The sequence below is a fragment of the Vulpes lagopus genome, chromosome 23 (genome assembly GCF_018345385.1).
Source record: "Vulpes lagopus strain Blue_001 chromosome 23, ASM1834538v1, whole genome shotgun sequence".
In the NCBI taxonomy this organism is placed as follows: Eukaryota; Metazoa; Chordata; class Mammalia; order Carnivora; family Canidae; genus Vulpes; species Vulpes lagopus.
In genome coordinates, this window is record NC_054846.1 from 30,543,493 (window position 1) to 30,687,671 (window position 144,179).

Here is a 144,179-nt window from a genome sequence, read left to right on the forward strand (position 1 = left end):
GCCTGTCTCTTATGCTAGAATGCAAGCTCCATGAAGGCAGGATACAAGTATCTATCATGTTCTATACCATATAGAAACCTGACATCTGGAACTGCATCTGGCTGCATTGTATGCCTCCAATATTTGTTGACTGAATGAGACGAGTGACACTGCAGATATCCAAAACAGTAGATGATTGACTGTGGAAACAGTCACTTAGATTGTGAATTCCTTTGTCAAATGATGTGCAAAATTTTCTATCTATCTACGCTTTTCTGAAAAAAAAAAAAAACTTCATAACTTTTATCATGTATTTAAGGGGGACAATAAATTCCTCAAAAAGTTAAGGGCCACAGGGAGGTCTGGGTGGCTCAGCTGGTTACTTGGTGACTCCTGATCTCAGCTCAGGTCTTGATCTCAGGATTGTGAGTTCAAGCCTTGTTTTGGGTTCTACACTGGGTGTGGAGCCTACTTCAAAAACAAAAACTTAAAGGCCATAGTCCTGAGTGGTTAATAAGGAAAATAAGTGAACGTACTATAAATTCACAGTAAAGAAAAGTAAATGTAGGCTTCTTTGGTGTCTCTCCTTATTTTTACAGATACCAAGCTTGTTCTGCTACTGATCTTTGCTCCTATAGAAGCCCATACTGAGAGCCCATGTGTCTCCTTTCTAATCTTGTCCATCCTTCAAAGCTGTCTTGTAATGTCTTTCTGAACTATGTTGTAGGAAGAGACAGAGAGGAGAAACAGACTTGAATGAACAATCACCAGACTTGTTAAATTCGCTACACAATGCGGAAGAGGGATGGATCAAAGATAACTCCAGAGGATCTGTCTTGATGGCTGTGAGCTGAGTGGGGACCACTGACTGACAGGGAGACTCACTTTATGAAGCCAGGAAAAACTGACAAAGCTGAGACCAGAAAGAAGCCAACCACATGCACAAGAAAGAGAGTAGAGACAGTTATAGACAAAAGGAACAACTTAAAAGTCTAAAGCAGGTAGAAGTAGTTTACCCTGTATTGGAGTATAGTGTGGAGGAGACTGGCAGGAGATGAGGTGAATAGGAGCCACATTATGTTGAGCTTTGTATACCTTGGTAGTGATCACTTGGAATCAGGGCAGAGGCCATATGCATAGATGTTATGCTAAATGCAGTAGGGAGTCCCTGAAGGGTTCTAACACCAAAAGAGAAACATGATACGATTTTTATTCTTATTTATTCTATTTATTCTCATATTTTATTTTATTTTATTTTTAATTTTTATTTATTTATGATAGGCACACAGTGAGAGAGAGAGAGAGGGAGGACACAGGCAGAGGGAGAAGCAGGCTCCATGCTCCGGGAGCCCGACGTGGGATTCAATCCTGGGCCTCCAGGATCGTGCCCTGGGCCAAAGGCAGGCGCTAAACCACTGCGCCACCCAGGGATCCCTTATTCTCATATTTTAAAAGATTTTATTAATTAATTAATTTGAGAGACTGAGAGAGCACAAGCCAGGGGGAGGGGCAAAGGGAGAGGGAGAAGTAGTCTCTCCACTGAGCCCAAGCATGGGTTTGATCCCAGGACCCTGAGATCATGACCTGAGCCAAAGGCAGATGCTTAACTGACTGAGCCACTCAGGCACCCCATAATTTATGTTTTTAAAACATTACTCTGGCTCTACTTGTGAGGAGTGGTGACATGACAGAAGATCTCAACCATGAGATGAAGAGAAGGGCAGAGTGTCTAGATTTATATTGTAAGTAGAAATAATGATTGAACCTGCTGATAGATTGATTGGATGTGGGAGTTGAGGGAAAGAAAGACACCTCAGGAGATATTTTGATGACTAGCTTGAAGGTGGTATGGCTCAGGAGATAGGAGAGACTGAAAGAGGAGCAGGTTGGCGGTGGGGGGGCTCTGATGAGGGTGGAAATGAGTAATTCCATTTGGGTGTTGTTGAGTTTGAGATATCACTGAGATATAATTAGAGATATGATAGAAATATAAAATGAGGCAGGTGGTTGAACAGATGTGTCTGCAGAATAGAGTTTAGACTAGATAAAGCTTTGAAGTCAGGGGGATGTTGAGTATATATAGGGAGACAGTGTAGGAAAAAAAGAAAATGAAAAAGGCCCCAGATATGGGCCCAGGGAACTCCAACATTTAGAGGTCACGTGGAGGAGGACACCCAGCAAGGACCTCTCAGAGGTGGCAAGGAGAGAGGCAGTGTGAAAACCAAGGGACTGTGGTGTGAGAATAGCTAAGGGAGGCATGTTGTAAAGTAGTGTGATGCCAGCAAGTTTAAAACTATAATTACCAAAAATACAAACTTGAAACACCAGTGATAGCTTACATTGGCTTACATAAAAGCAGTTTAAATTCATGCTAGTAAAATGATGAAACAGACAAAATTGTAAGACTTTGGAGTTGGCTTCAAATGGCTTCAGCTGCAAATGGGATTGATTTTCCTTCCATAACTTCACAGAATAAAGTCATTTTTTATATAAATCAGAGATCAAAGACTCTGGAGCAATTTAACTGCCAAGCCATTAAGGATAATCTTTCTAAAAACCTTTATTTTTTTATTATATAAAATTGGCTAGAGTTTTGAGCACTTACTATGCGCCAGACATTATTCTTCAAACACTTTACATGCTTTTTTTTTTTTTCTATTCCTTCTGATAGGCCTATGAGGTGGGTATAATTATTGTTGACTGTCGTTATACAAATGAAGTTACAGAAGCACAGAGAAGTGTAAGAACTTGTTCAAAGTCATGCAAAGGTACAAATGGTAGAACTGTGATTTGACCGTAGGAACTACTGATAGCAGCACCTCTGAGCTTAACCTGTGCAATGCCCATTTCCAAATAGAAAATGTATATTAAAAAAAATACTAATACAGATTTAAAAAAACAAAACCTAATAGATAATCACTGCTAATACTTTACTGTATAATTTGCCACTTTTCATCTCTTCTTATGCCTATAATAGCTGACATTTATTGGATGCATTATGTGTCCTATATTTACAGACTATATCTATTTGAGCCATACTTAAAAAAAAAAAAACACATTTATTTATTTATTTATGAGGGACACAGAGAGAGAGAGAGAGGCAGAGACACAGGCAGAGGGAGAAGCAGGCTCCATGCAGGGAGCCCGATGTGGAACTCAATCCCAGAATCCCGGGATCACGCCCTGACCCAAAGGCAGATACTCAACCACTGAGCCACCCAGGTGCCCCTATTTGAGCCATACTTAACCCAAACACAAGACCGTGTTTTCTAGGAAGCATTTAGTGTTCTTCTTAGGAAGTGTTTGCTTCGCTTTCTTGGATGACGTGTGTTCCTTTAAAAACACTGATTAAAGGATCCCACCAGAAACTGCTAGATAATCTCCAATAGCTCTTTCTCCCTTTCCTCCTTATTAATTGAACCCATAATCTTTGGCTATATGCCCGCTCAGAATTTAAAACCCCAGGCTTCCTAGCATCCCTTGTAAACATGGGTATGGTTATGTGACTCAGAGCTGGCCGATGAGAGTAAATGGGTCTTGTAGCAGCTTTGAGTTTTTTTCTTGAAGACATCTGATATGCCCTCTGCCTCTTACTCCTTCCTTTCTCCTGGAGTGTAGATATTATAGTCACTACCTTAGAACACTAGGATGAGGGCCTTGACTTTGCAATGACAGAGCAGTCAGCTAGAAGGAGTCTGGGTTTTTGATAACTTTGTGGACCAGATTTCCCAGTGCGTAGATTTCTGACTTAGGGATTTCATAAAAGAGAGAAGTAAACTTTTATCTTATTTAAGTCAGTTTTACCTTATGCCTCTTTTACTAAGAGTGGAGCCTAATCCTTCCTGAAATGACAGAATGAAAATAAACCGGAGGCTCCTGGGTGGCTCAGCTGGGTAAGCCTCCAACTCTTGACTTTGGCTCTGGTCAGGATTTCAGGATTCTGAGCTCAAACCCCAGTGTAGTGCTCCCTGCTCAGGGGGAGTCTGCTTCTTTCCTCCCTCTCCCTCTGCCCTTCCCCCTACTCACACACACTCTCTCTCAAATAAATATTTTTTAAATAAAAATTATGAGTCATAAATGAGTCAAGAAAAATATAGGGGCACCTGGGTGGCTTAGTGGTTGAGCATCTGCCTTTGGCTCAGGTCGTGATCCTGGGGTCCTGGGATCGAGTCCTGTATCAGGGTCCCCACAGGGAGCCTGCTTCTGCCTCTGTCTAGGTCTCTGCCTGTGTGTGTGTGTGTGTGTGTGTGTGTGTGTCTCATGAATAAATAAAATCTTTAAAAAAAAGAAAAATATATCTAAAGCATTAGTATTGGTTAAAAAGTAAGGGTTTCCATAATAAGTACAATATAGACCATGAGTTATAAACTATTTCCTTCAAAAGCTCTCTTATGAATGCTCGATATGATTTTTACATTTATGTCTTCTCTACCCATAAGAGGTTGGGCTTCTCGTATATAGGCCCATCTTATTTCTTATCTGTATATCTCATATGCATAGTGTAATATTGAGGAGACAGTAGAGTGTGGAGGTTAATAAAGGGATTCTGAGACTCTCTCTGCCTAAATTTCAATCTTGATTCTCTCTCTTTTTTTTTTTTTTTAAATCTTAATTCTCTTATTTACTAACTCTGTTATTTGGGAAAATTTATTTTCTTAATATTTTTAAGTCTTAGTTTATTCTTTGTAAAAGGAGGATAAGAATGATCTTCCCTACTTTATAAAATTGTTGAGTGGATTAAATAAAAAAAACTAAGTAAAATGCTTAGCAAACGTCATAAGCACTCAATAAATGCTTGCAATAATTATACCTTGTAAGTGCTTAGTAAATATTCGTATAATAAATTTTTATGAATATCTTGTCCAAGGAGATTACTTATTTCTAGGCATTAAAATATAATCCTTCCCTTTTGACTGTCAGAAATAATTTAATGAGTGTAATTTAAAATATGGTCTAAAATGGACAATAATAATTTCTAGCTTTAAGCTCGTATGTCACTTAGGGTCACAGCAGAAAACAGATGACATACTCAAACTGGTATAATTCTAGAAGTGTTTATTTACAGAAGGATTCTTAACAGAAGCGTGAGTAGAATTACAAGGAGGAGGAGTAGTATAATCCAGGATTAGTAGCACTGGGGGTTCCTTCAGGACCAGAAGGGACAAAGTGAGGGAGCAGTTACTGGATCCCAGAGGAGAGAATCCTATAGTTTGCTACCTTGAGAGGAGCAGTAATCTTCTGGAGAAGGGCATAGACAGCCTAAGGTGAACTTTCCAGGACTAGACTCAGGTTATTAATTAGTCTGACCTCTCCACCCTTCCCCAAACCCCCTCCACGAAGGGCTGACATTCAGATCAACTTCCTGGACAGAGAGCAGGGTGGACAAGGTGAAGGGTAGATCTGAAGGAGCAAAGGGGATATAACTGACAGCATATCAGAGTAAGTTATTAACACGCCTTTAGTGTAACTGTAAAACCAAAGATTGGTGCAGAATCCAATTGGATGTCACTTAAGTATAAGCAATGCGACTCTCCCATATTGATTGAATGTGAAAATAATTCGGAATAATTTCAAGCAATAAGTAGCTTTATTGAATATGTTGGTAAATCAAATGGTGAAACAACCTAGGTAAGAGGTTAGGGGTTCAAATTACACTAAGAATTAGGTAAATGTCTAACCTGAATTCAAGTGACAAGAGCAGTGAGATGACCCGATTTGGTGGGCATGGATTTGGAATTCCTATTGACACAGCAACCATAAAAGAGGGCTCTGTTTCTCCCTCCAGGTCATTCAGATGATCCCGGAAGTCTGTCCTTCCAAACTTCACCCTCACAACCAATCTAGAAGGCACCCTCAAATTGCTTCTATAGGTAATCTCAGATGACTTGGCGGTTCCATACGGGTTCCTTTGGACATGACTTTAGTTCCTTAAAGATTTAGAATTAAGTGTAGAAATGACAAAGTATATCAAACCTACCTATTTGTACTCGTTTCCAGTTAGATTTGAAAACATAACACATTTACAGACATGTGTATGCCATATTTATATTTAAGTATTTAGAAAATATAAGATAATTTGTGCTATGAGGTATGGTTTGTGGCCTGTTGATTAGCTTTGTGATCCTATCTTTTTTTTTTTTTTTTTTAAAGTAGGTTCCAAGCCCAGCAGGGACCCAAACATGGGGCTTGAACTCATGACCCTGAGGATCAGGACTTGAGCCAAGATCAATGGTCAGACGCTCAACGAACTGAGCCACCCAGGAACCCTTGTGATCCTAATTTTTAAAAACGTTTATGCTCTTCTTACAAATAGAATAAGATTTGCAGTTGAGCATGCAAGCGTAAGGAAGAGCTAGAGATATTGTTACTTCAATAAATTGAATATTTTTTTTTAATTTATTTATGATAGTCAGAGAGAGAGAGGCAGAGACATAGGCAGAGGGAGAAGCAGGCTCCATGCACCGGGAGCCCGACGTGGGATTCGATCCCGGGTCTCCAGGATCGCGCCCTGGGCCAAAGGCAGGCGCCAAACCGCTGCGCCACCCAGGGATCCCAATAAATTGAATATTTATTAAAAACTAATCTGTGAATAATCTCCTTTTCCAGGAAAGTTGCCTCAAAGACACAACCTTGCCTGTTTCATCATAAAGATGTTTTTGCCCTTTTCCTCAGAAACCATCCCCAAACACCAATGAGAAAAAGGATGGAAAGCAGTCAATGCAGGATTGGCCCGACTTAGCAAAGTGAAGTCTTCTGGTTGTATCAAGGCTCAAATAATTGGGGGCACCAAGTATTTAGGAAGAGAGAATGAGGAGGGAGCTAAAAACTGGTGGAACAATTGAAAGCCAGTCTGAAGTAGTTAGCCCCCAGACTACCATGTCCATCAGCCTACCCTCGTTGGAAATGGCACTTGATATCCAAGAGGCTCTGGACTCAGGAACATGATACCTGAGCGAGGGAAGGGGAGAAGTGTCCGAAAGAAAACTGGCCAGGTGGGTCCCTTTCTTGCCCAGCTCTAGAATGCCAGCACCCTCTGTATTTCTGAGCCTAGTCTGCAGCCTTCCCTGTGATTACATGAACTACCCAAGGTCCTCCCAATGCATGCCTTTTCTGTTAGCCTGAGTCGGTTTCTATGCCTGCAACCGGGACCTCTGACTAAAATAACATTTCACACTTACCTTGTATTGATTTCATTCATATATGTCGGCACCTGTTCTCCATAAGGGCAGTTCCATGTCTAATCTGGCTCATCATTTACCTGTAGAAACTAGTACTGTGCCTGGTACTTAAAAGGCACTCACTAAACATTTATTAAATAATTGAATGGATGAAACCTTCTTTGTATCTTCTGTATACTCTTCATTGTATCTTCTATATCTTGGTTATAGAACTTATCACATAAAATATATTTGTTTAAATATCTTTTTCCCATATTAGAAAGTAAGTTCAAGATTGTAGATCCTACTCAGTTCATTCAAAAAAAAAAAAAAAAAAAACCTGGCTCCTAGGGAGGGTCTAGTACATAATAGGTAGAGAATGAAGGAAGGCAGGAAGGCAGGCAGAAGGGAATATGTGTCAGGCATTAGGTTACTGCTGAACCCAGAGAAAGAATAATACGGTGCTCACTGCCTTAGAAGGGTGCACAGCGTGGTGAAGGAGCTCAGAGTGAGCATTTGTTAGAGCATACTGTGCAAGATGTTTTGGAGAGGAAGCTGAGACCAGTGGGCAGATGAGGTGGGAAACCGTGAGCGAGAAGTCACCCTGATGTGAAGATTAGGGTGTTAAGAGTGTAGGTATGATGGATCACAGGAAACTCAAAGCTGAAATGAAATTATCCGGACTGTGGGCCGAGACAGCCTCTGGGGAGTTGAAAGTAAGCAGTAGGTTAAGAAAATGTCAAGAGGTTTTGTAGACTGAAGCGAAGAGGAATACGTTTTCTGATTGGTGAATATAAAATAATGAGCTAGGTCTGCTCAGCCTTGTCTCCTCTTTTCTTTCCCCCTTTTTCTCTCTCATTTCCTTCCTCCTTTCTTCTTCCTTTATCTCCTTTTCCCTCTTCCTTCTTTTCCTCCTCCTCTTCCTTCTCTTTCTTCTTCTACAGCAGACTGTTTTCTACTCTCTAGCATTCCCAGCTCTGCCCTGGCTTGGGTTATGGGGCCTGCTGTGCTAAATGACTGGTGGCTATGCCTGAAACTGGAGAGCAGGTTGGGGGAAGGTGAGTTAGCCCAAATCATGCAGACTCAGAGTTGTGTTCCCCAACCAACTTTATTTGTAATGAGAACAATGTTCCAATCTCCATCTCTTCCAATTGGTTGTAGTTTCAGGAGGGAAAGGGGTTTTTATTTCTTGGCCTCCTCAAAACCTAACAATCTGGAATACTTAACACTTGGGCCAACTTGAACACAATCTGAAATATCTAATACCTGGATTAAGAAAATTAGAACAAGCAGAAGGAAAGATATGGGTTTGGGGTCAAAAAGAATCTAGAAAAACAAGAACAAGAATAGTATAAGTCAAGGTTGCTGTAGCAACTGTTTTCTCAAGGAGATCAGATAATATCGGACAGTGACTCCCAAGCTTTGGGGCTCCCAGTTATGCCTGGGAAGTTTGTTAAAAACACAGATGCATGGGGCCTGTGACTTGCACTCAAAGACCTTGGCTGGGGCCCCTGCATCTGTATGTTTAACCAGCCTCTGACGTGTTTAACCCTCCAAAGTTTGCAAACCTCTGCTCCAGAGTTTATTGGATCCCCAAAGTCATTGTTATCGAAAGCAAAAGAGTTTTCAAAACATTTCTCATTATGCTGGAACCAGGTGGGTGGTTTCTGCAGAAAGCAAGCAACACCACTGGGAAGCATATGGGAAACCAATAGTAGTGAGAGAGACAGGTGCTGGCTGGGCGAGAAGAAAGGTGAAGGTATACCAGGTGGAGAGAAATGCAGGAACAGTTCAGCTGGTAGGCTGAGTGTGCAATCACAGGCCCAGTTATGCAGTGACTGAAGCCCAAGGTCATGGAATGCAAACAGTTCTTTGGGAGCCCGGAAGGGTGGCACACATTTGCAGGGAAAAGAACCTTGCTTTCAGAGTTTCTGTTCCAGCCACGCTTCTAGCCAAATGTCTTTTGAGTCACCATCTTCTGGAATCGTTTCCACTGGGAAATTGCTCAGAGAAAGGCATACCCCCTCCATTTACCTTTAGAGAGACACGGTGGAGTCAATGATGGGCTCTACACAAAGCCTCCAGTGGTGCATGCACTTAAATCTCCATGGGTGAGGACATTCAAAAATGCTTCGTAAAGCATAAAGCGTCAAACAAAGGTAAACCTTATTGCTCAGATTTTTCTGGGTCTCATCTGTCCTGATGCCTTCCACCCTGAAAGAGTGTCCTTAAGACCCTGGATGATGCCACTCAGCTCCTTCTCCCAGGCAGGCATTGTGTTGGGTTAACATTCTGTCTATAAGTGCTCCGCTACTTGCATTGACATCTTGAATATGAGGCAGCAGGCATTTTTTTTTTCTTCTTTTAAATCAGTGTGCAGCCTTTGCTTCCTCCCCCACCCACTTCCTCCCTGAGTCAGTGTTCACGAACCCTCTTCTCAAATACTCCTGTCTTGATGGCCTACAAAACTGTTTTCATATGCTGCAAGAAACAATAGGGGTCCTTGCAAACAAATACTTCCGCCTGATGACTACCGCTCCTGAATGGAAACAGGTCCTCTATTAGGGGTGGTTAACCTACCATTTTCCAAACTCATCTACCATATTTTGTCTCTGCAAAGTGCAAGACAGTTTCTGAAAAAAACAAAACTGTTGCCCTTCAGGAAGTTGAAAGTTTAGGGATGAACATAAACATCCTATGCTTTCTGTAAGCATTCACTTATTGATCACGAATCTACGTGACCTATTCTCAAAGAGGTGTTTATTTTCCCCACGTAGATACTGGCTCATTCCCTCAACAAACGTTTTTTGAGGACTATCCTGTAGTAGGCCCTGAGCGAGGCCTCGGGGTGCACTGGTGACCAAATGGAAGAGATCCATAACGCTGAGGAGCTCAGGTATAAATGTCCCAGGATATTACCTGCAGGGTAAATAGTCCTATGTATCTGCCAGTATAAGACCAAAGGACCAAATCTGGAATATTTGGAGGTGGCTGTGAGGGTGGTAAAGGAACAGGATACAATAAATAGTGTTCTGGGAGTAAAAGCTTTGCATGGAGTGGAATTCCTGGAATTCCTCCAGCATAGCATTCTTGTTTGTTCCCTTCCTATATCATAATGTAAAGGCACTTGCAGTTTGAGTCCTAGAAGGAGCAGAGGCTGGAAAAAGACCCCAAAAAACAAAAGAAAACAAAAAACCCCAAAACATTGTTGTGAGGCCTGACAAAAAGCCAAAGAAGATTAATTAGCTGAAAATTCTGCATAGCACTATTCAGCTTAGTGGTGCTATCTGGTCGCTATAATTTATTCAATATCATGGACCAGCTGCTTTTTGCTGAGTTCTGAGTGTATAGTATATCATCCTTGTTCAGCACCGAAAGAACTTAGAATATATCTTAAGACTATTGATATTAGTGGATTATTTAATGTTTTAAATAGGTAACACATTCCCACAGTTCAAAATCTAAAAGGTACAAGAGTTTAAGTGGTATGTCTTTCTTTTACCTCTGTTCTGCAATCCCCAACACCTTTCCCCTGAAGGAATGATTCAATTACTTTGGTGGATATCCTTGTTTCAGCTATATTTTACAGTAAGGATTCTCCACGAGATTTCTAACTTTGGACCTCATCTTGATCCTGTGGCAACCTGTCCTTCTAAGACTATATCCTGTTCTACAGGACTTTTATGAATCAGAAGTTGATTTTATTTTCCAGATGAGTATAGCCTGAGTTGTTCTCAAGAGAGGAAAGAATGGGAAAGCGACTAGAGGAGACATGCAAAAATATACTTTAGCATATAAAAATAATAGTCCTTGCTAAGTACTATGTAGTGTTTTATTTATTTTTAAGATTTTAAAATTTTTAATTTTGTTTATTCATGAGAGAGAGAGAGAGAGAGAGAGAGAGAGAGAGAGAGAGGGAGAGGCAGAGTCACAGGCTCCATGCAGGTAGCCTGATGTGGGACTCGATCCCGGGTCTCCGGGATCAGGCCCTGGGCTGAAGTGAAGGCGGTGCTGAATAGCTGAGCCACCAGGGCTGCCCTGTAGTGTTCTATTTAAACTTCACAAGAATCACATGAAGTATGTATAGTTTATAGGTGAAGAAAATGAAGGATAGATGAACAAATGTAAGTTCTCAAACCTTAGACCAGAGCTCTAGTGCCCTCACTCTTAATTTACGTGATACTCATTATCTGTCCTAATAGAAAATAGCCAAAAGAACGCACATGGTGACATTTTTTTGTTTATACATTTTTGTTGCTGTTTATTCAAAATCTTTACTTTCAAATTTTAGGATCAAAATTACTCATAATATTTAAATGCACATTCCCAGGTCTTAGCGCTGAATAAGAGAATTAGAATCTCTGAGGGAAGGGCTCCAGGCATGCTTATTTTAACCAGCACTTAAGAGTCACAGGTAGGGATCCCTGGGTGGCGCAGCAGTTTGGCGCCTGCCTTTGGCCCAGGGTGCGATCCTGGAGACCTGGGATCGAATCCCACGTCGGACTCCTGGTGCATGGAGCCTGCTTCTCCCTCTGCCTGTGTCTCTGCCTCTCTCTCTCTCTCTCTGTGTGACTATCATAAATAAATAAAAATTTATAAAAAAAAAAGAGTCACAGGCAGATGACACTAAGGCAGTTGGCTGTAAGCATAATGACAAATGTCATACCTGTGACAGTTTGTTTTCCAAGGCTAGCCACAACCATATCTTCCAACACAGGCATACTATGCTAGTTTCCAGAATCTCTCCACTCCCCTTTCAAGAGGTGGAGTCCATGCCCCATACCTTTGAAACTGGGTGGGTTTTTGTGATTAGTCAACCAGTAGATTATAGTGGGAATGATGCTATGTGACTTCCAGGTTAGGTAAAAAAAAAAGATGATTCAGCTTCTGTTTTTGCTAGCTAGAACACTCACTCTTGGAACCCAGCCACCAGGTAGTGAGACAACCAAAGCTGCTCCAGGGAGAGGCCCACTTGGAGAGAAACTAATAGCCAGCACCAACTTGCCAGCTATGTGAGCTATCCTGGAAGTGGATCTGGGCCCAGTCAGGCCGCCCAGGCTGACACAGCACAGCATGGAGCAGGGATGTGCCTTCCATGCCAAGCTCTGCCCAAATTGCAGATTCAAGTGGGAAGTAAATGATTGTTGTCATTTTAAATGGTATGCACGAGCTGGTTTGTTAGGCAATACGTAAGTGGAACAGCGCACTTCTAATATTCACTTTGATTTCTTCCTGAATTCTGGGCCCTCTCTGAAATATTCCAAACGTATCCTTGTCCAATGTCATTTTTCCCCTAGATTCTTTTAATCACAGAACCACTAGTTTCAAACTTTTGGTTATGTGAGGTTCTTTTTTTTTTTTTAATTTTTATTTATTTATGATAGTCACAGAGAGAGAGAGAGAGGCAGAGACACAGGCAGAGGGAGAAGCAGGCTCCATGCACCGGGAGCCCGATGTGGGATTCGATCCCGGGTCTCCAGGATCACGCCCTGGGCCAAAGGCAGGCGCCAAACCGCTGCGCCACCCAGGGGTCCCGTTATGTGAGGTTCTTATTGTTACCTCTGAGGCTTGGTTTCTCATCTCAAAAGCAGTCGTAATAAGAGAATCCACCTCATGAACTTTACACTTTGATGAGATAATCCATGTAATCAAATCATTCAGCATTGTGCCTAGCACGTAATATTCTCAATTTTTACTAGGTTTCTTGCATTCATAGTCTCCATTTTTAAAGTGCTATATATATATATATATATATAAGTGCTTTGTTTATTTAAAAAAATACATTTTTTGTAGTCCAGTGCCATTTACAGGCTATTTCCTATGCTTGACATGCTCTTCCCTACTAGGTCAGTGAGACTCTTACTCATTCTTGAGGGAACTCTTCTCCCTAGGGAAAGCTTTCTCTGACTTTTCAATCAGTTAATGCCTCTCTGGGCTCACCTTGGAGCAAACTCTACTATAGCCCTTAACACACTGGGCTGTAATTAATTACTCGTCTCTCTTCTCCGTTGGCCTGGAAGGCAGTCAGGGTCGTCTCTGTAGTCTCACCCTCCAACGCAACACCTGGCACACCTTTACTCACCATCCAGTCTGAGCTGTGCTGGGAAAACACCGCGGTTAAGCAGTTAAGGGGTCCTTGTTTTGGGAGACCTGACCCGGGGTCACAACCAGCTCCATTTTCTCCTGCATGATCTTAGAAAAAGTCAGTTGACGTTTCTGAGCCTCATTTGTGGAAACACCTTCTGTGAAGATGACGTAAAGTAACACCTGCGGAAAGCCTATCCCATGGCAACCAGCAGTCACCGGAACGCCACAAAATGCTTCTCCAACAATCCCATTTTCGGGCAGGGCCCTGTGCTCCACGGGGGGTCCTCTCAGGGATGACTCTGGGCTCGCTCCTCATGCCTCCGGCTAGCACCTCTGCCTTCAGGAGCCGACTCCCTGTCCCCTCAACTCTCTCTCCACACCCTTGCTTTCAGCCTTCTCGGGGCTGAAGGGGCCCGATTTACGTGCGATTCAAAAATCAAAACTCTCCGCCCGGGGAGACCCGCCTTTAGGAGTCTGGCCTCTGAGTCTCGGTCTCCCGCCTGCCTCCGAGGGAGCCGCCCCCCGCCGCGGCCGCGCGCAACTGCAGAAACGCTGAAGGGGCGAAACCGACGGCGGAGAATGAATGGGCTGCGTCCGCCGCGGGGCCTCTGTGACGTCGCCCCCGGCGCAGGCGTGGCCGCGGCTAAGAGGCCTGCGGGGCGCCGGCCGCGCGACCCCAGCGGGCTCGGCCACGGGCGCCGGAGCTCCGCGCCGCCTCGCGCCGCCTCCCCCAGGTCCCTGCCCCGCCGGGGCTCGTCACTTCCGCCACCCGCAGGCCGGGGCTGTGGGGCGGGGAGCGCGGGGGAGGGAGCCAGCTCTGAGGGAAGCCCGCCGGCACACGAGCAGGGACTACATTTCCCGAGGGGCCTCGGCGGCGGCGGCGGCGGCGGCGGGCGCGGCAACGTCCCCCGGAAGTGGAGCCCCGGACTTCCACTCGTGCGTGAGGCGAGCGGAGCCAGGGTCGAGAGCTGAGGCCGAACTCGGGATCTGACAAGATGGCCGGGCTGCCCCGCAGGATTATCAAGGTAACCGCCCAGGCCGACTCCCGGCTCTGCGCTCGGCCGCTCGGCGGCCCCGGGCGGCGCGGCTCCCCGCGTCCTCGGGCCCGCGGCCCGCGCTGGGAGGCCCGAGGCCAGCGCGGAGAGGGTCTGGCCGCGGCGGCGAGGGAAGCCAGGCGCTGGGGAGGGGGCTCCGGAGAGACTTCCGGCCGCGGCGGGGCAGCCGGGCGGCGGGGCCCGGGGGCTGCCCGGTGGCCGCGCCGCGGGCGGGGGAGGCCTGGCCAGCACCCTGGCGGAGGGTGGGGCCGCGGGGTTGCGGGGCCGTGGGCGCGGGCCGGCGCGGGCCTCCGCGGCCTCTCGGACCACCCGGGAGGAGGCCGCGGGCGCGCGCGAATCCCGGCGGGACCCTGACTCTGGGCGGGAGTTGCGGCCCCACGCAGCCGCTCGGCCCTGGAGCCTTCTGGCGGGCGGGGCGGGAGCGCGGGGGTGCGGAAGCCCAGGGTTCAGAATGAATGAACCAGGGGAGGGGAGTGCGGCCGGGCGGGGCCCTGTGCCCCGGGAGGCGGCTCCGGGAGGGCCGCGCGTCCTGCCGCCGGAGCCACATGTTCGCTGCAGGCAGCGGGGGTCCGCGGACCAGGGGCTCGGCGCCCTGCTGCCCTCGCTTTCGTGATCGCTTCTCTTTTAAATATGTTTCCGCTCGTTCTCTCCGTGAAGTGATGTTACTCTGGTTGGCAAACTCTTTTGAGAGCTGTTTCTCCTCAGAGGAAATAGTTTAACACGACATTGGGGGCGGGGGGAGGGGCAGCGCAGGTCTGGGGGACTTGGTGAAATCCTTTGCCTCTCGATTTTACGCGCATTCAACGGTTCTTCGGCTCCTTGTGAAGGCTGTACTTTTAACAAATACGTGTAGAACTATAGGAAATTCGACGTACTGCTGTTTTAAATTCTTTGCGTAATATCAGGTCCTCAGATGTGCGATATTTCTTTCAATACACAGAGACAAAACGTTGAAATTTCTTGTTACTTTTAGTGAAGATTTTAGTTGAACCTTTGTGTTAATATGCGAGTTAAAGTGACTGAATTGCAGCATTTCCTTGATGTAACCTGGTGAACTTATATTTAATCTGGCTTGTTGTAAAGTTTGGTGGTGGTGGTGGTGGTGGTGGGGGAATTGCATCCTAAGCCCAAGATCGTTTAACGGGTGATGTATTGTGTAGTGTGCTTCGTACAGTTGCACTCAAATGTATCTGAAATGAGGGGATGTCTCTGACCTAGAGTTGCTTGCTTTGGAGAAATAAGACTTTTTATAAGGTAGAAATTCTTAGAAATTAGAGAAGCAGCATAGATTGTCATTGTGTGCTGCAGTCTAATGTGAAGTGTAATAGTGCAGTTTGTTGTATTATGGATTTGTCTCAGATTCTGTCCAAGGCGGTTTAATTGCTGTGTGTGTTGGATGGGCCTTACAATGTGGTTTTCTTCACATGGCCCCAATCATGTTTATGGAGGCCCCAGTTGAAAATGAGGGATGGAGGATCTAGCTGCACACCAGATGTCTTCAAATTTTTGTTTCCTGTGTTTAGGTTATCGACCACATAATACAAATTGATATTCGTAATAATTCTCCAAAATACATAGTTATCTAAAGACAACATTTTTTTCCAGATTTGATTCTGCACGTATTCTGTATTAATATTAAAGCCTTGGATGGAAAAATAAATTTTGTGAAACCTTGTTTAATAAGGTTACAGAAATGATTTTTGGCAGTGAATTGAAGTGCCCATCATTCATTTGGCACACAATTTAGCTTACACTAGGCATTTTCATTTTAATATTTTAACCAAGACGGTGATAATTGACCATAATATGGTCTTAATTTTACAGCATCTTGTTGATAGCACCTCTTTAATAAAAGGTGACTTCATTTGGGTTTTATCTTGGAAAAGTTAGGTGGTTTTACTTTAATGCCTTTGGTAGTTTAGCTTAAAAAGAACTGTATTTCCGGGATCCCTGGGTGGCGCAGTGGTTTGGCGCCTGCCTTTGGCCTAGGGCGTGATCCTGGAGACCCGGGATCGAATCCCACATCAGGCTCCCGGTGCATGGAGCCTGCTTCTCCCTCTGCCTATGTCTCTGCCTCTCTCTCTCTCTGTGACTATCATAAATAAATAAAAATTAAAAAAAAAAAAAAGAACTGTATTTCCAATCTCTAGGAGAGATTACAAGACTATAATGTGTTTTCTAGTGCTCTTCTTGTATTGTGTGTGTGTTTTCCCATAATCAATGAAAATAAAATTTTTTAAAGATTTATTTATTTGAGAAAATGTATGCCACTCGAGCAGGGGGAGGGGCAGAGGGAGAGAATCTCAAGCAATCTCCTTTCTGATCCTGGAGTCCCAGGCTGGGCTCCATCACACACCCATGAGATCACGACCTGAGGGTAAATAAACCAAGAGTTGGACGCTCAGCTGACTGAATAACCTAGGCACTTGAAAAATTTTTTTTTAAGTTTTTGAAATTTTTTGTCTAATAGGAAATACATGGAGCATAGCATCTGAAAGGTACTGACATGTACATAGAGAAAGTTAAGATTTTTTTTTTTTAAGATTTATTTATTTATTTATGATAGACATAGAGGGGGGGGGGCAGAGACACAGGAGGAGGGAGAGGCAGGCTCCATGCCAGGAGCCCGATGTGGGACTCGATCCCGGGACTCCAGGATCGCGCCCTGGGCCAAAGGCAGGCACTAAACCGCTGAGCCACCCAGGGATCCCGAAAGTTAAGAATTTTTAAAAAGTTTGCCTCTTTTTTGTCAGTCACAGTACGGGTTCCATGTGGAATGTGGTGGTGGTACAGGGTAGATAGTTGTACTTTTCTGAATTGTAGGAGCACACCATCATCCTTCATTGGACAACTATTAATAGGATGCTTTTTACCTCCAAGTAGTCATTATTTACACCTGCAAAATTCTTTTTTTTTTTTTTTTAAGTTAGCTTTACACCCGATATGGGGCTTGAATCCACAACCTGACATCAAGAGTCACATACTCCAACTGAGCCAGCCGGGTGCCCCTCCATTTACAAAATTCTTAAACCGTATGATAACTTCTGGATCTTGATCTTGTGAAGTAGACTGCCTATTATAGTCTAGAAACGTATTCAAATGACTTTCTTAGAGGCTTAAAACTGGCAGGGGACGGAACCGGATCTTGACCCAGTGTTACTTCCCCCTGCCTCTCTATATTATTATGAAATGACATTTGTAAATATGCTTTGATAACTAAATATACAAATGTAAGATTTTTTTTGAATTACTATTCACCTATTTACTGTCCCACTCAGATTCCCATACATAATCTACTAGCAAATTCTCTAAGGCATCACTTTTTTTAAAGATTTTTATTTATTCATTTTTTTAAAAAAATTACTTATTCATGAGAGACACAGAGAGAGGCAGAGACACAGGCAGAGGGAGAAGCAGACTTCCGTGCAGGGAGCCTGATGGGACGTGGTCTCCATGATCATGCCCTGGGACGAAGGCCAATCATGCCCTGGGAGGAAGGCCGTGCTAAACTGCTGAGCCCCCCGGGTGCCCCCAGGGCATCACTTTTAAAATAAGTCCTTAATCAGCTACATTTACCCATCTCTGAAACCACTGTTCAGTTCATCATTTGTTGCCTAGCCTACTGTTAGCTTCATAAGCAGCAGCTAGTGCTACTTTTTAAAATACGGATGGGTGTGTCACTCCCCTTGGAGCTCTACAAAGGTTCTCCATCACACATAGAATAAGGCCTTCTTTTCATCTGCTTATCACTAAGGTCATTTGCATGACTCTTCTTGAGTCACTACCGCAGCCACACTCTTGGTTTGTTCTACCCTGAACAATAAGAAGCTAAGTTTGTTCCAGTCACAGGGCTTTCCCTCTGTTTACTACATTGCTTGTTTTGGTATATGTTCAGTTCTTGGCTCACATCACCCTTAAAAAAGTCTATCTTAACTATCCCAAAACAGTTTTCCTCTCCTCCACCCATATAATTCCTCTTTATTCCCACATTTCCTCTTCTCCTTAGAGCACTTACCACTTGAAGTTCTATTATTTACTGTTATCTCTGCTCCTACTAAAGCTTCATGAAGGCAGAGATTCTTAGATGACTTGGGCATTGCTCTAATACCTAGAGGATGTAGTAGGCACTGAAATACTGATTAAATGAATGAATGTGCTTCAGTCTCTGGAAGAAAGTTTTAGGAGAGATATTTTATTTTTATTATTATTTATTTATTCATGAGAGACAGAGAGAGAGAGGCAGGGGCAGAGGCAGAGGGAGAAGCAGACTCCATGCAGGAAGCCTGATGGTGGGACTCGATCCCTGGACCATGGGATCACGCCCTGAACCAAAGGCAGACGCTTAATTGCTGAGCCACCTAGGTGTCCCTAGGAGAGTTATTTTATATCATAATTTGTTATTGCTTAGTAGATTCCATCTAAACCAGTGTCTGAGCTGAATTAATCTCTGATTTGTTAAAAATTCCAATTTTTTATTTTGTCTAATAGGAAATACATGGAGCACAGCATTTGAAAGGTTCTGACATGTACATAGAGAAAGTTAAGACTCTCTCATCTGTCCTTCATCATTCCAGTTCCCTGCCCAGATGCCATTTTTTTTTTAATTGTATTTTCTTCCAGAAAGACCAGAGAGACTTATTAGTATGTATATATTTGGCCTGTTCCCCTCCTCCTGGTACACATACGGTAATCTCTCTCTCCCAACCAATATATCTTTGAGGTGACTCCTTTTTTAAAGGGATTCTTTGTGGAACCATGTGGTTAGACCATATTTTAACCAATTGCCTATTGCTGACTTTCAGATTGTCTCCAAAATTTCCTATACAAACAATGCTGTGATGAATAGTCCTATAGTTAGTGGTATTTTGAAAACGTGTGAATTATACTGAATCTTGGCAGTTCTGTGATTTACTAGAATTTTTAGAATTTGCTTTTTTCCTCTCTTTTGGGCCAGAGCTCTTTAAGTCTCTAAAAGTGACTGAGCAATTAAAGCTTAAAATCATATAGGTTAAAAAATAACTAAAATAAGAGGTCCTCCCTAATATGTTTATTATAAAGAGTTAGCGTTATTTTGGGAGCAGATAAATGAGATCTGTAGTTGTGGCCTTAGTCAATAATTTATTTCAGATTTACAGTTTACATGTTACATTAACTGAGTGATGTTCTTTTGTCTTCTCAAAAATTTTTTTTTAAGGTTTTATTTATTCATGAGAGAGACACAGAGAGAGAGAGGCAGAGACACAGACAGAGGAAGAAGCAGGCTCCATGCTGGGAGCCCAACGTGGGACTCGATCTCGGGTCTCCAGAATCAGGCCATGGGCCGAAGGCGGCGCCAAACCGCTGAGCCACTTGGGCTGCCCGGAGTTGACATATTTGATTAAAACCTGGCAAACCAACCTGCTGATACTAGATTTTCACCAGTCTTTCCTAGAATTTACCCTTCTCTTTGGTGAGGTTTATTTCAGATTCTTAAAAGCTCTATATGGTCTGACTCTGAATTGAGACTTGATTCCTACATACTCTTTTATTTTAATAGTTTTGATTTTTAAAAATACAGATATCACTTTTGTCTTATCACTATTTAAAAGCCATTCATTTGATTGAAGGTAGTACATAAGGTAGTTTTTAGTAAGAAAATGATTCAGATAACTGGCCCTATTTTTAAGCCTTGAAAGTCTGACTGGTAATTTTTTTTCCCATTTAAAAAGGCATGAAAGTCTTAAATGATTAGGATAGACTTGTTATATGTAATTAAAACATACTAAGGAAACTGATAAACCCTTATAGTAAAAACTTGACCAGAAATAGTATGGTTCTTGGTTTTTTTGGTTGTCCCAATTTAAGAATTTTCTGGGGTACCCAAGTGGCTCAGTTAGTTAAGCATCCAAGTCTTGGTTTGGCTCAGGTCGTGATCCCAGGGTTCTGGGGTTGAGCTCTGCTTCCAGCTCCACACTCAGTGGGAGCCAGCTTGAGATTCTGCCCCTCTGCACACACACACCCCTCCCTGCCCCCCCGCGGTCTCTCTATCAAATAAGTAAATCAGTCTTTAAAAGAATTTTCTGACCATTCTAGGATAATAAACTGCATTTTTTTACATATGACTTCTGGGATTCAGGTTCTTGACAAGCTTGTTTGTTGAATGCTCTTGGTCTCCATGGATTCTAAGTTGAGAATCCCTAGACTGCTTTTGGTAGTGATTAGATTTTCAGGCTATAAGGATACTGTTTAATTTACTGCCTAATGTTTTGATTATGAAATGTGGGCATAATTGAAAGTAAATTAAAAATAGCAGTTGAATGTTAACTTTTTAAGCTTCTTTTTGTTAAGTACTTTCATTGGTACTGGTTGATCAAGTATCACAATAGAAATTGGGTTTTGGGGATCCCTGGGTGGCTCAGCAGTTTGGCGCCTGCCTTTGGCCCAGGGCGTGATCCTGGAGTCCCGGGATCGGGTCCCGCGTCGGGCTCCTAGCATGGAGCCTGCTTCTCCCTCTGCCTGTGTCTCTGCCTCTCTCTCTCTCTCTCTCTCTCTCTCTCTCTGTGTCTATCATAAATAAATAAATAAATCTTTAAAAAAAAAAAAAGAAATTGAGTTTTGTCAATTTACCAAACATTTCCTATCTACCATCCTAATTAATTATGGCATCAGAAATACTATGCATTTGCTTTGCAGAAGTTCTAAGTTTTTTCATACTGTGACCACTTACAGCCATAGTGTTTTACACATTAGAGAATGCCCATCTTTTTCTTTTTCTGATGAGTCTGTAGGCCAAAGTAGTTGGATGACTAGGATTCTGCTACAAGTCGGTAACTTTGCTTTTTCCCCTAAACTCTATAGGATGGTTTGTGTGTAAATGATTTTGAGAAGAAAATAAGTTGTGCTACAGAGTCAGGTAGTATGGATTGTGAACATACATTTAAATCTGTTACTGTGAGTTATAGATATCTATGCACTACAGAAATAAATACCAGAAACAAGGGAATGAGGGTAGCATCTTCTAGGGGCTCTGGGCATTGCAAGTATAGTAATCAGTTTGATGTAGGTGCCTAATTATTATATAATTTTACTTTATAAAAACAAAATAGATCTGAAAGGCATAATATATGTAATAATTTTAAATCAGGAAATACTCCTTTTTTTGTATGAAATATGTTGGACTGGTATTTAATCATTCAGTTGAAATTTTCTTTGCAAGTATATATGAAAGACATCAGCATTGATATATAAAGAGATGAAATAATAGGGCATCAGTTAACTTCACCTGAAATCTTAGCAACTTATAAAAATGCCTCGTAAGTGGGATGTTTTTGTTTTTGAAATGTTAGTTATCTTTAATTTGTAGATTAGATAATATGTAGGATCACCATAGTTTGAGAACTGGCCCTAGCATCTCTGGTGGCAAAAACCACTATTGTGTGATTGGAAGAGCTGGATGAGTGGTAAAGAGCCCGCAGTGAATAAACAGAAAGACTTCTTTATTATCCATTCTTTCAAGAGCTATATCACACTTTTTGGGGTATTGTATATTTTTAAAATTCTGGTTGTAGCCATTCTAAAATCCCCTAAGGATACTTAGAAATCAAAATTTTTATTATTCTGACTTGGTCTGTAACTCAGATGTTTCTGAATGATTAGGATGCAGTTATAATTTAAAGTGCTTGTATTTTATTTACTTATTGATAAGTAATCTTTATGCCCAGTGTGGGTCTCGAACTCATGAACCTGAGATCAAAAGTCAGGTGCTCTACCAGACGGGTGCCCCCAAAGTGCTTTTAGACCTTGGTTTCAGAATCTGATATTGACATATTTTGCTTTTTGGCTAATCTGTTCAGATTTTCAAACTCCTTTGGTTTTCATTATGCCTCGATCAGTAATTTGGTCTGTTTTGGGCAAATCTGTTTTTATTTTCAAAGTCTTTACAGTCTAGTGATACAGTCTAGTGATGGCATTGTTATCAGGAAAATACTAGAAAGAGGCATAACAGATGTTGTCTTTGTGTCTTGAGACTATGGGTGCCATTATTTCTTTACAACTTTAGATTTTAAAACAATTTATGCTAAGGAAAATGTTATTCCCATAAGGTCTCTGTGTTCTTATGACCCTTAAGGACAATTGGGATTACCATCCCTCTCTCCTCTTACTATAGAGCAGGGACAAAAGTGACTTTACTAGTAAGAGCCCAACGCCAAATTTCATTCTACTATGAAATTGCGATTTCCCTGCCTTTTTATTATCCTTTCTTTTTTAAAATCTATTTTTAAGACATGTTTCAATTCAGTTAAGTGGACATTTATTTGATGCATAATATGTATTTAGGACTAAGCCAGGTGAACAAGAAAGACATATCCATATGTAATGGAAAATTCAATCATGAAACAAGAAATTAAAGTGAGCTATATTATGAGAGAAGATACACATGAGAGATTTACTGTGTTCTGAGGATGAAGGAAGGTAAGGATGAGGGAATGATTTTTTTTTTTTTTTTTGAGGGAATGATTTTAAAGTTGAAGGAGGGAAAATGAGTTTTGGGTGGATAGAATAGCAGATAGGAAAGCTGGAAGGAGAAAAGGAGAGACAAAGAGTGCACAAAAGTAAAGCATATTTCAGGAATCCAGTATGTGTGTGATGGGTGGTGTCTTACATGATTATTAAGGTCCCATCAAGAAGTATTACTAAGTTTGGAGAGTTGGAATCAAAAACTGTTGGGCAAAGAAAGCATTGTTGAATTTTGAGTTGTTAAATTCAGACTTAGTGTATTAATCATTCACCAGTGCGGTGTGACAACTGTTCCTGAAGTGAGATGCGTCATACAGTTTTTATTACGTAAGGAAGACATCTCTTATTGAGCATTTACTAGGTGCTAGGCAGTGTTCTAAGCATGTTACATACATTAATTTATTTAATTCTAACAGCAGTCCTATGCTCTGCATATTAGTATTAGCCCTGCATTACAGATACGGAAACCTGCACAGAGGGTTAAGTGGTTGGTGGAGCTGTGAGATGAGTGAACCTAGGAGTTCATGTGGGATGGAATGTGCCAGAGCTTATAGATAGATAATAACTGTCAGCGTTTGTAATTTTATGTTTTATCATTTGGGCAAATTGACGTGGAAAGACATGTTCATTGCAGAATCTAAGTGCTTAGCTTTCTTGATTTCCATCAGAAGTCTTCTTATTGTAGTTTAATTAGAGACTTTTGTACAAGTGAGTCTCCATCCATTTAGTAATAGTTTCATTTAAGATGGAATGACTTTGATCTGGAATAGTATATTCCTTTTTTTAAAAGATTTTGTTTATTTATTCATGAGAGACACAGGGAGGCAGAGACATAGGCAGAGGGAGAAGCAGGTTTCCTGCAGGGAGCCCGGTGTGGGACTTGATCCCAGGGTCCTGGGGATCACGCCCTGAGCGGGAGCCAGAATCTCAACTGCTGAGCCATCCAGGTGTCCCTGGAGTGGTATATTCCTCTCTGGCCCTACTGGATCCTTTGATTTGGGGAAGTTTGGCGTTCAGGTGAGAAGAAACTAAGGAGCAGCTATTCCTTTCTTTCCTGCTGTTTCTTACCAGCAGAATATGTTTGAGGTATTGCTGCAACAGAGTATAATCTCTCTAATGTTAATTTTAAACAAAGATTTTTAAGCCTAAAAATAGATTAAAATTATCTTACAGTCATTTATAAATTAAATTGGATTTTGTGTTTTAAACCCAGGGACGGTGTTTGTACATGACTTAATTTCCTCCCTCCCATTTGGAGAGGATAAGTGCTGTTTCAATGAGTCCCTACAAACCTGCACATACTATCATTCTTACTTTGGCTTTTTAGAGAAGTCATTTTTCACAGTTGGAGGCACTGATTTGCAGCTATAAAGCTTAGAGTTTCTTACCCTTAGCTATAAAAGAGCTATTCCCATTAAGTAACATTTTTTCAAATAAAGTACTCTGTGCACCCTGTCTTTATTGATGCCCTTCAGGAAAGGGTTAAACTGAATGTGCTGCAATCTCCATTCAGGTTCCTGCCACTGATGTAGTTAGAGATCAGTGAATACTTGGCCAAATCTTGACTATTTCCTAGCAGAATCTTCTCCCAGTTTAATTGGGACTGGTGTATTGGGTGGTAGGAATTAGCATTTTCTGTGAACACTTGTTTATAATCTGAGTGCTTTTTTTTTTTTTTAAGATTTTACTTATTTATTCATGAGAGACACAGAGAGGCAGAGACACAGGCAGAGGGAGAAGCAGGCTCCCTGCAGGGAGCCCGATGTGGGACTGGATCCCAGGACTCTGGGATCTAGCCCTGCCCCAAAGGCAGAGGCTCAACCACTGAGCCACCTAGGTGTCCCTATAATCTGAGTGCTTAGTTCATGTTATATGTCAGAATTATCTGGGGTATTCATATAAATTTGACATACAACAGCCCAGATTTTTTAAAATTATATTTTAAGATCTCCAGATGATTTTTTAAAAAAATTTTATTTATTCATAGAGAGAGATAGAGAGAATGGCAGAGGCACAGGCAGAGGGAGAAGCAGGCTCCATACAAGGAGCTTGACGCGGGACTCGATCCTGGGTCTCCAGGATCACGCCCTGAGCTGAAGGCAGCGCTAAACTGCTGAGCCACCCAGGCTGCCTCCAGATGATTTTTATGTGCATCTTGCAGAAACAGTGGCCTTGTATGCTCAGCTTCAATGCAAAGATGGTTAGAATGTGGGAGATACAAGTAAAATCACATAGCCGTAACCTTCTCATATGTAGAAAGCAAAGGTGTCAATGGGAATACCAACACATGACAGTCCAGGGTGGGGAAACCATCAAGATTGTTTTAAGGTAGATTTTTAGAGGGATGACTCTTGAGCTGAATTTTGAAGGCTAAGTAGAAAAGTGAGGTGGGGGGTAGAATATCATTCCAGGTTAGACACATCAAACTCCAGGAAGAGATATTTGAGCAGTGCTATAGCTGTAACATGAGTCAGCACTTCTTTGCTTGGACCACAGACACTTTAAATGCAGTCTTAATTTGAAAAACTTTTCTTCTTCAGAAGTGTAGTTTATGAATGTGTCTTCATTATAAAAATTCAATAAATATACCAAGTGTGTTATACACTATAATCAAGTAATATGGATGATTTTTTCCCTTCATTTTCTTTTTTTTTTAAGATTTTATTTATTTATGAGACAGAGAGAGAAGCAGAGACACAGGCAGAGAAGGCAGCAGGCTCCATGCAGGGAGCCTGATGTGGGACTCCATCTAGGGACCCCAGGATCACACCCTGACCCAAAGGCAGTTGCTCAACTGATGAGCCACCCATGTGTCCCCCCTTCGTTTTCTTTGCTATTTCTGTCTTTAATTCATAGATAAAATAGCTAAAATCTTAACTGAATATGAAGGAAAACATAAGTCCTTCATTTATTTTTTTGAAATATAACTCCTACACCACAAAATTCATCCATTTAACAAGTACAATTCAGTGGTTTTGATTATTCATAAAGTTGTATAACCATTACTACTAATTTCAGAACTTTTATCACCCCGAAAAGAAACCCTATGCCCATTAGCACTGCTGTACCCCCCAAGTTCCTCAACCCCTGAGAACTTAACTTTCTGTCTCTCTGGTTTTGTCTATTTTGGACTTTTCATGTAAATGGAATCATAATACAGGGCTTTTTGTATCTGGCTTCTTTCAATTAGCATGTCTTCCAAGGTTCACGTTATAGCATGTATTAATACTTTATTCCCTTTTAAAGTTTTTAGCTGAAGTTTTCTGAGTAAATAACTTTTAAGAAATGACAATGGTGAATGAAACAAGCTGTAGTTTATTAGATAATCAGTTGTCCAAAACTAGTCACGTTTGAAACCTGCATTGCTTTAGAACATTTAAGAAATATTCTTAAACCTTGTGAGCCATTATTTTTTTAAAAATTAGTCTGTGGTAGTAAATCTTTATCTTTGAAGATTAGACTTCATTGCTGAACACTGAGAAAATTAAGCAAATGCTGGTGAATAATGGTTTAAGGATCTGCACTAACTTTTATTCTTCTCTCAAGGACTAAGAAACTTTGTGACTTTGGCCAAATCATTTACTTTCCCTGGGCCTCAATTATTTCAAATTTCCATGTTAAAAATATTTTTTTAAAGAGTTTATTTATTTGAGGGAGAGAGCACAGGCAGGGGGAGCAGCAGGCAGAGGGAGAAGCAAGTTCCCTGCCAAGCAGGGAGCCCAGTGTAGGGCTTGATCCCAGGACTATGGCATCAAGACCCAAGCGAAAACAGGTGCTTAACTGACTGAGCCATCCAGGTGCCCCTCTAATTCCTATTTTAAAACTTAATTATATGATTCCTTTGGGCAAAATTTAAAACAGTGAGGAAAAGCCATGATTGATATAATCCCAGAACTGACTTTCTCTTTTGGCTTTTAAACTGGCCCTTAGGCAACAACCCCCCCCGCCCCCCCCCCCCCCCCCCGCGCCGACCCCCTCAAAAGCATAAACGCTGAGTAGTTAGCAGTATTCTGAAATAAATGTATAGTTTTCCATTATAACTAATATGCAGACCTGTATCCTATCAGCTTTGATAGTTTTAAAGATATTACATGTTTATGTGCACCTTGGACCTTTTCATTACGTATTCTGGAGATTTATTTACTTACCTGGCTTCAGTCCACATTGATCAGTGCTTTCCAAAATCTAGTGTTGAGTTTCAGATCTCCAAATGCCTACTTTTTATCTCCACTTAGATATCTTGCAGATATTTAAAAAAAATTTTTTTTACAATGGGATGTATTCATTTTGCCATCTCCTCTCATGTGTGTCAGCACTTTTAGTATTTCTTCTTATTATATCAACATTAACCCAGTTGCCTGAGACTTACTCCTCCTCTTCCCTCCTCTTGCTTCTCTTCCACATTCAGTTTGCTAGTAAGTTGCTCCCCCCCATTGATTCCACTTGTCTTTGTATGTGAGCCCTTACTCATCCTCTCCTGATTGTCTTTGCAGTAATCTCAGAACTCATCTCTCTGTCTTCACTTTTTGCCCACCCATCTCCTCTCTCTGTTTTCCACGCCATCACAATTATTAAACATTGATGTGATCACATGGCTTTCCATTGTATATAGGGTAAAGTTCAAACTTTTTTTTTTAAAGATTTTATTTATTTATTCATTCATGAGAGACACAGAGGCAGAGACATAGGCAGAGGGAGGAGAAGCAGGCTGCCCTGCAAGAGCCTGATGTGGGACTCTATCCCAGAACTCTGGGATCACATCCTGAGCCGATGGCAGACGCTTGACCGCTGAGCCACCCAGGCGTCCCTAAAGTTCAAACTTTTTAACTTGGCTTTTAAGCTGGCCTTTTTATCTTATTTCATTGGCATCTTCCTGTCTCCCCTTGTTCATATTACTTCTGATAGGGATACTGTTTACTAGCCAAAATGGTGTATTTTCCAACTTCTGATTTATGCCATGTTTGCAGGGAAGCATCCCTCATCAAATGTGACTGCCCAGTATTCTGTATTGGTTGGGTTTGTTTCCTTTACTCTCCTGGGAAAATCTTGAGAGTTAATCTTGTTTTATGTTCTTAATAACAAGTAGGTTGTGGGGCAGCCTGAGTGGCTCAGCGGTTTGGCGCCACCTTTGGCTCAGGGCGTGATCCTAGAGACCCAGGATCGAGTCCTGCGTCCGACTCCCTGCATGGGGCCTGCTTCTCCTTCTGCCTGTGTCTCTGATGAATAATAATAATAATAAAAAAACCAAGTAGGTTGTGGCTTAAAATTAAAAATACTGTATTGTTATCTTTACAGGTTCCGTGAAAAGAAAATCAGGGATAAAATTTAGGTCATTTGCTTTATTTTCTGGGATCTTGTTAAGGCACTCTGGGAAACAAATGTTGGTTCTATTGTTGAATCATTAATTATAGTGAAAAAGAAGCTTAAATTTTTTTTTGGCAAATACAAACATATTTAGGGTGTACAACATGATATTTTGATGTGTATGCCTTTTGAAATGATTACCACAAACTTGTGTTACTTCCCATTGTTCTTTTTTGTTGCAATGCATTATTAACTATCACATGTGATACATTAGGTCTACAGCACTTATTTATCTTATAACTGAAAGATTTTACTTTTTGATGAGTATCGTCCCTTTACCTCCACCTTTCAACCCCTATGGTAACCACTATTTTTTGTTTGTTTTTAAGGATTCCACACATAAGTGAGATCATCATGCATATTTGTCTGTGTTTGGCTTACTTAGCAAAATTTCCTTGTCGCAAATGGCAGGATTTCCTTATTTTTTAAAGCTGATTTCCTTATTTTTTAATTTGCTCTTTGTAAAACCACTGGAAAAAAAATATTTGGCACTGCCTGGGTCAAAGTTTTGAGCACCATATATACTTTTTAAAAAGTCTATAGACCCTTGCTCTGATGGTTCACATACATAAATACTAGCTTTTATATTTTCTACTGCTTCATTGATAATGGATTAGCTGTGACAGGGCTGTAAAACAAAGGTGTTGGAGAATTCCATTGCTGCCCCCCATCATGGTAGGGATTACTTTAAGCAGATTTTCCTGTAGTAGGATGCAGCTGGGCTTGACAACCAAGAACCCAGTCCTAGTTGGTGAGCAGGCTTTTGTTTCCTATGCCCCACAGGTGTGTATTAAAAAAAAATGCATCTATTTAGGCCTGCTGTCAATGAAAAATTCAGGTAAAATTAGCATATATTCCCATTTACAAGTAATCAAGTTATAGCAGGTTTAATATTCTTTACTCCAAAGTGCTCCTTTATTTCTTGAGTTGAATCATCAAGCCAATTTTGGTTATGATTTATGATGTTAATTTATTAAAATTACAAGTATTAGTATGTTTAATATCTCCTTTGTTCTTTATGCTCGATATAGATAGTTCCCTCTGTTGTTTATGGCAGACTGAAAAAAATACTTAATTCTTTCTGATTGGTATATATCAGCCACTTCATTTTGCCATTAGCTGGCATATGTAGTCAGAAAATGATTTAATTTAAATATTTTGTTTTAGTAAAAAGAAAGCAAATGTATGGCTGGAGCAGGAGCGGAGGAAGAGGGTAGAAACATAATAACATTTAAGAAAAAGGAAGAAAGAAAATTGTATTTTTAAGACCCAAACAAGTTGCATTCCAAGTCCAAAGATTCACTTTAAAGTTATAAAATTGTGGGTATCTGGGTGGTGCAGTCTGTTAAGTGTCTGACTCTTGGTTTCAGCTCAGGTCATGATTTCGGGGTCATGAGATTGAGCCCCACATTGTTTCTGTGCTGAGCCGTCAAAGTTTTTCTATTCCTCTCCCTCTGCCCCTCCATGCCTCTCTCTCTCTCTCTTCTCTCTCTCATTAATAAAGAAATCTTTTTAAAAAATAAAAAAATTATAAAGTTGTGGATGTTTCATACTGTTTTATATCACAAAGTCATAGCTTCTGTTGGAAAACAAGTATCTTGAAAAAATGTGATTGATTGCAAAGTACAGAAATGTTGCCCAATTCCTTCAATATTAAGAGTCTTGTTCTTATCACTATTGAAAAAGCTTTATGATGGAAGTGAGAGAGATGGGGAAGGGATATTTATATCCTCTGGCAAGGAGATTGCAGGGATTGTCCCTTTCCTTAATCTTGTTTTCTGTAGGTTACCTTTTTCTTTAGATTCATTTGACTCCCATATATGTGAAAGTGTTGCCTCAAAGTATTATGTAAGCTGTGTGCAAAATTGCTGGACCCTAAGTCTTCTGTCAGAACTACTGGAGAAGTGTGGTTGGGGAGAAGTTGGTTGTATGGTATTTGGAAGTCTCAGAAATCTTTCCAGATTATGAAATTCTGTTTGGGTCATTCACACTTGGGTCTGGCTTACTTTGAGTATATTATCAGATGGTTCTCTGGAGAGCATCTAGCTGTAGTCTGCTACTTTGAAAAGTGAAGAAGGGTAGATCTTAGTTGGTATAGTATTGGTCCTAATGTCTATGAAACTTAAATACTGATATCAGTAAAACCACTTTTTAAAAAAATTGAAGTATATTGACAAACAGAGTAACAGTAGTCTCAGGTGTCACAGCATAGTTGAATTGGCCAAGTTTATGCCTTATGCTGTGCTCACAAGTGTAGGTAGAGCTAGCATCTGTAACCAGACATTGCTATTATAGTACCATTGACTATATTTCTATGCTGTACCTTTATTCCCATGACTTATTTAAGTGGAGGCCTGTATCTCTCATTCCTCTTTACCCATTTTGCTCATCCCTTCTGGCAACCAGCAGTTTATTCTCTGTATTCTCTGTATTATCTGTCTGTTTCTGCTTTTTGTTTGTTTGTTTGTTTTTTAATTTCACATGAGTGAAATTATATGGTATTTGTTTTTCTCGGTCTGACTTACTTCACTTAACATTATACCCTCTAGGTCCACCCATGTTGTCTCAAATGGCAAGATCTCATCCTTTTTTGTAGCCTAGTAATATTCCATGACATATATACACAAACACACACTGCATCTTCTTTGTCCATTCATCTATTGATGGATACTTGGGCTTCTTTCATATCTTGGCTGTTGTATAAATGCTGCAGTAAATATAGGGATGCCTATATTTTTTTGAATTAGTGTTTTTGAGTAAAACACTCTTTGAATCCAGATTTTGATTATTTAATTTTAGTTATGGCACTGTTCAAGTGGCTGGGTTCCCAGATCTAGGGACCTGAGGTGCTTGCCAACCCTCTGGCATTTCCTTAACTGGCATAACTGCCCTTCTACTTCCCAACTGTCCTTTTGTCCTTTGCAGAGTGGAGGGCAAGGAGGGTTGGGGTAGTCCTAGGTGGTGTGCCTGCAGCTGGGCTTATCCTTACTGTGGCAGTTCTGTGAACATGTGGGAGCTGTCACGTACATAAAGTTGTTAACTTGGGTGCTGAAAGGGTGAAGTGAGCTTTAAAGTATTGTGGAGGTAGAATAGGAAGCAGCTACCCCTTCCAAGTTTGGGAAGAAGACAGAGAAAAGATTGAAATTATTAAAATTGAGGAATTTGGGATGCAGAACCCCAGCTGGGATGTAGACCTCCGGAGAGGGTCCCACCCTCCCGAGGGACATGAGGATTACACTGGTCCTCTCAGTGTGGGCTGAACTGCAAATTGAATGAAATGTGCTGCAAGGAGGTTGGATGGGGGCTCTCACAGGCACCCCAGACAGACGAGAAACCTGGAAGAGGCAAGTTTTCTCTTTTAGTTCCCCTTTAGCACCTCTCATCTGCAGTTTAATTACTGAGTCCCTGGCAAAGCTCAGATGTGGTTTGCAGAATCCCACCTCCAGAATCACAAAGTGTAGGATAGGTGAGAGACAGTTACTTTATGTCTGACACAGAAATTTCCCAGTGTAGAGGTTTTAGCTAGAAAGCTGCCTGACCTTCTGGGCCAGCTGAAGATGGACAAGGAAGAGCAGAAACTCCTAGAGATAAGACAGTATTTGGCTTGGATTAGGGATTTTGAGATTTTTTAAAAAATGTTTTTGTTTTGATTAAGCTTAGGGTAAGGGGGCCCCTGCTGCAACTCCCCTCCCACATACGCAGTTGGTCAGATTTTTTTTTTTTTTTTTTAAGTAAGCAATGTATGCCATTGAGAAATGCCTTTGTTCCACATCAGTTGAATCTTTCCCCCTCTTTTTTTGGACCAACCCTCAGATCTCAGGACAGACCAGAATTGTATGCGTTCAAGCTAGGATGTTAGAGAAAAAAAGTAGGGAGAGGAAATACCGGAGGAGACAAACAGGCAAATGGTACCTCAGGAGTGTACCCTTGCCCCATCCTGAGTGACTGCATCAGCTCTGAGGACACTTCTTTGTATACTGTTGGAACAAATTAAGAAACATTTTCTGTTTTTAGCTCAGATACGCTACTTGTAGTTGTAACTCTGTCATTCACCTGATGTGAATGTATAAGATGGAAAGCAGTATCAATCCCAAGTTCCAGCTGTGAAGTATAAAAGAGCCCTTGGGGATCCCTGGGTGGCGCAGCGGTTTGGCGCCTGCCTTTGGCCCAGGGCGCGATCCTGGAGACCCGGGATCGAATCCCACGTCAGGCTCCCGGTGCATGGAGCCTGCTTCTCCCTCTGCCTGTATCTCTGCCTCTCTCTCTCTCTCTCTCTGTGACTATCATAAATAAATAAAAATTAAAAAAAAGAAAAAAAAAATAAAAGAGCCCTTGACTGCAGTGTGCTTCTTTCTAGCCCACATTCTGCCACTTGTGTACGTTTCTGGAGGTGGTTTTGAGGCTTAAATGAAACAACATGTGTGAACATCCAGGTTAGTTTTAAGGATTAATTTGGGTGTCATCCCTACACCTTGGAATTCTGACTAAATTTATCTAGCTTTCTAATCAGTGTCCTGCCCAAGGTTTGGCCATTTTTCAAGGTCTTGAGGTTTTCTTTTGTCTGTGGTTCTGAGATTGTATATGCTTTATAACCCAAACACACAGTTCAGCCCTTTCAACAGTTTCTGTAAAGAGTGCACTATGTATTTGCAAGTGTTCTTCAAGTTGACTGATTTTTATTGGTGAGTTGAGAGTTTAGCAGCCAGTGGTCATAAGCCATCTCATTGGCTCTTGGTGTTTTTCCTCTAGGTTCTTTCCTCCTGCACTGCTCCACTGCTCAAATTCTCAAATGCCTGGTCAGTGTAGCTCTTGCCTCTAAATCTCAACAAATGCTCAGGTGAATAGGAGCCCTGTCTACCCAAATTAAGACCCACTTCCTGCCCTCAGTAAGCTCAAGACCTACACTACACTTTTTTTCCCTTTTAAATAAACTTTATTAAGGTGTAATTTACATATAAGTAATGCATCCATTTTAAGTATACCATTTACGTTTTCACAACAGCTATGAAACCACCATCTCGTTAAGATTTGGAACATTCCACCCCAGCACAACACTTAACCAAGAGATTGTACTGTTTTGAAGTGTGTGTTTTCACTTACGTAGAAGGATATTTTTCTTTGGTGTTACATACTACCTTTACAACATCTTTTTCCCATCAGCTTTGGTGTGATCATTATTTCCAGAGCTGTGGTTTTGAACACATTCACAGTTTTTCCTTGGAATAAATCCCAAGACACGAAATTTTAAAGGTTAGGTTAGCTTCTAATCCCACCAGCCATGTATATGAGAGCCAGTTTTCTCCATAACAGTAAATATAAATAGCATTTTCTTAAATCTTTGTCTATTCTGAGTTTTTTTTTTTTTTTGAAGATTTTATTTATTCATGAAAGACAGAGAGAGGCAGAGACACAGGCAGAGGGAGAAGCGGGCTCCACGCAGGGAGCCCAATGTGGGCTCCATCTCAGGACTCCAGGATCACGCCCTGAGCCAAAGGCAGATGCTCAACTGCTGAGCCACCCAGGCATCCCTGTCCTGAGTTTTAAGGGTTGTCTTGGTAATGAGACTTTGTCACTTTCAAAATATGGTTACTTAAAATGCTTATTCAATTTCCTTGAGTGATTTTATTTAAAATAAATAAATTTTAGTAATACTTGGACATGTCACAAAATTCAACAAAAGGATACTCAGCTGAAGTGTCTCCCACCTCTCAGTCATCTTAATTGCTTTCCTCAAGAAAAACACTATTGGACCATTTAAATCTGTTATTTTATAATTTTGTAAGCTTTTGTAATTTTTGTTTGAGATTTTGTTATTTTTGTTTAGGTGCAGTTTTACATAATATATTAGTTCACACTGCTAGCAAGCCCTAAGTTCAGCATTCATATTATGTTGTTGCAGAGACTCTGGTTGTCCCACATGAAGTGGGTGAATGTGACCCAGGACTATTGTATATAGATCCTCTATCATATGTCTGCCTTAGTATGTAAATTTGTGCTTATTTCAGTTACATTAAAATCTGAGTTGTCTGGGTCATTTTCTTCTCTGGGTCAGTGGCACAAGACAAAATAGTCATCTGAAATCACAGAAGAGTATTTGCTAAGTTATTTATATACTTCTATGGATCTCTTAAGATTATTTAACTTTCAAACCAGATTGATACTGTGTGAAATATTAAAATCTCTAATCTCGTTTTCTTGAGCAATTTCATTTCAAAATCTTCCAAAAACCGTGAGGTAGAAGACTGAATCTTTAATATCTCAACTAGTTCTTATTACCAAATGATCATTATTAAACTTGAGAAAAATGATTATTAGATTATTGAAGCTACTACAGGGGCAAAAGCCAGATACTCTGGTGCTTAGTGTTGGCCCTTTAAGTGAACAACTTGTAACGAAAATAGCAAGGGCAAAGTTTTAGAGCAAAAGTGTGAAATAGTTCATGAATATTGGGCTTAAAACTTTTAAAAAATCATTTTTTTCTGCATATTCCCGCCATTTATAGCCACTGTCTGGCTCTTTCAAGCCCTGGGCCTACGCTTTTTGGAAGTTCTTAAATTCCCGTTTACCTTCTCAGTATTTTTCTTTTCTCTCTGGGGTTTCTTTGAGTATAGTTAGATCTGTTCGTTCATTCAGCTGGCGTAGAATGTGAGGCACTTTGTGGTACTCAGTATTGAGGCTGCAAACCTACACCCTGGCCTTGACCTATAGGGACTAATGTAGCTGGGGAGTCAGACAGTTATTGGGGGAAAAGTGTGTAAGAGATAGCTTTCTGCAGAAGGTCACCCCTACTGCCCAACAATACTGCTTTTTTAGTCAGTAGCATTGTCACTTGCTTACCTCTCAAGTAACAGTTGACTTTTCAAAATGGTAGAAATGCTGCTTTGTGGGCAAAATAATGTTCAGTGTCTTAAATGCCTTAGATCTACTTCTTAATTTTGAAGAAGGGCAAAAGGATTTTGGGAATGGGGAGCTGTGTGGGTTGTGTGTGTGGAGGAGCACAGAATGTGGGGAAATTTTTCTGGGCCTGACTTGTAGCTGTGCCAAGTACTAGCTTGTACAGACCATTTGATCTCTACATTTTTATCTGTTTAATACACTAATCTAGCTCTAAGGTGGTTGGGAGGGTTAGAGTGCAGAGAAGAGAGCCTACCATAATACACTGAGACTTATAATATTATTACTGTTTTATGATTTTGCAAGGATGCCGGCTCACTATAAATCTGGAAAGAATGAATATCATCATCTCAGTGTGGGTACACTTGTGTTCGTCAGTTATGTGTTAATAAATGAATAACACAAAATGAATAACCTTTATGGGGCATGGATTTTTTTTTTACAGCACAGTGAATGCCCATTTAGCACCAGTGGGTAGGAAAATGAGATGTGTGAGGTAAATAATATATTCTGATTTTATTGGAATTGCTGTTTTGATTTCCTTAGAATTACCACATAATCAATTTTCCATGAGTTTGACAATGATGTTGATTTGTATAGCTGCTAAACTGAAGTTTTATTCTTTAATTCAAAGTACTTGGGATTTTGCACTGCACAATTTCAGGGGGTGCCATTCATACAGACTGTGATGTGAATGGGCCCCTCTTGGAGTGGTGCATTATGGCAGCCTTGCTGAAGGATGCTTATTTGGGGGAAACAGTATCTCTAGTATCTGATTGCTTCCTAATTTATCTCATAGTTAGTATGCAGTGTGTGAAAAAATAATTTTTTCTTGTGGTTTGGATTTTGGACACACTTGTGTCAGTAGCACACATTGGATTGGGAATGCAAATCTGGACCAACTATAACTTGTTTTTGTTTGCATCACTGAAATTTCAGCTGCTCTGCTTTCATCCGTCTTACCTATTAATACAAGCATAGGCCTTTCCTATGAGTGGAAACCTCAGGCATTTAGCACGTAAATTTTGTTGTGATTACCACATTTGAAACCTGAAATAACTAGTAATCAAGGATTGAGTAGGTAATATATGGTAGTTGTACAAGTGTAGCCATTAGCTTGTAGGCCAATAAAAACGATTATTTATGCCACTTAGTTTGCAATACATGTTGATTAATTTACCTGTAAAACAACCAGGAGAGTGGGGTGTACTGGCACAGTAGATAAAAAAATGTAAAAGTATTAAACTGCTTTTAAGACCTGATGTCTTTATCAGAATAAATACAAACATAATAAAATGTTATTTAAGTCGATATTATATTTTTCTTTAATGAGCAGGTAGAAAAAAATTGGGGAAAACAGGTACCATTAGCAACAATTTTTTTCTTTAGATATTGAACATTGGAGTAGATGCTGGGGATAGAGTCCATAATACTTCTTCCCTTCAACAGGGAGTGAACAGTAATAACAAGGTTAAAAGAGGTGCCTGGGTGGCACAGTTGGTTAAGCACCCAACTCTTGGTTTCAACTCAGGTTGTGATCTTGGGGTCTTGAGATTCAGCCCCATGTCAGGCATGGATGGAGTCTACTTGGGACCTCTCTCCCTCTGCCCTCTCCCCTCTGCTCTATCTCAAATTTTTTTTTTTTTAAGAAAAGAATTTTAAAAAGGGACCTTCTAGTAGAAAGGAGCATATAACAGTAAGATTTAACCCATTCCAATAATAAAATGTTCAGTCAATTCAGTGCTAGAGAGAACCTTTGAAATATTTCAAGGGACTAAATTTTAAGGTTAGGGAGGTTAAGTGAGTGTGTATGGTTGTATAACAAATTGATACAGTTAGAATTGGGATTAGAGATGTTTTAGCTCCAAGTTTTTTCCCTGGTAGGTATATCAGGCTATATATTTGAAGTTAGTTCTCTTTTTTTTTTAATTTTTTTTTTTAATTTTTATTTATTTATGATAGTCACAGAGAGAGAGAGAGAGGCAGAGACACAGACAGAGGGAGAAGCAGGCTCCATGCACCGGGAGCCTGATGTGGGATTCGATCCCGGGTCTCCAGGATCACGCCCTAGGCCAAAGGCAGGCGCCAAACCACTGCGCCACCCAGGGATCCCTGAAGTTAGTTCTCTTAATGTGAAATTAATTTCCTCTTTAAAGACTGTTCAACTACATAGAAGTTCTTTGATAAAGGGGTTAGCCAACTTTGATGTTCTCCTTTGACCTCATTTAATCCCAAAGAGATATTTAGCTTCTTAACCTCTTCATCTCCCCAACCCCTAGTCTGTTAACTCTTACTTTTTCTTCACTTTCTTCTTTATCTAGTTTAGCCTTTGTATTTTTAGCAAGCAGTGGGGAGGTCAACTTTGGCTAGTTTAAGTGGAAATAGTATTTATTGAGTTATTAGATACCTCACATAATCTTCAGGGGTGCCAAAGACATTAGGCTCTGAATCACATCATGGTGGAGACTAGATGCTGTACTAGAACCTCTTCCGTGGTAGTCTGGAGGTAACTATTGGTATTATCTCCAGAATGGATCTTCTGTATTTTAGCTTTGATGTCATACAGGTTTTGATTTAGCCTAGGTCTCACATACTCAGTAGAAAGTTAGGAAATTTTCTAAGACTAAAGCTTCTGTTGAGGGAGGCATTATTCCCCAACAAGGCTGTCTGCCTGTCAGGTAGTCTAAAGGAATGACGGACATCCACTATGAACCTCATTTTTCTTATGCTGCTAGGCATAATCCTGTTTGACTGTAGATAACTTTTTCTATTTTCTAACAATTACTTCAAACCTTGACATTCTTAAGCTCCAAATTCCAACATTACAGTAAGGAGAGGGAAGATATGAATGAATGAGGAAATTTTACTACTGCTTAATAGTAGCCAAATGTGTAGACAGATGGCTGAAATTACACATATCAAGGCCTTAAAATGGATTATCAACTTCACCTAGTTGAAATTTTAAGAAAGAAACCTACAGTCTAGATTAATTCTAACTTAAATGCTGTTTTTTTTTTAAGTACAAGTTCAGTGTTTTTTGCTAATGCATCACTCATAATTTTAGTTTTCACTATACAGAAACAGGCATTTTAAAAAATTGCCTATTTTCATTCAAGATGAATACAGAAGACCTTTCCTCCCCCACCTACTAAATTATATATTTCCCAGAATCTAAAATATGCAAGTTTTTAAAAAGCTTTTTGATGAATTTGTTAATGGTAACTATAAGGACCTTGTAACAGCAGGCAATCTCAATGAAGTGTTACCATAAGCTAGATTCTCTCTCTCTCTCTCTCTCTCTCTCTCTCTCTCTCTTTTTAAAAGATTTTATTTATTTATTCATGAGAGACAAAGAGAGAGGCAGGGACACAGGCAGAGAAAGAAGCAGGCTTCAAGCAGGGAGCTGGATGTGGGACTTGATCCTGGGCTGAAGGCAGGCGCTCAACCACTGAGCCACTTGGGCGTCCCTAGATTGTCTCTTTATTCAGAGTTCTAAGACATCATTCCTAAGTCACAGAATTCATTAAGACAGAAGGATGAAAAAAAAAGGACGGTTACATTATTCAGATCATCAAAGGAATATTTTTAATTTTTGAGCTAGTGCTAGAGAAAGTCCAGGCAGTGAAGTGTTTATATTGTCTGTGAAATCAGAAACCAAGGAGAAAATGGAGATGTTCACTTTCATGATGAGTCTACTAATTAGAGTGCTGGGTGTTCAAAGGACATTTTTACCATCAAGAATTTCATGAATGTTTTATGATGGAGTATTTTTCATTGTCTTTACTGTGATACCGATATTTAGAAATCTTTCAAAAAACAGGAAAGAGATAGAGATGTAAAGTTATCTTTCCAGAAAACTTTTAAAATGTCTTTAGAATAAACAAGGACATGTGTTCCCAGTCTATTCCTGTTGGTAATTAGTATCCCTAATCACACCTGTACCTTCCTTAAAACCTCGACATAACAAAACAAAACAAAACAAACCTTGACATACCCCATTCGAAAATGCATCTTTCAAAAACTGGCTTTTACGTGTATTTTATACTCACAGTGAAATAAATTCTTAGGAGACAAAGGTGTACTGTATTTTATTCTTCCTGTGAATTAGTTGATATGACAATGTCATGTACAAAATAAACAATTGTTAGTAAATTCATATTTCAGAGTCAGCATTTCAGAGCATAGTGGTTTCATGTAATATCAGAGATAGACAAAGTAGCTTACCATATAATAGGTAATTCCAGGTCAAAATGGCATATACCAATTTTTCTGTCAAGCACAGCATAGTTTTTTCTACTTCATTTATGTGGCTAAGACTGTATTCTTCTTCAATTGCCAGTCCCAAAGGACGAAAAGAGAAAAAAAGTGATATTGTGGCTTAAATTACCTCTTTAATGAAGCACTTCTTCATGATTATGAAGGACTGAAAATAGACCTTCCTTAACTTTTGTGCTATTTACAGTCCTGCCAAACATTTGAGATGTACTGTTCATATTGTTCATTGTCTTTGTAGATACCATTGAAATTAAGAAATCAGGCTTTGAAGCCAGACTGAGTAGAGTCCAATTACTGGATTTCAATCTTGGCTCTGCCACTTGCTAGCTTTGGTTATAATATAAGTGGTCACTCTGAGTTTCTCATTTCCCTCATTTGTAAAATGGGTATGAAGATTAAATGAGTTAATAATACATGTAGAGTCCCTGTTTGGCACAGTTATTTTTTGATTTTTTACTGATTCTCTGCATATCTGAGCGCAGTGCTTGATAATTGCAGAGTTCCTGCCCTTATGGAATTTAAGAGTAGGGTGGGGTGTGGGGTTGGGGGCACAGACTATAGTACAACCTGATGTGTTTCGTGGAACAGAAGAATCGGGGGGGGTGGTAGACAAGGAATTCAGCCTAATGGTTTTCCTTGTTGGTGGCACACTTTGTTATTAGTACAATTTTCAGATTTTTGTCTGTTGTCAGTGATTGGAATAATTTTAAATGCTGTTCCTGGGTGGAAGTTACTCACTAACACAGTTAAGTATAGTAATTCATATCAGCTCTGTGTGGTGCCTAAGCATGGATACATTTATTCTTTGAACAAGCATGTGTTTAGCCCTTGATCACTACTATATGCTAGCTGGAGTTTGCATCTTCAAATAGTTATTGTCCTAGCTGTATTAAGAAGAGTGGTGGTAATGCCCAGGAAACTGTGGAAGTATAGGGGAGATGCTTCCAGACTAATTCAGACCTGAGAAACAAGTTGATTGACTATATACTTAGCTTTTCAGAAGTTCTGGCTTCCAAGTTTCTTTTTCTTTTCACTGAACTTAATGGAAGTACTGATTTGGTCTTGGGTTGAGAGAAAAAAAAAACAGATTTCTAGCCCAGGTCATTCTACTCCATCTCTTGGGTGTTATTACTCAAAGTGGAATACAGAGTACAGTTGACCCTAAGAAAACACGCCTTTGAACTGCACGGATCCACTTACACATGAGTCCACTTGTACGTGGATTTTTGTTGTTGTTTTTTGATAAATTCAGTACAGTACTATTAAATGTACTTTCTCTCCCTAATGATTTTTTTTAACATGTTCTTTTCTTTAACTTACTTTATTGTAAGAATACGGTATATAATACAAATAAAAAATATGTGTTAATTGCCTTATAGGTAAGGCTTCCAGTCAACAGTAGGCTATTAGTAAGTTTTTGGGGAGATCAAAAGTTATGCTTGGATTTTCAACTGTGCAGGGTGTTGGTGCTCCTACCTCCTGTGTTGTTCATGGGTTAGCTGTACTTTCTTGCTACTTGTCAGTCTAACTGGAAATAAAGCTTTTCATTAAAGGGATACCTTGGTCTAAAATCTTAAGATTTATTAGTCCTTTTTTTTTTTTAAGATTTCATTTATTTATTCATGAGAGATACAGAGAGAGACAGAGCCATAGGCAGAGGGAGAAGCAGGCTCCATGCGGGGAGCCCGACGTGGAACTTGATGCCGGGACTCCAGAATCACGCCCTGAGCCAAAGGCAGAGAGGCTCAACTGCTGAGCCACCCAGGTGTCCCAAGATTTATTAGTCCTTGGTACCGAAGTGTTTGAAACAGCTTCTTCCATTTTCCTTCTTTTCAGATAAGGACATTGTGAGGTTTATGTGTGTGGCAGTAGAGGGAGAAAAGGAAGAAGATGGAGGATATGTCTTGAATTGTTATTCTTACCTGACTTTAGGATAAACACTTTAAAAAAAATTTAGTGAATTAGAGTAAAATAATTTATGAGCCATTTGCAAAGGAAAAGGGGTTGAAATAAGTGATGTCTTTTGTCCACTAGGGGGTAGTGTGGACTATAAAAAATTAAAATGATTCTTCAAGGACTAACCCTTATTTCTTCATATAGTTGCCTTGTTTTAAGTAATTTCTGTCCATACTATGTTTTTTTTTTTGAAATTGCTACAAATCATTATTTTCAAACATAATCTTGTGACGGGAACAAACAATAGCACCCACATTCCGGTTATTAGTGATTTAGATGTTGTAACATTACTGTTTGTATAGAATTTTTTGAGGGGAAAAAGGTGATACTTCTAAGTTTCTCTACCAGATTTTAATAATCTGTGAGTAACAGTATAACAGGATTGTGTTTCACTGTCCTGTATGGTAGCTATTAGCCCCATGTGGCTATTGAGCAGCTGAAGTGTGGCTAGTTTAAATTGAAACATTATAAGTATAAATTACTGGATTTTGAAGATTTTGGATGAAAAAAGATTATGAAATATTAACAATTTCTATATTACATGTTGAAATGATGCTATTTGAATAGATTAAATATTTTAGCTATTTACTTTTTAATGTGACTAGCAGAAAATTTAATATATTTGCAGCTCATTTCTGTTGGGCAGCACTGCTGTAGAGAAACATTCATCACCCATTTTTATCAAATGCTGTACACACCTCTATCTGACCTGATTTTGTAAGGATGTAGTGTAGTGGGGAAATTGAGCACAGTTTTGTCTCTGTTTCTAATCCCAGCCAGAATAAATACAGTCAGTTCTGTTATAATGAGATCTATGTGTTTCTAAAATTCATTGTGTTAACCAGAATTGTGCAGTAAAAATCACATGGCTCATGGATAAAATTTTAGAGACATAATACTCAAAAAACGATAAAATTTTTTTTGAATGCCCACTTACTGTAGATGATGAAGTTGCAGATGCCCTTAAGTAGTTTACAATTGAAAAATTGGCTTTTGCTGTATATCAGTAATCCCCAAAAAGGAGCCTCTGTTTGTTAATATTTTAGAACTGCTTGTAGATGTAGTTAAGAGAGATTGGAGTAGACATGGAGTAAACATCATTGAGGCATCTTTCAGTTTGGTAAGACTGATTGTGATAACAAAATTGATAGTGTTTTCAAGTATGGTCAGATGGCTCTTAGGTGAGATGATCTAAAAGATCCACAGTTAACATTGTTAGTAATACATTGCATTTTTGTGTTTCAGAGAATATATATATATATGTATATATATATATATACATATATATATATATTTGTTGTTGTTGTTGTTTGTTTGTTTTAGAGAAAGTAAGAGGGTGAGAGAAGGCATGGTGAGGAGAGAGTAGCAGAGAGCAGGGGGAGTCTTAAGCAGACTCCATGCTGCGTGGAGCCAGAGGCAGTACTTGGTCTCACAACCTTGAGCTTGCAATCTGAGCTGAAACCAAGAGTCAGGTGCTTAACTGATTGTGCCACCTAGGTGCTGCCAGAGAATATTCTAAATGGGGAAAAACCTAATTGTTGTAGATATATGTTGGAAGTATATATAGAAAGTTACTAACTGGATCAACTTTTCTCATATTCAAATTGCCCCTCTCTCTTTTTCTTAGAAGGGGGGAGGGGCTGAGGGAGAGCCTAGACTCTCAAGCAGACTCCCTGCTGAGTGTGCAGCCCCCACCTGGGGCTAGATCTCAGGACCCTGAGCTCATGACATTACTTGAGCCAAAATCAAGACGCTCAACCAACTGAGCCACCCAGGTGCCCCTGCCACTCTGTAAGAATACTGTTTATTATCTAAAATTTTACTGTTCATAATTCAGTCATTGCCTTAAAAAATATATAATAAAACTTAGATTGCTTAATAGTGACCACAAGTTGTTATTGAACTTTAAAGTGGGACAAGACCTAGTTAATGGAATTTAGTCGACAAAGGCTACAGTTTACTGTGGTATAATCCTGGAATTTGCTCTTCAAGTCCCAGTAGATCTATTGAGGAGTAGGTCAATTTGATGTTATTTAATTCCTTTTAAAAGTATTTAAACAAGTAGGATCATAATGCAACAAATGTTTATTCTGTTTTGTTTTTTTTAAAACAAACTGCTATTTAATCTTAAAGTTTGTTATTGTGCTTTGTTCTTACATTCTTTTTGAGTTGGTTGTATGTGGCTGCTACCTTCTTATGTGATCTTATTTGTTAAGTCTTTCTAGTATCTCTTTTGATCTTCAAAGCAACTCTGCATGAGAGGTAATCTTAATTATGATATAGATAAGTCAGCTGAGGCTCAGAGCAGTGTAAATTATTTGCTCAAAAGTAATGGCTAAGTTAGCAATGCAGTAGGAATTTGAACCCGTAACTTCTAGACTTGATGAAATCCCACTGTACTTCACTGTTTTTCTACCAGAGGATAATACAAAACTAGAGGGTGTTTCATACTTAACCATGTGTGAGTAGTAGCAGGAAGGATTTTATTTCCTATCCACTTTTGCCTTTTTCGGGGAAAAAAAAATTGACTTCAGCTTCTGTGGATGAGACTTGTTCCATTTGGTTTGGTTTTTATTCATTTTTCCTCCCATGATTTATGCTGTGGGTTTGTTTGGGAAGTCAGTGCCATGTAGTCAAATAATAATGCATCTGTTTATTATATCAAAATCCATGAGAACTTGAGAGCGTATAAAAACTATTTCAAAAGGTTTTCCACACCTAAAAGCTTATTCTAGAATGTGTTCTGATTAGATCTTACAATTGATTAGGCCATGTTATATGTTTAAGATACACAATTTTTAGAAAGACTCTTTTATTTTGAGGGGGAACCGAAGATGAGAAAGGAATGCTAAATCTCTGACAATGTGTTCTAAGAGTGAATTTTGAGGCTATTTTGGGATATGATCTTGGAAGCCCTTCTGGCAGCCTTTTTTTAGTTTTGAATAGAGCTGCTACTACTTTGTGTAACCAGGGAGTGGGGTTTTGGGGTTCCTAGACCCCAGCCTTTTTTCCCCCAGTCTCCCTCCTAATGGATTTCTAAAAATATTAAGACCTGGGGCAAAACAGTAGGAGGATGGAGATGAGGAGAGGTCAGAATTCAAGGAATTTTACCATCCAGTTTTTTTCTTATTCCTTTATTATTGTTCATCCTCAATATCTTTATTATCTTTATTTTTTTTGCTAAAAGTGAAGGCCGGCTGCTTTTTTTCTAATTCCATGTCGAAGGGCTTCCCACAGTGAGAGGCTTCATTACTGCCTCTTGAGATTTTTTTTTTTTTTTAAGACTTTATTTACTTGAAAGAGGGAGAGAGTGAGAGAGCAAGAGAATATGAGGGTGGGGAGAGGGGCAGAGGGAGAGGGCAAAGCAGATTCCCCACTGAGCAGGGAACCCAGTGCGGGGTGTGAACCCTGGACCCTGGGATCATGACCTGAGCTAAAGGCAGATGCTTAAGGGATTGAGCCACCCAGGCACCCCTCCTCTTGGTATTTTTAATGCTCTGAAAATGTGTTACTTTTAACCTAAAGAATATTTAGCTGAAAGTAGTTTACAGCATTTCAGTTTCTCATTTGCCCTTGCATTGCCATGATTAAACCAAAGCAAAAAGAAAAAAAACTGTTCTCTAATTAAAGTACTGAAGATATTACTTTAAATGGCTAGGAGTTTAACACAGTTTGGGAAAGGGTTTAATTTTTTATCTGCATCTTATGATTATTTCAGTATAAAACTGGGAAATCTTTTTTAGTATGTGCCCTGTACACTGTAGAATGAAATGGTATAAGGTGTATGTTTTTTCTTAAGTGAAGGCAGTGTAAATACAATATTATTATTCATTGTTTTTCATATCTAAAACTTCAGATAGGGATCCCTGGGTGGCGCAGCGGTTTGGTGCCTGCCTTTGGCCCAGGGCGCGATCTTGGAGACCCGGGATCGAATCCCGCGTCGGGCTCCCGGTGCATGGAGCCTGCTTCTCCCTCTGCCTGTGTCTCTGCCTCTCTCTCTCTCTCTCTCTGTGACTATCATAAATAAATTAAAAAAAAAAAAATAAAACTTCAGATATAGCAGTGTTCTAAAACTTTGCACATGCCTATTCATAAAAGTATATTATTAATATATAAAATTACACATGGTATTGCTAGTTTCTTTTATGGTATGTTAACTATTCTGGGCTAAAAATAAGTTTATAAATAGAAATTAGGTTATTTCTTCCCATGCCTGAATGGATCCTTTTGTCTTCTTTCTGTGATGTGCACATCCTGCTTTGAATAATACTGCTTTAATGTTAAAGATGCGATTCTGATAGTTTATTCCTTGTTCTTTGTAACATCAAATAGATTCATAATTCAGCAAGTATTTATTGAACATCTGTGGTGCCGGGCAGGGTTCCAGATGCCGAGGATATAGCAGTAAATAAAACAGTCACAAATCTCCTTTTATGGCACTTCCATTCTGAACAAAATAAGTGAGATATGTAATATGTTTGTAGTGCTGTGGAGATAAAGTAGGGGAACAGGAATAGGGACAGTGTGGGATAGGGTGGAATGGGCTTTTATTTCCATTATGGAGGCCTTGTAAAGAAAACATATTTGAATGAAGATCTTAGGAGTTCTGAGGGGGCAAACCAGATAGAAATTTCAGGGGGAAAAAAGCAAAGGCAAAGCCTTTGAGGGAGGAGTATGCCTGGCAGGTTGGAAAATTACAAAGCAGCTAATCTGGCTAGAACAAAGTGCCATGATGGGAGTACGTTGGGGGAAACATAGCTAAAGATGTGATAAAAGTAGCTAGAGGGGATCATATAAAGCCTTTTCTTGGGGGGCCATTATAAGGACTTTGAAAGGTCCGTGAAACACAAATCCAAGGAGGGAGTAGAGAATGAGGTCAGAAGCAGGAAGAACAAAGTGAGGCTATTGCAGTATGCCAGCTGAGAGCTGATGGCGGCTTGGATGAGAAGTGGAGCCGCAGGGGGTAAGGAGCAGTCCGATAGATTTTGAAATTCAAGCCAACAAAATATGCAGATCAGTTTAGATGTGGTGGGATATGAAGGAAAACATTTGATCAGTTGGAAGGATGGATTTATGGTTAACTGATATGAAGAAGGCTCTGAAGGAAGAACAGGTTGAGGGTGACGAAAATCATGCTAAGTTTGGGATGCTTATTAGACGCTCAAGGGGAGCTGTTGAACAGGTCATTATGGATAGAAGAGGCATGATCCAGGGGTGAGATCTGTGCTGGGTATGAATTGGGGGAGATGGTCATATACAGGGTGCATTTAATATTTAGATTCATTGGACAATATGGGATCACTATGAAGCGTGTAGATAGAGAAACCCTAGGACAGAGCCCGGGCGCACTTCAGTATTGGGGAGTCAGGGAGGAACCAGCACAGAGGTTGCAGCCAGACAAGGTAGGAAGAGTCAGAAGACAGAAGAGCTTGGCGACAGGAAGTTGGGTGATGTTTTGCAAGGAGGAGGGCAGACCAGCTGGGTAAGATGTTACATTTAGGTCAAATAAGATGAAGATTAAGCATTGACCATTTGATTTACCTGTGTGGGAATCACTGATGACCTCAACAGGCAGGTTAGTGGCTATACCCTGATTGGAGAGTTGTGTTCAAGATAGGAGGGGAGGAGAAAAATTGGAGACAAGCAAATATAGGTAACTTTTAAAGAGCAGCAAAGCATTGGAGCTTTTGTTGGTGGAGGGTAGGGGAAGAGTAAGGTCAAGATTATTTTCTGCTCTTATGGGGAGAAATTAAAGCAAGTTAGTAGAGTTTGGGGAAAGATCCAGTGAAGAAGGGGAACTGATGACTCAGGAGAGAAAAGATGCTTGAATAGGTGAGAAGAAGATAAAATCTAGTGTTTTGGAGGAGAGATCAGTCTTAGCCAAGAGTGACAACCATTTCATCCACAGGACGACAGGCAAAGCACATGGGCACACCATTGAAGGTGGGTATACAAGTGCTACAGTGGGAACTTTAAGGAAGTGTCTGTTTTCTTGTGAAATAGAAAACAGAGTCATCAGCCAAAAGTGAAGGTGAGGATAGAGATACTGGAGGTTTGAAGAGAGAAAGGAGAAAGAAAAGAGAACTAATGGTTGGGAAGCAGATAAGGGTCCAGGTTGTATATATTTCTCTAGCCCTGTTTAGGTGCCCAGGCACTTGACCCCCCTACATTCTCTTCTGTTTTTCAGAGGAAAGATTTTCAGTAACTTTTTAGAACTAATTTTACTTTTTAAAAATAATTAAAAGGTTTCATTTTTAAGTAATCGTCACACCCAACATGGAGCTTGAACTCATAACCCCAAGACCAAGAGTTACATGCTCTACTGACTGAGCTAGCTACGTGCCCCTAATTTTATTTTTTAAACATCTTGGTTTTGGTAGTTCCAGATATGTTTTCTTTTTTCTCTTCTCTCTCTCTCTCTCTCTCGTCTCCTCCTTACCACTCTTCTTCACTTCTCTTCTTAGTATAAAATTGGTTTCATTAGTCTAATTTTTATTATCAACATATTTTCAGACATTTGTAGCTGCAGTGTATATGTCATCAGTATTCACCTGCAGTTGCATTCAGGTGACTGGGATTATTTAAGTAGTCTTTTCTTTGAACTTAGAGTTTTATAAAACAAAAACCCTTGGGGAAATTGGAGAAGTTCTGTTAAGTCCAATTCCAAGAAGTGAACTTAATTTTTAGCTTGATGTTTAGCAAAATAACGTATGTTTCATAAATATATTATGTTTTTCTGTTGTAGGAAACCCAGCGTTTGCTGGCAGAACCAGTTCCTGGCATTAAAGCAGAACCAGATGAGAGCAACGCCCGTTATTTTCATGTGGTCATTGCTGGCCCCCAGGATTCCCCCTTTGAGGGAGGGACTTTTAAACTGGAACTATTCCTTCCAGAAGAATACCCGATGGCAGCCCCTAAAGTACGTTTCATGACCAAAATTTATCATCCTAATGTAGACAAGTTGGGAAGAATATGTTTAGATATTTTGAAAGGTAAGTGTTACCTTTATCAATATGTTATTAAGATTTCTCCTTTTTCTCGTAAACATTCCATATTGAGAATCTGAACATTGAAAACTTGCCTTATATAAAGACCACAGAAGTCTGTGGGAATGAAATGCAGTAGTTCTGGGGCTGTTGTTTCATGCTTGATCATTCTGGGCCTGTTGCCTTCATAGATAAGTGGTCCCCAGCACTGCAGATCCGCACAGTTCTGCTATCGATCCAGGCTTTGTTAAGTGCTCCCAATCCAGATGATCCGTTAGCAAATGATGTAGCGGAGCAGTGGAAGACCAACGAAGCCCAAGCCATAGAAACAGGTATTTAATATCCATTCTCCTTTGCACCACTTCTACTTTTTAAAACAAACATATACTACTTTTTAAAAAACTTCTTTTAGAGTCTTAACAAAAAGCAAAAAATACATTAAGGGGGATAAGTCATCTGCTTCTAGTATGTAGACACCTCTTAACAACAGATGTTTAAGCTTGATCTTAGGGCCTTTGTGACCCCCCAAATGTAAAGGCAACCTGTAATTGGGAGCTTTCAACTCTTGTGTAACCTATACCTGGTTTATCAAATACCATTCATCTGGTAGATGCCAGTACATAAAGATAATGGAAAACTTTTAAACTTTTTTGAGCTGCTTTTGTAATTCATCTGATTATAAAAACTATGTCAGTTTATAGCTAGGGAGTTTGAAATCAGTAAGCTTCTTCCTGTTACGGAGTTTAACAAAATTAATGGAGAGCATATCTAGAAATGGAGGCAAAAGACCACTTTTTCATCCTGAATTTTGTAGAACTTCTGGATTACATTGTAGTGTTTTGCTAATTAGATATACACAGTCTTTTTGTCTGATTCAGATGATAGAAAATGGCATGAATTTAACATAATACTGCTTTATTTTTATAGAGTTTAGAAAGTAACATTGAACTAAGTAAAATAATAATTGCATATTTGTTTTTGTCTACAGCTAGAGCATGGACTAGGCTATATGCCATGAATAATATTTAAAATCGATCTGATCATCAAGTGTGCATCACTTCTCCTGTTCTGCCAAGACTTCTTCCTTTTTTGTTTGCATTTAATGGACACAGTCTTAGAAACATTACAGAATAAAAGCCCAGACATCTTCAGTCCTTTGGTGATTAAATGCACATTAGCAAATCTATGTCTTGTCCTGATTCACTGTTGTAAAGCATGAGCAGAGGCTAGAAGTACCATCTGGATTGTTGTGAAACGTTTAAAAGCAGTGGCCCCTCTCTGCTTTTATTCATTTCCCCCATCATGGTTTAAGTATAAAGCACTGTGAATGAAGGTAGTTGTCAGGGTTAGCTGCAGGGGTGTGGGTGTTTTTCTTTATTATTATTTTTGAGGGGGAGAGGTAGTTTTATTTTAATTTTATGGGCTCCTTTCCCCCCTTTTATGGTGATCTAATTGCATTGGTTAAAAGCAGCTAACCAGTTCTTTAGAATATGCTCTCTAGCCAAGTCTAACTTTATTTAGACGCTGTAGATGGACAAGCTTGATTATTTGAACCAAAATGGGAACATTAAACAAACATTACAGCCCTCACTAATAACATTGTGACTTTGCTGTCAAGTGTAGAATCCTTCCTTCAAGAAAAAGCTTGTGACCATTTTGTATGGCTTGTCTGGAAACTTCTGTAAATCTTATGTTTTAGTAAAATATTTTTTGTTATTCTACTTTGCCTTTGTACAGTTTATTTTACTGTGTTTATTTCATTTTCCCAATGTGACAATCGTATTTAAAAATTAAAACTGATGGAACATTCTGTTTTGGTCTTCACCATCTGACATGTTGAATGGCAAGAGGTGGATTTTGCCAGTTTCTTTTCACTGATGCAAACTTGTGTTAGGATATCACTGAATGGAGTATTTATAAGCGGGCCCTGAGCATGCATAAAGCATTGGTATCTGCTATTTTTTTTACCTCCTAAAAATTTGAATAAATATGTTTGCGTTGTCTGATTAGTTAGATGATCATTGGTGTCTTGCCATGATGTTTGAAACTTACTGTACAGGGGAGTCACAGCAAAGCAGCAGTTGCGACCGACTTTGTATGGGACTTACATGTTGTGCCACATTTGTTTGTCTGGCATTTGGGATATGACCTTTTTCTTAGTTCTTGTCTGAAAACTTCATGTGTAACCACTGGTGCATGCTCTTAGGAAACACCAATGTGATAATCATTCAAGGTTTGCTGAGGCATTTCTGAGTCTTCCTTATAGACCTGAGGGGCAAGATCTCAAGCAACCAGTTTGCGAAAGTGTCATCTGAAAGGTTTCTTCCTTTGAGAGCATCAAATCCTCAGTTAGTGATTCTTTTTCATCCTTCAGTATTTGCTAGGGGAGCTCCTATTGTTTGATAGTAATTTTTTCTGCATTGAGAGTTGCTCTCCTCAAAAAACTGTTCTTTCCTCACCTTCTCCATATCGAATTCCTGGTCCTTGTCATTTGTAAGTCATCAGTGTAGCCAGTCATAAGGATGTACATTACATGTTAACCTGTGGGTTGGAAGTTTTGTCTCTTGCAGTTTAAGGTAATGGATATTGGTAGCCCATCGGAATTTACCCCACTCTTGATTCTCATAACTTCTGGAGTTCCTTCAGAATGTGGTATATTATTTTATTGTGCTCCTATGTAAGATGAAGAATTACCTATTAAATTACATTTTCAACATATGAAAGTTTTTGATGACTGGTAACTGGTATCCTTCAAATAAATGCATTGCTTGGAAACAAATGTTAGTTTAATTCAGAATAAAATTGTTCATCACCTTAATGTTGTAAATTTAAAGCTCTTAAGAGCAGTTGTCATTTATAACAATTCTTGTGCTGTAGAGGGTGTCTTGTAACCAAGGGAACTGAGTTGCATTCTGGGGCCCAAATGAACGCTCAAGCAGTTCAGTAGAGATCAGCTTTATTCAGTGCAGGTGGCACTACCTGTGATGATCATTTAGTATTCTAAGTCCTAAAATTCCAGATTTAAATCCACTGTACCACAAAAATGTCTAGAATAAGACTTTGATGTCTACTGAATTTGAGTTCTAGAAGTACTAAAACGGAATAACTCACTGTTTTTGTTTCAAATACGTGAATTCCTGATTTTATGGCATCCTGTTTTTTCCTTTCTAAGTTTAAGAGTCCCCATTGTTTTGATAAGACTCTTTCTCAACCCATCGGTTGGTGGGCCAGTTTGTTGACTGAACTTGCTTAGGAGTAAAGGGGCTCTGGGAGAGTCCAGGGTAATTTCAAAAACTGGCAGTGATCTTTGGCTTTTGGGCCCATTTTCCCTGGTCCACACAGTGTGATTTGGTTAAAACATTTTGTATTCAGTGCCAACATTTTTAAAAATCAGGAGATTCACTTAAAAAAGTTACAGAATTCTGGTAACTTAAATCATCTGAAGACCTGGCAACTGCAGACGTGACCAGTCTTAGTGCATAGCACCTTCTGGGAGGAGCTGGGTCGCAGGGCCTGAATAAAAGCTTGTCACCCTCTCCTCGTTCAGGGACTCTCCAGGTGGCTTGAGTCCCCTTCCAGCCCACATGCTCCTTTATGTAGTCCTTTTCCCTTATAGCTTTTGATTTTATAACCCTTAAGCTTAGGAAACAATTTGACAAATGAAAGTATTCTATGTACCCAACACTGTACCACTTGGGGATGACCAGGTGAGTGAGATTAGCCTTTCCTGCGGACCTTCTAGTGGGGGAGGGGCATGGACAAACTGCAGTTGCAGCTCTGTCATGGAGAAGGGAAGGAAGTATTTGGGAATGGCTGCTTTTCTGGATTCAAGCCTGATGAACACCTCTGAGCAGGAGGAACAGCAGGTGCAAAAAAGCCCTGGGAGAGAGGAAAAGAATCTGAATGTGTAAGTGGCTTCTTGAAAATGTGTTCATCCCATTAGCTTTTCTGAAATCCTGAGGCACTGACAGGAGCTTTATGTTGTTCATTTGATTTTCTGTTTTGTTGTAGTCTACTTTGTTTTGATTTGTTCCCACAGTATTTTCTCTTGGTCCTGCCTAATAAGATCTTAGATCTGAAATGTGTAGAACTTAAACCCTGCTCTAGACCAAGAATACACTTTAATACAAAATTTCAGAAGCATTTGAAAATGAGCTTAAATACAAATCGATATGTAAACAAGCCACAAGGTGCTATGGTTTAGCACCGTTCAAGGAGAGTACGGGAGGAAATCTAGTATCCTGCAAGACACCATAAACACAGTGTTAGCGAGATGTAACTAGCGGTGTCGTAGGAATGATAGAAATTGGCTTTATTTTTCTATTTGATGGTTCAGGAATCTTTTTTGGCTATTCTAGCCATATCAGTTTTTGTTAGTTGTTGTAGCAAAGGTTTTAACAAAGTAGCCTTATTTGGAAAAGCTGGCCCCCTGCCCCCCCCAATATGCCATGATTATAGGGCAGCTAATTCATGAATAGATTTAAGAAAAGTGTAATATCTCATTGGAATAATGTATTTTTGGGCTGGGGGTAACATTTAGCTGTTTAGCATGCTGCTTAGTTTAAGGAATTATTTCAGGGGTTTATTTTTTAAATGATTTAATGATCACAAAAGCAAAACATGTTGAATGTAATAACTTGAAAGAAATACAAAGAATAAAAATCTGTAATCTTCCACCCAGCTTGGTGATATTTTGTTTCCTTAACTGTATGCCCCTGTGTTAATTTCCATTTCTCACTGATGTTGGAAATTGGGAGGATTGTTCCAGGAGTTAGGTTTGCTACAGCTTTGTTACAAATTGGGTAAGTTCCCATTGGCTACAAAACTAGGAGTTCGGCAACAGTTTTTCCTGTTAAGTGCAGCATTCCACATGAAGAGTTCCGGTTCCTGTCCTCTCTCCCCTGTTACATCTTTGCCATCCTTCAGCAGGTCTCATTTCATCTGTGCCTGTTGTGCCATTTCAGGTGTGTGAATGTAGACTTGCTACACAGCCAAGCAACCCTCTACTGACTTGGCAGAGTAATAGACTATTTTGACCTTGCTTATTGTCTTGCAGCAGAGCAACAATTGAAAGCTCTTTTTAAAGATTTTTATCTGAGAAAGAGAACAAGCAGGCGTAGGAGCAGATGAAGAGGGAGAACCAGACCCCCTGCTGAGCAAGGAGCCCAATGCGATGCAGGGCCAGATTCCAGGACCCTTGCGATCATGGCCCGAGACCAAGGCATATGGTTAACTAGTTGAGCCACCCAGGCGCCCCTACAAATGAAGTTTCGTCATTTAGAAGTACATTTTGTGGTGCTCATTAAAGAAAAGATTGATAACCTCACCTCATTTATAGACAGTAACTAGCAGGTTTCCTTTTTACATGCTCTGATCCATTCTTACCCACCAAATGACCTGTTTGAAAGTTCCATGATCTAGATTAGTAAATCCCAATTAAATTTCATTATCTAGCAAGTTTACAAAGTATTCTGGTTTAAATTCATGAATAGACTAGACTTGTCAAAAGCAGTCTAGATAGGGTAGGTTGGTTGCACTAGATTTGAACTTGGTACTGTCTTCCTTGTTTTGGCAGCATGCATTAGGACTATGAGTAACCAAGGGAATGAATAAGGCCAAAGTCTTTTCTTTTTCCTTCCCCCTTCTAAAACTAAATATTTGGGGCTTTGTGGTCATGGGTCTGTCCCAAGTTACTCAGCTCTGCCACTGTTGGTGAGAAAACATCCATAGACAGTTTTAAATGGTGGGACGTGCTGTGCTATTTTAAAACTTGAATTTTCACATTTCACAAAATATGTTCAACCACTGAAAGTTCTAAGCGTGTGAGCTGTACAAAGACAGGTGGGGGTTAAGGTTTGGATTGTAGGCTTTTATGCCCTTGAACCCTTTGGCTGTGATTGATTATTCACTGCTCTTGTATTAGAACCAAATACTGTGCCCCCCCCCCCTTAAAGTGATGGTGTAGGTTTCTTCCCCCCCCCCGTTAATATGTACATATTTTGATAGTATGCAGATCGAGCATTTATCAAGCCCACTTTTTCTATGCAAGATTGAACGTGTCCACACTGAAAATTTCTTCGAATGCTAATTTTAATATTCTACAGGTTTTTTTATTTTTAAAGATTTTGTTTATTCATGAGAGAGAGGGAGGGAGGCAGACATAGGCAGAAGAAGTAGGCTCCCTGCAGGGAGCCCAATGTGGGACCAGGACCCTAGGATCACGCCCTGAGCTGAAGGCAGACGCTCAGCTGCTGAGCCACCCAGATGTCCCAATAGTATAGGGTATAGGTTTTTAAAAATCCTACAGGTTTCTTTTTTAAAAGTGACCTTTACCAGGTAATGCTCTATAGTTGTGTTGTGCTTTTTAAAATGCGTTGTTTTACACTTGTGGCATTACATTTCTTTGGTATCCATATAGTATCTATTGATTGTAATTCCACTTGCAACATTTAAATTGATACCAGTTTTACAAAGTCTGCAATGTACAGCTTTAACAGTATTTTGATTGTGCAACTTGTCTGCAAAAGGTTCACATGCATTTAACATTTTGCTAGATAGTATTTAGTCCTTCTCCAAAAGGCATACTGATTTATATGCAGATCCTTACCTGACCTGAATGTCAAATTTTGTGTCTGCATAATATTCCTTTACATGGATTTTTAGGCGTGAGCATGGTATTTCCATGTCTCACTTTACTTGCTTAATCTTGGTACATAAATCTTTGTCCACATTCCTGGAGCGGATTTGGATTCCTAGTGTAATAATTTGATCAAAAGGAATGTTTTTAAGGTTCTTGATAACACACTAATGGTCAAAATATTCTTTTAAGAAATGAATTTGATTAAAAATTGAGAAGATTTACCATACTGGCACTGGTATTTAATAACCCAGAAATGCAATGTCCAGAGAGTAGTAGTTAGGGGAATTTAAGACTGGCTTCTGGCATAAAGACTTTGAATAAATTTGAGTCTTTGCTATAATGTCCCAGGAGAGGCCTTAAGGGCCTTTTCACCTTAATGTTATGATTTAGCCCATACATTAGTCAGGAAGGTATTAAAAATAAGGGGGAAGTAGAGATCACTTTTCAACCTGATGTTTGTTCTACAGCTCCATGTAAAATAAAATGCTAAATGTTTGGGATGAGAGAGGGGCACATTTTAAAATAAAATGTTGCTTTTGAAGGTGGCACCTGGAAGTTAAGTTCTGGGCAGCCTGGTGGCTTAGCGGTTTAGCGCCGCCTTCAGCCCAGGGTGTGATCCTGGAGACCCAGGATCCAGTCCCACATCCAGCTCCCTGCATGGAGCCGGCTTCTCCCTGTATCTGTCATGAATAAATAAAATCTTAAAAAAAAGTTCTACCACCTCGAAAGACTTATGATGTATAAACATCTAGAGAAGTCACCGTCCTGGAACACAAGTGGGGTGGGGGGACAGAGGGAGAAGCCGACTTCCTGCTGAGCTTGGAGCCTGAACCCAAGCCCCTGAGATCATAATTTGAACTTAAGTCAGATACTTAACTGAGTGGGCCACCTGTCCTGAGGGCAGAAACTTATTCTGTGCTGTGAGCAACAATGTGGGGCATGTTGATTGTTGTGCAGGAATTTAAAGTGTTAGTTGGAAACTTCATTTGAGAAAGAATCAACTACATGACAGCAAGGTAACTACCCAGTTACCCTTTCCAACAGAGCTATAATAAAGTGATTGTAGAATATAGTTATCTGCAACATGTTACGGCAAAGTACTTACAGAATAAAGTCTGGAAGAGCTCTTGAAAATTATTAAAAATAAAACCTATCGAAGAGCTGAACTAACAATAAATAAGACAATCCTAGGACCCCATGTGACTGATATCTGATAAGAAAATATCCATTTGGGAGAATAAAGGCAACACTTTACTGGTGGACATTTTCTTTTAACCCAGTTAATTCTACTCGTAAGGATCGTATTTGGGAAGTGTATAAATATGAGATTATGTATATGACCATCTGTGGAAGAGTAGTTTTTACTGTGGAATGCCAGAAAAGTTTTCCATTTGGACAAAGCTCAGTTATGTTTAAAAAAAAAAAAAAGTAATTTATTTCCATTTTTATTTGGTTTCCAAATATAAAAAAAAGTCAAGATTCTTACACCAATTATCTCAAATGAGACCATGCAAAGCCATTTAGAGTATACAACAGTCATTCCCCCCGACCCCCTTCTGCTGCTTTATACAACTGATTGACAAAACTGAATGGCATGTGCCTGGTTGAGAAATTTCACCTGTTTATTAAAAATATATATATATACACACACACACAAAACTCCCCAAAAACAAATATTCAGGATAGTCTGCTACTTTGTGTCTGCAAGTTAACTTATAACCTAGTTATTTCTTTTATTTAGGAGGCACATGGGACTGAAATTTAGCTGCCCAATTATATCCATCTACCCCACAGAAAGCACAAATGAGTCCCAACACTCTGTAAACTTTGGAGGGCTGAGATAGTAGACACTATTTGTTATCTGTAGTAGATTCAGCTGTTGAGCCTGAAAATGAAGACTTTTTCTCCTTAACAGGAATCTCCTTATGGCCTTTCCTCTAATTTTGCCAGACTGGGTTCCAGAAAAAGTGAAGAATCCCTCGTGTGAAATTCAAAGTGTGACAACTGTACTCTTTTGCATCATACAGATTTTTTGCTAGTTGCATAGACTAAAGACAGTTGGTCTGCTAAATGGCACTGAAGAAAATCCTGACCCAAGTGGCACTACTTAGTCCAAATGTTTTTGACCAAAAAAAAAAAAAAAAAAAAAAACAATATTTATAGGCTCACTTTTAAGAGATGGCTGACATTAATACTGTACATATTTTACATGTCAAATACATAGTCTAAGAGTTTATAAAAGTTCATGCATTATTACCTCTAAGAATATCATGTACAAGATACCCCCCTCCCCCAGTACTTGTGACAGCATTTCAGGTGGACAGTTTTATATACAAAATCCAGTTTCTCTGCTGTGTTAAGGTATATAATTCAAAGAAACTTCAAAGATTACTGAGGAAAAAAAAAAAAAACCTTAGTCCATTGAAGATTGATTGAAAGTGTCAATCTGTGGATTTATAATAAATGTTTCCTTTTAAAAAACACCCAGGATGCATAACCTCTGTACAAAGAAAAAAATATAAAAATTCTGGATGATCATGTTTGATCACACTACATAATTTAGAATGAAATGTCATTGGTTAAAAGTTTTTCTACTTATTCCTCTGACAGCATTAATTTGTGAACTAATTTATATTTAGTTCAGCTGCATTTATGGCACAAGATCTTTCAAAACAGTGGCACCAGTTTTCCTCAAAAGTAACAGCACTCTATTTTTTTTAGCAGCAATTTCATTTTTAAAGGTTAACAATTGTAGAACAAATGTACAATACTTACTTTCTACTCTATACTCACCAGTTACAATATTTACAAGGCTCACGTCTACATATAGAGTCTTTCACTTGCCCCCCACCCCATGTCTTACTCAAAGGTTTTGTCCTCCTGTCTCATTTCTGAGCTGGTTGGAGTACAGGAGTGTCAGACAAGGTACCTATGTGTTTGTCCATGGGATTCTGGATTCTAAGTGAGTATAAAGAGGACAAAATAATTCTTAGTTCAGGTATGTTCCAGTGCCCCAATAGTTAGTTACAGGGTAAACAGTACTTATTGGCAACCTATAAAAGAGGAGATGTTCTAAGGTAGCTTAATAATCTAAATCTGTAACAGCTGAACAGCAAAAAGGTCATTTTACTGCACTGTGATGTAGTCATACTGACGGGCATTTGAGGTTAGACTCTAATCCTGTGATTACTACTGGTAACCAGTTTAACTAAAGGGGTCAGTAAATTAAAAAACTGGAAATCTATTTTTAAAAGGAATTTACCTCAAGGGAATTCTGGTTCTCAAGTATTCTGTGTAGAGATTACGGATAAAGGGAATTGGTGACTTCGCTAGTGCTAACTCAAATCCCATAAATATGGTTTTTCGTGCTGTTGTATTTACTACATGCATCTTTCTTATAATACCTCTCTAAAAATCACCAACTGTATATGGTTAAACTTTGTGTTAAAGAAAGGACTACTGAGTTATAGGGGGTAACTGGCCATTATCATGTAGCTAATGACAGACATCAGTTGTGAAAATTTAGACAAACGAGTTGACAAATTCCTGAAAATAGCAAATTAGGTCCTTTGTCAAAATAGTTATTGGACCATACAGAAACAGTCCAAATCTGGACTTTATGAATTAAAACTGTGATCCTATGAAACAATTTTTCAGATGGATAGTCTTCTTTAATATCAAGAATTATTTTTGTACATTTCCACAACAGAAGAATTTGTTGACTCTGTTAATGCTAGGATGAGAAAATAATTTAGAGAAAATATGCCCAACAAGGAAGCTGATCTGACAAAAACCACAGACTGACGTCAAATGGACAAAAAAACTGAATAAAATGCTGTGGAAAAAAATGACAACTAAAATGGGGGGTGGGTGGGTTAGGTTGGGGGGCACAGTTAAGGCATCTAAAAAAAATTCCACATGGCTTTGGCTTATTAAAATATTTTACACTTTTTTAAAAAAGATTTGAAAACATCTGAAAAACATGCAAAATTGTTTGAAAATCCTGCATGGCAAATTCAGACAGTTTGCAAGCGTCATTCAGATGTTTGCCAAGAAAAATAGACTTCTCCCCAAAGACTGCACATGGGAGTCCTCTCAGCTCTCTCTATCTTATACTGGATGGTAACCCAGAGGTCTGTGCAGCAGTTACAAACAAGGTGTTGTTATCTGGAAGGGAAGGGACTGTGGAATTTCCATTGGTTGGAGAACAACCCAGCTTTAGTTTTTCCAGATACTCTGCATGTACAGGCTTATGACACTGGAGAACTTTGATGGCATCTTCTACTTTGAACCACTCTCTCTTCCTTCCTAGAAAGTAGTAGGACATTGGTCACTATAAAGTCAATTTTAAAAAGTAGGCCACATACTTTAACAATGCCCTTCACCCTCTCCCCCACAGATAACTTTGGTTTTTTTTTGGAGTGAGGGAAGAATTTTTAAGATAATTCAAATGTGGACATACATACTGATCCTCTTTTAGAAAAGGTAGCCAAAAGTAATTTGAGATGAAAATTGTATGCAAGTATGTAGTACTTAAGAGAATCCAGATGGCAAAAGGAAAGGGAACTTACCTATATTAACAGAATCTTCCCAATCTTCTAATATTTCAGTGACAGTAAGAACATATACATATGTTCTATGCTTTCGGTCTTGGTTCTGCTTGAATATAAAAATAAAAGCATTTTAATCTCCAGGAGCTAGCCATTATACATTTTTAAGGGGAGAGATTCAGTTGTGGCATAGTACTGACTGGCACACATGCAAGTATAATCCAACACAGAGGGGAATTGATGTAATGCAAGACATTTAGAATGCTGCAACTAACTCTCCGTAGTAAACTTTCACACTTTGATTTCAATGCATGTGTTTAAGAGACATTAAATATGTATTGATAGTTTAAACGCATCCAGGTGAACTATGCACAGCCAAGGTTGAGAATGGGTTAGCCTACTTCTGGAATATTCAGACTCAATTTTTAATCATATTAAAACTGCCACCTTATCTTTTTCTAGATTCAGAATTAAACACAAGTTGGTTTTAAAATGAAGGGGCTCACCTTTCATTCAATTAAAGTTAGCCTTGTTTACTATAGTCTAGGACTTCAGATAATTGCCTGATTTAAAAAAATATATATATATATTTAAAGTACACCCAATGCAACTCCAAGAGCTGCATGCTCTAATGACTGAGCCAGCCAGGCGGCCTGATAGTTGCCAGAGTTTTTCCACCACAAACAACTTGAGTAATACACTCAATTCAAATGGCGTATTAAGTCTTTGGTAAGGAACGGTAACAACAAATGAGAGGCATCTCTCACATAAAACATTACTGTTCCTTATTTTTAAGAATTTATGTTCTTAAAACTACTATAAACTGCTATGTTCACAAACTGACTGAAATCACCAGGTGAACAGGCAGGACAATTCTAATTTTCCCTTATATTTTCCAAGGGGAAAGGAACATTGATTACTATTTTCTGTTCAGATTCTATGAAATTTAAATAGCATTTGTAAGGCAATACTATTACCTTGTGTTATATAAACTTATAATGTGAGAAATTTTCTTCAAAAATCTTGCCAGCTTATTGACAGTGTGCTATTTGTACCATGGCCACTCTGCATTACAGAAAACTCTCAATATATTTTTCAGCTTAACCAGGAGATGGTGCTATTCAACAGGGTAAAGCAAGTGCTGAATTCTGGGAAAGTTTGAATATTAACTTAAGAACTTTACTGTTAATACTTAACTGTATTCTAGGAGTCATCAATTTTACCAAGTGTTGCACAATTTCTGAATTCCATAAAAAGCTTTTTCTAAAAAATTTGTTCGTTTATTTATTTATTGAAAGAGAGAGCAAGTGAGAGTGTGCTCATGTTTAAGCAAGCATGAGCAGGGGCAGAGGGAGAAAAATCCCAAGCAGACTTCCAGGCTGAGCACCTGATGACCCTGAGGTCACGCAACCTGAGCCAAAGTCAAGAGTCAGCTACTTAACTGACCAGGCCCCCTAGGCGCCCCTGTGTAAAAAGCCTTAAAAATGAAATTTTATGGTTCTACCAGAAGGACTAAACTAACCCTTAAGTAGTATCCTGAAGGAGGAAAAAAAAAAGTCACAATGTGTCAGGTATACCATGTATCTATGGTCTGACTCCTGGATGAAGATATGTGAAAACAACCTGTATCTCATGATCCCTTACCTTCCATAGACTACCTCCCAATTCCAGATTCCCTCTCCACAAATTCCATTCTGCCTTTAGTAATAACAGATTGTACATGAGAATTCTATGTTTTTAGCATCTATTCTTCATATCTGAGGTTTTTTTTTAACATTCATATATATTCCTGAAAGTATAAAGTCATTATTTGTTTATCATCTAATGTTATGTGCTAAAGGCAGGGAGTCCATTTCCAGGCAGTATCCACAAGAGACCTAAGCCCTTAGAGGGGATACTGAGGACACTGTACCTTCTAAAAAGTCTATGCTTAAACAGTATACAGTGAACCAAGAGATAGGTCTTCCTGTATCAGCTCCACTGATCTGTCACATGAAAGTAATTACTACTGTAATAATGCTGTATAAAACTGATGCACAGGAAAGTAACTTTTACTTTCCTCCTCCCTATAACGTACTTGTTTACTGACACTTTTTTTTTTTAAGATTTATTTATTTATTTATGATAGACATAGAGAGAGAAAGAGAGGTAGAGACACAGGAGGAGGGAGAAGCAGGCTCCATGCCGGGAGCCTGACGTGGGACTTGATCCTAGGACTCCAGGATCGCGCCCTGGGCCAAAGGCAGGCGCCAAACTGCTGAGCCACCCAGGGATCCCCGTTTACTGACACTTAAAAGGAATGTCTAGCTCACGTTGTTGCCAGAGTATCTGGCTGATTAGGAAAGAATTGTTAATTCTATTACCTGACAGGATTACTTTTTTTTTAATTTTTTAATTTTTTAAAAGATTTATTCATGAGAGACACAGAGAGAGAGAGAGAGAGCACAGACACAGGCAGAGGGCTGAGCCACCTGGGCTGCCCTTTTAATTTTTTTTTTTTAAGATTTATTTATTTATTCATTCAGAGAGAGCGAGAGAGAGGCAGAGACACAGGCAGAGGGAGAAGCAGGCTCCATGCAGAAAGCCCGAAATGGGACTCGATCCCGGGTCTCCAGGATCGCACCTGGGCTGCAGGTGGCGCTAAACGGCTGCCCCAGGATTACTTTTGTTACTCACCTCAAATATGCCCAGGAGTCTGCCTAATTTTCCTTTGACTCCAGCCTATTAAAAAAGGATTAAAATGTAAAATTGTTACCTTTCATAAGAAAATTTACGTGAGTTATTTTCTGGCTCTTTCAACTCTTGGATCTAAGTACACTAGGTCCTCCCATACCAAGCCTGCTTTTGTGAAGTTTTCTGGCTATGCCAAGATCCACCACCTGTGGGGTTTGCTATAAAACATGCCTTAATTTATTCCATGTTCAAATTCAGACTGATCAGATTGTCATTTATTTTATAAGAAATGACTGGGACTGACCAAAAAGTTAGACTTTCTACCGATTTGAGACAAACTTCATGAATGAAAACAGACTTTCTATGTGAACTGATAAATCCCCTTCTTACTTAAAGGACTGTCTTCCTGCTTTCTTTTCTCACATGGCTTAGGAGGTGCAATTCTTTGTTATCCTTCGACTGCAGAATTCTCATTACGTTTACCCAGTACTGCCACCGACTGACGGGAGCTTCAGTGTGCCCATTCAAATTCACCCCACAACTAACACATGGTATCCACTATCTCCTCTATCTAGGACGTGTTCCTCCCTCAGGAAGCTACTCATCCTTTAAGACCCATCTCTATGAAACCTTTCTAACTACACAATCCCCAATGAGGGCATTAGCATTTGCTTCCCATCTAACTGCTGTTCAATAACTTTTACAGCACTTAACCTGTGCTGTTTTGCCTGGAGTAAAAGCCAAATTGTATCTATCATCAACTGTTATAAGATAACCAGGCTATGTAGTATGCTTTTGTGCATGTGTGTATCTCACTTTACTGAAGTTTAAGACAAAACGAGTAAAATAAAAGCAATTTGCTTATTCATTTGAACAAGAATTCTAGCACACGATTAACGTCACTGTGCATCGTTGCAGCGCATTCCAGTGTATTATTAACCTTGCTCTGAGACAAGGCCACCATACTAAGTATTGATCACTGACTGGGCTATTGTCTGTTATAAAACTGCATGTTAAACAATTCTGGGGGACATCTACATTGGTTTTAGCTCTAACTTACCAGGTAGAAAAAATATCTGGTTAGCAAAATGCTAGTTGTTCTTGCCTACTTAAAAATGCTGTTATCAGACCATCAAAAAGAGCACTCAAGTGACCTGCCTTGCCGCCTCTCAGTGCATGTAGCAGTGCCACACAGAATACTGTAAATCCTCAAAGTACCGTGTGTGTGAAAGGAGAGCAAACAAGCTATTACTGGTCATCTCACCTCTTCATAAACCTCCCTCACGGCAGCGCCTCCGGGCTCCTCCTCTGGCTCCATTCCTCCTCCAGGGACAATCCACTGGTCTGGGTACCGGCTGCTGCTCACCAGCAGCACCTGCAGGAAGGAGCACACCCATACACTCCTGAAGTCCAAGGAGATCACAGCCAGAAACACCAACACCACCTGCAGGCTCTCACTCATGGCGCTGGGAAGCGCTTCCAGGTAACCTGCCTTTCAATGTCATTACAATTAGGAGGGGTGTGCATTCTATCACAGAAAAGCAGCTGACAGCATTTGTACACACCATATTTTGGAATTCAGAATTCAACAATCACGTGCTGATGTTACTATGCCTTCTGAACCTAATGAAGTCACTGAAACTACCAGATTCAATCAGTGAAGCTCTCCAATTCTTGGAGACTAACAAAAGATAGAAGCCCAGTCCTGGTTTATGCACTCAGAGCTGTATGCACTTAGGTTTGTGGTTGTAATATCTGTTTCTTGAGTTACAGAATCTTATTATTCTCCCAAATTTAAGGATATGTGACCCTAGGCACATCACCCTGTTCCTTCACCTATAAAATGTACGAATATTTAAAAGATAACCAAGACTGTGAGAAAGGAATAGGGAAATTCATGTAAAGCCAGTACTCAGTATAAAGTTTCTATTATTTTTACCCTTTTTTAAAATTTTTACCCTTATGATTAGATGGAAGAAGGTACCCATCATAATTCCAAACTTACATAAACGAGCAAAAGTCACTTCCGTTGGTAACAGGCAGCTATATTGTGATCTAGAAGAAGTTTGGCAAGCCACAGTGAGTGAGCTGCTTGTTTTTGTACAGTCTGAGCTAAAAATGGTTTTTATATTTTTAATTATGAAATTCAAATTCCAGTGTTCATAAATAAAATTTTATGAGAATCCTGCCTCATTCATTTTTTTACGTGTTGCCTATGGCTGCAACCAGCCGAGATGGCTATCTGTGACAGAGACAGCATGGCCCACAAAGCCTAAATTATTATCTAACTCTTTACAGAAAAAGTCTACACACCTCAAGAGTCGCATTAACTTTGAAATGTGCAAACACTTTTTAAAAGAACTACATTATCACAGAGTACCCTAGAGGTTTCATTATTTTAACAGTAATTGAAATAAGAATTATATATTCATCTTATAAATGAAAATTTGTGGGCTAGGTTAGGTTAAAATTCACCCAAGTTAAAACAACAACAAAGGCTATGATAAATAACCAAATGATGTTTGTGAAGTAACAGGTGTCTTAACCAACCCGAACAAAAGTATTTACAAAATTACCTTAGTATACTGCCTTCACAAAAACATTTTCACCAGATAAATCAATCAGCCCAGAGCAGAGTTTAATCCCGGATGTGTGTACTGTTTTTTTGACATGTATACCAGTAGTTCTATCTGCCCAGCTCCCTTCCTAGTACTAGAGCAACTGCTGGCATTGAGAGTTCACAGCCAGCACAGGATTCGCCTCCCACTGAGGAGGCCAGTGTGAGGCCGCCAGGAACTCTACCTTCCACAACTAGAAAGTTCCAGACTGACGGTAAATAGTTCAGCAACTGCCACTTTTCCCCCCAAACCTCTAAGATACTGAGCTGGAAGATAAGGGAACATCTTCAGGCAGGTATCCTCTCAATTTGAAAAAAAAAAGCAGTAAATTTTGGCCGATGGACACACCATCATCGCAGAGCAGCGACCAATCAACGCTCAAGGGGTCTGAGCACTATTTCTCTAATTCTTGATCCGGATTGGACTCTGTTGCTTCTATTGGCTTCATTCCTTCATATGAAAAACTGGCAGAACCCCACAAATCCAGAGGAAGCACTGTAAATTAACAGCTGATAAAATCTCAGCTGAAATACTAATGGCTGACACTGAGGGTACCACCAGTCCAAATATACCAATTTTGGTAAAATGAAATGTAAGCCTTAAATTTAAGCTTTCTTAAATATTAGCAAACAGAGCTTACATATCAACATTAGAAACTAAAGAGAATAAACAAATATATCAAGAATTAGAAAACACTGGCTTGAACTTGAAGATGTCTTACAACTGTACAGATGACAACCAAGGTGTGTTTCATTCCCTGGTGCACACAACGAGGTCTGCTCGGCTACCTTTCAGTGCACTAGTGTCATCCTCTGTAAAGGCAAGCACCCATCCTGGTAGGGCTGTTGAGGGTTAATGAGAATTAAATACCTTAAATCCTGGCCTCGTCACTCACTTGTTAGCTATTACTAGCTCTTCTGCTTTCCCACTAGTTGAGTTGAATCAGCTTACCAAGAATTAGGCCTTTCCCAATTTTGCCACTTGTATTTGTTTTATAATTATTGAGAGTTAATGATGAAACGAAGGCAGAAAGGAATTATCAAAAAGACTTGCAAAGATTAATTAAAGGTGGGTTATTAAAAACTGCTATCAAATTAAATACAGATGAGGGTACTATAAAACACTGGAAAAAAGAAATTTAAAAATCCAGAAAGGGCCTGTAAGAGTCTTCAAAGTTCAAATTCTTTAAACAAAGTGAAACTGCAATCAGATTTCATTTTTTATCTTATTATAAAAAAGGAAGCTTACAGAGGATCTCTGGTATTCCAAAGCTTTGAGTTATATTGAGACTGGCAAATTAAGTTTTTAAGTTAAAACAAAAATGCTTACTGTATAAAAGCATATGTCTTACATTAAGGGAAAAGTAAATCATAACTACTGTTTCTGACTGCAGAGATCGAGGTTTCTTTCCCTGGTCACTACGTGTGGGTTACAGATAATCTACCTTTTACAGCCTGGATGAAATTCTTTCTACCCAATTCTATGCTCCTAAGCAACTTCCTTGATTAGGTTCACAATGGGACAGGACACTGCAGGGCCTAACTGCTGGACAAGTACATCCTTATTTAGTAAACAGGGAGTTTCAAAGCCCTTGATATTCGTAATACTTGAGTCCTGGAAAAAATGAAACTCAGTGTCATGTATCTAGGTCAATGATAATTCCCATTTGTCTCAAGATACTCTTGAAGAGAGAAATCACATAAGGTTAATAATGTTGAAAACTCATTAGTAGAGTCTGTCTGCTTTTCTGAACACTTATGCTTCCAATTAAAACCAAGTCTTTAAAAAAAACAAAAAACAAAAAACAAAAAACAAAAAAACAAGTCTTTAATGTGCCATCTACAGGACATCATTCACATATGACTAAACATGTCTTCCAGAAGTCAGTGACATGGAATCCCTGTATGCTTCAACATTTCCCTTCATGTATGAAAACAGTCTGTATAGTTTTGGACAAATGATTTAGCAGAATTTCAGAACTTATCATTACAAGAGTCCCTTGACATTCCAAAATGATTAAATTTAATTGATAAAACCATTAACTTCAAATGTATCTTTCCAAAATATAATAAATTTAATAAATGAGTAATTAATACCTCTGGTATAGAAATGATCAGCATCTACACTACTAGCTTAAGAAATTTGATGAAACTAATTCGGTGATGAAACTAATTTGAAAACCAGTGTTCTTCATTAAGTATTTGCCTACTCAGAGTACTTCATCTGGAGTTCAAATGGGGTCAAGGCCACATTTGTATGTTTGTTGGGTCTGAACAGCATTAAGTATAGACAAAGAAGATTAAAATCCCTCCTACATACTACAAGAATCTAAACCTATATAGAACCACAAATTATTATTCAGTATCCTAAAAAAAGAAAAAGCCATCTAACATTTGTACAACATCCCCAATCTACTAGATCTGTAATACAGCTTTAGCATGCTTACTAATGCTCTAAAAACATTATTACTGAAGTAAGAAAGAGAGGTTATAAAATCTCATTCAGTTAAGATACACCAATAGCTGACAAAATCCATACCTGGTTGTTCATAGGTTTTAAATTCTTTTCAACTACCTTTCTAGGTATACTACATTTTGTCTATCCAACAAGATGACAGTCTGCCACATTACTGACAAGGTGACAGAGATGAAAGCAGACATCCAACCTTCCAGATAAGCCAGAGCTGAGACCAAAGGAAAGATTTTTAAAAAGGAGGTGAGCCAACACACCAGGCTGCAGAATTAGACTTTACTCAAACTCAACCTCAAAGCCATTACTGCTAGTGAAAAGTGAAGACATTTCCTTGATTCAACCTGCCCACCTTCCTGCTACTGTACCATCAACCCCTCCTTTCCATGTATTGAACAATTAATCAGAATACACCACCATCCTCCTATCATTGTTAAGCCATCTCTCACACTTGTCTTTTTCTTTTTTAAATTTTTTAAAATTTTATTTTTTATTTATTTTATGATAGGCACACAGTGAGAGAGAGAGAGAGAGGCAGAGACATAGGCAGAGGGAGAAGCAGGCTCCATGCACTGGGAGCCTGACGTGGGATTCGATCCCGGGTCTCCAGGATCACGCCCTGGGCCAAAGGCAGGCGCCAAACCGCTGCGCCACCCAGGGATCCCACTTGTCTTTTTCTTAAACAATGTTTTAAGCATTTGGAATATAAGTACCTCTCACTTTAATAGTATAGTAATAATGGTCTATTTGGAACCAGCCCTGAGTCTTAACGGGGCAAAGGTTTGTCTATGAATTGGAGTAATCTACAGTGTAGATTCTATATCCTGTATCACCTGTTAAGTCCTCCATGCTGGGGGTGGGGGTGGGGGTGGGGTGGGGGTGGTAAGAGCTTATAAACTAAAAAATGCGGTCCAAGGTCTATATAATGCAGCTACTTGAAATTCTTAGTATTATACACCAAGTAGCTCCCAATATCCTTTGTGTTTTAGCTTTTACCCTTATAACTGCTCTTGGTCACAGCCTGCTTCTGGGAACAATTGGTCATTACAACTGACTACTTTTGGGGGAAGGGAGGGGGAGTGCACTGCTATCCAGAGAATCCCCAAGTGATCCCTAAGTCAAAGAATCAAGTTTTACTTTGTGAATTATAGCTATTTAGAAGCTGTATTGGGGTTTTTGTTCTTTCTTCGTTATTATGAACCAGGATGCATGAATGGTTAAAACTACCTCTACCACAGCTAACTATATTATAGGCATTTAGCCAAAATTAGGCCAGCAAGCAGCATATTAGAACACCCAGTATGCACACATTTTAATAAAAGACCTTAAGTTACAACAATGATTATTGTATCCATTAGCCAGCTACCTACTGCTCTTATTAAGCAAATCAGTACTACTTTTTGGACTAGAGCCACAGTGCTATATAGGGGGGTCAGAACTGACAGCTCATTTTGGAAAAATGTGCTTAACCCAAACTAGACTTGCTAGCTCAGAAAAAGGTCAAAATTCAAAATTCTTGGTACTTGTTCTAGTGAATGCGTATCACTTTTCTACCATCATAAAGTTGAAAAACCACAAGTTGAACCAACAAAGTCAGGGACCATCCGTACGGGATTGGTAGATGGATGAATGCTAAGTTGGGCTGATCATGGCATTTTCTCCTAGCATGTCAAGGTTATGAAGTGATGGGTAAGCTTTCTTTCACACGTTACAAAAAGCCTTAGTGATATATACTGAAAGCTTGAAACATGCAAATTATATAAAAGGGCCTTCCCTTGAAGGAAGTGGCTGGTTGAGTGGCCATAAAGCCCTTTAGGTTTGGGAGAGCTGCAGGCATAGATGACATTTCCTTATGTTTGGGTAAGGCTGGGGTGCCTGGGTGGCTCAGTGGCTGAGCATCTGCCTCTGGCTTAGGCCATAACCCAGGGTCCTGGGATCGAGTCCCGCATTGGGTTCCCTGCAGGGAGCCTGCTTCTTCCTCTAAGTCTCTGCCTCTCTCATGAATAAATAAATAAAATCTTAAAAAAAGAAAGAAAAGGCTGCCTTTGGATAGTTAGTTAATTTTTTTAAAAGTGGTCTCCATTTGAAGCAAGTATCTTCAAGGACTTAAATCTAAAAGGACTTCTACGGAAGTAATAAGCAGTCTGCCTATTGATTCCAAGTGTACAAACATTAGTAGAGATTTACCTGTACTACTATTTCTTACTAAGATTGCTTTTATTAGGGCTCTGGTTTTGGAGTTCTGCTTTCCCTACCAAGGCTTAATTTTAGTGCATGACTTTGTAGAATTCAGACATTTAGTTAATACACATTTGGCAGTTAGCAGACTGTAGAGAATGCAGCCCCTGGCTTAAGGAGCTGAAAAGTTAATCAGTGCAGTTAAGTCCAAATGGAAAAGTAGTGGGCAGTCTTTAAGACTGTTTTGTTAGTGTTTCTCACTCACAACTGTGCCTGGATTCCACCCAGAATCAAGTCATTTCTATTTCTCTTTTTAGCACTCTATCCTATTTTGCTGCCAGATCATCCTCAAGCTTGAATACATTTAAAATGTAAATGTTCCTTGTTCATAACTAAGTGTTCCTTTCTTGCCTAGCAACTCCTCAACCTCACATTCAAGGAGCTCTTTTCAACCATTATCTGTCCTATGCTATCCTAAGCTGCAGCTCAACTAACCTACAGCCCCAACGCTTGCTCTCTGTGATGCTTGGTCCTTCCTCTCTGACTGACTGAAATCCAGCTCAGTGGATCTTAATCCTGGAGCACGTGATGGTACATTCCCCTTACTTTATTTCCCTTTATAGCAGTCATTTGTCTATCCTCCTGCTAGAGAGTATGTTTCTTACTTTCCATCTCTGCAACACTGTTCAAACTATCATATATGCAAATATGTTCAACAGAATCTATTTTTTTTTTTTGGATACCTTTTGTGAACGTACTGTCCTCTTTCACTATACAAGCACAATATCTCCTCTACTCTATGGGAGCTTATTTGTGGGCTTGTATGGAAGCCCAACTGCCAGAACTAAGGATAGTTGTTCCCTATAGAAATGACTAGCTGGAGAGAGGATCAAATGAAGAGATTTAGAAATAAAGGACCTGGGCTCAAAATTATCTGCCAGCTTCTGTGACCTTGGGACAAGTTACTTCTGCTGCCTAATTTCTTCCTGTACAAATGCTAATGCTTATTATTTACCTCACAGGGACCAAAAAAAAGGGGCAAATATTAAAAAAACCATCCCCAAAAGAATATAGACTGTGCTGTTAGAACAACCTTCTTTACTAAAACAATCTGTTCTCAACTATGGGCTACTGAGAATTTCTTCAGTACAAGGAGAACCATATTGGAGCACTGTGTAACTTTTTGTGGCCCAGCAGCAATTACTATTTTATTTCAATTTACATTCTGTAAACACTACATCCTAAAATAAAGCATACATTTAAATCTTCCAACCAGGACCTAGGTGTTGTTAACCCAGGAGGGGGAAAAATTGTCACCTATTAGCTAAAGAGGTGTATTCAGGGTGTTTTGTATCCTATCCTCAGAAGGCTACCAGTGTAACATCAACAGAGTGGGAACAAATTCATAGCAAAACAGCAAGATGTCCAGGAAAGCTAATAGGTTTCATTTAGTAACTATCGTATAATACAAAGAGCCCCAAATATACACAACTACAGAAACACAGTTCCTAAGAAGATAAACCACACATTACAGTTGGCTGTGCTTTTACTTAGAATTCTAGAGCCTTCCCTTAGAGCATATTCTGATTTGGTTTCTCAATCTGCACTGTACCAGATTTACCAAGTTTTACATAAGATTTCTCCAATACTCCCGAGCTTGCTCCTTACTTCATTTTATCTAAGTGGCGGTAGTCTTTTGATTCAACTGGAGGCTAGGAATATAGCATTTATTACAATAGGAACAATGTCCAAGCACACAAATAACGCACTGACCTACTAAGATGATGATCTGAAGCACTCTCCAGGCTTTACCATTCACACAATACAGATCATTTCAATTTCCTCCCATTTCCTATATTTTCCCCTGGGAACTCCCCCCTCCCCCCCAAGGCCTGAATTCCAAGTTCAGGTTATGGCAAGACTTCAAAGTCATCACTTCTAGAAAGGCTTCCAAGCTCAGCCTCAGAAAATCTCTCATTCAGCAAATAGTGTGCACCCAATTGCTAAGGAGCTCCGTGCCAAAAGCCCAGCATCAGAAGGGACTGGATCCTGAATTCTGACTCTACCACTTCCTAATGATGTCATTTGGGCAAAGTATTTGCAACTGTCTCTTCACCTATAAACCAGCGCTAAAAGGATTAAATGTAACAGACTTAGAGGTCTTCAGGCAGGCCCGGCACATTGCAAGCCCTCAACTAAGAAAGTGATTACACAATAGTGATGAAACCAGACAAGATCCCTGACCTATCTTGATCACTTTGGACTATATTCTTTTATATCCAAAGTTTATTTTTCCCTAACATGGCCTTCTCTCAATGATTTTCTAGAATCTTTTTTTTAATAGTAAATACTTAATGCTTATTGACTGTTACTCTGTAAATGCTAAAAACAAAACAAAACAAAAAACAACAACAAAAAACCCTTTCCCTTTCTACTTTCAAGCTTTCCTAAGTGGGCCCAGGTCACAAACATAGACCTATTTCTTTTTCTTCTTCTTTTTTTTTTTTTTAAGACTTTATTTATTTATGAGACACACAGAGAGGCAGATACAGAGGCAGAGAGAGAAGCAGGCTCTACGCAGGGGGTCCTATGTGGGACTCCATCCCAGGACTCCAGGATCACGCCCCGCCCCGAGGCAAAGGCTGGCGCTCAACGGCTGAACCACCCAGGCACCTCTAGGCCTATTTCTTCTGAGTTTTAGTCTTTTTTTTTTTTTTTTTTTTTTACTGAGTTTTAGTCTTAACACTTAAAGGCTCCTAGCGGAGCACTAAAAGGCTTGGTTCCTTTCAAAAAAATAAAGACAAGAGTTCGAAGAGCACCATTTTGAAGCACTTTGATTTTTGTTAGCATAAGAACTACGCTGAGTGTGCACTAGGTCATATGCATCCTAACTACATGGATTAGCAATAAGGAAGCCATTAAATTCCCGTCTCCAGTTTTAGCCTGGTATTTTATTGGACACAGTTGGTTATGGAAGCAGAAAGACTGTTAATTTTTTCCCTGTCTAATCATTTTAGGAGTGGCAATGCTCTATAAAAGATTTTCATGGCTACCTATCAACTATTATTGCCTAGAGCGAATTTAAAACAGTGAACCTTTCTTAAATTAAATAAATGTGACTGAAATGAGGAAAAACTGCTCTCCAGGAAAACCTCAAGGGCCTATCAACTCAATGCAGGAGGATAAATTACAGAAGAGTGCTTACTCTTAGAACAAGAAGGCTGCTCCCCTCCAGATGTCAAGCCAAACACAGCAAAGTAAAGAAGCCTTGACAAATATGCTGAGAGCTAGAGATTACGGTCTGAAAATGGCAACTTTGCCCACCTCTAGTCCATCTTTCTCCCTCTGGCGTTATTCCATTTTTCACTAGCCATCTTTCTGCAGTCAGAAAACTTTAAAAGAGGAGGCCTTAAAAAACAAAACAACAAAACAAATCAAGTATGATTATCCCAAGTGCTTGCGAGTTAAAGGATCCACTAAAAAGTGGGATCTAAAAAAAAAAAAAAATCAGACCGAATGGGGTTTTATTTTAAATTTTTTTTTTTAATTTTATTTATTTATGATAGGCACACAGTGAGAGAGAGAGAAGCAGAGACACAGGCAGAGGGAGAAGCAGGCTCCATGCACCGGGAGCCCGACGTGGGACTCGATCCCGGGTCTCCAGGATCGCGCCCTGGGCCAAAGGCAGGCGCTAAACCGCTGCGCCACCCAGGGATCCCTGGGGTTTTATTTTAAAGCACGGGGTCTGTTTGGCTATTACTCCACAAACGTCCCTAGATTTAATCCGAAACCGCAAACTGCCGTAACGTGGAAGGAAAATGTAACAGAGGCAGAAGGGCTTGGGCTGCAACACTCTCGCCATTTCTGCCGCCTCTGTTTGCACTCGGGGTTTATCTGGCTTTACCCTCAATTCGAGGGTTAAGATGGTGACTCCCGCCAGAAGCGACCTACACGGCCCGGGACCTTCCGCGGGCCAGGAGGCGCCTCGGCCTCGGGTCCTCAAGACGGCCCAGCAGAACCCTGGGCTGGGCCAGCCCCTTTGTCTCCTCTATCAACCCAGAGAAAGGAAGGAAGGACGGACGGAGGGCGGGAGAGAGAGAGAGGGAGAGAGGGAGGGAGCGAGGGGGTGCTCATCCCTCCCGGCCCCGGAGCCTTAGGAAGGGTCGCGCGAGTGGGGAGGGGCGAGGACCCCCGCCCCGGCCCCGCGCCCCCGGCCCCGCACCCCGCACCCCGCCGCGGAGGGCCCGGAGCGCGCTGGCGGCCCTCACCTCGTCCTCCTGCTCGCTCCGGAAGCACAGGCACGCCGCCCGCTTCTTGAAGCCCTCGCGGTCATAGGTCCGCGTCTGGTTGGGCTTGAACTTCATCATAGAGGCGGGCTCCTGCTCCTGCTCCTGCTGCCGCTGCCGCTGCTGCTCCGGCCGCCGCCGCGGGGGCCCGGCCGCCGCCACCCCGCCGGGGAGTTGGGGCGCGGGCGAGTCGGGGCACAGGGGCGTCGGGAGGCGAGTGGCAGCGAGGCCGGTCAGTCCCGGAGCCGGCGGCCGCCTCGACGCGGGGCAGGGCGCAAGCGCCGGTCACTGCAGCCCGGGTGCCGGGGAGGAAGCGCCGCCTCTGCCCGGGCGTCCGCCGCTCTCCATGGAGCCCGCCGCCCGCTCGCCTCCGCTCCCTCCTGGTGCCGCCGCTGCCGCCGGCACCGCCGCCGCCGGAGGGAAGAGCGAGGCTCGAGGCTCGCGCCGCAAACAGACAGTTGAGAGAACTCCCGGCGTCCCGACAGCAGCACCGCCGAGGCTTCGCGCCGCCCCCACCGCCCCCTCCATTTAAGGGGGCCCGCGCAGCCCCGCCCCCGCGCGCGCCCCGCCCCGCGTGCGCCTGCGCGCCGGGACCGTTGCGGCGGGGGAGGGGCGGCGGGGGGCGGGGCCTCGGCCGCGCGGCCGCGGGCGTCCCTCAGAGCGGGAGGGCCGGGGCTGTCGCCCAGCGCGGCCCACAACGCCCGCGGGTGAGGAGAGGCCGAGACCCCTCCCTGTCGGTAAACCCCGCTACTTGCCCTGCGGAGACCTGAGATACCGTCTCCCGGAGAGGCGGTCTGACGCCATGCAGCCTCCCGGAGTTGCTCTCGGGTCAGGAAATGCCCGGAGGCGTGGAGCGCCGGCAGCCTCCGCCGTGACTGACGCCGGGACTTGGCCCGTGAGGTGCGGGGACACCAGAGGGTGAAGGCCTGGGAAGGGAAGACGTTCGCCGTTTCGTTTGTTTTCCAGAGGAAGGCGAGAAGGCACATTTCCTTTTTCCTATTTTTTTTTCCCCTTAAAAAAAAAAACTTTGGTTAGGGAGTCGTTTGTATTCTTTCGTGAGTCCGTTCAAGCTTAAATATTTCTTTGAAGCCGTGCGTAACGTCTTGCACTTTGTTCCACCCTCCACAGTGTCTTCACTACTACTGGCCATGGCTCATATTTGCGAAGTAATTTGCCCGTGTGTTTCATGCTTAGTAGCAGGCACAGCGAGGGGTGGGGCCACAACACTAAGTGTGATAGGATTTCTGCTCCCTGGGGGCTTCCAGCCTTCTGGGGGCTCGGGACAAACAGCCTTTACATTTGGTGAGTGTCGTTGGGGGTTAGGGTAGGAGCCTGGAGGCCCCCAGGTGGTAAGGAAGCGGACCGACCCAGTTGCAGGCGCCTGTGACTCTTAAGGTTTTCGTTCCTGCAGGGCCTACTGTGTGCCTGGCACCGGCGTCTCAAGCCAGCTGCTGCGCTTCCAGGCACCTGAGAGCAGCAGATAGAGTCAAATACCAAACAACCACCCAAGTACAGTAACACTCCAAAGGTAATAGGATTGAAGGTGGTGGAGGGTTTCACAGGGAGGTACGACCAGTCCTGCAAGTCCGGAGCCGAGGCCCCGAGGAGGAGGACCTAAGGCCATCAGGAGCCTGCTGAACTTTCAAGGCAGAAGAGAACTAGGACTTCGGTCCCGTGGGAGAAGGAGTTAAGGTGAAATGAGAAAAGGCCCACGTGGCTGCAGTCGGGTGGAGGGAGCATCTAACTTCATCTTCTCACCGCCAGGGCCAGGCAGATGCAAGTTTGTATGATAAGTTGATGTCGAATAAGTAATTTAAGAAACGAGATTTTACCAGGCACAGTTGGAAATCTTATCAGTCTGTGCAGAGACATTTCGGGGGCCTTAGCTTTCTTATAGAAGCTGCTTGAAGTTTATTTCCAGATTTATAAGCAGGGGCTGCATACATCCAGCTAGGGACTCCATTTTGGCTAGTATGCAAATAATATAAGATAATTGGCTCAGATAAAATGAGTAATCTCACCGTGGTGATAAAGATGAACTTTCCCTCTGCTTCAAAGGTCTAGCTTCTAGTTTGTGTTCAGTGAATATTGGTTGATTGGATGTTGGTCTACTCAAATCTTTCCCATTTAGTAATTACATGAGGTGAGGCATGAATCAGAATTGAAGAGGAAAGAGGAAGATGGCTGGAACAGACTCACCGAAGGGAGGAAAAACTGCACAGAAAACTGGTGAGCATGAGTGTGCGGCCACTTGCTTCAGGTTCCAGATCGTTGCATTTGGTTGAAAAGATCTGGAGTTCAGGTCTCACCTGCACCAATCACTATATGTAACTTTTCTCACCTGTCAAGTATGGTATCATTTATACCATCTTGTACAAGACCACAGTGGATCTGAGAGTGCTTTAAAGCATTTAAATGCTCTAAGGCGTTTAAACATAGGATATTATTAACAAGAAAATTTTCTTTGAAGACCTCTCCTCCTCTGTTTCCTCAAGGAGTAGAGGAATAATGCAGAGGGCTGGTGCTTGCAAGGGGCTAGGAGTTGTGAGGAAAGGGTTTTAAAAGGAATTTTGCAACAAATGATTTGAACGGAAGAATGCTATCATATAAATTACCACCCCCTACTTTTTTGTTAGTTTATTTATTGAGTTAGTTTTTGCAATTATTTGAGAAACACCTGAGAGAAAAGGAAATTTTAGTCTAAAATGATGGAATAGAGAAAGGCCGAATTATAATGCTGGATCTTCATTTTCCTATGTCAGTTCCTCAGTATCAGGGCGCACACCTCAGCCCAAAGCTCCCTGCTTAGTATTGTCTAACAGGTATTATGCATCTGAAATGCGCTTAGGCACCGTTCAAAGCTTAGATCATACCCAGCCAGATCACAGTTGAGATAGACATGAGGTTGTTTTTCCTCATCAGGGCCAGTAAGGACTGGGCTACACCAGACGGTTTCCTGGGGATCAGAGTCCAATTTCAGGTTAATCTGTTTAGTGCACTTAGCACAGTATTATCTTACCTAGAACTTGTTACACCTGGAACCATTTCTTGTACTATTTTCAAATATTTGGAGCCCTCAGAGAGGGTAACTAACGTTCCCTCCCCAGTGTCCTTCTTTTCCCTGGGTCTTTTTATGGGAGGCAGTGCAATAGGGGTGCTGTGCAGGGAGCTTGCTGCCTTCTTTGGTAACTGACTCACAATGTTACCATAAAGTAAGTTCTATCTCTCAAGGTAAAACTGATCATGACAAATCATCCCTTCCTGTGTCTTTCCAGTGATAATGATAGCTATTCATTACTAAATGATATTCAGTGCTGCATGCTTTTCATGATCACACTTGAATGATCCCAACAGCAGTATTATGAGACAGCTACTATTTATTGTCCCCATTTTTATAGGCAAAAAAACAGGGACAGCCTTTTCTCTTCACAGCCCATATTCTTAACTCCTGCACTGTATCACTGTAAACTTGTCTTGCTCTTTTATTACATAGTGATTGTTTTGTATGGTGTTCTGACACTGGGATTTCTTTCCATTTTAAAATGTAAAAGGAGCTTTGTTTAAGGTAGGATGGTAAGAGAAGCTCTTACAGTGCAAAATGGACGTGGAAGTCTTGGTTACAATTTCATGTCATCTAAAGTGATTTTTTTTTTTTTTTTTTGGTGATGAAAGGCACAGATTAGAATGGAATAAGCAATAGTTTAAAATTCAAAAGCTATAAATTAAACTAAAGCTTTAGGATTAGAAACCCTTAAAAGGATTAGTGCAACCAGCAGTAGCAAGACTTTAAAAGAGACTGTTTGGTTTACCCTTTATAAGCTTCTTTTTCATTGAAGTAAAGAAATGATTTTCAGACTTACAACTCATTTTCTATTTCCTCAATTCCTATTTATGGCAGAACACTTTGTTTCACATGCATCATGTTTATGTACAGTTTTGGGTGGCTAATAAAAATGTTACTGGGAAGCACAGCTCCCACTTTCCTTCTTTATCATTCAGGGAAAGGTGTATGCCAAGTGCTTATCTCCTGGGCAAAGGCAGTGACTTGACATTTTCACTGCCTTCTTCAGGACAGCATTTTAAACTCCTGGTTCATTCAGAATTGCTTGTTTTTGCTACATCACAATTCTTCATTTTCATTTGAGGAAAAAGCCTAAAAAAAGAATGTTTGCCCATAAGAGAGATGTTACTCAATTGTAATGTATGGACCTTGTTTTAATATAGATTAAAACAAACAAAAAATAAACAAGAAGAAAGACATAGGGCAATAAGGGAAGGTGAACACTATTTTATGATACTAAGCAACTGTTGTTATCTTGGGGGGCTATGATGATATTTGAAAAGGGAACTCCTTGCCTCTTAGAGATATATACTAAAATATTCAGAGCTGAAGTGATATGATGTCTGAGATTTCTTTCAAAATAATCTGGGTTATTGGAGCAGGGAAGATGGGTTGGGAGTGTGGAGGAAACTAGGTAGGCCATGAGCTGATTGTTGTTGAAGTTGTAAGCCATTTGGAAAATGGAGGAGAAGAAGGAAACAGGAGGAGAAGAGAAATGTTTTATATTTCAAGGGACATGGAAATGAACCTTTGTACTATTAGAAGTTGTACACACTCATGATACAAGTATTAGATTCTAGAATGATTGGAATAACCAAAAATGCAGTTTGCAAATTATGCATTGTTTTTGTAAAATAAAAAAATAGGACATCAAAATTACTCACCTATGCAAAAAGTTGTAACCAATATTATTCCATAAATTGAAAAAAATTAATGGTCATTTCCATGTGAAATATATATATGTATATTATAAATATATTTATATTGAGGGTAATATATATTATTTATATGTATATATTTACCCTAAGTGAGTAATATGATGAACTCAGACCTCAGAACTTGACGTTTATTTCTCGCAGTTTTGGAGATTGGAAAGTCCAAGATCAAGGTGCTGGCAGATTCAGCATGTACTAGTAGAACTCACTTCCTCATTCATAGATGCTTCCTGGTTCCTAGTGTCCTCATAAGGTGGAAAGGGCAAGGGAGCACCCCTTAGTCTCATGTAAGGGCACTAATCCCATTCAGGTGGGCTCTGCCCTCATGATGTAATCATCTCTTAAAGGCTCATTTTCTAACACCATCACATTGTGGGTTAGGATTTCAATGTAGGAATTTTAAAGCAACGCAAACATTCAGTCTATAGCAGGTACTAGACAAAAGACTGTAGAACTTCTCTTTAGCTGGGACTTTGAGCTGGTGATTTCATTGGAAGAGGGGACTTTTTAAAAGCCACAGTTCTATAGCATTTGACAAATATTGAGAAAACATCAGTTGTACATATAAAAGAAAAAAGTATGGCTGCTTTAATGAGCATTAATAGCAGCTTATGCTTTCTCTAAAACTATCCCGTTTGCTGCCTCCAACTAAAATGACATCTTGTAGGTGCTTAGGCTAGCGTTGGACATAGCAGGAAGGGTCAGGTGGATTTCCGTATCGGGTAGACAGCAGAGTCCTATAGTTTTTTACTGGAAGGGACCTTAAGAGCTCATAGTCAAATCCTTTATTTTCCAAACATAACCTTTCTCTCTGGCTCTCACCCCTCTTTGGCTAACTCCTGCTTCAGGACTCAATTTAGAGTCCCTTCCTCTAGGAGGCATTTTCTCCCTCCTGCAAAATCTGATTGCAGTCTCTGTTTCTGTCCTTGTATTTCTTTCTCTCTTTCTTTCTTTCTTTCTTTCTTTCTTTCTTTCTTTCTTTCTTTCTTTCTTTCTTTCTTCTTATTTTTTAGATTTTATTTATTTACTCATGAGAGATGCAGAGAAGGAGAGAGAGAAAAAGGCAGAGACACAGGCAGAGGGAGAAGCAGGCTCCATGCAGGGAGCCCAACATGGGACTCGATCCCAGGTCTCCAGGATGGCCCCAGGATGAAGACGGTGCTAAACCGCTGAGCCACCGGGTCTGCCCTGTACCCTGTATTTCTTCTGTGGTCACACTCATCACTTAGTATTACAAATATTCTTTTCATTTTCTTTTTTCCAAAGAGATTCCAAGAGATTCCAAACACTTGAGGGTAGAGGCCTCTGCAGTATCCAAGACCAGTTGTAGGACCTGCACATAGTCATTCTCAAAAAGTATCAAATGAATAAATGAATGTACTTAAAAAGCTCTGAGGTAAAATCATTTATATCTAGGGAGAGTTTGCTAGGGTACAGCAGACTAGGTGACTGGACGAATAGTGACTGAGCAGAACTAACCAGAAAATATGAGAAATGATAACAATACATAAATAATATATGCAATATATAGAATAATAATAATAGCATCTCCTGAGTGCTTCCGAGATGATACCCTATGTCCTCATACTTTATAGATGTTAATTCATTTAGTCTCCACCAACATGCCCATTTTACAGATGAGAACATGGAGGCACAGATGAGTTATATAATTTGTCCAGTTCACAAAACTGGAAGATGGCAGTGGAGCCAAGTGTTCAGCTCAGGCAGTAGAATGTCAAAACTGTAATTATCACAGTGATAAACATTGACAGCAGAGCTAATAACTAGAAGACACAATAGCAATCTGATAAATGCCTTGCCTTCAGCTACAGTTCACACTGTGTGTAGATTAAGAGGCTGGCAGGTGAATTTGTAGTCAGAGCCCAGAAATGTATAGGCCTGGGGCAAGTCTTAAGGAACCTAAAAGTTTCTTAGACCCCTAAAGATTGAACTAAGTCTTTGAATGCACAACAAGTTCTTATATAAAAGAAGAACTTGAACTTGAAGGAAAGGTGTTCTGGCAATCTAACAAATAAGAATTTAAAAAGACTGGAAACTTGGACATTAAAATATTGACAATTGGGTATCTTTGGTGTTGGGATTGCAAGTGATTTAAAACTCTTATGTATGCTTTTCCTCACTTTCCAGCATTTCTTCAATGTACATATATTACCTTGGTGATTTTTTAGAAGAAAAATCTTGGAAGTGATAAAGACAAGCACTAGCTTTTCTCAAACTCTACCAAGAATTATTGATATATGCTTGTAATGACTAAAACAGAGGAGGTCTTTGAACTTTTGTGACTATTTAGAAACTTAGTTAATCAGGATTAGAAAGAACCATGTAAGTTTATTAATTTGGTTCTGGATAGCTGAGTTTATCTTTCTCCTTTCTATCTGAAAGTTGAAAGGAAGTTATTCATTGGTGGGTATAAAAATGTATCCTAGGTTATACAGATTGCATTGTTTTATGAGTTATTTTCATTTTTTGTTTTTAATACTATAGGTTACTACCAGCAGAAGCCCCTTGAAAGTGGCCTCAGTAGGATAGTGAACCTCTTGAAATTGTGGCAAATCTTTGTGTGTGTATATGTGTACTTTTTTTTTTTTGGAGTGGATGAGTTCATAGCTTTCATATATTTTCAAGAAATCTCTCAAAAGGATTAAGAACTGCTACATGATATGGATTTACCTGTAAATTCTAGGTGAAGGCAAGAAGAGTCTAGATTTGTTGTTAGGAAGTTAGAGGCAAAGTTGGAATCAGGCAACACTGTCAACAATCCAGGTGTGGGGTTCAAGAATAAGATCTTATAGTCATGAGCTGGTCATAGCTTATAAATCAGATGTAGAGACAGAAACTGTCCAGGAACCAAGAAGAGGAACAGAAAGATTACAACAAAGGCAGTTTTAGTAAATACCTATTGCTTAAAAAGGAATTAATTTTAGACTTGGCCGAGACAAGAAGTTTCCCAGTAGCGATGCTGTATTCTGGTATGAGTTAATATGTCTGAGCTCCCAGATAGCTCTGTGATGTCTCCAACTTTCCCTTCTAAGGGTCCCTCCACACACTTATAAGCAATCTACTAGAGGGGAAACAATCTACTAGAGGGGCCCCTGGGTAGCTCAGTTAGTTAAGCCACCAACTCTTGATTTTGGCTCAAGTTGTGATCTCAGGGTTGTGAGATGGAGCCCCAAGGTAGGCTCCACACTCATCGAGGAGTCTGCTTGAGATTCTCTCTCTTGACTCCTCCCTCACCACCCCACCCCCTGCACATGTGTGTGCTCACTTCATCTCTCAAATAAATCAATAAATATTTTAAAAAATTCTAATAGAGATTCAGGGTAGTGGACTTCTCTGCTTTCTATTACTCCTATTCACTACACTTATAAAATTATGTCTGAGGCCTTAAAATATCCAGAGAACAAGCACAAAAACATTGTTTTTAAATAATAGTAATAATATTATTTGCAATCATATGATATAAATGCACATTATTATTGGGTCAAGATGTTCCACAAAATGTTAATATTAACATTTAGTTTAGCAGAGAATGAGAACAATTTATTTCAAAGATTGGATGGTTAGTAGGATTGGTTCTTATGGAACATTATGTGAATTTCTTTCTTTTTTTTCTTTTTAAGAATTTATTTTTAAGCAATCTCCACATCCAACATGGGGCTCTAACTCACAACCCCAAGATGGAGTGGCAACTCAGCCAGCCAGGCGCTTCATCTTTAAACTCAATATAAACATTGGGGCAGGCACTGTGGAGTATACAAAAGAAATAGAAGACAGAATTCTTAATCTCAAGATATCGCAGTCTTTTCAGGAAACGTGAAACAATACAAGTCCAGTTAAACTCAACGTCGTCAAGTGCTAAATTGTAACCACATCCAGGCTAGCTTAGGGCTCTTGGAAAACTGCTCTTCAACAACAAAAATATACATGTGTATGCATACATGCACATACACAGACCCCTTCATCCCTAATGAAAGTAACTTTTAAAATTTTTCCTTTCATTTTTAAAGAGAAAATAATACATTAAAATATGATATATGGAAGATGTGTTCTATTTCAGTTATATGTTCTCCAAGAGTCTTTTACATTCCAGGTTAAGAGAAAAGCCACATTATTTAAAAAGGCAAATAGCCATACATGTACACACAGATGCGTTTTCTACTGATGAGTTTTCCAGGCTGAGTCTTTTTTTTATTTTTTAAAGATTTTATTTATTTATTCATGAGAGACACAGAAAGAGAGGCAGAGACATAGGCAGAGAGGCAGGCTCCTCTCAGGGAGCCTGATATGGGACTTGATCCCCAGACCCTGGGATCACATCCTGAGCCAAAGGCAGACACTCAATCCAGGTGTCCCCGCCCCTCTTTTTAAAAAGATTTTATTTATTTATTTGTGAGAGAGAGAGCGAGCGCACAAGTGGAGGTGAGGGTCAGAGGGAGAAGGAGAAGCAGATTCCTCGCTGAGCATGGAGCCTGATGGGGGGCTTGATCCCAGGACCCCTGGATCAGGACTTGAGCCAAAGGCAGACAACTGACTGAGCTACTCAGGTGCCCCTGAGCTGAGCCTTTATATATCTAGCCATTAAAAAAAAGGAAGAGCGTGGGCAAGAGAGAAACAAGAAAGAAGTAAAGAAAGAAAAGAAAGAACTGTTCTACTTTTTCAACAGGGCTTGGTCATTTTTTTTTTTAAAGATTTTATTTATTTATTCATGAGAGACACAGAGAGAGGCAGAGATATAGGCCAAGGGAGAAGCAGGCTCGATGCAAGGAGCCCAATATGGGACTCCATCCCAGATCCCAGGTTCACGCCCTGAGCCAAAGGCAGATGCTCAACTGCTGAGCCACTCAGGCGTCCTAGGCTTGGTAATGTTAAGATAAATATTCACTTATTTAAACCACAGATAGTGTAGATTTTTCTGCTTTTAAGAGACACACTTGCATTTCCTAGTTTTATTTGCCATTTTAAATCACAACATGGTTTTTCAAATATGTTACTGTATGTAAGGATTCATCTTTATCCCTTTTAACTATTTGGAAAAATGAATGCTAAAATTATCTTTGGTTCCTACCTCTATGTGGATTAATTAAATAAGAAACTTTTTCAATCCACATATGAAGAAACTAGGAGATGCTCTAAGACAGAATACCTTGATACACATGCTTCAGTAAAATAGTCAGGGTTTATATGTCAGGTTTGAAACAAGTACAAAACTTCTTTGAGATATCTGATCACAGAAGCACAAGTTATGTTTCCATAGACTGTCCAACAATGCCATCTGCCAAAGCCTCTATGACAGTCTGTAGGAGAAGACATCCTGGGCCAAAATACAAAACATCTGGGTTCTGGTGACAGCATCTTTGCTTTCTTCATCTGTTTTCTTATCTCTGAAATAGAGTTAATAATTCTTTCTCTACCCATCTCTCTGGGTTTTGCGAAGACAAATTGTGATAATAAATAATTGGAAACACTTTGGGCAGTGATTTGTAGAGTGATTTCAAAAGTTTAAGATAGCTTTCTGAGAAAAAAATTGATTTAAGTAAAAATCAAATGAAAGTATAATGGTACATAGCATTTTATTTTCCCCAGATTGACACAAAGTTCCAAGGAAAGGGTTTTAGGAAGACTCTAAATTCTGTATCACTATAAAAGCATTCCACAGTGGTGATTCTAGCCATATTGAATCTGTGAAAGAACCTCTCTGGCTACCTGCTCTTTCTCTGGTAAAGTCTAGAGAGCATGGAAAAAGATGAATGATTTGATGAAAAGACACTTTGAGTAGGTAGGGGATCACTGTTAACAAATGGTTTTTAAAGCTTTTGTTAAGAAAGTATTCCTCCAAAGGGTGTCTGGGTGGCTCAGTTGGTTAAATGACTCTTGGGGGCAGCCCTGGTGGCTCAGCAGTTTAGCGCCCGCCTTCAGTCCAGGGCGTGATCCTGGAGACCCGGGATCGAGTCCCACGTCGGGCTCCCTGCATGGAACCTGCTTCTCCCTCTGCCTGTGTCTCTGCCTCTCTCTCTCTCTCTCTCTCTCTCTCTCTGTGTGTGTCTCTCATGAATAAATAAATAAATAATATTTTTAAAAAAGACTCTTGGTTTTGGCTCAGGTCATGATCTCACAGATTATGAGATTTAGCCTACTTCAGACTCTGCTCAGTGAGGAGTCTGCTTGAGATTCTCTTCCTCTACTTCTCCATTCACTCACCCACTCTCTCTCTCTCTCTCTCTCTCAAATAAATTAATTAAAAAAAAAGTTTCTTTAAGATTTAAGGACTTGTGGCAAGCTTATCAGTGTCTAGTCCCCATCAAAGGCCCTAAGGGATGGAAAAGTCTGCTAAGTGTCATGTTAAGAACTTGTGGTTTCTTTTTGCCAACTTCATGTTTTTATACCACCTCTATATTTGTGCTTTTTTCAAGACTACTCTCTTTTCTTCAGTCTTCCTAAAATTGGTCCCACCTTCAAGTCAATAGTTTTATGAAATACATTATTCTTTTTTTAAAAAAGATTTTATTTATTTATTTGAGAGAAAGTGAGAGAGATCACAGAGATAGAAGGAGAAAGGGAAGCAGACTCGCCACTGAGCGGAGAGCCCAAAATGGGGCTCGACCCCAGGACCCTGAGATCGTGACCTGAGCTGAAGACAGACTCTTAACCAAGTGAGCCACCCAGGCGCCTTGAAATACATTATTCTTGAGGAAGTTTCAGAGTATTTCCTGCTTTTGTTTATGATTCAGTGATGTTTTTACCTGTTTTTCTTGGCTAAAGGAAACCAATGACTAAAGGGCTTCCTAAACTGTTCTCCTACTGCTGCCTATACCTTGTTTGGAGAGGTTTCATTTACTTATAGCTGGTATTGAGAGCTATTAAAAAATTTAAATCCATATTATTAATCCAAAATATGTTTGATAAAAACTAAATCCCTAGTAAGTAGATTATATAAATTACAGCGTATCTACTTCCAAGAGTACTGTGTAGCTATAAAAACAATGCTTAACTAGTTTCTAAAAACAAGGCAAGAGCTTGTTACAGAGTTAGTTTTTTAACTGTTAAAAGTAAATATAATACGGTCTCAATTATATAAAGATCTTTGAATATAGGTGTTCTTTTTCCTTCTCTTACACTTAGCTGTATTTTTTCAATTTTCTATCATGAGCATGTTTATTTTTATATTAAAATGGAGTCTATCTGTGGGCTTTTTTTTTTTTTCAGCCCAATACTAAGTAAATTGCTTTCATATTGGCTAATAAGAATAAAAGCACTTAAAATTCCAACAAAGACAACAATAATGTTAAAAATGTATGTAATACTCTGGGAGGAACTGGTTTATAATGAATGAGTTCACTCCAGACTACTCAATTTTAAGTCACGCCTAGAGCTCAGCCTGTTAGTGTGCAAAGTAGGAAGTGATGAGGTTAATTGGAGCTTTGTGACTGATTTCATTTAACCTTGGTCACAACGGACATAGATGCCTTGTAAGCCCCCACTACTACCTTCCCCTTCCCCTTCAGCCTTCACAATCTCTTCCCTTTTGAACTTCCCATTTTATTTCCATTCTTCCCCAATGGCTTAAATCACAGGAAGAGAGGGAAAAATGGGGCAGGTCAAACTTAAAGGTATAGAAAAGATTCTTTTTACCTTACTTCTATCTCTGCAGGCAGGGGAGATCCCTTTGGACAAGTTCTGAGAAATAGAGCTATTTCATGTAACTGAGCGCTCAACTACTTCAGCTAATGGATCTTGTGACCCAGTTGTGGGAGTGGAGTGAAGTTCCCTTTTATTTCTTAGAGTGACTTTTTAAAAGGCACTGGAGCATGTAACAGAATTCTTCTTCCTTTCTTTCTTTTGAACACTGAAAATTCATGGTAATGATTAATATTACCCCCATTAACATTTTGTGAAACTGATCAAGACCTAAAGCAGTTTTTCTGGCACAAGATTGTTGCAATGTCATATTCAGTAAAGGTTTGGTGAGCAGAGACTGCGTAGGGACATAGCATAGTACATATTTGGAGTCCTCCTCAAATCTCCATTAGCTCCAAGGACACCCAAACATTTTTTGGAAAATGTATTCTGTGATGCAAACAATATTTTTCTCAATCTTATTTAAAATGTTGGGGAGGAAAGCTGTCTCTTGCCTTTGTAACATATAATTTGTGCAATTATAAGACAAGTCCCCTAAGTACTAACTAGTATGGAAAAAAAATAAATATTTGCAAGCTGAGAAAGAACTCTAAGAGATGTATGTCCAGGGTACAGGTCTCCCCAGGGCTCCAGGAAGGCTGGCAATAGAGGTATTAAAATGAGAGTATCAGGCAAAGTAAAAAGAAGAGGGGCCCAGGCTAAGGGAAGGTCAAGTTCAAAGGCACTACTGTGTGAAAAAATTCTTCAGGAAAATGAAAGCTGCTTGCTGAGAATAATTGAAGATGAGGCCAAAGAAGCAGGCATCAGCTATATCACAGACTTAGATGCAGGTTAGGGAGTTCAGACTCTACTGTGTAGACCAGGAGTATCAAAGTGACCTCAAAAATTGTTTTTACTAGGCTGGCATAGCTATTTTAAAATAGTTTCAGGTCTGAATGCCTTTAAGTGGGACAGGTCTTTTCCAGGTCCACACTGCCTCGGACTTTGCTGTATTGAACCCCATGATTTCACATATTTATTTATTTTTTTTTTTAATTTTTTTAAAATTTTATTTATTTATTTATGATAGTCACAGAGAGAGAGAGAGAGAGAGAGAGAGGCAGAGACACAGGCAGAGGGAGAAGCAGGCTCCATGCACTGGGAGCCTGATGTGGGATTCGAACCCGGGTCTCCAGGATCGCGCCCTGGGCCAAAGGCAGGTGCCAAACCGCTGCGCCACCCAGGGATCCCTGATTTCACATATTTAAATCTCTAGTAGTGAAGGCATCTGAAAATGTCTCAAGAAACCTCTAGGTAGGCAATGGAGAGTCATGAAAGGACTAGAATAAGCCAATGACATGATCAGATTTGTACTTTGGGAAGGTTATTCAGGCAGTACAGTGGAGAATGAGTTTTGTGACAGCTGGCATGACCTGGAAGGAAAGAACAATCAGAAAAATATTTAGGAGTGCCTGGGTGGCTCAGTGGTTGAGTGTCTGCCTTTTACTCAGGCGGTGATCCCAGGGTCCTGGGAGTGAGTTTTGCATCGGGCTTCCCGCAGGGAGCCTGCTTCTCCCTCTGCCTGTGTCTCTGCCTCTCTCTCTCTCATGAATAAATAAATAAAATCTTTAAAAAAAATATTTAGAAGGTAGAATCTGCAGGACCTAATAAATAATTATATGTGGAAGATAATGGAGGAGGCTTTAATGGCTTCTAAGTTCTTGCTTTGGTAAAGGGGTAGATTGGAGTGTGATTTACTGAGATGCGGGCTTTGCAAAAGGAGTAGCAAGTTGGGAGCAATGAACGGATTTTCAGTTTGAGACCTGGTAAGTCTGACTGGCCCTGTGGGCCATTTTTGGCAGGCTGTTCAGTGGGCTAGAGATATGGATGCTCTGGGTATTTGGCTTCACCCCCAGTCTAGAACCGAGCCAGGTTGTTGGGTTGTTGAACTATCCGTAGCTCTGTTTGGTTACTGACTTCTTTGACTGTATCCTGAGGAAAAGCTAGATTTCCTTTCTCATTTGTTCCCATCTACTGTAGTTGTCAGTTTCTATCTGTCCTGCAGGGTTTTTAAGGAAAACAAATGTAATTATGTTTCATCTTCTTGTGACTATTGCCACTCTCTTCCACCCATCAACAAACTGCCCTATGGTTGTTTGCACTGTTATTGTTAATAGGTAATAGTGCCTGCATGGTTAATGACCCAGCATCCCATGCAGAGATTTGTGGGCTGCATGTGAACATGAGCTGCTACCAGCAAGAGATGGCAGACAGCTAGCCTTGGCCATGAGCACACCTGGCAAAGAAAGCTTTCCTGTCCTATGAACACTGACTGACTTATCTGTAATAGGCCTCCTGGAGTGGGTGGAGCTCAGTCTGGGCTGCTTCTGGGGTTGAAACTAACAGCAAAACCATTCATAGAAGCTGAACAGGACACGTGCAAAGGAATAGCTACTTCTCAGGCCACACAGCACTAGCATTGCCTTCAGTAATTTCAAGCTTTCTCCTCTGAACCTGAAAGGAATTTGGGTTCTATAAATCTGTTTAAAGTATGCCTCAAAATGACTAAATTCTTGGTGTAACTTTGGCGTTTGAAGTTGTCTGAAAAATGAGGCAAATCATCAGTGAGCACATACTATGAATCAGGACCTCCACAAAGAGTGGGACTCCAGTGGTATCCCTTCATGGAAATGTAGAGCACTCTGAAACCTGGTGTGACTCCGTGATGCTTTGGGTAAGTCACATACTACCTTTTGAAAGGGGGAGGTGATACCCAGATTAAGGACAAGAGCGGTTCATTGAAACACAGTAAAAAAAAAAAGTTTCTGCAATTTCCCCACCCAAAAATCATCTCCAAATCCTTATCTGCAGGTACATATACAAACATTATTTTTGTTTGATAAATTATATTATAAATATATATATGATATATAAATTATGATAAATTATATTAAAAATTTGGTTTTTTTCCTTACTTTATTTAAATTGAAGTATAATTTACATAGAATGGAATGTATAGTTGCTAAAGGTACATTTTGATGAATTTTGGCAAATGTATACCCATTCTGTCCTCCTCCCTGTCAAGCCATATTCCAGTACTAGAACATTTCCATCACTGTAGAAAGTTCCCTTACCTCTTTTCAAATCAGTCTCTACTCTCTTTACCTGTTCTACTCCTAGCCAACCTCTGTCCTATTGTCTATTGCTAGATTGGTTTTGCCTGTTCTTGAACTTCATATAAATGGAAACATACAAGTACGAAGAGTTTTGTATTTTTTTAGAATCTAGTAACATGTGAATGATTTTCAGCTCAGAAAAATTTATCTGCAATATCACTTTTAATGGAAAAATCTTACTTTTTCTGAATGCAGTGTACACATATTTACTTGACCAGTTCTTATAAATGGACATTTTAATTTCTTTAATTCCCTCCCTTTCTCTCTTCCTTCCTTGCTCTTATAAATATCCTTGTTATCAATGTCATTATAGGCAAGTCTTTGCATATGAGGCAATGTGAGGTTACGTTCCTGGAAGTGGAGTTGCTGTGTCAAATAAATGTACTTTAAAAAAAATGCACATTAAAAGGGATATTGTCAAATGATCTCCAAAAAGACTACCTTAGTTTATTTCTTGGTATTGTCATAACATGTAAACTTGTTTTCTCATACCCTCACCCACGTTGAGAATTGGGGGGAAAATCTTTGATATTAGTCAGCTTCATAGTATAAACCTGGTATTTCATTTTGATCTGTATTTCTTTTATTATTAATGAGGTTGAAGACTTTTTCTTCTGAGGAAGACTTCACTTTCCTTTTGTCATTTTACAGTGGAAATAAATGGTCTTTTCATAAAAAATTAATTTTCCAAATGATCAATAGCTGGTTATGGAAAAAATAGTCCTATTGAAGATGAGAGGATAAAAATAAATCAACGAACAAAGCCAAAAGCCAAATTTTCTCTCTTTTACTTTTAGCCAATAGACTTATTCCATAATGATTGACATTAGACTTATTCTATAATTGATTTTGCCTAGTTTTTGCTTTTCAGGCAGTGTTTTTTGTTTTCAGTTACTTTTAGAAAGGTTTTACTTCTGCTTGAAAAAAATTAAATTCAGTTTTGGATGACTAGGTTTTTTGTTTTTTTTTTTTTGATGACTAGGTTTTTAAATAAAAATTAATCCTCTAAGGATACGTTTTTTTTTTTTAAAGATTTTATTTATTTATTCATGAGAGACACACAGAGAGAGAGGCAGAGACACAGGCAGAGGGAGAAGCAGGCTCCACGCAGGGAGCCCGACATGGGACTCGATCCCAGGTCTCCAGGATCACACCCCAGGCTGCAGGTAGCACTAAACCCACTGCGCCACCAGGGCTGCCCTCTAAGGATACGTTTAAGCCCAGAACATACCTTAGATATTTTAAGAATGATTAAAGGAGAGCCAGATATCCAGTGTTTAGGAAGCCACTTGCTTTTTGCCAAGTTATCTAGCAACAAAGTTAGTAAATGAGGTTTGAAAACATTCCAACCTTTTGTGTCAAATCACAGGATTAGTTGATACCGTCTTGGTAGTATATCACAACTTTCTTTCAAACTCTGATTATCATCATCAATAGGTAAATACAAAGAGATTCATTTTTTCTAACATTTTTCAGAGAACCATTGCTGATTGATTGATGGATTACCATTGCTGTTTTAGTTGTAGCTCAGTTGAACGTGGGATAGCTAAGTTCCTTATTTGTAGAATTGAGGGTGTTGGCTAAATTTACCCTGAAGGTCTCCTTGGGACCTAAAACTCTTAAGATAGAGAAATTTATCATTGTTATAGTAAATGTTAGTAAAAATCTTTATGATAATAGAGATTAATAAATATAAATAACACTTTGATAAGATCTTGTTTGGGAAATGCCCACAGAGCCATTTAGAGACAGAATTAAGCATGTAGGCAGTAGGGTAGAATGCAGATTCTGGAGTTGGAAGCAATTTTGGGTCTGAAACACAGCTCTACCACTGTCTGGTAGCCTTCAGCTGGTTACTTAATCTCTCAATTTTTCAGTTTGCTCATTTGTAAGTGGGGATAATAGCTGTCTCAAATCATTGCCTGACACATAGGAAATACCCGGGATATGGTAGCTGCTATTATTATTTTTATAATCATCATCATCAACAACACAATCAGGAATGTATAGAATTAAAGAGAAGCAGCCATCACTTTATTTTTCATTAACCTACTGTAATTTATATTTGAAACTTTTAGACTGGTTATTCGTACTGTCAAATATACAGTGAATCTGATCCCCTCATTATAGGATATATTAGCAGAAAACCTTCTCTTCTCCCTCACAGATTCTCCTTTCTAACTAAACCACCCTCTTGAGTTGGTGGGGTTGAAGGCCATTCACTTTGTGAAGGTCTAGCTGGTCTGGAAGGAAGCCTGGAACCCCTTATGGCCTAATGCATCTACTTCCTAAGCCTCTCCATTTCTGAGTCCCTGCCACAGTGGCGATGGAAAGACCAAATTCCAGATCTCCAGACAGGGTGCAGTTGCTTCCCACTACATATTCCTATAGAGACAAGTATGAGCCATTCCTAGGTGGCCCTGAAACTCCCCTGCAGTGTCCTTCTGCTAAATCATCTGACCATATGTTACTTCACCTGAAAGGTCCTCTCTTGTTTTGGGGACCTTGCAGACTGTCATTTCCAACCCTTCCTTCAGCTTACCTATGTGTTAGCACTTGTGTCTTATAGTTAGTTATGCATGAGTCTGTCTTCCTTGCTAGCCTAGATAAGAAGCCCAGTGAATGTGTATGCAATGAATAAATGAACGTATGAACAATATAATTCCCACCCTTGACAGTAAGTTCAGCACTAGTCTAAGGACAGAGTTTTCAGAGATCTCACAAATACTTTAACTCCTTCAAACATTGGAACCTGTCCTACTTGCCCCACCAGAAGGGTTCCCTCATGTCTACCTATAACTGTCATGCCTGCAACTCTACATACATCATCCTGAAGACTGGTTTAATTTTCACCATTTTACAGATGAGGACACCTGAAACTCAAGGATATATAAAGCAACTAGTCCAAGACTCAATATTAGCAAATGGATTGGATCCCAGGTTTGTCTGACTCCAAAGCCCATTGCTCTTTCCACCATATTGCATTGTCTCCAGAAAAAGGATCAGTAGGTAGTGAGGTCTGGCATTTGATTGTCCATAGCCTCAGGTGTATATAGGTAGAACTCCACAGCTTTCACCAGTAGGTATTACTGTTTGAGGCATGAAAGAAGGTGGATGGTGGAGTTTGTTTTGAATGTGGCAGAAGAGCTTGAAATGTCACCACCAGCTTTTCACTAATATTTACATTTCTTTTGGCTCAGGGATTGTTCCCTAGTAAAGCAATTAAATCTATGTAGGAGGAGCAGGGCATCTGTAGTAAGTCATTTAAATCTTATGTGCCTTATCAGTTCAAGCCCAGATGATACAGGCTTGGAAAATGACATGTATGTGACATATATGTCAACTTAAATAAAGAGGTAAAGTGAGACAACTTCAAATTACCAGAAATTGAGGTTATTTGGAAATAGTAGAGGAATTGCAATTTGGAAAATGCATGCTGTGGCAAGCTACAGGCAAGGCTGTTGAGGGTTTAGGGCAGACTTATGAACAAGGAATGCAGAGAGGGAGATGTCCAGCCAGAGTTTATTGCCTCGAAGATGGGGAGAGATTCCTGTTGGATATTCATTGGTAAGAAGATAAGCCTCATCTTCTGTAAATCAGGTGTTTATGGGAAATCAGTGCCTCAGTTTTTTTTTTTTTTAATTCACGAGAGACACAGAGAATGAGAGAGAGAGAGAGAGAGGAGAGGAGACAGAAGCACGCTCCACACAGGGAGCCCAACGCGGGACTGGATCCCGAGACCCCAGGATCACACCCTGGGCCAAAGGCAGGGACTAAACCACTGAGCCACCCAGGGATCCCAGTGTCTCAGCTCTTAAGGTCTGTTCTTCTGAGGGCATGTGCATGAGATTCCTCATTTCATATCCTCCAGTTCAAGTTAAGATTGAAATCCTTTCACATGATGATTTAGAGAATTAATATATATTAATATTAATAAAATATATTCTTTCATACAATGTAGTTATATAAAGATAAATATGTATTTATGGATATTCATTAATAAAATATTTTAAAATTAAGACAATCTCTCTTGGTATCATTCTCCTAGACATGATCAAGAAATGTATTGTTAGTTTTTTCTGTCTTTGGAGCAAAATTTTAATTGTTCTTGAGCCACTTATTATTATTATTATTCTAAAAATATTTATTTATTTATTCATGAAAGACACACACACACACACACACACACACAGAGGCAGAGACACAGGCAGAGGGAGAAGGAGGCTCCATTCAAGGAGCCTGACGTGGGACTCGATTCCGGGTCTCCAGGATCAGGCCTTGGGCCGAAGGCGGTGCTAAACCGCTGAGCCACCTGGGCTGCCCACTTATTAAATACAAGAAGAAATTGCTGTTTAATGGACTCCAAAGAAGAATTTTAGTATTTTAATTTTCTAGAAGATTGATCTGGCAGATATATGTTTTTGTATTTCTCTAAGGGCTGCATTTATATATAGAGTAGCTTTTTTTTTTTTAAATTCTAAAGCAATACATTAGAACTGAGTTAAAGCAATGAAATTTCATACTTTTCATTCTTGCTGCCTTAGAATGGTCACAATAGGCTCAATGAAAGATATCTAGAAAGATGTAAATACTGTATTGTGTCTTTTTTAGTATTGTCAAAGCTTTAAGGTTTTTTTTTTTTTCACAGAAGGATCAAGATAAGGGTGATATTATTAGGTTCACATTTATGGGGAGAAAATAGTTTCTTGTTATAAAGGAATTAACAGTGGATTTAGTGTTAAGAGGCTCCAAAAATCAGAAATAGCCTGACAGGAGAACAATGCCTGTCATTAGATGCAATTGCTGCATAAATGGTCTTTCTCTTTTAGAGAGTGCAGTTTATAGTAATTGAAAAAAAAAAAATCCCATGTGCCATTTTCATTGTTTGCTCCATTTGTTTGCTTTCTATGTAATTGAATTTTACACAAAGGAGAGAATGAAAATGATTTTCAGGTGCATCACTGCATTTTCTACAGATTCTTTATTTTTAGAGCTTAGCTTTTGTTAAGTATTCTCCAGGGAGTATGTATTTGTGTGTGTATGTGTGTGTGTATGTGTGTGTGTGTGTGTGTGTTATGCCATTCAAAGAAGAACAACGTTTCTTTTGAAACCAACCTCTGATTTGATTGAATGTTATATTTTTTAAAACAGCAAAAATTGGCTTTCAATCATATTTTATTTCTAGCCATTTGCCAGAGCAAGCCTTATTGAAATTAGGAGAATAAATTTTATTTCACATTTCCTAGCACTGTGTTTCCAAAGCCGCAGAAATACTGATATGAAGTACTCTTACCAACCAAATATTATTTAAAAAAACAATATATGGGATGCAGTTCTCAATCACACCACATTTTCCATATCTTTTTGTCAGTGTTTGGGTGTTTATATCTGGGTGAAATAAATTTGGGGAAAAGGCAATAATATGTCCTCATTTTGAAGCAGCGAATCTTTGCTACTGTTTCATTTTGTGAATGATGTGTAGAATTGTCTTGTGGGAGTAAATGGGGAACTATAAGACATAGAGTAACATTCAAGGAACTGGGGGGAAAGGCAATGAAAATGGTTTTCCCTGAGTTCAACTATAAAGTCGTGGATATGGGGAACAGAGTAGTTTGCTTTATGTTTAATTTTTGTAACTTGGGGCCTACTACCTAGCATCACAGCAGACAAAAGAAATACTTAAAAGACATTTTTTGAGCACAGATCTCTAAATCTTGTTATATTAGCTTTTGATTATCAAAAGATGGTTCTGTGAGACTCAGAATCCCATTAGCTATTGGGAAAAAGGAACTAGTGCAGTTTTATGGGCAAAGACAGTGTTGATGGATTAGAGAGAAAGAACTGTGGGTCAAAATTTTGAATTCTTGTAAGAAAACTGGTTCTAAAAAGAAATCTGCTTTCAAATTGTCTTAGACAAGAGATAATGAGGAAATGGGGATTCAATATTATCCAATCTAGACTTTAAGATTCAGACCTATTTATTTATTTATTTTAAAGAATTTATTTATTTATGGGAGACACAGAGGGGGAGGCAGAGACACAGGCAGAGGGAGAAGCAGGGTCTTTGCAGGGAGCCTGATGCAGGACTCAGTCCCAGGAACCTTGGGATTACACTCTGCGCTGAAGGCAAATGCTCAATCACTGAGCCTCCCAGGGATTCCCAGATTCAGACCTTATTAAAAAGCCTAAAAACAGCATGGCTATTTATTGAGATCCTTTGGCAGTCTTAGCGTAAATGCTTGGATTGTATATTTAAAGCATGTTAACTTTACATTGTGTAAAAACTTTATTATTAAGGTCTTCGTTGACTCATTAGGATCTGTAGAAAATATGACAAACATACTTTTTAAAAAAGGAATAGTCCAAGATCCTGGTGAATAATTTGTTGCCACTATAACATTTATAAGAATCTATATATCTGAGCACGATACAGTCTTCAAACATGCATTCTTCTAATAAGCAGAATGGTCTGTGTTGGACACAATTCCCCTGGGTCTCTCACATTTTTGCCTGTCTTGTAAGCAGAGGCACTGACTGTATTCATTCTAGACTATCCTTTCAAGGATGTTTGTGTAGTGAATAGTCTTGGAAAATAGAGGTACTATCTTCTTCTGCAGCAAAGGAGCAGATTTATTTGCTGCCTATTATAAAATATTCAACATTCCTTTCCTGTAATGCAAACCAGGTGTGGAGATGTTATCTGGCTCCTTTCTTGTCACCTTGTGGGGATTGAGACTCTGGGAACCAGTGCAAGAAAGTGCTGATATTCTGGCTGCTAGCATTGATGTGAGTAATAAAATCCTTTGTGTCTGACTCAGGAATCTCATGTCCTTTACAAGCATGCATAAGACTATGGCAGGCTTACTGGTTAATTTGCAAGTAAGATATAATCTGAAAGACTTCACAGTCCATAATTCATAGACAAATTTCTTCTTTATATATGCCTGTAATTTTTATGGTCTTCCTACATATATAACTAATAAAAGAAATGATCTACATAATACTAAAAACTAAATAATCTGGGGCACCTTAGTGGCTCAGTTGTTTAAGCATCCAACTCTTGATTTTGGCCCAGGTCATGATCTCAAGGTTCTGGGGTGGAGCCCTGCATCAGGCTCTACCCTCAGCAGGAAGTCTGCTTGGGATTCTCTTTCTCTCTCTCTCATCCCTCTCCCTCTGCCTCTCCCCCTCCTCGTGCATTCTTTCTCTCAAATAAATAAATAAATCTTTAAAATAAATAAATAAATAATAAATAAATAAATACCAAAATAATCTTCTAAAATAATAGTTAAGATTCTTAGTGTGATCTTCCATTCCCACCCTATGCCCCACCTAAATTATTAACTGGAGGCCAACTTTCAGTTTAAGGAAAAAAGAAATCAATTGAATCTTTCACCTCTAAAAATTCCTTGGTTGACAGAACTTTAGACATCACTCATTTCAAAGAAAAAAGAGATGAGAAAGCCAAAGCTGAAATCTACTAAGAGCAATAGACTAAGTAGGGAGCCTAGCCTGGGATGGAAGATTCCATTTAGTTTAGGTCTCTTCCAGAATACTTGCTAATGATGACTAATACATGTTTTATTTTCTCGTTAAGTAGAAACATTATATTTTTTTCCTTAACATTTAAGAATGATAAAGTTGGTCTGGAATGGTAGTGTGATGCCCTGGTCAAGAGTAAGACCTGTAGGGGCTCCTGAATAGCTCAGTTGGTTAGCATCTGATTTGTGGCCCAGGTCATGATCTCAGGGTCTGGGATCAGGCCCTATGTTGGGCTCCAGGCACAGTGGAGAGTCTACTTGTCTCTTTCCCTCTGTGCACCCCTCCACACCCCCCCCCCCCCACTGGTGTTCTTTCTCACCAATAAATGAATAAATAGAATTTTATTTATTTATTTATTTATTTATTTATTTATTTATTTATTTATTTATTAAATAATCAGACCTCTGGAATCAGCTGGACTGGGTTCATGATCTGGTTCCACCTTGTAAGCTTAGAGCAACTTTTGATTTGGCTTCTCTAGGTCTGTTTGTCACCTTTAAAAGGGAATTCAGAGGAATACTCCCTTAAAGAATTATGGTCATGATGAAATGAGGTAATGCAATGTACAGTATAAGGCACCTAGTGAATTCTCGCCAAATGCTAGTTATTATAATTAGATATTTGATAAATATGTGCCTGACAACTAACAAATGACTTAGGAAACTGTTAACAAATAGTGCTATAGCATTCATTGTTCATCCCAAACAAATTGTTTTTAAGATGGAGACCATTGCAGATTGATCAATTTCTCATTCTCACATGATTCCCCTAAGCATATCTGTATTCTTTTTCAGGTCTTGCTGGGTGTTAATTCAAATCCTGGCCATTGGGCACCTGGGTGGCTCAGTGGTTGAGCATCTACCTTTCACTCAGGTTGTGATCTTGGGGTCTTGGGATTAAGTCCCACATTGGGCTCCCCGTGAGGAGCCTGCCTGTCCCTCTGTCTATGTCTCTGCCTCTCTTTCTGTTTCTCTCATGAATAAATAAATACAATCTTTAAAAAACAAAACAAAAAAAAAACCCAAAAACAAATCCTGGTGTTCCACAAATGATTTGGTCCTTAGGGTCTCAGAATTTCAGGCAAACTCATATTGATTCCCTTAAATTCTTTTTTTTTTAAATTGGTTTTTCAAGTCCCAAAGTCTAAGAGCCAGGAATTAGTGAACATTTATGTAAGGCTTACTATAAGCCAGTCTCTGTTTTAAGAGCTTTACATACATTAATTCATTATGTTTGTTTTTAAGATTTTATTTATTTATTCATGAAAGAGAGAGAGAGGCAGAGACACAGACAGAAGGAGAAGCAGGCTCCATACAGGGAGGCTGATGTGGGACTCGGTCAGGGGAATCCAGGATCATGCCCTGAGCCAAAGGCAGGTGCTAAGCTGCTGAGCCAGTCAGGGATCCCCCCATTAATTCATTCTTAATAGCAACTTTATGAGGAGAATACTGATTATACTCAACTTATAGGTAAAGAAACAGAGAAACAGAGGTTAAGTAACTTGCCCAAGTCACATAGCTAACAAATGGTGAACCTAGGGCTAAAATCCAGGATTCTGAAGCTAATCTCTTCCTTTCCTTCCTTTCATTGAGCTAGAAATCTCAACAAACTAAATGTGTGGAGGGCATTTTGGCAGTATGTAACAAAAGGTTCAAAAATATGTCTGTGGTTTGACCCAGCATTTCTAGGAATTCATTCTAAGGAAACAATCAAATAATTATGTTAAAATATATGTACAAAGGTATTAATTATAGTATTATTTTCATTGGGAAAAAATAGAACTAACTAAATGCCAAACATACAGGGGATTATTTTAAATAATAGGACAGCCATGCAAAAGAATACTAATAAATAATTTTTAATTGATTCAGGTATTTAAACTATGTCTCACAAATTCCTGGGGTTCATCTGATTTGCATTAGGGCTCTGCAGATTTAAGACTTTATTTTTGAGAGAGATGAGAGAGAGTGAGGGGTGGGGTGGTAGCATTTAAGTGAGGGGAGGGGCAGAGGGAGAAGGAGAAGCAGGCTAAAGTAGATGCTTAACTGACTGAGCCACCCAGGTGCCCCAGGGCTCTGTAGATTTTTTATCTGAATTCCATAAATTCTGATGGAGATTGATGTATGGTTGTCTCATCATCCTGATTGAACTTTTTTGTGTTTTTAAAACATGTTCTTGGGACACCTGGGTGGCTTGCTGGTTGAACGTCTGTCTTTTGCTCAGGTCTTGATCCCCAGGTCTTAGGCTTGAGTCCTGCATCAGGCTCCCTGTGTCTCTGCCTCTCTCTCTGCGTCTTTCATGAATAAATAAAATCTTTAAAAAAATCCAAAAACAAAACAAAAAAGCCTCCCCAAACCCCAAAAACACGTTCTCATAGATTTAAGATGAGTAAATGCTCTACATTTGAATAGTAGTCCATCTCCATGGGTTGACTGATGCCTTTTTTAATTTAATTTTTTTAATTTGTTTTTTTTTATTTATGATAGTCACACACACACACAGAGAGGCAGAGACATAGGCAGAGGGAGAAGCAGGCTCCATGCACCGGGAGCCCGATATGGGACTCGATCCCGGGTCTCCAGGATCGCGCCCTGGGCCAAAGGCAGGCACCAAACCGCTGTGCCACCCAGGGATTCCTGATGCCTTTTTTAAATGATGAACATTAATCCAATAGCTTGATTTATTAAAATGTAGATATATTTGAATTTTCTTATTTACCCTTAAAAAACTTTATTGGTTTTTATTATTTGTGTAATACATGGAATACATAATACGCTATTTAAACAAAATAAAAACAAGCAAGATAGAACATAGCTGCCCTCACCCAATGTTACCCTAGTACATACAGAGCAACGTAATGCGCTGCCTTCCAAAATGACTGTGAGAACTTATTCTATCCATACAGTTGGATTTGAGTGCTCATTTCTCCCCATTCTTAACAATACTGGAACTTAAACTCTTTTATTTATTCATTTTTTAAAGTTTAAACTAATTAACATATAATGTATTACTGGTTTCAGAGGTAGAGGTCATTGATTCATCAGTCTTATATAATACCCAGTGCTCATGACATCACCTGCCCTCCTTAATGCCCATCACCCAGTTACCCCATCCCCCCACCCTTCTCCCCTCCAGGGACCCTCAGTTTGTTTCCTATGATTAAGGAAACCTTCTTATGGTTTTTCTCCCTCTCTGATTTTGTCTTGTTTTATTTTTTCCTCTCTTCCCCTATGATCCTCTGTTTTGTTTCTTAAATTCTACATATGAGTGAGATCATATGATAATTATTTTTCTCTGGTTGATTTAATTCACTTAGCATAATACCCTCTAGCTCCATCCACATCATTGTAAATGGCAAAATCTCATTTTTTTTTTGATGACTGATGCCTTTTTAAAAATTTGTTTTTAATGAGGATGGTATGCAGACTAAGCCAATTTTCAACACCAGCTCTCTAGTTATGGTGTGATAATGAATGTCCCCATTAGGGTTTTCTGGCTGGCCAAACTTGTCAACCTCTCTTCAATATATTTCTTCTACTAAACACAACTAGACCACTTTGCTAAGCTAGCCTGTAATCAGTAGAATTCCTGAGAGGGATATTCTTCTCCATTATATTTTATTCAACTTTATGTAAAAAGCTTTTCTGGTATAATCAACTGGAATTCTTCCTTGAAAGTACTGAAGGAGGTAGGTGTAATTAGTGACTAGGTTTTTTTTTTTTTCAGTGAAAAACTCTTGAAAATGTGACTGTGTCATGGTGTAAGGGAAGAGGCAGTTGTTTTAACAGAATTGTAAATTTGCTTTAACTGCTCCCTGTGGGATGCTGGCAAGTTATTTTATCTTTCTAAGCATTAGATTTTTTGTTAGTAAAAGGGAAATTATTATCTTTCAGTTTGTTATGAGGATTACATAAGATACATTTAAGCACTTAACACCTGTTGACATAAAAGGAGTATGGCTAATTTAGATATGGGAGTCAGGGAAGTTTCCATCAATTTAATTTTTTCCCTTTAGCCATCACCTCAAATACTGGAGGTAATTTCAGACATCTCAAGTAATAGATAGGAATGAAGGTATTAGACTTTTAATTTTAAAATGTTTCCTCTTTTGACCCTCAGAAAATCTCTAGCTTCCATCTATTTAGAATTTTACAACTTATATTAAAGATAATATTATATCTACTCTTTGCTCTGTAATCTTGCAAAGGTCTCAAGCCAAAAGCAATAAATTTCACTCTGGCAAGATCAAAGACTATTCAGATAGTATGATATAAATATTGCACTACTTTTTAAATTTATGGTCTGATTATACAAAGTCTCATTGCACCACTTCTTGGTCTTTTGGCTATGATCAAGTGTAGTATGCTCATTGCCATAGGAGAAGCATCTCAATTATTTTCTGGTGGTGCCAGTGGTTTTATGGAATTGTTTTCCCATGTTCTCTCTTTCTCTGTCTCTCTCTCAAGTTTTCCTTGATCTTCCTTGTCTGAGTTGGGTGCCCCTCCTATAGGCATCCATAGTCTGAATTCCAAAGGTAATCTAGGGTGCATTTTTTGTCAGTATGTATGGGTTTCCCTTAACAGATTATGAATTTGCAATGGGCAAGAACTCTGAGTGTTTGTGGCAAACCCTCACTCTTTGGCCCCCAACACTCACCGCTATGCCACTGCTATCAGCCCTGTGTTAATCCCATCATGCCTCTCTCCCTTTATGTCAGCTCTGGTCCCCCAGGTCATCTCTTATCTTTTGGACTCAGATCTCCACATGGCCTTGTATGCCCCTTTTCTGGCCCTATGTCACACTCCTCCCCAACTTCTGAAACCCTTCTATAGTGACTTCACAGCATCCCCTCTCTACCTCACTTCTTGAATGTTGTCTTCAGCTTCTTGCTATAGGGGTGACCCAGCTCTCCCAAGGACACTGATTGCTTTTCTCTCTCATGCTCTTCATATCACAAGCCCATAAGCAGCATGGGTCCTGCAGACTGAATGTTTGTGTCTCCCCTCAAATTCATATGTTGAAACCTAACCCCCAATGTGATATTAGGAAGTGGGGCCTTTGGGAGATGATTAGGTCATGAGAGTAAATCTCTTCTGAATGAGATGAGTACCCTTGTCAGAGATGAGAGAGCTCCCTTGCCCTTTCGGCCTCATAAGGATACAGGAGAAGATAGCTGTCTATGAACCAGGAAGCTAGTTCTCACCAGACACAGGATCTGCCAGTGCCTTGATCTTGGACTTTCAGTGAGAAATAAAGTTGTTTATAAGCCACTTAATGTAGTTTTGTTATAGCAGCCTGAATGGCTGCTATACTCATTACTGTTTCCAGAACACTCCCCCCCCCCCCCCCCCCCCCCCCCCCCCCCCCAGTGCTCCTAACCAATTCTGACTCTCAAGTCATCAGACCGGTAGTTTTCTATTGCCTCCTTCTAACATACACCCTTGTTTCTTAAGATTTTAGCTCCATATCCTTCTCTCTTGGACTATGTCTCCCATACTTCTTGATGATTGTTTTATCCTCATAGGTTATGTTTTAATTATCTAGTTTTGGCTTTCTTTAGATCCTCCTCCTCCAATGACCTTGCCCCACCTCATGTACTTAGTCCCATGGTCAGTCCTTGGACTTAGTCCTTACTAATGAATGTAACCTGTCCCCTAATCTCCATCTCAAGTGCTAGATATTATTGCTATTATTACTATTTTTACAGAATTTATTGAATTTGCTCACAATTTGGATCACCACAGGCAAGTGAGTTCCATTCTTTCAGCTCCATTTGCTCTGTTTGGGGGCTATGGTGTGGATAAATTGAGAGCAGATATTGGTGATAGGATACCTGGGGAGAGAAGCAAGAGGAGCTGAATAATGAAGGGATTAAGGGCTTTGGATTAAGCCATGAAGAAAGAGGTAATGCCTGGGAGACAGGAGAGAATAGAACAATATTCTATTCTGGAAGAAAACAGTGGCTAACCTGCATGTCAGGAGGTGAGATGTTGGTGAAGGAACAGTAAATAGATTATAAACTAGAAGTTTGCAGTACCAGCAAAGGTAGACTAGAGAGATTAGAGGCAGCCCCAGGCACACAGGGAGAAGAAAATGTTCCAGAGCACACAGTAGGGGCTGAATAAATATTTGTTGAATAAATGAATAAATTATATGACTCCAGGAATGGGTTTTTGTTGTTTCTCAATCTGTTTTGAGCCCAGAAGTGCAAGGGTATCACATTTTACGCAGGTATGGGGGTGGAGAAGATTAAGGCTACTGCTAGTGTATTTCTTTTTCTTTTTCTTTCTTTCTTTCCTTTTTTTTTTTTTTTTTTTTGGTTAAAGATTCTATTTATTTATTCATGAGAGACACACAGAGAGAGAGGCAGAGACACAGGCAGAGGGAGAAGCAGGCTCCATGCAGGGAGCCTGATGTGGGACTTGATCCCAGGTCTCCAGGATCACTCCCTGGGCTGAAGGCGGCACTAAACCCATGAGCCACCTGGGCCGCTCTGTATTTCTTATGCAAGTTAAAAATGACTCCATGTCTGGGCACATAGATTAGAGAAGGTTGCCACTTTTTCAGGTTCTAAGCAGCTTTGTGTTAGCAATGTATGGTCTGGATCTTCACACCCCTATCTTTTAGGATAGTTTAGGGTCAGATGGGTAACGTAAAAATGTGGTAAGGCTCTAACCTATACTCTTTTTTTTTTTTTTTAAAGATTTTATTTATTCATGAGAGACACAGAGACACAGGCAGAGGGAGAAGCAGGCTCCCTCAAGGAGCCCAATGTGGGACTCAATCCCGGACCCCAGGAGCATGCCCTGAGCTGAAGGCAGATGCTCAACCACTGAGCCACACAGGCGTCCCTCTAACATCTATTCTTAAACTACCTCCACCCCTAGCCCAGCTCAGTAATCTTTATACTGTGTGAACCTGGGCTCCTGCAGTCTCTGAAGCCGGAAATTCTTCTCTTAACATTTCTGCTGTGGCCTTCCTTTTTAGTCAGTTGAGACCAAGATCTAGTTTAAAATGAAGAGTTGGATGACTAGGGGTGTAAGGGATTTATCTCTCTTTGTTGTGGTTAAAAAAAGGAAAATGATACGGATTTATGATGGGACTCCTGTTTACCTTCTGTGTCAGATATTATAGACACGTCATTTTCAGGATTCACAGCCATCTTCCCAGGCAAAAATGAATTCCATTATTCTTACTGAGGTCCAAAGAGTGTCTGCAACTTGGGCCAGGTGTGGAGTGAGGAGTAGAGTGGACATTCAGATTCAAGCTATTACTATGCCACATGTTTACTGTGTTTCCTTCTGGTGAAATATATCACTAGGAGTAAACATGCTGAAGTTAGGCATTGTTTTATTTTTTTCACCTTTTTATCTTTCCTAGAGTTTAGCATCATTTCTGACACTAAGAAAATATTAAATAAAGGCCAGTGGGGTTGAAATGAATGTGGATGAGCAAAAGCTGCTGACTACCAGCCTTCCCTGTCTGCCTGCTGACATTTTCACCCTGAGCATCAGTCATCACAAGGTTGTCTTCATAATTTGCCTCTTCTACTTTTCCCTCCGAAGGAAACACTTGTCATTATGAGAATCTGCCTGGTCCAATGATCTGTAGTCGTTTGATACCTGAAGAGATCTGGAGGCATTCTTTTCCTAGTGGCTTCTGTGCTTACTAGGTGCTGTTTCCCATAATGTCTCCATTTACTTTTATTTGCTTCTTGTATTTGGAGATGTGCCCAAGGATTCTTAAGAAAGGTATATGTGGAATTTTTTTTTACCCTAATACAACACTGTATTACACATGATAAACACATGAACACTGTATTACACATGATAAACACAATAAACACATGATAGCCTCAGTGTTTTCAGATTATTCAATTTAACTTAATCAATAATTTTCAAATATATAACAATTGTCTGCTTTTAAACTTGAGATGATATGATACGAAAATTTCAACAAACTTTCATTTAAAAATTTTTTATGTGATAAATTTTTTTAATGGAAGTATAGTTGACATATTAGTTTCAGGTGTACAACATAGTGATTCAACAATTATATACATTATAAATGCCTGTCACAGTGTGGTTGCCATTTGTCACCATATAAAGTTTTTACAATCTTATTGACAGTATTCCTTATGCTTGCACTTTTCATTCCCATGAGTTATTTTATAATTGGAAGTTCATTCCTCTCAATCCTGTTCACCTATTTTGCCCATCCTCCTACCCACCTGCCCTCTGACAACCACTACTTTGTTCTTTGTATTTATGAATCTGTTTCTGTCCATTTGTTTTGTTTTTCAGATTCCACATATAAACAAGATCTTATGGCATTTGTCTTTCCCTGATTTATTTCACTTAGTACAATACCCTCTAGGTCTAGTCATGTTGTCACAAATGACAAGATTTCATTCTTTTTTATGGCTATGTAATATTCCATTGTGTATATATATTATCTCTTCCTTTTTTTAAAAAGATTTTATTTATTTATTCATAGAGATGCGGAGAGAGAGAGAGAGAGAGGCAGAGACACAGGCAGAGGGAGAAGCAGGCTCCATGCAGAGACCCTGATGTGGGACTCGATCCAGGGTCTCCAGGATCATGCCCTGGGCTGCAGGCGGCACTAAACCGCTGCGCCACCAGGGCTGCCCTATATTATCTCTTCCTTATCCATTCATCTATCAATGGGTTGCTTCCTTATATTGACTATTGTTGATAATGCTGCAGTAAACATAGGGATATATAAATATTTTCAAATTAGTGCTTATTTTCTTTGGATAAACACCAAAAGAGTGGAATTACTAGATAATACAGTAGTTCCATTTTTAATTTTTTGAGGAAACTCCATTTTGTTTTCCATAGTGGCTGTACCAATTTACATTCCCACCTACAGTGCACAAGGGTTCCCTTCCATCCACATCCTCACCAACACTTGATATTTCTCAACAAACTTTTTTTTTTTTAACTTGATCAGGGTGTGGGGCAGAGGAAGAGAGAGAATCTTAAGCAGGCTCCATGCCCAGTGCAAAGCCTGACTCAGGGTTTGATCTCACAACCCTGAGATCATGACCTGAGCTAAAATCAAGAGTTGGAGGCTTAACATCCTGAGCCATCCAGGTGCCCTTCTCCACAAACTTTTAAATCCACTCCCTGATATTAACTTTCTTTTGTTTATTCAAATTTGCCCAAGCCATAGAATTAATGAATGACAAGGCTGGAATTGGAAATCTTTTAGGATTTGATTTGAATTTTACTCTGTTGTTCTTGGGCTTGCCCAGTTTCTTGGCATCTATAATAAAAATAAAAATAATCCCTAATTTTTGACTACCAGATTCTAGGTACTGTTCTAAGCACTTTTCTAATCTGTAAGTTAGGATAATAATAGCACCTACTTGGTTCATAAGTGTTGTCTTGAAGATGACATGTAAGCATTTGTGTAACATCTTTTGGATGAAGGCTGGATATTATAAATGCTCCATAATGTTAGTCATTGTGATTGTCATTATGAGTAATTTTGTCTGCCAAGAAATATGACCAGCCACAAAAATGTTGTCCTTGCCATTTCCATTTTTTTAAAATTTTTATTTATTTATGATAGTCACACAGAGAGAGAGAGAGGCAGAGACACAGGCAGAGGGAGAAGCAGGCTCCATGCACCGGGAGCCTGATGTGGGATTCGATCTCAGGTCTCCAGGATCACGCCCTGGGTCAAAGGCAGGCGCCAAACCGCTGCGCCACCCAGGGATCCCACCATTTCCATTTAAATGCTACTGTTCTGGGGGTACCCGGCTGGTTCAGTTGGGGAATGTGTGACTCTTGATCTTGGGATTGTAAGTTTGAGCCCCATGTTGAGTGTAGAGATTGCTTAGAAATAAAATCTTTAAAAAAATGGTATGGTTCTGAAGAATGTTTGTAAACATGTCACAAATACTCTTTTTTTCTAAAAATATTTAACTTTTTAATCTTATTTTAGAATAATATCAGATTTACAGAAAAGTTATAAGATGGTACAGAGAGTTCCTCTATATCCCTTACCTGCATCTCACATTAATGTGGTAACTTAATCACTGCTAAGAAGTCAATATAGATATAGTACCATTAATTAAACCCCAGACTTTTTTCATATTTCCCTTATGTCCTTTTTCTGTTGCAAGATCAATACAGGATACCCCACTGCATTTGGCAAATGCCCTAAGCAGTCCCTTCTTCTGTTAGCCTCAACTGTGCTCTACTCCAAAGAAATGCCACAGGGAAGCACCTTGCATTCTCCAATTCTGGCATTTACAGAGTTTGGTCCTTCACCTTTCTGACCAATCCCTTAATACACTCTGACAGATCCATAGCACTGGTCTGAAACAACGTACTTCCTGGGTGTAGGACCTAACTTAGATCCTCAGTGATAATTCCTATAGAACCTGACACATGGTGACTCTTTCTTAAAACATGTTAATTATAGCTTTTTAAAAATCATTGTGCTCTCCTTTTCAGGTCATAAACCAGCCTCACTCCTGATTCTGCCCATGCTTTTTCAATCCTTTCATGATACCTTAAATGTTACTCAAGTTTAGTAGATAAGTTTGCTGACTCAGAGGCTGCTTAATTGCCAGAGAAATTTGAATGCTTTTTTAAAATGCCTTGCTACTTTCCTTCTCTCTCCTCTTTTTAAATGTTTTTATTTATTTATGCGAGACACAGAGGCAGAGAGAGAAGCAGGCTCTCTGTGGGGAACCTGATGCAGGACTTGATCCCAGGACCCTGGGATCACATCCTGAGCCAAAGGCAGGCACTCAACCGCTGAGCCACTCAGGTGCCCCTTTCCTTTTCTTATAGAAAAATTTGGAAAGTAATAGGACAACAAGAAAGAATCTGGTATTTCAGACTTCTTTCAAGTCCTCTTCCACCCTCTATTTTGGTCTTTTTTATTCCTAGAACTCCCACCATACTGCCTGCAAATAGGGGAAGGCCCACCCACCCATCTGCTGTGAGCAGGGAGGGAACAGACCTGGCAGCTGTGGTCCAGGATAAGTGATTTTGAGTATTCGAATCATTTTCTGTGGGTGTGCTTGGGTCACATGGTCTAATCAGAAAATTTCATGCAATCTGACATTTCCCATCAGAGTTGCTTAGAAACCTAAGGAAGGCTCTGGCTCTGAATGGCAGGACAGTAATAAATTAGGCAGTCCCAGGTCCAGCCATCTGCTTTAAGTAAATTAAGAGCATAACCCATATGGGATTTATCTAAAATAGCAATTCTTATTTTTTCCCACTTCTCATTTTTATTCCTCTTTATCTGGGCTCTGTTAATCAGTTTAAGTTTGCATAGAATATCCCAGCTGTCTTTATCCTGTGCTTTATGCTATCTTCCACCCCTTCCTGCCCCTTTCAGGTGGCCAGCCTCAGTCTCTTGCAGCCCATAAATGAGGTCCTCTTGGCTGGTTAATGTTCCCAACATTCTGAGAGCTGCCTGACCCTGAGGTGAGGGTACCTTAGCTGTGCCTCTGCAGTGCCCCCCTCTACCCTCTCACCTGTCCTCATTTCCCACCTTCCTCTTGTCCCTCCCCATCTTGGCTTCCTTTACCTCCCCAACCAGTGTCCCCTCATCCCGCCTCTCACTGTTGTTTTCATTGTCACTCTTTGCCTACTGGTCCTCTTTATTAACTGTCTCATCATGCCACTGCCTTGCTCAGAAACCTGCACCACTTACAGATTGAACCAAACATTTCTACTGTAAATTCCTCATCAAGCTCCAACCTGCATTTGAGCCTCATCTTCTCCTCACTGGCTTTTACCTTCACATCACATAGTTTGTTATTGCCACTTTTTCCAAAGCACATCTACTTTGTCCTACCTCATTTATTTTCGTATTTTAAGATTAGAACCTGCTTCATATCTTTGCTTAACTGTTTGATGTTTCTAATTCAATTGTAAGCTCCTGGAAAGCAATCTTTGACATTTTTGTCATCTCCTATCCCATTCTTATCACAATTCTAGACACCTGGAAGTGGTCAGTAAATACTGAATTAATTAATTAATTAATTAATTAACGAACCGTTTTGTCATGGTTGTGCTTCTAGTAGATGAGACATCTGAGACATGTAAGATATATAGTTGGTGAGGTGGTGACAACTGTTATGATAAGAATTAAGTAGAGGAGGAAGGGGTGGTGTAGATATAAATAGGATAATAAAGAAAGGCTCCCAGGGCAAGCACACATGGGTCAAGACATCTGAATTCTGTAAGGCAAATGTTTAGTCCTTAAAGAAAAAAAGTCCTTTCCAGGTAACAGCACAGTAATGTGCACCTGTTTGATGAATGCAATTGGAATGACATATATTGTGGTGTCACTGAAGACCCAGAATACAATTCAAATGATATTTTAAAGTACAAGTTATATTGTACTAAAGGAAGATAAAGTTACCCATTTCAATCCCCAACTAAAACTAGACATGGGATGCCTAGGTGGCTAAGCAGTTGAGCACCTGCCTTCGGCCCAGGGCTTGATCCTGAAGTCCTGGGATCGAGTCCCACATTGGGCTCTCTGCAGGGAGCCTGCTTCGCTCTCTGCCTATGTCTCTGCTTCTCTCTGTGTGTCTCTCATGAATAAATACATAAAATCTTTTTTGTTAAAAAAGAAACTAGACACAATACAGGAAAAAGAAAGAAAGAAAGCAATGGGTCTGTGACACAAAATTTGTTTAGAATAGAGATGGTTAAACAAAATAGGAAAACAAGACAATCCTTAAGTGAAAATTAAATGGAACACAATACCAAAGATTAGATTTCACCCTCGAGCCTTTGTGGAGGACCAGGGCAACTGAGCTGGAGCTTGATCCAGTGGGGGCCAGCACAGGGATGGCCCAGGGATGCTGGGGAAGGGAGGCTATCTGAGAAGTGAGAGGATTTATGGGTCCAAAGACCATCAAAGAGGGTTATTCCTTCAGCAGGGGGAAGCAGCTGCTTACAGACTGCCAGAGCACTCTGAGGTCTGATTGGGTTTCCATGTGAAGAATCACTTCAATCTAGAAAGTTCATCAATATTGGGTGACACCAGCTGCCTTAAAAAGTGTATTCTATTTCACCTATTAGTTTCACAGTTAGGAATCTAGCCTAAGAAAATCTTCAGAGTTACAAATATAGGGTTATGTGTGGATGTTCAGGTCAGCATTATCCACATATACGGTAGTATTTGTGCATTCATAAAAAAATGCTTTAAAAGTGGCATAAAAAAAGTGGCATAGAAAAATACACCCACCATACTGAGCAAAATTTCTAAAAGCAAAATTCTATACTGCATATAATTATTATTTTAAATGTATAAAAATAAAATGATATTTATTTACATTATTACCACAAATGTATTTCAGACACTGTTGCAGGTGCTGAAGAGATGAATTTATGTGTGTGTGTGTATGTGTGTGTGTTCATAGAAAAAAGACTAGAAATACTCCCAAATGTTGGCAATGGTTCTATGTGATTGTTTTACTGTAATTTAAACTTTATTTTCTGTATTTCCATACATATTTCTAATTTCCATATTTTCTGGAGGGTGTATGTGTTTCCTTTAGAGCGGAAAAAACTAACATGATTATAAATAGGGGCATAGTTAAATTTGGGGGCTCCCAAGTAAATAAAATTCTCCAGACACTCTTCCTTTTGTGAATTGGAAGGTAGAAAGCAACCTAAGGTAGGTTGCATTTTCTGTGGGCGGCTCATTACATACCAGCAGAGCATTCTCCTCCCCCCCCCCCCCACCACCACCACCAGTGTGTCTAAATGTTTCTCCTTTCTGGGAGAAGCTAGCATAAACCAGCGGAGCAGGTTTGTGGCGGTGAGGCGCAGCGTGCAGAGCAGATTTGAATCTGGGATTAGCACACTTGCAGTTGGACAAACGGGCCACTTCAGTGGCCTCACCTATGCCTGCCTGGAGGACAGTCTGTGGTTCTCAGTCAAAGGAGGACACGGAATCTGACACCCCCCCAGGGTAGAAACAAAGCAACGCATGGAAAAAAGATGCTTTTGTGTCAAATGAGGTTTCTAGGCAACAACTCATTTAACTACTTCAATGTCCCTAATCATTCAGCATTGCTGACCTTTAGAACCTGTCTGATAAACTCATCAGATTTCCGCAATGAAAGAGCTGACATATGCAGATGAGACAGATCAACATTTGGCTCCTGCCCCACTTTCCAGCCTCAGAGGCCATCCCTCTTGTTTTTTGTCCTACCAAAAGATTGTCTTGGTGTCCTTTAACTTTCCTGTCTTCATGATTTGTCCAGGCTGGTCTCTGTGCTTGGAATCCCTTTTCTGGACCTGACAGTCTCTTCAAGATTTGGTTCAAGTTTTGCTTTCTTTGGGACCCTTTTCTTGCACCATTATCCTTAATTCTTCCCCACCCCTCATCCAGCCATCCAACTATTCTCAAAGACCTACTGTGAGCTAGCACTGAGACAGTCATGGCCATTGTCATTGTAGAGATCGTAACCTAAAAGGAAGACAGTATTGTACAAATAATTCTAGCTTCATTTTTCTCCACATTATTTATAATGACTTGAGATTCAGTTGTATATTTTCATTTTTCATCTACTTCTGATGTTAGACTATAATAAATTCCAAAAGGGCAAGGGCTTTATTTCATTTTCCACTGTACCTAAAAAAGTGCCCCTCACTTTGTAGGTACTTTATTAATATTTGATAACTGAGTAAGCTAGAGTCATATATGGTTACATTTCAAACAACTAAGGCTGTGAATTTCTGGTGTTGTTAGAAAGATGCATTAAAACCACCCCCCTTCAGGCATCTTTCAAATAATAAATGATTAAATACTAAAACTCAATATGATGTGATATGGAGACAATGATTTATACCTCATTCCTGCCTTCAGTTAGAATGTCTGATTCAGTCAAGTTGACACCAAAGTATTTTGTGACAGAAACTTGATGGATACTTTGCAGTTTTTGTGATTTTGGGGATTTTGGGGAAAGGCTTGTTGGAGTCTGACCATGTAATAAAAATATAGGATACAAAATAGAAGGTATTTGGTCAGCAGGGAATAGCCATGGTAATAATCAACCTGTGTGAGTAAGGGGCATACTATATAGCAGCGTCTGCCATGCATTATAATTCTGTTTAGTTGACAAAAACAAATCAAAATAAAAAACAGGTGACAGTTCTAATACTGCCCAATTTCGCTTCTCCTGGCATGGCCCTTCCCATCTGGGGGCCTGAGTTGGACCTTGGTGTGCTGGGAACTTGGATTGTTAGTGGGAAGGAGCAAGTGTCCCTGAGGGGATGTTCTCCAAGGTTGGGGAGGAGACTTAAGAGGCCTATCCCCGAGGAAACCAAAACTTGACCAAGACAACCAGATAATTCAGGCTAGGCTATAATCCATGGAAACTGAATAAGGCGGGGGGGGGGGGGGGGGGGGGGGGGGGGGGGGGGGGGGGGGTGGGGGGTGGGGGAGTGGCGGTGAGGTGAGGCCTAGGGCTTTTATACCAAGGCACCACAAACTGGGAAAACAACAAAACCAGAGAGATGTATTATCTTACAGTTCTAGAGTACAGAAGTATGAAATCAATGTGTCATCAGAGATAGTTCCATTTGAGGGATGTGACAGAGAATCAGTTTCATGCCTCTCTTTTAGTTTCTGGAACCCTCATGTATTCCTTGGCTTGTAGATGGCATTCTCCTGGAGTCTTCCTATTGTCTTCCCTCTGTGTCTGTTTCTGTCCAAATTTGCCATTTTTATAAGGACGCCAATGAAATGGGATTAGGGCCCATCCTAATGACCTCATTTTGACTTGATTATCTGCAAGGATCCTATTTCTAACTAAGGTCACTTTCACAGGAGTTCAGTATCTTTTGTGGGGAACAGAATTCAAACCCACAACAGAAAGAATGAGAAAGAGAAAAGTGGAGGAGTGGAGGGTAGCCTGGAGAGTTTCTAGAGTAGCTGGAACGTAGCATAGTGTTAACACAGGGGCTTTTTATAGATTCTAGGCAGCCTCAGCCAGCTTTGGAAGAGGGCAGGGGAGCTGCTCAGCTTGGACACATACCAACAATAGAACTGAAAAAAATCCCCTTGAAGTGGCTGGAGCTTCTTGGAAAGAAACACATTACATAGCCACAATACTGCTTTATTTCTGAAGAAAAAAAAATTGGGTGTCAAACCTGGGGCAAATCATCGGAAGTAATTTGATGGCTTGGGAAGTATATTGATTCACAGTGGGTTACATACCACTTCTCTAGTAATCTAGTAGTGTGTGACCTTGTTTCACCTTGCAGGGCCTTAGTGTCCTCATCTGTAAAATGAGGTTAGTGAGCTCGAACTCACGGGGTGTTTGTAATGATTACATGAGATTAGATATGAAAAACCACTACTCTCAGAAGGCGTTCAACAAGTCAGTTCCCCATTTTACCTTTTCTTTCTTTCTTTTTTCTTTTATGAAATGATTTACTTATTTGTTTGAGAGAGAGAGAGAGTAGGAGGAGGGGCAGAGGAAGGGGGGCGGAGAGAGAGAGAGAATTTCAAACAGATTCCCTGCTGAGCATGGGAGCCGACACAGGGCTCTATCTCACAACCTTGAGATCATGACCTGAGAGGAAACCAAGAGTCTGACCTCCACCAACTAAGCCACGTAGGTGCCTGCCCCACATTTTCCCTCTCTGAAAAGATTTAGAGAGCGCTTCTATTTCTATTTTTTGTTTTCATTATAATGTCAGACTACAAAACATTTTTACAAAGACAGGGTAGCAGACATCTAAATACCTTATAATTGGTTAGATTCACTGCCTTATTCAGGATGTTAGAGAAAATGAGAAGCTTGAAATGTGGCTAGAACCATCCTATATTACTCTCATCACTAGGGTGGTTGGGATTACAAGGGCCTTTCTGGTCAGTTATTATTTTCAAATGAAGTCTTTGAATAATCCAATATACAGAAGAAAATCTCCACCAGATCCATAGCCCAGGAATCATAAACTGAAAGGTCTCTGTCAAAGTTTATGATCATAAAGAATATGCCTATGAACCTTAATTTTTTAATATAATTCATGACATATAATGTACATTCATTTGTCTAGTTTTGTAGGCCTCAAAAGTAAGGATTTCTCTCAATATGGGTCATCTGATTCAAGTTTTACTTCATCTTTTTTGTTTCCCCCCACAAACTGTTTCCATAAAGTATTATCCACATTTTCTAATTCTGAGGGTAGGATCTTAGTAGATTTTTCTCTTCCCCAATCTTTTAGAGTTTACCACTCACACCTAATCGGACAATATTTTTAATGATAGATTTTTATCAACTTTCCCCAATACATTCAACCTAATTTTTATGAAAACAACTTGTTTTACATTCCTATTTCATCAGCAATACTGAATCAAATTACAAATTATATAGCAAATGCAATGGACATAAATGGGAGCGAGAACAAAGTCCACTGAATCTTAGAACACATACAGCTGAGCTGAAGAGAGCAGAAACAGTCAGATAAATGGAGGCCCTTCCAACTGCACCCATTAAGTGAGGATATGGTGAAAAATCAGTGTATTTTAGAGAGGAAACTACAAACTACATTAATCTGATGAATTGGTTAAACAAAGATAGGTTGAAGTGTTTCACCACATCAGCTGATAATGGAAACCATAATGGTTCAACTGTTAACAGATTTCTGTATCTCTCTAGTAAGGTTTTGCTGTCAATTAGGAACCACTGCCATCACTCCAAAAACAGATTCTAACAGATGTTAGAATAATCCTAATTTTTTTTTTTTTTTTTTTTTAGAATAATCCTAATTACTCTTCAGGAACCACTATCACATACGTATAATTGGGTGTTATTTTTATATCTAAGCATCTCTCATGTTATTCCTAAGTCAGCTTATGTGTTCAACAGTCTAACAATCATTAACGAAGTGCTTTTATTCCTGTGTGTTGGGACAAAGTATAGTCCTTGCTTAAGGTATGCTCCTCCTTCTTGGGGAACTTATAATCTGGAAAAGTAGCCAGGTCAGTAAACAGGCAATTACCACGCAGCTGGTTAGCACAAGGGATAAGCAAGCTGAGAGAGCAACATTCTACATTCCACACTGCAAGTCTCCTACTCCACATTTTAGTGGAAGTCAGAGGCTAAGTGTGGGTTTGGTGATTAACAAGCATGACCTGTAGGGGACTTAGAGTATGGAGCTGCTCTGCTTTAGGGAGCAGGGTTACAAAGATGAGTAATTCAGTCCTGTATCTGTACCTGAGAAATCCATACAAGTAATTATAGTACCCTGTAGTGAATGTGGTCTTTTGAATGGACACGGGGTCATCGCTTCTTGGGCTTTTGGCTAAGATCAAGTGTGAATGGACACTGGGTCTTCAGTGAGCATCAGGGAGAGACAGTGGGGAAAGGGAAGCTTCCTAGCAGGAGGTGATGCTCCTCTAGGCTAGAAGTTCCCTGAGGGCAGGGCCTGACTTGTCTTGTTCTTTGCTTTTGCTGCCCCCCAGTTCCTGAGACAGTGCCTTATTCACACCGTGAGCTCAATCAGCTTCATAATGAGTGAGTGAACTGCAGGCTGAGCAGGAGTTAACTATGGGCTGGGCCCTGTACAAGATGCTGGGAATGCAAAGATGAGTTAGATGCAGGCAGCCTTTGCCCTGATGTAGGAGATTATAATAAAGTCTCATTTCTGGCTGAATCCTGATAACGTATTAGGCAATGTAAGTGAAACCATTTGCAAACATGGACATGCCTTTCTAACAAATGGTGCTTCACACTGGCTACAGCAAACACTTGCCAAACACTCTGCTGAGCTTATTCCATGGAAGACAATGGATGATTAAGGGAACAGGAGACTGATCAAGGCCAGCTCCAGCCCTGTTATTAAAAAGGCATCATTCAGACTGGCTTGAATCATGGTTGTGTCAGGAAACCGTCAGTACTCAACCCTAGAGTGTGGATAATACAGCTGGCAGTAGGCCATTGGGTGTAGTGAGCAGTTTCATCTGAGGATCCCTCAAATGCTTTTTCAGGGATCCCTGGGTGGTGCAGCGGTTTGGCGCCTGCCTTTGGCCCAGGGCGCGATCCTGGAGACCCGGGATCGAATCCCACATCAGGCTCCCGGTGCATGGAGCCTGCTTCTCCCTCTGCCTGTGTCTCTGCCTGTTTCTCTCTCTCTGTATGACTATCATAAATAAATTAAAAAAAAAAATTAAAAAAAAAAAAAAGCCTTAAATGCTTTTTCAAATACTGACTACCCTTTGAAACTTTCCTTTGCATTACCCCCACCTCTAGCCAGGAGAGAAGCAGCAAGAAGTCATTCTCATACCAGCATCAAACACTATCAAAGTTTGGAGTTGCTTGTTGGTGGTTTGCTCCAGGTAACCAGCAATTTCAAGCTGGTCTCTAGGAACAAAGGAGTTTGAATGAGGTCCCTCAGTTTATTACAGTTGCGACTGCCTTTTTTCTGACTCTACTCCAACCCTCAATTCCTGAACCACCACAGGCAGCTGAAGTTGGTAGAGAAGCTAGTAGAACAGGAGACACCAGGCAAGATAGGAGGCATGGCTATGTGATTAACGTCAAACTTAGTATGCAGAAGTGCCAAATCAGTAAGACAGAAAACCCCACATCTGTGTAACTTTTCTCTAATATTATGAAAAGACAAACTGAGATGGAGGGAGGCAAAGATTTTGTCTCAAGGCACACGGCAAGTTAGGGGCAGAGGCACTCCACTCCTTAAGTAATCAGCAAGTCAGATTGCGTGTCTGTCCTAGAGAGAGAAAGGCCATCATCCCCTCTTCTAAGTTGAGCATCTTCACATTTTTGCCATTTTTTCTTAAGAATGTGCCTTGTTTTTTCTCTCCAGATAATAACCCTTTCCAAATTCTCATTGCCATATTTATTCTTGAGAACCCATACATCAGACCCAAGCAGAATTACGGTTCTAATATCCTATTCATGCTCTCCACATGCCCTCAACCCTGCCCAGCCAGAGGGTCACATTCCATTTCAGAAATAGTATCAAAGAGAAGTAACTTTGGGGGTAGAAGGCAGGAGTGTAACTAGAAGTTGGGGACCTCCAAGCTATGACTAATGCAGCAGACAGCCTTCTCTTTGTCCATTGTTAACTGATAATGAATAGAGCTCCAGCCCTCTTATTTCCACCTCTAGAGAAAAGAAGAAGGAAGCAGTGGGCAGAGAAAGTTGCTTTTAGCTTGAGTTATTGCCTTTCCCCCCCAGATTTTTGAGGTACAATTGACAAATTGAGTATAAGATGGCTAAAGTGTTCATTGTGATGATTTGACATATGTATTTGTTTTTTTATATATATATATGTATGTGTGAAAGGATTCCTCTTATTTAGTTAATTAACACATCTATCACCTTCCATATTTGTCTTTTATCCATATTTATCTTTTCTTTCCCTTTTTTCCTGTTTTTTTTTTTTTTTGTGAGAATGTTTTGGGTTATTGGCTTTTTCCCCTTTCCTCCACAAGTTACCAAGTCGAGTCATGAATTTTTAGCAAGTTGGAACTCTTACAGATAGATCAGAGGTTTTGGCTCTGATGAGTGTTCTAAGAAATGTTTCAATGGTCTGTATTACGAACATATCCTCCAGTTTTGTATCTTATTCTAGTTCTGTCTCAGGCACTAGACAGCCATGTATAGCTATGGGCATGTTAACTTTATAATACAAGTTTTAGTTTCCTCATCTGTAAGATGAAGGTGTTCTTTGGGTCATCTACTTCTTGAAAGTATATATTTTGCTATATAACGTTTTTGTTTTTTGCTTTTTGTTTATTTGTTTTACAAAATTTGCACTAGTGTCAGTCATTTAAAAGTTACTATGGAAAAGAGTATGGAGGTTCCTCAAAAAAAAAAAAAAAAGAATTACCATAAAATCCTGTAATTCCACTTCTGGGTATATACTCAAAAAGAATTAAAAACAGAGTCTTGAAGAGGTATTTGTACATCATATTAATAGCAGCATTATTCACACTCGTTAAAAGAAGAAAACAGGGCACCTGGGTGGCTTGAGCATCTGCCTTTGCCTCAGGTCATGATCTCGGGGTCCTGGCATCTAGTCTTGCATCAGGCTCCCTGTTGGGAGCCTGCTTCTCCTTCTGCCTATGCCTCTTTATCTGTGTCTCTCATGAATAAATAAATTTTTTTTTTTTTTGAAAAAGGAGAAAGTAACCCAAGTGTCCACAGATAGATGAATGGATAAAGAATTGTGGTATATACATACATGGTATATTATTCAGTCTTAAAAGGGAAGGAAATTCTGACCCATGCTACCACATGGATCAACCTAGAGAATATTATGCTAAGTGAAATAAACAAGTTGCAAAATGAAAATACTGTGTGATTCCACATATATAAGATACCTAGAGTTGTCAAATTTGTAGAGACCAAGAGTAGAATAGTAGATACCAGGAGCTAGGGGAAATGGGGAATGGTGAATTGTTTCATGAGTACAGAGTTTCAATTTTACGAAATGAAAAAACTCGTGGACACTAGTTGCACAACATGAATGTACTTAACATCACTGAACACTTAATAATGCTTAAGACAGTAAATTTTATATTATGCGTATTGTACCACAATTTTAAAAATTGAGAGTAGCTCATGAAAATGTGAACAATCATCTTTTTGGGGAAAAAATATAACCAGATTAGGCACATTGGACCTTAGATACCAGCTGGCAGCAGCCAGCTTGAGCTGAGCATCTTGCCCTCCTCTTCAGCAGAGCCTCTTGTTTGCTGTTCTCCTTAGGCCCCAACGTGCTATCTTCTTAAACAATCTGGCCACCAAAGGCCTTTGGGTTTGCCAGCCATGGATTAAACTATCTCTATGGTCTTTTCTAACAGTAATATCTATGATTCTAGAATCTTAGTCATTATGAGCACTCTGTTTAACTAAACACGGTCAGTGAATATGTAGGCAAAGTGACATTCAAGTTACCTCCTTGGCATCTCTTCTCTCAGGTCCCTGGGAAGTTAATACCCACGTCCATTATGGGCAGTAAACACAATTGGCTGGTAACATTGGTTACATTGCTCCCTGACCTTTGGATAACCTCAGTCAGTGGCTGGGGTTTATGCTTTAGGCCTGAGCCTCTAGGATTACTCAGGGTATTGTGACTTGCTAATATCCTGATCCAGGGGAGACTATTGTCACCAAGGTAGATGAGACTCTTAAATGTTACAAAATGGATGATCCTAATAGCATGAAAAAAATCATAAGAGAAATAACCTAGACAACTGGAAGATTTGCTTCTGACAAAGAAGATGACTTAAAATTGTCTAAAGGAAGCAAAGAAATAATGAATCTGTCCCTTAACCTGCCCTCCTAGTTCAATATCGGTATGCTGTGTATGCTGTGTGTGACACCATAATGTACGACTTACTTTTGATCTAGAGAAAGAACAACTTGATTATTAGAAGTCTAGAGTAATAGCAATTTTGAAAATTCTCCCCATCCATTTATGTGGAGAGAAATGAGGTCAACTTAACTAAGACATTAGAAGGTTCTACTTTATGAAGATTATCCCTGTCTTGGTCCCTCATTCATTCACTCACTCATTCATTCATGTGTTTATTCATCCATTTTTTCCACCAATATTTATTTAGCATCTACTAGTACCAGTCCCTGGCTAATAAGCAAGACAGTTAATGTTCCTGACCTCATGGTATTTAGATAGTGGGGGAAGATCGATAACTAAAAGCCAGCTTGTTGATGACTGATCAATAATTCCCTAGAGTATATTATTTGGTGTTCTTTTTCCACTCAGTATTTACAAGGCACTTTGGTAGGTGCTCTGGAGTCAGCTTAGTGGACAAGATAGGCACTGAACGAGAATGATAGCACAGAGTTTTATAGTTCTTGTTAGTTCTGAGTGCAAAGGATCTGAGAAGTTGCTACAGAAATGGTATTAGTATCTGGTCTTGGAGGATGTCTACATTCTTAGTAGACAGTGGATGGGAGATTTATTGCAGGCTGAAGGCAGAACAGAGCCAGAGGCAGGAAGTATGGAATGATAAGAATGTTTGTGGAGAGCAAGACTTTCTGTGGAGCTGGTCAAGCTGTAGTTCTTCCAGTAACCCTGAATATTGTACCAAAATATAGTTATAAAGAGAGTTGTTCCCAAGGGTAGCTTCTGTTACTACAGTGTCTAGAAACCTACCTAAGAAGAGGCAGTCACAGGCTTAAGAGTAACTGAAAAAATTTTGTGTTTTTTAAGTTTGTTTAGGATTGGGGATGAGTAGTTGTAGTGTGCACAATGACATAACTGAAACTTCTACACAGTGTTTTCACCAATTCATGGACTGCACTTTATCTACTGGAAACTAAGATTTTGGATTATATTAAGTGAATTTCTGAGAAATACTTTACAAAATCATGAAAAAGAATAGATGGATAATTATCTCACCATCTGCCAGAAGTATCTGGTGACCTTAACCTAGACTGTTTTAAAAAGCTAAGTATCTTATGTTTGGCAGGAATATAAAATACATTTACTTCAAAAAGATGAAGTATGCTGCATGCCATTTTGGGCAGTTAATAGAAGAAAGTTTTGTGACCACTTCATGCATATATACTTTACAGATATGTACAGTAATAATAATAGCTAATATTTATGCAGTTCTTACTGTCCTAGGTATCCTTCTAAATAATTTATATATATTAACTTAGGTGACTATCCTGATAACTCTTTATTATTATCTCTGTTTTATAGATGAAGAATTATAGGGAGGTTGGATAGCTTGCCGCAAGGTAGCCTGGCTAGTGAAAGAGGAGGCTGGGATCTCAACCCAGGCCTGGCTTCAGATTCTGTGCTATGTATAGTGTCTCTGAAAAGTAAATTAAAAATAAGAACAAATTTAGAAAAATGGTAAATCTTGGGATATTGGAGTTAGAGAAAAGGTTGTGTTGGATTTATACATTTTCTAGTGTTTATTGAGCACTTATTGTATTATGTGAAGCACTGTCTATGTTCTGGGACATACAGAGGTGCACAAAGCAGATGAAAGCCCTGCCCTCAGGATGCCTATGTCCCAACATGTCCTTTGATTCTAAAGACATTGATTCTTTATTTGACTGCTTTTCAAGCTGTGTTAAAGGACCAATTTTTAAAAATAATTTCAATTTGTGAGCAAACTTTAATGAAGTGCAATAAAAATCAATTACTAGACAAATGAAATTTAAAATTCCTAAAACATACAAAACACACAGCCGATTTTTAAAGTATTATCTTTAACATATATAAAATTACTCTGTCAATTTTATATCTTTGACAACTATCTGGACAGTTGCTGCCCATAACACCATGTGATCTGAAAAATAAAGATGAATTGGATTGGCAGTATGATAGACTTTTTTCTGTAAAGGTCTAGATAGTAAATATTTTAGGGCCCCATGGACCAGACAGTCTCTGTCACAATCGCTCAACTCTACTATCTAACTTCCCAGGAATCATAGATGATATGTAAATACATAAGTGTGGCTATGTTCCAATAAAACTTTATTTATAGTCAATACTGTCTGGATTTTACATAATTTTAATGTACCTCAAAATTTTATTCTTTTTTTTAATTTTTTTCAACCATTTATAAATGTAAACAATGTTCTTAGCATGTGGGTCAAACAAAAACATAGCAGGCTGGACTTGGCCCATGGGTTATAGTTTTCTCATCCCTGCAATGAACCAATTCTGGACAATAGAAATATCCTAGAATATCTAATTTCCTTGACTTTGCTAAGGAATAAATGTAAGCTACCATATTTTTGTACTTTGTAATGAATATCAGTGGTAGTATCTATAAACACAAAACATCTGAAAAAGCCAAAACTGCACATTGTAAATGATAATTAAAATCTAGAGAAGATTAGAACCCTCATATATTGCTAATGGGAATGTAGAATGATGCAGCCAATCTAGAATACAGTCTGGAAGTTCCTTAAAAAGTTAAGCCTAGAGTTACCATATGATTAAGAATTTCACTCCTAGGTATATACACAGGAGTATCAAAAACGTATGTCCATATAAAAACTTGTGTATATATGTATTTTGGCAAATAGAAATTAAATAAAAACAAACAAACAAATAAACAAAAACTTGTATATGAAGGTTCATAGCAGCATTATTCATAATAGCCAAAAAGTAGAAATTACCCAGATGTTCATTAAGTGACGAATAAACAAAATATGGTGTATCCATATAATGGAATATTATTTGGCCATAAAAAGGAATGGAGTAATGAGACATGCTTTAACATGGATGAACCTCAAAGACATTAAGTAAAAGAAGCCAGATACAAAACGTCATGTATTGCACAATTCCATTTATACAAACGGTCCAGAATAGACAAGTCCATAAGACAGAAGGTAGATACCGGTTGCCAGAGGCCAGGGGCATGAAGAGTGTCTTTTTGAGATGATAAAAATGTCCTGGAATATGACAGTAGTGATGAGTGCATAACGCTGTAAATACACTAAAAACCAGTGAAGTGTATACTTCTTAAACTTTATGTACACAAATTAAATCTCAATAAGATAATTTTTAAATTAAACATGGAGGTATTTTATTACTTAATTTTTTACTGAAAAGCTTTATTTTTTTTATTAAAAAATATTTTTTAGGGATGCCTGGGTGGCATCCCTAAAAGTCAGTTAAGTGTCCAATTCCTGATTTTGGTTCAGTACATGATTTGGGGGTTGTAAGATCTAGCCCAGCATGCTCAGCACAGAGTGTGGTTGTCCCTCTCCCTCTGTTCCATAAATAAATAAATAAATAAACAAATAAATAAATAAATATTAAAAGATTTATTTATTTATTTTAGAGAGAGAGTGCATGTGCACGTGCATGCATGCAGGGGCAGGGAGGGGAGAGAGAGCCCCAAATAGACTCCCCGCTGAGCTGGGAGCCTGAAGCAGGGCTTGATCCCATGACTGAGATCAGGACCTGAGCTGAAACCAAGAGTCAGGTGCTTAACTTACTATGCCACCCAAGCACCCCTATTTTTAAAATTTTCATTCCAGGATAGTTAACATACAGTATTATATTAGTTTCAGGTATGCAGTATAGTGATTCAGTAATTCTATGTATTACTCAGTGCTAATCATAAGACTGTTATTTTTTTCTTTTAAGCTTAACAAAAGAACCAAATTTTGTCAAAAACATCTGACCTGGAGAAATTTGACCTCAGTAAAAATAATATCCATAGCAAAAGCTTTATAAAAGGCTATAATTGATAGCATTTTATTTGGACAAAAACATGTTTGTTGATAAGATCTGATTCAACACATTTTTATCTACTATTTAAAAAAATATTTGATTTATTTATTCATTAGAGACACAGAGAGAGAGGCAGAGACATAGGCAGAGGGAGAGAGAGGGAGGTTCCTTGTGGGGAGCCTGATGCAGGACTTGATCCCAGGACCCCAGGATCATGACCTGAGCCAAAGGCAGATGTTCAACCATTGAGCCACCCAGGTGCCCCCATTTTTATCTACTATTGTTAAAAATAGAATCAATGAAATCGACTTTAGCTGAACAAAATTTAAAATAAAAAAATCCTGTGTGCGCCTGGGTGACTCAGTCTGTTAAGCATCTCGCTCTCCCTCTCCCGCCAACTTGTGCTTATGCATTCTCTGTCTCTCCTTGCTCTCTTGATCTCAAATAAATAAATAAAAGTCTTTAAGACAAAACAAAACAAAAAACTGGAAGTGGTTTAGCTGATCTCCATAGAGAATGGACTAAAGTAAAACTGGCCTAATGACATTCACCCCCCAAATTATTATTTTTTCCCCAAAATTATTTTTAATCAAAATTAATGAATATTAGTACTACTTAACTAAAATATTTGTATTACAAATGTGGAATCAAAAATTCTTAGTCAAAATGTCAGATAAAACACATCATGCACTGGGATTCTAATATCGCTCTCAAATTTGTTAATCATTTATTGTATTAGTTTGTTAGGGTTGCCATAACAAAATACTACAGACTGGGTGACTTAAACAACAGGTATTGCTTTTCTTATAGTTCTGAAGGCTGGAAGGCCAAGATCAAGGTCTGCGCAGAGTTGGTTTCTTCTGAGATTGTAGATGGCTGTCTCGCTGTATCCTCCCTTGGTGTTTCCTCTGTTCTTGTGCATGTCTGTGTCCAGATTTCCTCTTCTTATAAGAACACCAGTCACACAGGATTAGGGCATACCCTAACATCCTTATTTTAACATAATTACCTCTTTAAAGGCCCTATCACCAAAATAGGCACAAAAGTAGTACCTCTGAGGTATTGGAGGTTAGGACTTCAACATATGAATTTGTGGGGGGCCCAATTCAGCTCATAACATTTGTTTAGTAATGGTGCATGTACATGCTTTCTTTATGACTTCACAGGCTCCTAGAAAGTTAAGAATTGGAAACCTCAAGTGTCATGTAGTGTAGTTCCTACCTCGCCACTTTCAGAAAGAGGAATAGATGCAACTTGCACAAAGCACATATCTCTGACTTAACAGCTTTCTGTCCCAGGACGGAAGGGTCTATATTCAAGATGAAAAAGATATCTTCCAATATTTATTATCATAAATGACATCCTGTGCTATAACGAAAGAAATGCTCTTGGGGAATCATGAAAAGCTTGTTTGCATAGTTTAGCAATGATGGAACATTACTTGTGAAAATATAATGAACAACAGACAACATGTTTATAACCCTAAAGCTGGACCACACCCAGACATTGTTTTTTTTTTTTTTTTAATTTTTATTTATTTATGATACTCACAGAGAGAGAGAGAGGCAGAGACACAGGCGGAGGGAGAAGCAGGCTCCATGCACCGGGAGCCTGATATGGGATTCGATCCCGGGTCTCCAGGATCGCGCCCTGGGCCAAAGGCAGGCGCCAAACCGCTGCGCCACCCAGGGATCCCCAGACATTGTTTTAAAAAGTGCCTCAGGAATAAGTTCATCTTATATTAGTATCAAGAGTCTTGCTTACAGGGACACCTGGGTGGCTCAGTGATTGAGCGTCTGCCTTTGGCTCAGGTTCATGATCCTGGGGCCCTGAGATCGAGTCCCACATTGGGCTCCCCACAGGGAGCCTGCTTCTCTCTCTGCCTGTGTCTTTATCTCTCTCTCTGTCTCTCATGAATAAATAAATAAAATCTTAAAAAAAAAAAAAGAGTCTTGCTTAGAGGCTTTAGCTATCTTCAAAAGTATCCCAGCTCCTATCTGATAAAAGATATTTGGGCTCAGAGATCAAAATGGGAGAAGGAAAACTTCAGAGGTCATTAGTGCTTGGTTCTCGGAGCCTCTTTTCTTAGCTAGAGACATTTAGGGGCTTCTTCAATTGCTAGGGGAGAAGCTGTCAGGAGGGCACATTTTTTGATGAGATCTCAAGAGATTCTTTTGGGAATGTCTTAAATGTGTCCTGTCTAGAATCAAATAATATGCATTTATTTCATTCATTCATTTTTATATTCCTCCTTCCACTAAATGTTTATCAAGTGCCTACCATATGTCAGATATGTGCTAGGTGACCTGTATTTAATCACTATCACATGGAGGCCACAGTTAGGAGACAGGCCATTAAGCAAGCAATTATTGTACAGTGTGATAAGGTCTGTGAGAACTTCAGAATGAATTGTAGGAGCCCACGGAGAGAAGGGGAGGAATGAGGGGGGCTGCCGGTAGAGAAAATAGCATGTATATGCCTTGCAGGCAAGAGATGTTAATGGGACCAAAACACATTCACTTTGGCTAAAGTGTGGAATGTAGATAAGGAGAGCATGGAGGTGAGGCTGCAAGAGTAGATGGGGTGGAGGTGATGGGTGGGATGTGGGGATGCACATCCTAAAGACCTCTTGAGAGAGATGTGATGGGAAGAAGGTGCCTATTCTGAGAGCTCCTTATTTACTCTTTATCTGCTCCTGTGATTCTCAGGTGTTCTAAGGAGACTGTATCGTGACTGTGGGCTTTAGAGCCAGACGGAGTTTGAAGTTCCACTGAGCTGCTTCCTAACCTCATTACCTAATCTCTGTGTTTCAATGCCCTCCCTCATCTGTAAAATGTAGCTAAAATAGTTACCTACCTTAGAGGTTATTGTAAGAAAGAAACAAGATTGTTCCTACAAACTGATCTAGAGGAATGCGTACAACATAATACATTCTCACGGAAGTGTAGCTATTAACAATAATCCTTATTGCGAAGCCCATCTCCCCAAATCCTAGGACCTCTTTGTTCTAGAATGAAATTACATTGTTTTGGCTGTTGAAGATTTCTTACCTTTCATATCTGGAATCCAAAGGTTTCAAAATAATGGTAGGAATTTGTTCTAATAGGTTGATGACACACGCTTGGAATTATGGTATCTTGACTGTTATTATACCATAAATGCTTTGAGCCAAGAGACTGGGACATTTATGAGCAAGTGAGTCAGAGTGGTATACAAGTTCTGACTGCTCTAGGGAACTTTCTGTTGGTCAGTGGTTGTGGGAGCTGGATGGTCTGTTCACTGCTCAAGAAAGCTAAAAGAAGCCAGGGTATCCTTTGTGTCTTGTCAATTGAGGAGCAAAAGTTTCAAGTGACCCTTGGAATTTGTGGTCTCTCAGTAGGAAGTCAGGTTAACGACTTCTTTGTATTCTATTTTTATTTCCTTTTGTGGAAGGCTAACAATAATTTCCTGATCTGGTGATACTAGGCTTGTATAGTGTTATCCTAACAATATAAAAGCAGTTGATGGATTCACTTAGTCAATTAATTTGACAAGTATTTACTGATGCTGTATTAAGAATGGGATATAGATATGACTAGTACATGGTCCCTTCCCATGAGAGGTGAGATTGATGTGTCTACTTAAAATTGAAGCAAAATAGTAAAAGCTACCATAGAGGTTTCTTTTGTTTTTGTTTTTGTTTTTTTTGAGATGCTACAGGATCACAGAAGGAAAAACTCTGATCTTGCTCATGATTGTGATGGTTAATTCTTTTTTAAAGATTTATTTATTTATTAGAGAGAGAGAGAGAGGCAGAGACACAGGAGGAGGGAGAAGCAGGCTCCATGCCAGGAGCCCGATATGGGACTAGATCCTGGGACTCCAGGATTGCACCCTGGGCCAAAGGCAGGCGCTAAACCGCTCAGCCACCCAGGAATCCCTGTGATGGTTAATTTTATGTGCCAATTTGTCTCTTCCATGGTGCTTAGATACGTGGCCAAATGTTCTGGGTGTTTCTGTGAGGGGATTTTTACGTGAAATTAGCATTGAGTAAAGTAGATTGCCCTCCATAGTGTGGATTGTGGATAGGTCTCATCCAATCAGGTGAAGGCCTGAATAGAGCAAAAGACTGACTTTTCCCAAGCAAAAGGGAATTTTACAGCAGATGGCCTCATTCCAAATTGCAACATTGGCTCTTTCTGGGTCTTCAGCCTGATGGCCTTTGGACTTGAACTGTAGCACCTGCCCTTCTCTAGATCTGCAGCTTGACAATCCTATATATTTTGGATTTGCCAGTTTCCACAATTCCATGAACCAGTTCCTTAAAATTAACCTCTTTCTTTCTCTATTCACATCCCATTGCTTCTGTTTCTCTGGAGAACCCTGAATAATATACAATGGTGATCACGGGAAGCTTTACAGAATAGGTGATATTTGAGCTGAGTCTTAAAGGATGAATCAGAGGCATCCATATAGCATTGGGTAAGGGTGTTCTAGGCAGAGAGAACTACAAGCACAAAGGCATAGAGCCTTCCAACAGCATGGGGCTTTGGGAAAACTGTAAATAGCTTGGTTTTTTTGAACTTAGGAATGCTTAGGAGGCATGGAGGGAGATGAAATGGGAAAGTAGACAAATCATGAAGGCTGTGTGTATATATATATATATATATATATATATATATATATATATATATAGTGGTGAAAATGTGAGCAGTCACCCAGAGGTTATGGGGAGTGGGGACAAATGTTTAGAAAAAGCTGCAAGTAGGTGGGGTTCATGCAAGAGATGACAAGGGGCTGAATAAGGTAATGGTGGTGAGGAAGGGGCAGAAAGATGGATTTGAGAGTTAAATTTATGGGGACCTCATGGATTAGACCCAAGATGGGGAAAATGACAGCAAGGGTGGAGTAAAGGATGGCACCTGGTTTCTGGCTTAAGTCTTTTGGTTGGGTGGTGGCACTGTGACTCATCTGTTACAGACTTTATGATGTTAGATTAGCCTGGATGACTTTCAAAAGGGTTTAATTAACAAACTGCTAAAACGGAACTAAACCACCACAACAAGACTAACAGGCTAGTGAGCTTCCGGAAAATGAGGGAACTAAAACATACCATAGAGATCCACGGCTCTCATTAGTTTCACTCTATGTTCAAGGGAGATGATTTTCCACTCAGGCTGGAGCCTGTGAATTCCAAGGGAGCGACCTGAGCCTAAATTAAAGAAATTGTGATGCCAGCTTCTGCATTCCATGCATGTAATTGTCCCTCTTGCCCGTGGGACAAGCATAGTATGGACTGACATCATGTCCTAGAATGAAATGTGGTCATTCCTTTGGGATAACATGATAAGACTGATTTTCCTGCAAGGCCCTCCTTTCCCTGTTCATTCCACCTAATGTATATGTATGATTCAAGGCCCAGCTCACTTCCTGCCTTCAGGAAACTGCCTCATGTGATGTCAGCCTGCAATTAACTTGTTTGTCCCTACCTTCCTTTGCAGCACTTTGGAGTTTATTATAAATTACCTTGAATATCTCATTTTTATTTTTTGTGAGTCCATAGCCCTCATCTTACTCACCCACTGTGTTTTGTGTTTTTTTTTTTTTTTTTGAAGTTTCAAGTTTCCACTTTTCTATACTGGTCACCTGCACCTTTGCACAAGGCAGCAGTGATCCTGTGCCACCTGCCCTTATAGCTGACATGTACCTACTCATTCATTCAACACATTTTTTTGTTGTTGTTGTTGTTTCATTCAACAAATGTTTATTGAGTATTTGCTATGAGCCAAGTATGTGATCCTGCCCAATCTACATCCTTGACTCTGTCTCCCACTCCCTCAGTTCCAACCAGAGAGACTTATTCCCATCTTAAGGCTTTTCCACCTGCCTTCTGGCTGCCTGGAGTGCCCTTGCCTAGAACATCCCAATATTCAGATTTCCTTAATCTCATGTCCTTGGAGAGATCAGCTTCCCATGCATGTGCTCTCCATTTCATTATCCTTTGCTTTGTGTAGAGCATAGATTATTATAAAAAATCAGCTTGTTTGTTTATTTATGGTCTATTTCTCCCTATTTGGATGTAAGCTACAGGAGGGCAGCATTGTTTTGTTCTTTGCTGTAACCTATACAGTTAGCATGGTGCCTAGCTTTTAGTAGGTGTTCTGTAGGTACCTTTTGAATCAATGAAGTGTTAGACAACTAGGCACTTGCCCTGCTATACTTCATGGAGAAGATAGACTCTAAGTACATATATAATGAACATGTTATATGAGACAGCATATAGAAGTATGGTAACTTATAAGAGGGGAGTTCATTGAAACTGTGGACTCAGAGAAAGGCCCCTTGAACCCAGTGAGGTTTAAGTGGAGATCCAAAGGACTTCACACTCTCTTTTACACACTGTTGAATATGTCCCGGTTTTCTTGTGCTTTGTGCTATCCAGAAGCTCCTTCAGCTTTGACTCCTAGGACAAGACCTTTGATTATTGATGTAGTAAGGAGGTAATGGACACTTCTAGCTATTTTAAGATACTCAGGACTTTTAAGATACATCACAAGTAGTCCATTTTAGCATATGATAAATAATAATGCTTCAACACAGCCCATTTCACCATCATGTTTATTAATGGAATTCAGTGTCACAGCTGTTCATGCATTCATTTCACTATGGCAAATGTTAAGCTGATGCCACCATACACTTGACAAATCTTACTCCATCTCTCTCTCTTTTTTAAAAGATTTTATTTATTTATTCATGAGAGACAGAGAGAGAGAGAGAGAGAGAGAGAGAGGCAGAGACACAGGCAGACGGAGATGCAGGCTCCATGTAGGGAGCCTGATGTGGGACTCAATCTCTGGTCTCTGGGATCAGGCCCTGGGCCGAAGGCGCTGCTAAACCACTAAGCCACCCGGGCTGCCCTCCATCCTCTTTTATGCAGGAGCAGTTAACTTTCATGCTGTGTGCAGTTGTTTATTCCACAGCTAAAGCACTGTTGTGTTAAGATTTAACTGAAGTAAAAAAAAAAAAAAAAAGATTTAACTGAAGTGAGTTTTTCTTTCTTATCTACCACAATATTGTTAGTGAAGAACTCTCTGGTATGCATCTATGGGTTGCTACACTGATGATCTATTTTCTTAAAGAGTCCCTTTGGATATTATTACCTTGATCTTGCCCTTGCTATCAAAAATGTCACTGTCACATGGCTGATGGAAAAATGTTTCGTTTTTATGGTAGAGCTGTATAAACACTTAATCACAGCTTTCTCTTTCTCTGTTTTATAACCACTATAACCATAACTATCTGCCCACATATTTATTTTATTGCTGCAAAAATTGATGTTTGTTGATTCAGTGGCTAGTTAGGACTCATTTCTAGTCAACTGAAAAGGTCTTTGTGTTTGGGGAGTCAAATTATAATTTCAGCTGGTTTCTCCATCTCTTCAGCAGAAAAAGGGGTGTGTGACCAGAATGTATAATATGTAATTAGACTGCAAGATGCAACTCTGTTATTCCACAGCTACCACCAGGCGCCAGAGGATGAGAGTCCGAGGAGTGGCTCTTGTTGGAGTCCTCTGTCTTCTAGCCTTCCTTCCCTCTGTGCTCACCTCTCTATGCTGCAATGTCTTCTCCTATGAAACCATGAGATTGGATTGGATTGTGTGTGTACTCTCTTCTGGGAGACAGCCAGAAGATTTATTGATAAGGTGTGGAAATCTCTAGTTATGCAAAACTTCTGTTTGGTAGAGTTGCTGAGGGACTCAGTGTGAGCAACTTTATGGCCTCTGGTTGCCTCGTCTAGCTTTTAGCGTCTTTGAATTCAGCTGGAGAGAGAACGAGAGAGAATAGAAAATTGTGCTTACTGTGTAAACAGTTAATAATGCTATCAATTTCTACCTCATTGCCATATAATGGAGATAGGAATCTCATTATTCAGAGATGCAAATGTAGCAATTCTAGTCTTTACATACAGCCTCTGAATCACCATGCCACTCACACTATGTAATTGCTCTGTGGACTCAGGCACATAAAAAATGTCACTCTAATCACTGCCAGTCATGGCACCACTGAAGAAAGAGCTAGAATAATAGGTATTTGAAAGGGCACATGCTGTGGATTGCACTGTTGCAAGACAAAAACAGGTTGCCAAACACAATGGCCTCTGATTGGCTTTGTAGAGCAACTGGCTGGAAACTGACACAGCTGTCCCCCAAGTGGTGGCAGAGTTTGAAGGTGGCTCTGAAAGACCTGTCTTGAAATTGAGCTAGCAAGATTAGAAATGAGGGCTCTCTGTCGCCTTGGAGAATGCTGTCAGATGTGGCTTTCAAACACATTACTCACTTCCACTACACCAGAAATAGGGACTTTTAGGAATTTCTTTGGCCTAGATATGTACTGTACAATATGGCAGCCATTAGCCACGTGGTTATTGAGTACTTGAAATATGGCCAGTGCAACTGAGTTGAGCTGCGAATATAAAATATGTACTGGATTTCAAAACACTAAGAAAAAAAGAATATAAAATATTTCATTAATAATTTTATATTGATTACATGTTAAAATAATATTTTGGATATATTGAGTTAAAATGTATTATTCAAATTATTTTCTCTTGTTTCTTTTTATTTTTTTTAAGATTTTATTTATTTATTCATGAGACACACACAGAGAGAGGCAGAAACACAGGCAGAGGGAGAAGCAGGCTCCATGCAGGGAGCCCGATGTGGGACTTGATCCTGGGACTGCAGATCACTCCCTGAGCTAGGGGCAGGTGCTTAACTGCTTAGCCACCCAGGTGTCCCTCTTATTTTACTTTTTTAATGTGACTACTTAGAAAATGTAAAGTTATGTGTGGGTCACATTTTATTTCTCTTGGACAACACCAGCCTGGAGAAATCAGATGTGTACTACTCTAGTTACTAAGATTCTACCTTGTTATTCTTGCTCTATTTACAAACTCAAGTTCCCTTAAAGATTCTTCACATTGATTCAAGGAGCCTGGGTCCTCATTACTATTCGGGTGCAGAGTCCCTCCTATCAACCTGTTTGCCATTCTTCCTGACATCTCTCTGCCTGGCACCCCTGACCATATTCCTAGTGTGAACAGTCTAGATAAAATATGTCCCTCCAGTTGCAAAGAAGGCACCATTTCCAAGGACACCTGTCTCAGTTCTAGATGGACTATGATTCATGGCAGTCATTGGAGTGTAAATCTGACACAGGTTTAACCTTTTGATGGGATTTGGTTTTTGTTTTAGAAAAACTATGAGGGTTAAAAAAAGCTGCATGTCAAGGACAGTATGTGGTGTAGTTTGATGTTAGAAGACGGATTCAAATCCCTGGTCAGCCACTAACTAGCCATGTTTAATTTGGACAAATCTATTTGAGCCTTAGTTTCTCCCTCCTGCAGATACCTGTAAGATGAACTCAACAATGCTTATTAGTTCAGAGGATTACTGACATATCAAATGAAATAAGATATAAGAAAATACTTGTGAATGTGAATCTCTGTTTATGGTAGCAAATTTATGGCCAGAGGGGTAAGATGGTTTTGTTTGGCCAGAAAAGTATGTTTTATCTATTTGAATCAGAAAGCCTGCAGGGGGATACTGTCCAGCTAGTCACAGACTTTACCACTATTGTTATCTTAATTCAGCTGATTTGTTTCACTTGTCTGGCTGTTGAAGATTGATGTGTTTGTGTACCTTCCAGAATGGGAGGGGCAACACCTAGTAACACAGCAATACCGGATGCTGGCTGACATGGTTCCTGTCTCCAGGAGCTCATGGTGGGCATATAGGTTATACCATAACCGAGACTGGATGAACAGATGTGTACCACCACCTGATTGCTGCTCTAAATTCCAGGGATGAAAATTACGAGGAACAAATCAACTGTGGGTACCACAAAAGGATGGGCTAACTAACTCTGCCTCAGGGAAGGATATTTAAGAAGTGGGGTATAGGAGGAAGAAAAGTAACATTTTTGAGCCAAGACTGGGTCATACTTAAGATTAGGCACTTGTCATATATTATCTCATATACTCCTCAGAAATCTCTCAGAGCTGAATATTGTTATCTTCATTCTGTAGAGAAGATTTGGTGGCTCATGGAACCTGTCTAAGGCCACATACATGGACAGAGCTAGGATTTGAATTCAGGTCCCTCTGAGTGGCCCAAGGCCATGATGTATCCCCTCTGTTCCACCTTGAGATTAATGAAAACATGATTCATAGCAATTGTTTTGTTTCTGTTTCCTGGGCCTCTCTCTTACTTCTTACCTACTGCTTTCCTAGAGTGTTGTTTTTTTTAATCCAAAATTCATTTATTTATTGAAGTTACAATAGCATACTTTTAAATGCATACAAAATTGCAAAATGCTATTTTCAACAAAGATACCAGATGTATTTAATGATAAAAATCTAATGACTTTTGTTCTGTTTTAATGTCATCATGAGGGGTACTTGGGTGGCTCAGTCATTTGAGTGTCTGACTCTGATTTTGGTTGGGGTCATGATCTCATGGGTCATGGGCTTGAGCCCTGTGGCAGGCTCTGTGCTTAGCAAGGAATCTGCTTAAGGGTTCTCTCTCCCTCTGTCCCTCCCCCAATGCATGCACCCATTCAGTCTTTCTTTCTAAAATAAGTAAATAAATCTTAAAAAAAAAAAAAAAAAAGTCATCATGAAACCAGAAATTGTACATCAATGGAGCTCTCTTCCACTGATGTATATATTTTAATTGGTCTCATATGAGAGTATCTTCCATTTTGGTGATTGGCTAGAATCCAAGGTTGTTTGGAAGATAGTACTTGGAGTTCATAAGGCATCACTAACTTTTCTAAGAAGACATGGAACCCAAATGTCAAAGAGAGGCATGGAAATGTTAGGTGTTAAATCCATCTTCCTGTGTTTGTTCATCTCTTAATCAGACTATGTCCTTGGTATCCTGTCCTATCTTTTCTTTATCCTGAAGGGGATGTTTATGGCCTGTGGAAGTTTGTTGCCAGGGCATCTCAACAGCCTGCAGTGAACTTTGATCCCAGCAGTGACCACAGCTGTTTGATTATAAAAGCTGGGGAGCTCTAGTTCTTGACTGTAGTAGTCTTTAACATTGATTCCCTGGTGACACCTGCCCCCCCAATCAGGTGAGATGTCTTGACCCCTTTGCATTGCTATCCCTATCAAAAGGCCTTTGTCTCACCCCTTTACCCTAGGCTGCCTTGGGATTGGCCCTTTAAATGGGCAAAGGTCATGGTCAGAGAATTGCAACTGAGCATGCTCAGGGCAATGGCCTTGTTTTGGGCTTACTGTGCTCCAAGAGACAACAGCCTTCATCAGCTTGTGTTTGACTTTCCTCTACTACAGTGGGGCTAAAGGTCACTGTGGGCTCATTCAGAACTCAAGGTCTGGAATCGGACACACCTAGGTTTGAATCTCTACCAGGAGTACTGAGCGGGTCACCTGGGGCAAGTTGACTTAACCCTTAATCAGCGGAGCTCTATTTCCTTCTGTGTAAAACTATGTAGTAAGAAGGCTATTGTGAGATTTTAATAACAATAAGCACTTCTCTTGCTCTTACTATTAGCACTGTTTTGAAAGTTTTACATATATTAGCTTAATGAATTCTACAACAACCCTATGAGGTGGGTATAATTATGATCCTCATTTTACAGATTAGAAAATTAAGACATGGAAAGGTTAAGAAATTTTCCCAATGTTCCAAAGCTAATAAATGCAAACTTGAGATATGAAAGCAGTATGAGTTGAGTCTGTTCTCCAGTGCCAGGCTATGCAAAAATATTAAACATATGCAAATTTGGAACACGGTAGATGTTTAAGAAATTCTATCTAGTAATCCAATTATTATTTTTAATAGTCTTGGATTTCATGGTTTCCATGATCCACTTCAGAAGTAGAGTGAAACTTAAGGGATTTTGTGAGATTATGACTTTTTTTTTTTTTACATATATAATTCTGAGCTTGGATGAGAGTATTGTGTCTGAATTCAGTTGCTCTATCTTTTAAGTGTTACTTGTTAAGCCTAAATTATTTTCATCACATTTTACAGGTTACATTTTACATTGTACTTAATGGTGAACACTAGCATCTCCTCAAAGTTTTCTTATAAGCTAAAGTGAGTTAATATGGGTAAAGTACTTAGACATATGCTTGACATTGAGTATGTGCTCTATCAAAAAAGGATATATGAAGGGTATGAATATGATTTCACCTGATCCTTCACTTTGATCTTTCCTTGTGGGAATGCATCTGTTTCCACGGCACTTAGGACCAACTGAGATAGCTTACAGTTGTATACTGTGTGCCAACTGCCCGGTCAGGAGCTCCTTAGGCTGGAGTCTGGCTTGATGCCTCCCTCATGGTCAAGGCCCACCACACTGACTGGTGCACTGGAAAGAAGCATGAACTGTCAGGAAGGTGAATTACATTTCTTTGTGCCAAACTCCAATAGGGAACAGGCAAAAAAAAAAAAAAAAAAAAAAAGGGAACATGTCTTCATTTTCCAGATTTGCTATTCTACCTCTAGGTACTTGATTTAAATGATTTTGTGACACAAAGGGTTAATAACACCCTTCAGGTGGCCATCACCTGAATCAAATTGTCAAACATAGGAACTATGTCACATTACATAGAAAATAGAGCTGAGGGACTACAGGTACGATAAGGACAACGTTGGCTCATATTGTTTCTATAACTATAAAGATTCTCTGCACATAATTTCCTTGTATGCATATATATTCATATATTACATATAATGTATGTTGAGATTCACCTATGTATCAAGCATTGTTTTAAGACCTTTATGTGGGGGTACCTGGGTGGCTCAGTCAGTTGAGTGACTGCCTTTGGCTCAGGTCATGACCCGGGAGTCCCTGGATCAAGCTCTGCACCAGGCTCTCTGCTTAGTAGGGAGTCTGCTTCTCCCTCTGTCCCTCACCTCGCTTGTGGCCTCTCTCTCTGGCTTTCTCTTTTTCTCAAATAAATAAGTAAAATCTTTAAAAAGAAATAAAAGCTTTATGTGTGTTAACTCATTTAATTCTCATGATAGCCCCATGAGGTAGATACTTTTGTGATCCCTCTTGTAGGGTTAAGGACACTTTGGCACAGAGAGGTTGGGCAGTCTGCCCAAAGATACACAGCTGGTACATGGTAGAGGCAGGATTTGAACACAGGAATCTGGCTCTGATATCTTACACATCACACTTAACAGCTGATTCCTTATTTTGATGAACTCTTTCACTAATATGTAATTAACATAGAAGACATTATATTAGTTTTTAAATAAACACATTATAGAGATTTCAGAAACCCCTATGAGAGAGCTCTCCTGGGTGGTCAGCAAATATTTTCCTCCTGTGAACTTCCTCTTTAACTTCCTAGCAAAGGGCTAGGATGAGCATGACTTCCCAGGTGAAAGTGACACAATTCACCACTTAAATTAAGTGGACTTTACCAGAGTTAGCACACTTCCAAATGGTCTCCCTTCATCCACTGCTCCCATATCTGCCCCAAGGACCCAGTCTGGTCTTGTCTTAGTCAAGGGCTGCTATGAACAAAACATCATAGACTGGGTGACTTAAGCAACTAACATTTATTTATCACAGTTCTGGAGGTTGGGAAGCTTAAGATCAGAGTGCCAGCAGACTCAGTTCTTAACAAGGGCTCCCGTCCAGCTTGCAGATGGCTGTCTTCTCACTGTGTGTTTACCTGACCTCTCCCATGTGCTCAAGGAGAGAGCTCCTCTTCTTCTAAGGGCACTAATCACCTTGTGATGGCTCACCTTCATGACTTCATCTACACTCATGTTCCCAAAAGCTTCTGCTTCAGATTGCTTTGCTTTGCTTAGGGTTCAACATAAGAATTTTGAGGAATATAGACATTCAGTCCATAACACCTATCTTCCCTACAGACCATGGGCCCTAGAGCTGTTGATTCCAGTCCAAAGTGAGGCACCGATAGTTAATAGGTACTTGTTGAATTGGAAGGAGTTGAATGATCCCCTGGTATTGTAAAGTCCCTGAGGATTTGGGCTTTCCTTTCTGCCCAGAAGAGGGGCTACAGAATATGCCAAAACACCCAAGAGGTGTAGTGGTGGGAGTCAGGGTCACCTTTGCAGTATCTGGTGAAACAACTTCTCTTTAGGATAAATAGAGGAAAGAAATGGGTTTCAGAGTGAGGAAGCCCCAGGTTTGCATCTTGGTGTTGCCACGGAGAGGCTGTGTGGCCTGGGTGGGTCAGGTAACCCCTGTCCTTGCTCTTCTGTAAGGGGAAATTATACCAATCTCATGGATGTGCTGGGAAAGAGTGGTGGAGCAGTATATATAAATCACTAGTATACTTCCTGGCTTAGAGGAGGCACCATAAAAAGTTTCCTCTTATTAAATAAACTCTTCAACTCTTCAGCCAAATGAAGCTTTTGTTAGGAGGAGGGCAATCAAGAGAGCAGATACAGGGATGCCATATGCACAGGAGTCGCAGACTTATAGAATCTGAAAAGGGATTTGTCATAGGAACCAAATAAAGTGTTTACCTGGCAGGCCACACACAAAGCCTGAGGTTACCTATTAACCTAACGATGAACTCTTGGGTGTCTCTTATGGGGAAGGAAGGAGAAAAATGAAGAAAACCTACTGCAGGTGAAATGCACATGTAGCCCTTGTAGCTCTCAAAACCCCTATCCCTCAGAAACTTTAAAGGAACTGGGAGCAGTGGGTAAAGGAAAACTAGTTTATGGAAAAAGGCAGACTAACACTGCATGCAAGGAAGGGGGGGTGAGTGTGATACTAAGCAAGCATTCAGAAGTAAGGGAAACTTGATTCATTAAAATTGGCGCAAAACTTACTCACCTGGTTAACTTTGTATGCGACAAGGTTTTTCCTTGTGTTTCCAGACCTTCTGTGTCCCCTAGCTTCCATGCATCATTTACTGGGGCGGCATAGCTGCCTTCCTCTAGCACCAGCTTTGACATTGGGTTAGCTGCTCACTCTCTCTGCTCATCTGCATTCTCATCACAAAGCCCAGCTCTTGACACAGATTACCAGGGACCAAGGGGTAATGAACGTTTGGAGAAGGCTGTTGATTCCCCTTCTATGAGAGTAGTGTCTAAGAATATAGGCTCCATGATCAGACTCATCTGGTTTGTGTCCATGCTTCACTGATTATTTATTATGTGAACTTGGATATGTTTCTTTCTTTTTTTTTTTTTGATATGTTTCTTAACTCCCATGAGCCTCAATTTCCTTATCTGTAAAGTGGGCATTAATAATAGTACCTATTTCTTAGAGTTGAATGAGGTAAATTATACAATACAAGTGAAACACCTGGAAAATAATGAACACCTAGCAGAGAATAGCCATTATCATTCTTAGTAGTGTTATATTTTTGAAAGATTTTACTTTTTTATTTGTGAGAGAGTTAGCAAGAGAGAGCATGAGCATGAGCTGGGGCGTGAGAGAGGGAAAAGCAGACTCCCTGCTGAGCAGGGAGCCTGAAGACTCAGGGCTCCATCCCAAGACCCAGGGATCATAACCTGAGCCGAAGGCAGATGCTTAACTGACTGAGCCACCCAGGTGCCCCAGTAGTGATATTTTTATATATTGAGAAAAACCCAATTATCTTTCATTCTGTTTCCTCTCTGATTCTAGTGTTTGCAGGTTAGTGGAGAGAACAAGACTAACAGATGACTCTGCCATTAGTTGTGCAACATCGAGCAAGCCTGGAACCACTCTGAGCCAGACTTGCCTCCTCTCTAAAATAAGGACAGTGGTCTTGCTTCTGCTTACTAGACTCCAGTGTGCTGGGAGGTGCTCAAGAGACAATGCCATTGGGGTGCCTGGGTGGCTCACTTGGTTGAGTGTCTGCCTTCAGGTCATGTCATGATCCCAGAGTCCTGGGATCAAGCCCCGTGTTGGGCACCCTGCTTAGCAGAGAGTCTGCTTACCCCTCTCCCCTGTACCCCTATCCCATTTGTGATTTCTCTCTCTTTCTCTTATGAATAAATAAATAAGTAAATAAATAAATAAATACAGTCTTAAAAAGAAGAGAAAGAATGCCATCAAAGTGCTCAGCAAGGCTACATTGGGAGGGGAGATGTAAGATAATGTTGATAATTGCATGGCAGTCCTACAGTGGTTCTCCATGTGTGGTCCACAGCACCCCTTTTAGAAACGCAAATTCTCAGGGTCTCCCCAAGCTTTGTAGAAGAGACACTTGAGGGGTGGGGCAGGTGATCTATGTTTACTCAGCACTTCTGATGATTCTGCTGCACCATCCAGTTTGGGAACCACTGCATTATAGTTATCCAGAGAAGGGAAGAGATGAGATGCCCAAAAGAAGCTAACTTTTTTTTTACTGAGAAATTTTTAACTTTGGAAGATATTTATAAATGATCTTTCTCCTCTCTCTTCTTGTGCAGAAGGATATTCAATTTTTTTTTTAACGTAGCCAATGCTACGGGCTAAATTGTGTTCAGCCAGCATATGGATGTTGAAGTCCTAACCTCAGTGCCTCAGAAGGTGACTGTATTTAAAGAGATAATTAGGTAAAATGAGGTCATATGGGTAGGCCCTAATCCATTATGACTGGTGTTCTTGTAAGAACTTTGGATATAGGGAAGCACAGAGGGAAGACCATGTGAAGACACAGGGGGAAAGATGGCCATCTATATGTGACAGAGATTGGCCTCCAAAGAAATCAGTCCTGCCTACATCTTGATCTTGGATGTCTAACCTCCAGAATTGTGAGATAATAAATTTCTGTTGTTTAAGCCACCCAGTTGGTATTATTATGGCAGTCCTAGCAGACCAAATACAGCCAAGGTGGGGCACTAAGCAAAACAGAGTAGAGTTTGCATTGTCTGGGCTGGCAGCAGCAGGCAAGGGGGTGAGTTCAGGTTTGGACTCCTTTGGGACCAAAAGGGGAAAGCCATCTTTAGAAGCCTCTTTTGACAAAAACAAAATAGGTGGGGCAATCAGTCACTTTAAAAATAATTCTTAAAAAAAAAAAAAAAAAAATAATTCTTCACTTTAGGAATGACTCACTTGTCAGAAGAGATTAGAAGCAATGATTAAAAAAAAAAAACCCACTATGGATCAGTGTTTTCAGATCTAAATGAAAGTCAGTAGAAAAGTATTATTTGTTCTACAAACATTGTGTTCACATATAACCTTTCAGGAATGTGTTTACTTTATGAAGGCAGATACCTGGTGCAAAGGATCGGATAGAGCCTCTGTAAGAAATTGGTTGGAAGGGTCAGAAGAACCTGGCCATTTTCAGCCCACAGACCAGGGTCCAACAATATTACACTTATATCCAAGGAAAAAAGAAATGCAGGACCCTGATGATGACTTGATTATTCCCCTACCTTTGAATTCCTTCCTTCCTTCCTTCCTTCCTTCCTTCCTTCCTTCCTTCCTTCCTCCTTCCTCCCTTCCTCCCTTCCTTCCTTCCTTCCTTCCTTCCTTCCTTCCTTCCTTCCTTCCTTCCTTCCTTTTTGAATTTTCCCTGGAGATTTAGACTTAGAAGTGTGGTCAGGTTAATTAACCTGGGGCTGGGTGGATGGATGAGGTCAAGGGATTTGAGAAAACACCTCAAATGGGTTCTGCCATTCAGCCACCTTCTCCAGGGTGTGACCATTGATATCACTATCAGATAGACAGATAGATGTACATCCAGAACTCGCTTTCCCCACAGCTTTCTTTGAAGTCATTATCCTGGGGTCGACATTTGACAGGTCAACATTTCATCTGTCCACTTTTGGAAACTGCTTATGAGAAGCAAGCCCTGCTCCTCACCCTCCAAATTTATACTACCTATTTTAAAATGTCATTTAAAGTGATCATACTAAAAAAAAATTAAGTGATCATACTGTAACTGAATAAAAGGCTGACTCTCCTCATTTTAAATGAAGAGACACATGGTTTCTTAACATTCAGTAGGAGATGCAGAAGTTCTTCTGGGTCCTAACAATTTCTTGCTTCCATTGGATCATCCTTCTATGGAGTCTCTAGCATGCACAAAGCATGAAGACTGCATGATAAAACAATAATTTGACCTTTTAGCTCTGCTGAAAGGACATACCCAATAATAGACCATTTGACTTTCATAAAAATTTCCATATAGGGACACCTGGGTGGCTCAGTTGGTTGTGTCCAACTCTTCATTTTGGCTCAGGTCACGATCTCAGTGTTGTGAGACTGGATCCCATGTTGGGCTCCACATTGGGTGTGAATGCAACTTGGGATTCTCTCCTTCCCTCTCCCTGTGCCCCTCCCTGCTTATGCATGCACACGTGCACTCTCTTTTTCTCAAAAAAAAAAACACCCCCCAAAATATTTCCATATAAAATTTTTCTTCCTCTGTTCATTCTGTCAATTGCCAATCGTATAAAAACTAATATGCAGGAGTCACATGGAGTTAGTGTAGTAGGTTCTCTTGTATGAAATTCATTTCATTTTGCAGTCATTGGCATTTCTGAAAGTACTGTCAAGTGCTAGGTAGGGGCAGAAAGAAGAAGGGTAACTCGCATGAGATTCAGGGTTGGGCTGTTTTTAATTTGGGGCAGAGGAGAAGCAGGGATCAGTTTTGTGCTGAGTATAAGATGCTACATTTTCTAGGCAGTAACATGAAATCTTACCTCTGGTAAAAAGTTCCATGGTTCATGATTTTTTTTCTTTCTTTTTTTAATAGTTCACTCTTTGTTTAGGATGTAGCCTTTACTGTCTGTGGGTGTACATAGACATTTCCCTGAAAAGAATGAAAAAATATGTAGTTCTTACTTGTGGTAAGCTCTGGGGTAAGATGTCCCACTTCAGGACTGCAGCTGGAGTGTGACCGCCAGACAGCTCACACCTGTGTCCTCTTGCTCCCCCAACCCTGAAAAGCCACATAGTTCAAGATCATGACCTTTTCCTAGGAACAGCTAAAATTCCACGACTGGCTGATGTGGGGTAGAAAGTTTCAACCTCCTTGCCTTATTTTGGGACATCTGTGCAGGGCTATCCCAGCTCCAGAGCTCCCAATGCGATCAGTTGAGGTCTTTGCTGTGACTACATTGCAGCTCAATTTCTCCCTTTGCCTTATTTGGCAGCTTTGTTTCCACACAGGTGTTGATGCCTAGATCATTCCCCAGTAAGCCTCTTGCATATAATTCTCCATCTCTGATTCTGTTTCCTAGGGAGCCCAACCTGCCAGCAATACTTTCCCTTAAATATGGCTATTGTTTTATTTTTCATATGGATTATTGTTAAGAGGTAAATTCATATTTTCATTCCAGGAATTGATATGTATTGGTTTTCAGAGACTTTATTTGTATGGAAATTTTTCTACAGAGTATATAAGAATTGAAAATGTTTTGAAATCCATTGGAACAAAATAGCAGTGAGGAAGCTCAATTGGTTAACCCTGAAATTTTGGTCATTGTGTTTGACTGCCAACCACGCACAGTGTGGTCATATGGCAAAGGTGAAAGTCTGAGGCCAGGGACCCTGTTGAGAAAGGCCAAAGTTTCAACCTCCTTATTGTTTGGCCTGTTTTCTGTTGTTTCTTGGTCTCAACCTGTATTCTAACCTGGCCATAGTCAAAAATGTTCTCTTGATCTGCCCTTGGAACAGGTGATAGGATGTGGATAACCACTGTAAATCTGTCACCATGGCTGGAAAAACAATCCCCAGCACCTGCCCTGCCATGTATGGAAAGCAGAACATTTATCAAGATCAGTCCAGGAGAAGCGAGTTTGGAATTTTTCCCAAAAGATAAGAGGGTAGGTTTCCACAAAAATAAACACATAGATCAATGGAATAGAATAGAGAGCCCAGAAATAAACCCACCCTTGTATGGTCAGTTAATCTAGGACAAGAATATACAGTGAAGAAAAGACAATTTTTTATGAGAAGCAAGCCCTGCTTTTTTTCTCCTTGTTCCTCACTCTCCAAGGGTTGCTCTGACTGTAAGGGTCTGCTCAAAGGAGGAAGAAAGGAAAAAGAAGGATGGCCTGGTGTCAGTGTTAGATAATGACCCTGGTCAGGTCCTGGGGACCACTGGAACATAATGGGCTGCTTTTGTGAGTAGCAGAAAATGTGTATGGTGTGTATGGGGATGCCAGGTATTGAGGGCCAGCAAGGATGGAAAGGAAGGGCACTGTGGGTGCCATGAGGCAGTTGTGGCTAGTGGACTGAATTGTGAACATGCAGGAGCAGAAATACTCCAGGAGGATTTTTACAGGAGTTTGGAAGCCTGCAAGAGCAGATGCTAGTACGAGCCAATGGAATTTGAGCAACAGCTGCTACAAGTTAATATTTACTGAGGATCTACTATATCCAGGTATCATGATAAATTCTATAGTCCTTAGCTCCATTAATCCTCCAGCAATTCCTTAAGGAGGGTACTTTTACTCTTTTCTAACAAATGAGGAAACTGGATCTTGAGGAGGTTAAATAACTGGCTCAAAAAATGGCTAAGGTACACATTGTTGCTCAATTTTGGAAAATTCTATTGGCTGTGTTTTCTTAATGGAAAGCACTTATAAGTAGGTGAAATCTTGAGCTATAAAGACAAATTTGGATTTCTGTCATATATTTTTATTTTATTTATTTTGAGAGAGAGAGAGAAAGAGAGCAGAAGCAGGGGAATGGCAAAGGGAGAGGGGGAAGCAGGCAACTCATTGAGCAGGGAGCCTGATGTGGGGTTCAATGTCAGGACTCAGGGATCATGACCTGAGCTGAAGGCAGACGCTTAACCAATTGAGTCACCTGGGTGTCCCTGTCATATCTTTGCCAGTATCTGGCTGTGTGGTCTTGGATATGTTATACAACCTCTCTGAGCCTGACAGAGTTGTTGGAAGGATTAGGGATAATAGATACAAAGAAAAATGCTCCCTTAATGATAGTTATCTATCATTCAAGACCAAAGTCTAGCTAATGACTATGAGTTCACTGATGAATTAGGTGCTGTATACTTTTCAGCCAAAAAAAATTAAACTTTAACCATAGCCTGTGATACTTGATAGATTAGTTACACAACAAATCTTTTTTTTCAATACTCAGTTATTATTAACTCAGTGCTATAGTTAATTATATGTTGACTGAGCCACAAGGAATCCATATATTTGATCAAACATTATTCTGATGTTTCTGTGAGAGTGTTTTTGGATGAAATTAACTTCTAAATTGGTAGACCCTC

At 39.9% G+C, this 144,179-nt stretch overlaps 3 protein-coding genes across 4 annotated transcripts; 2 read left to right on the forward strand and 1 right to left on the reverse strand.

Moving 5' to 3' along the window:
- Positions 1–14,077: 14,077 nt before the first annotated feature.
- On the forward strand, positions 14,078–50,258 carry UBE2N (ubiquitin conjugating enzyme E2 N). Its single transcript, XM_041738664.1, has 4 exons — positions 14,078–14,248; positions 48,009–48,255; positions 48,441–48,581; positions 49,238–50,258. Exons 1-4 carry the CDS (start codon positions 14,219–14,221, stop codon positions 49,276–49,278), a joined length of 459 nt encoding a protein of 152 aa, XP_041594598.1. The 5' UTR covers positions 14,078–14,218; the 3' UTR covers positions 49,279–50,258.
- Positions 50,259–56,318: 6,060 nt separating this feature from the next.
- Positions 56,319–74,174, reverse strand: NUDT4 (nudix hydrolase 4). 2 transcript variants are annotated; one of them, XM_041738376.1, is made up of 5 exons: positions 73,646–74,174; positions 63,377–63,487; positions 62,116–62,160; positions 59,461–59,545; positions 56,319–59,197 (listed from the first exon to the last, which is right to left on the reverse strand). In XM_041738376.1, exons 1-5 carry the CDS (start codon positions 73,742–73,744, stop codon positions 58,995–58,997), a joined length of 543 nt encoding a protein of 180 aa, XP_041594310.1. In that variant the 5' UTR covers positions 73,745–74,174; the 3' UTR covers positions 56,319–58,994. The 2 variants fall into 2 exon arrangements, with proteins under 2 accessions (XP_041594310.1, XP_041594309.1); XM_041738375.1 differs by having other exon boundaries at positions 59,461–59,548.
- On the forward strand, positions 74,010–75,781 carry LOC121481007 (translation initiation factor IF-2-like). Its single transcript, XM_041737981.1, has 3 exons — positions 74,010–74,100; positions 74,197–74,563; positions 75,075–75,781. The coding sequence occupies exons 1-3, from the start codon at positions 74,010–74,012 to the stop codon at positions 75,145–75,147; spliced, it is 531 nt and encodes a 176-aa protein (XP_041593915.1). The 3' UTR covers positions 75,148–75,781.
- Positions 75,782–144,179: the final 68,398 nt, after the last annotated feature.

What these genes read in the sequence shown, in the direction of transcription:
- UBE2N (XM_041738664.1), top strand. Translation starts at nt 14,219, where the DNA reads ATGGCCGGGCTGCCCCGCAGGATTATCAAG. An exon ending in TGCCCCGCAGGATTATCAAG is followed by an intron (nt 14,249 to 48,008) that starts GTAACCGCCCAG and finishes TTTCTGTTGTAG; the next exon opens with GAAACCCAGCGTTTGCTGGC. An exon ending in AGCCCAAGCCATAGAAACAG is followed by an intron (nt 48,582 to 49,237) that starts GTATTTAATATC and finishes TTTTGTCTACAG; the next exon opens with CTAGAGCATGGACTAGGCTA.
- NUDT4 (XM_041738375.1), bottom strand. Translation starts at nt 73,744, where the DNA reads ATGATGAAGTTCAAGCCCAACCAGACGCGGACCTATGACCGCGAGGGC. An exon ending in GGAGCGAGCAGGAGGACGAG is followed by an intron (nt 63,488 to 73,645) that starts GTGAGGGCCGCC and finishes TCCTTCCTGCAG; the next exon opens with GTGCTGCTGGTGAGCAGCAG. An exon ending in TGAGGGAGGTTTATGAAGAG is followed by an intron (nt 62,161 to 63,376) that starts GTGAGATGACCA and finishes CTTTTTTAATAG; the next exon opens with GCTGGAGTCAAAGGAAAATT.
- LOC121481007 (XM_041737981.1), top strand. Translation starts at nt 74,010, where the DNA reads ATGGAGCCCGCCGCCCGCTCGCCTCCGCTCCCTCCTGGTGCCGCCGCT. An exon ending in AGGGAAGAGCGAGGCTCGAG is followed by an intron (nt 74,101 to 74,196) that starts GCTCGCGCCGCA and finishes CCTCCATTTAAG; the next exon opens with GGGGCCCGCGCAGCCCCGCC. An exon ending in GCCGGGACTTGGCCCGTGAG is followed by an intron (nt 74,564 to 75,074) that starts GTGCGGGGACAC and finishes TCGTTCCTGCAG; the next exon opens with GGCCTACTGTGTGCCTGGCA.